Below are 103,839 nucleotides of genomic sequence, written 5' to 3'. Positions count from 1 at the left end.
CAAGCCAAAACTTAAAGCATGTTTAGCTAGATTGTTTTTTTTTCTCATTTCTGCATAAGAGTGATACTGCAGGATGCTGCTGGTGATTTAACAGCTTGCTGCTGCTGGGGGAAGGAGGCATCGCTGCCGAAGGAGGCATCTCCTGGGCCCGTGGTCCCACCGCTGACTTCGCACGCGTCACTCGGGCTCTTCTGCGCCCGGACTCAAGTAGCTGAAGCGGCAGCCAACAAAACAGCTCGGGGGTTTGCTGCGTTAGTGGGTGTTTTCAGCCAAGGCTCCGCAAGCAGCAAGCTGATTGCGGGGCTGGGTGGTGGGAAGCTGGGACGTGGGGGAAGGACCGGGCCCCACTCTTGCGCCACTGCTGCCAGCTATAGCTTGTCTCAGCTGCTGCTTGCGGCTTCACTCTCAAAAGACACAAAGTGATGACAGGAATTTTTTTTTTTTTTTTTAACATCTGCTCCTCTTTGAACAGGTTCAGGAAATTTTTCAGTTAAAAAAAAAAAAAAGTGATCTCAAAAATAAAGGTCCAAAAAGTTCTCTTTCATTCAGGTTAAAAAAAAAAAAAACAAATTTTTTATTGCTCTTCTACTCTATGAATAGAATTGAATTTCATATTTTTTAAAAAGTATTTTATTCTAAAAACATTTTTTCATTTTCTAGATGTTCTTTTATACATAAATATATATAAAAACTTTGTAAAAAAGTAAGCATTTGATAAAGCTTCTACATGAAAATATGCCCCAACAACCCAACAAGAAGTAAGAAGTCTGAAAGCACATCGGAAACATATGTTTTTCATAACCAGGTTGATTCTTCACCTTTCCCAAAAACTTATTTTAGGGGAAAAATACTCCCCTCCTCCCATTTCCAGCATGGAGGATGACTGGAACCTGCTCGCGGGTTAGAAGCCTTCTGAGCTCGCGTGAGCAAGGCGGCGTTCGCGGCGTGGGTTGGGGAATCCTTCGTCTGAGTTCAGCTTTGCAAGCTGATGTGGCCGTTGTGAAGGTGCTACCCGGCTTATTGAGTCTGTGCTGCTACGTTACTGGTTTTGGTCACTTTAGTTCCTAACTTTTCTGTAAACTGAAGGAATGGAAGTAAGGTGGTGGGTAGGGACAGGCTAATTTATCACCGCAGCGAAGAGAGACTTGGTGAGGCTGATGGTCTCCTTCTTCTCCAGGTGGTCGCCCCGGGTGGCGACCAGGACTCGAAGACCGCTGCCAAAGCGGCGCGTTCGAGCTGCACCGGGGTGGGACGCGACCCTGCGCGGGGGGCTGATTCTGCTGCCCCGCTTCTCCCCAGCGCGGCGGCCGCCGGAGGCTACGACCGCTTATCCGTCCTCCCTGAGGATCTGCCGTAGGTGTTCCTCACCTCCTACGGATGCCTTCCAGAGTTTATGAGGAATATCTTGCTTTTAACCTGTGTTTGGAGCGTTACAGATAGAAAATGTTCCTCTGTCTCAAATGCTTTTATCAAAGGGTGCACAGTTGTTTTAAACTGCTGGAAATCATGTATTTGTTTCTGAGGACTTGCCTCATCTCAACATGCTGAATGCTTCAATTGCTTTAAGACTGAGATTTTTTAAGACTAGAAGTCTGTTTTTACAGCGCTGAAAATGTTCCAGATGCTTAATAAAGCGCTCGCAAGCCAGGACAAGACACAGAGGAGAAGCGAGAACAAGGCTTTTTTGTACGTCTTCCCATAGAAGAGAAAAAGGTAAAGAAATTATTTTGTAACAAGTAGGAAAACTGATAAAGGACTGTAAGGAATTGAGGGTGACTATTGCTGTGAGGTTGGAGAGATGAAAACCTATGTAAAATGGTATGGAGAGAGCAGTTGAAGCATTACTTTTATTTTTCAGTAAATGTTCAGCAAGTCACTTGTGAGAGAAAGGCGTTTATAAATGAGAACAAGACACTGATAATGTATACAGCATGTAACGGCTTCTGAATTTTTGGCCATTCTTCCTTGAATGTTATATTCTGTAGTGAGAGCTGAGAACATAGCAAAAGCTCTTTTTTTTTCTTTTGTTCTCTTTAGTGATTGATGCTATTAAGGATAGAGAAAGCTTGTAAATATGTGATTTATGGCTTTGTTACAAAATTCAAATGTAATTTAAACCTGATTTATCTGGTCTATAATTACTTATGTGTACTCCGAATGAACAGAAAAACAATCAGGAGTTGGCTTTTGTACTGTGCACAGAAAACCTACCTTTTTATGAACGCATATTTCTGATCAGGGTTCTGGGAGCTGAGCAAATGTGCTGTACCTACCCCCAGGCCCTGGCCCGATTTTAGGCGATCAGGGTAGATACTAGCAGGCTATTGAGGGCACCTTCCAGATTCCCTAGATAGAGCACTGGGATTTTCTCATTTATCCATCTGTCTTGCACTTCACTATGGCAGAGGCTCCACCCAGGGATCACAGGCAGATGCAGTCTGCCCTGACTTTCAGGCTGGGACCATCCTGTTCTGCTTACTGGATTTCTGAAGGAACTTCTGATGGATCTCAATCTACTAGGGAAAAAGAGGGAAGCTGTAAATTTTAAAGCATTTTTAAGAAATTCCTTAAAGCAAGGGTGAATTGCTATAAAGCATGCATAAAGCTATTGCTATTAATAGAAATTCTAGATGATCTAGATTGCACATTGTTATTACCTAATATTTTGACATTTATCAGAGGGAGATGATCATCCAGGCTATTTGGGTCCCAGTATTGTTCAGGCTGTTTTTCCCGATGAGCTGAATTCACTGGATGGACGAAGGCCACCTTACACCCCACCGCTTCTCAAGCTCTTCCTCTTCTCACACGCTCTTGTGTCTCTCTTCTTCCTTTCCCCCCATTTTCTTTACTAATTATTTCTGCAGCCTCAGGCCTGAGTTGCTCTGGATGGCAAGGATTTAAAACCCATTGAGATGGGGAGCAGAATGGGGAGATAAGATTATTTTTATGCAGAAGACCCTCAAACAGTCTATAATACCCAATAGATAATTAAAAATGTGTGTGTGGTGGTGGTGGTAAGTCTGCTAATTAACTCCCATAATTTGCCTGTTTTACTTTTTCTGAAGTTTTAATTTTCTTGGGTGCATTTTTTTGTCCAAGTCAGTAGCCTTCTGCCCATGGCTGCCCGGAGCTCGACCGCCTCTGATTTTTGCACTGATCAGACAGAGCAAGCAAAGCTGCTGCGTGGCGCGGGGGCTTGCGGGGAGGTGAGGGCGACGCTGCCGCTCGAGCAGCAACAGCGGATTTGTCTGATCGAAATGCAGGCAGCGGATCGCCTCCCCTAAGAGCCAGTTTCCGGCATCACGTTCACGAACAGCACTGATTGAGCGCTGCTTTCAACTTGGAGGAAAATAGGCAGGTTTGTTGGTTAGGTTAGGGTGTTTTTTGTTTTTGTTTGTGTTTTTTTTAATAGAGGCTATTAAGCATATTAAGCATATGAAACACATCATCTACTATTCCCTTTCCATTTGGAGACGGCAGAATTCTTTTTAATAAGATTTCTTTTGAATGATTGCAGGATCTGTATATATACCCATATATATATAAAATTACCAGAAGCTTTAAATGTGCACTGGTCACGTTCTGCTGCGTTAATAATGCTCATATTAAGGTTTGGTTTTGAAATAAACTAAAACCTTGGAAAACTGTACGGAAATGAGAGGAGCTGTTGTGGGCTAATGACCTCACTGAATGAACGCGTGTGTCAGCACCGTAAAATGAGAGATGCTTACTAGCTTTTTACAATGGATGCTTGTATACGATATACACATCAGCGCACTGTGAATTGGCTTGTTATGATAAGGCCATAATATAGAACTTTTCTGTTGCAATGGTTCTCTCCTCCTACTTCTTGGGAAATATTTGTTCAAATAAATATGTGGGTTAGTGAGGCAACAGATAGTTATTTGTCTCTCAAGTGTGAGTAATGTAATATGAACAAGCATTAATGACCTAACTCTTTAATTCAACAGGAGATCCTTATTTTTCTTACACGCTAGCTTATTTCTTAATATTTTGGAATCCATTGCTCAGTGTGTGTTGTGTGTTCCCAAGGGAACTGAATGCAAACTACAGGCTTTGGATAACTTTCAGGTCTATTCAACTTTATCATCTCTTGGACTTTTTCTTGGACTTCGTCAGCTCAAAGAGGCTGGCAGCTATATATATCTGCTCCCTGAATCATCCACTAACATCTCCCTGGAATAATGAAAAGACTCAACATTTTCAGCAGACGTGAGGAGTTGAATTGCCCAAAACATCCTCATGATTTAGCAGTCTTTGCTCAGTTTGCAGAAAGAAAGAAACCTTAGAAGAAACCTAAGCACGGGGAAATCCAGAGTGAAGTCTGGTGGTTTAGATAGACCCCCAGTGAAGCTGAGTCAAATCGATGAAATGGAAACTTAAACTAGCGCAGGGAGTGAGGGAATGGAGAGAAGGGCCTGGAGCAGGAAACTGGTGGCAGAGGGTAGAAGACAAGGGAAGATCTGAGAGGGAGCAGCAGTAAGGAGAAGCTGAGCAGCGAGGGGAAGCGGGCAAAAATGATGAGGATCAGAACAGAATCCCGTGGGGACATGATCCGCTCCTCAGCTGGGGCTGTAACCGGAGATTCAGGAGCACTCCTCGTCAGTTTGTTTTGCAGCTGTTTTTGCTAAAATATGTGCCTTATTCCTCACTAAATATCAGTCAACACGAAGGATAATGTTATACAACAGCTATTAGGTGCCAGCCTCTTACCTTGCATGAGCTGGTATGTTCCAGTGCTGCTGCTGAACCACAAGAGTGTCACCACGCATCTTGTCACTGATGTGGACTAGAATTTACTCCTCTTTCTTCTATTTTGCTCTTCTAAAATACAGCAGAATACTACAAAGTGTTTTCTTTGAAGAATATATTTAGGATTGCAATCCGAGTGGAAATAAATCCATCTGTGTGGTTGCCCCTTGGCATCAAAGAATGAGGAGATGATCCCAAAGCAGTGTCTTGAGTAGGACGGGAGGTTGAAGGAGAAATCAGGTCATGCTCCAAGCAGTTGAATCTTGCTCTGGAAAGCTGCATTCTGTCTCTGTATCTCCACAGACAGATTTATCACAGGATGCTGCCGGGTCATTTGAACTACAATTTTCAGAAAAGGTCATTTTTAACTTTCCTGTTAAGCAACCAGCTTGAGAGGCACAGTTCTGGTTCACAGAACTGCTGAGCCCCGATGGCTCCAGCTGGAGATAACAGGCTTTAAATATACAGTTTAGCTAGGCTTTGGTAGTGCCTATTACAGGAATTTTGAGGAAACAGTATGAAAAAGAGGATTAATGTTGTGTGAGCATTTCCAACTTTCAGCAATTAGCAGTTTAAGGACTGCCTGAATTATAGACTGCATCCAAGTCATCATATTTAACAGCCATCAATGACCTGACCCTCCAAGAATTAGCCTATGTCTTTTGAAATGTGATTTTGATTGGAAGAAGTGGTGCTATCTAAAGCTATGTATTACAAAATCTGGGATTCTTGAAGCCTCAAGGCAGGATCTTAAAATGCTGTTTCTCATCTGAAAATAGTGATAACACCACCCTAATCTCAAAGGAATATTGTGGCAGTATCTTGGAAACCATTTGGACACTACTACCAAGACACCTCTTTCAAAGCCCAGAGACCAGGGTTTTGAGTGGATTCTGCTGATGGAAGACAGTCACAAATTCCTACGCAGTGACCATGCTGGGCTGCTCTGTGCTGCTGTTGGCATAACTGCAGCACCTGCAGCCCCAACACGCTTTGCAGTTTGCAAAGAGCAAGGCCGAGAGGTACCATGCCTCTTTCTCCTTAGCAGCATTGCAGAACTGATTTAAACGAAGAACAAGCTAGCTCAAACTTTCTGATCTGGAACAGCTTCCCAATTTGTTTTGCAGTGTCGTACTGATGTGGGGAAGCTGATGGAGCAAGGGGCTGTAAGACCATCTGCTTGTAGCTGTGGACAGCAGAGTTTGACACAAGGGCCTACAGCACCAGTCCCTCTACAGAGAGCACCTGAATAAACAGAACAAGCTGGAGTAGGAGTAGCAGAACCAGAGATCAGTGTCCTGCCAGAGGACACACTGAAGCAGAAGTGAGATCAGTCATGGCTCGGGTGACTTGGTGTACATTTTGGGTGTTTTGTTTTAGATTTGGATGGCCATGCTAGTACTTGCAAAAGCATGTTAAATCTAGTTGATATTAACACATTAACAAGTGCATGAGGAGCACTGGCTTATGCTTTTATCTTCTGCAACACACAGAATTGCTTGCTTGCTTGAGCAGGCCCTCGGTGGAAGACAAGCACAAGATCAGCCAGGAGCTAATCCTGTAGAAGGCAGGAGGCTGTCCTTTAGCAATACTGCAGGCTCCCTTCCACCCTTGGGCTGCACGTCGAACACCATGCATTTGGTCACTCACCAGCAGGCAACATCGGAGCTGGAATGAAATGTAATTCATGTCAGTGGCTACTTGCCATCCCTTGTTACATCGCCCTGCTTTAAGGTCATTGCAAAACATTAGATAGACTTCTGGTGAAAATAATTGGTTTTCTCTTTGGACAGTGTTCCAAATTTAGCACATCCTCTTCGAAGCTTACAGCATTTTCTTGGAGCTGTGTCAAACCCCAGTGTTCAGTGTTTAAAATTTAGTGTTAATGCCTGCTGGAGACGATGTTGTAACAATTAGAAACCTCTGTCACACTTTGAGTGATGGTCTTGTTTTCTGGAAAGCTCTCTAGTGTCTTGGAGATGTCAAATTTTGGACCACAATGTTGACTTTACTGTAGGAATATTCCTCTTGGGCCCTGCTGTTCTATCCAAAAATCCAAACCTTTGTATACAGCTGCTGCTGTTAATTGCCAATTTTCAGGATTGCCAACCCCCTTCAGGTTTGGCATCACCAAAAAGCTCGCACCTCTTTGTAGCTAATCAGATAGAAAAGTTGGGCATTAGGACATCACAGACTATTGATCCAAGTTTGAAGATATTAAAGAAACCCTGCATTAGTAGCTCTGGACCTGAAGACTTATAAAATGACTTTATGTATTTTATTCTTGTGCTGGAGAGAACGAAACCCCCTCTTGACAAGATGATAAGATGATAAGATGAGCTATCCTTTTTTTTTTTTTTTTTTTTTTTTTTTTTTTTTTTTTTTTTTACAGTTTTCTGTTTTGCACAGTTCATGTTCCCTGGGGAAGGGAGGAGGTCCTTCTATGAAATACAAACAAAAAATCAAGATTGGGTTGTTACTTGAACAATAGCCATTAGCATCTACACAGTGAACTTCTAACATTCTTTACATATATTAACCCTCTTACTCTACAGGTGAGGAAATCGATTTGGCTTGAAAAACCCCAGAAAGGATGGGGTAATTCTCAAACACAGTTTCTTTGTCTAACGGATATTGCCCAAGACCTGGAGCCAGAAGAAGCCAGCTCCCCAACTGACTCTTCAGACATTCAGCATGGGTACAGATTAGTTTAGGGAACCTCGCATTTTGGTTATGAAATATAAATACAGCCACCAAAGCGCTCCACCTCCAGTTCAGAAGTATTTTGGTAGAAGTAAACCGTGTATAAAGTTTGTATCAAAGTTGCCCAGTGGTATAACACAGAGAGGAAGATTTAGTGTCGTGTTCAGGTAGGAATCCCTTTACTGAAGGAACGGCGCAGCGGTGCCTTACTGCTGCGCCTGTCGTTAACCTTGTTCCTAATGAGGCGCGTTTACTTACTTGCACCGGGACTATCCAGAAATCCCATGGCAAGGAGTGTCAGGATGTTTGCCAAATCACTACTTTGCCCAGCTAGCCGACTGTTTCGTGCTACTCGGTCCGGTTCGCGTTACGGGCGTGCTCTTGTGCTGCCTTTGCTCTTTGGGGTACTTGGTTGCTCGTGGTCTATCTCGAACAGCAGCCTTTAGAGGGGTTCCTCCCCGCCTTGCTCCCTGAGCCTTTGGTGTGTTAGCAAATACAGGACTAATCCCTCCTGCTTCAGACGTGATTTATCTGAGGCAAATCATCCAGAGGGAACGAAAGCAAACTCCTCGCACTGTTCAATTGTGGTTGTAATGTCTTATGTGCACAAAAGGAGAAGGAAACAGCCTGCCTATAGAACAGAAGGAATCGACCCAAACTGAAAGAGGCTCAGTTTTTCTCTCCTTACTGGTATCTGATGTCTGCGTGCCTCCAAGGGGTGCACGAAGCGCCGGCGCCCGCGGGCGAGCCGGCTCGCTGCGCCGGCCGTGGGTCCCGCCGCCCGGCCGTGCGGTGGCGGGAGGCAGGCGCAGCCGAGCTGCCCCCTGCCAGCGCAGCCTCTCGCGGCATCTTCCGCCTGATAAAGGCGGACTTGAAAGGCTGACACAGCTTTGCTGTCTGCAGTCCCCGTAAAACCCTTTAACGGACAGAGGGGGCCTTTCATGGACCGGGCTTAGCAGCCTGGCTTGCTCCCCAGTTTCTGATTTAACAATTTAGTTTTACTTCCAACATCGGATGAATGGCGAAAACATAAGGGACCAGAGAGAGAAGGCCGTAGCTCTGCAAAGGAGAGACAGCGCCTTCTCAAGACCCTTTTCAAGTTATATTACTGCTCTTCATTTTCTTATGCAGTTCCACATTGATCCTGTCGTTTTTACCTCTTGCTAAAGATCAAGCTGAACTAACAGGGGGTGAAACCCTTCTGGAGAGTACATGCTTTGGTAATAGGTTTTAAAAATGAGTTTCTTGTTTTATTTCTGCTGTACACGTGCTGTGTTTGTACATAAGCTGGCGTGTTGCTCTGCTTCAGGAATTGCCGAATGTCCTACAGGTCACCTGAGAAGGAAACAAGACGAGAGGGTACTCTCTTCCGTTCTTTAAGATGTAGGATGATACCCTGAAAAGTTGCGTTTTTAAAAGTACTTTTTTGCTTGCTTTGAAATTCATATTACTCCCCTGGAATATGTTTTACAACTGGTAAGTTCAAACAGCAAAATCCTGTTAACAGGAGAAAGCTTGTAACTTCCATAAGAAATATTGCCTGAACGTGCTGTGAGCACTCCGCAAGAGATGAAACGGGATCCCCGGCCACAGTGCTTGTACGCTAAATGTTACAACACCAATCATAGAATCACAGAATCAGTAAGGTTGGAAGGGACCTCTGGAGATCATCTAGTCCAAACTCCCTGCTCAGCAGGGTCACCTACAGCATGTTAGACAGGGTTGCATCCAGGCGGACCTTGAAGATCTCCAGAGAAGGAGACTCCACAACCTCTCTGGGCAACCTGTGCCAGGGCTCCGTCACTCTCACAGGGAAGAAATTCCCCCTCATGCTCAGGCAGAACTTCTTGTGCTTTGATTTATGCCCATTGCTTCTTGTCCTTCCACATGGGACAACTGAAAAGAGTTCAGCCCCGTCCCCCTGACACCTGCCCTTCAGGTATTTATACACATTGAGAAGATCCCCCCTCGGTCTTCTCTTCCCCAGGCTGAAGAGGCCCAGCTCTCGCAGCCGTTCCTCATAGGGCAGATGCTCCAGCCCTCTGATCATCCTCGTAGCCCTACGCTGGACTTTCTCCAGTAGCTCCATGTCTCTCCTGTACTGGGGAGCCCAGAACTGGACATAGTACTTGAGATGAGGCAACACCAATGGAGATGACTGTTAGTGGTGCTAGAAGGGAAAGTAGAAGATGGAATAGTCCTGTCAACTGCTTATTTAGTTTAGGCTTTGCTAGGTTAGTTAAACGCTTCTCTCTCTTTCTCTCTCTCTGAAGTGATGAATTTATGGCTGAGATTTTAATAAGAGGCACGGCAGGTCAAACTGGAAGGGCTTTTCAGCCAAAGGGGTGGTCAGAATATCCACACTTGTACTAAGAGTAAAGGACCTAGAGGAATGGTGTTGTACTAGACCTTAAAGATGAACCAAAAAAACCTAATTTGAAAGTAAGACAGCTGTGATGAAGACATTCTTGGAAATTTTGGAGTCAGCTTAACAGCTTTTATTAATGGAGTCTGTCACAAATGCTTATCTCAATACCATGGTCCATAAAAGCAAGCTGCAAATGGGAATGAGAAACCCAACTGAAGATAACTTGGCAGACTGCTGCTGTGTTTAAGTTTTATATGCTCTGCTGGCTACGTGGATATATTGTAGAAAAAGGTTTCAGCAATTTAAATTGAAAATGCTCACAAAGTCCTGATGAAAAGTTTGATTTTTGAAACATGGAGGAAGATTATGCTCTAGACAAGTGCCAAAGTGAGTTGAAACCACGTAAGCTTGATTTGATCTTTCGTCGTCTGAGAAGAAATCAACTGGGAGAAAACAAGAGAAAAAGTGTCTATGGTAATAGGAAATCATTTTTCTCCTGCCTTGGTTCTGAATATTATTTAGACATCCTGCGAGGTTGTCCATGCCTGCCATCTGATTCCCTGGCATGCCTGTCACTAAAATAGCTGAGAGCAGAGGGGCTGGCAAGACATGTGGTGTCAAGAGACAAGAAGAAACATTGTGTAGAGAAAATGCGGACATTCAGCCTGCTACTGGGTCTCTTCCTTGGCTTCCTCTCATAACCCACCACCTTGATCAGCTCCAGACCCACAATCTGTCCTGTGAACATGGAAAGTGAGCAAAGCTGCACCTTCAATCCCTTTTTCTTCAGGGAAATGATTTCTTTTCTTCATATCCAACTTCTGGCTGCAAAGGGGAAAGGGGACCTCTGTCCCTGCTCTCCTGCAGAGGTGGCTTGGGAATTAGGTGGGTGCCCAACTCTGTGCTCCTGTGCTGGCACCGCTTTGTGTCCTCAAGCTGGGCTTGTGTTTCCATGAAGACCTGAACATTAAAACTGCCTGGAGAAATGCCTTTCAAGCCCTTTGTTTAGCAAAAGGTGGCTAAACTAGTCAGCTTTCTCACCAACATAATTCAGCGTAGATGTCCTCATCCCCTCTGGGAGGTTCAGGAGTCTGGCTGAAAGTGCACGGGTGTAGGTGGCGTTGCTGGATCTTGCATAACTTAAAGACACACAAATAAACATCCTTTTCTTGGTATGCTTATACAGTTATTTGCTGCTGTTTGTGAGCAGCATGGTGCAGCTAAGAAATCTTAGCTCCATCTCATTTCTCAGTTTGTGTTTACCTATTTTTTGGTGGCATTTCATCTGGTCATGTAGCTAATTAAATAGGCAAACACTTGTTATGAATTATAGCCTATCAGTAGGAAAATTACATTGCAGGTAAGTCTCTAAATCTGTTGCTCTCAATTTTGAACAACTCACTGACATGTGGTTAAAACAGCAGTAAATCTCTTCGAGTGACATGTAGCAAGGAAGGAAATGTGCAAGGTTTTTCATGACATCAGTTACAAGAAAAGGCTCAGAGCTCCTCGCTGCTGCCAATCGGTAGGTGTCTGAAGTAATTAACTGATTCCTGTTTTGGTACCGTGGCTGGAAAGTGATAAAAAGGAACCATCCAGTCGCTTTTACCTTGACTCCTGTCATTGAGAAGTGCAAACACCAATAAAAGCCTTTAAGTGTTGTCACTTGAGTTCAAGTCAAACAGTGTGAATACACAGTTCCCACCCTCTTTTTTTTTTTTTTTTTTTTTTTTTTTTTTTTTTATCTCCAGTATTAGGTAACTAAAATGGTTATATCTTTAAGTTAAAAGCAGGTTTGTAGCTGATATCTACTATTCTTTGAAATATGTTTACATGCTCCTGAAGATCCATTGAGGTGCAAAGTTTGCCATTATTTTTGGCAAATCTACACTAAAATATTTTCTATTTTTTTTGCATTGTAAAAAGTGGGTGCAAAAGAAAAGCTGTATGGCAATATAGTGTAGGAAGGGTAGGTGGAGTTATCGCTGTCTCTTCCCTAATTAGGGCATGACTTCACCATTAGTTAATCTGATTTAAGTCCACAGTTCTGCGGACCATGGCCACGGCCACGGGAGCAGCAGGGCTGGAAGAAGCAGAGGGCTCGGGTGCAGGTGCAGGTGAGACCCCCCCCCCCACCCCCCTGTGGCCTTGCTCCTCGGCGGTGGGGTTGACCGCTGGACAGTCCTTTGCAAACAGAGTCCTTCCTCGTGTAAGGGACAGTGGGGAAGGCTGCGAAGGTGCGAGCTGGAGGGGGCCCGGAGGCAGCGGTGGATTTTAGGAGAGGGTTTGGAGGAGAAAGGGGGCATGTTTGGGGAACTACAAGCAGGAAGCTGTTCCCTGCATGCAGCGCGGGGCCGTGGCTGTTTGAAAGGAGGCTATGTGAAAGGAAGCATTAATCTGCTGCGGCTGCAGCACCGGCTCGGGAGAGCTGTTCGGTGCTCGCTTACGTCCTTCCCTTTCATCAAAGCACTTGGGCACTTTGCTGAATAAAGGCATATGGGACCAATAAAACAGATTTAAGGAGATGGAGTCCAGGTGGCAAAAGGTTATAATGGGAAGTGACTGATGGGAAAAAGTTGCATTCAAAACCCTTCTGTTGGTTTAGGTGACCCTGTAAATCCAGGCCCCGATTTTAGTCAATGGAGCTACTCATGAGAGCTAAATTGCTTATGTTGCAGGATTGAGCCTACTGAAAGGAAGACTTTTCAAGGAGGTCCAAATAAATGTTGTAACCTTTGCTTATAGTGCTCTTGCTTTTTAGCCTGAACCCAGTTATGAACACAAGCAACTAATTTGTCATAACTTGTGTATTTGGTTGCTATGTGTTTACAGAGTGGATAGCTGGATTTATTTTATAGAACTACCTTTCCCCTGGTTTCCACGTCCTTACCTTAATCTTTCTCCACAAAAGAAGCCCAAACAACCCCCCTCTAACACACGCATGTATCTGAAAACTTAAAAGCTAAATTCGCACAGGGTAGCCTTCGTGTGCACAGAGGTACCTTGCAGCAAAATGAGAAACAGCAGCAGAGCTTTGCAACAACCGTGACAGAGTGAACAAGTAAAAAGCAAAAACTCTTCAATAAAATACTGCTTTGTTAGATCTTAATAATAGAAAAAAGTCCCCCTACAAATAAATCCTCCACATAATTCCCATATGAAAGAGAATCCTTCCACGTTGAAAGCAAATGTTCAAAAGCTTTATGCTTTGTTATTAATGCTCATAATTTATTCTTCTTCGAAGACACCCCTCACAGGCTGCCAGAGCACTCAGTGTGATGTACATCATAATAAAAAACAATTTAGATGGCAAAAACATTAGAATGAAAACAAAACTCTAAAAGCTTTAGTGAATAAAACCGTGCAGGGGGGTCTGGAAAAAGGACACAGATGTTCCAAGGAATCAAAAGCAGAACATAAATTATAAGCAGGAATATAAACCAAGCTTTGCAAATAAACTGGAGTCACATTATAAGTCTCAAGTAGTTAGATGTGAAATTCAAGTCAAATATCTTGGTTCATCTGTGTTCAAGAGCCTTCTCTTCTCAGGGTGCTCCTCTCTGCAGAGGCCAAAACTCTGTTTTGTCCCCAGAGCTGATGCATTTTGTGCAGGAGTGGCCATCCCTGTGATCAACTGTCTGTTCAGACTGGAGCTCAGAAGGCAGATCAAAAAGGTTTGGACTGGAGATTCAAGTGTGGCTTGTCCGTTCACTTGAATTGGCTTTTATACTCCAGTGGAAGTTGATGAGAAATAAGAAAGTCTTTGTTTTTGTTTTTTTCTTAAGGAAAAAAAAATCCCTGCTACCCTCTAAAAGCTTACATATTTTTAAGTTCTCTCGCATTTATTACTATCTTTGTATTACTTTCTGACTGTAAACCTTGGCCTTTATGAACATCAGAAACCAGTGTAATGGTGGCTAATCTGTTGATCTTGAGCTACAAATGTTGTGTGCAAAGCACAAGCCATGCCAAAGTCCTGGGACAAAAAGCAGGGCCTTGCTGGCACAAAGGCTGCCAGGTGGTAAAAATCCTTTGCCATGCTTTGAAGGCTGCTCTAGTCTTGTGACCTGTGAATCCATCTGTGCGCCCAGTGCCTGAGCTGCAGCTGGGCCCCTTGGAGGTCATCATCACCCCTTCATCTCTTAACCATTTCTGGAGTTTCCACACTCCTCACCTCTCCGGGGTTGACAGTATTTGTGGCTACATTTGGGGTGAGATGCTGGCTACATTCACCTACAGAGTTATACTATCTAGTGCATTACTCTTGGCAGAAAACAAAGAATGATTTTCCCTATAGGATACTCCTAAGTATTTTGTCCTATCTTTTTTAAAGTGACTTGTACCGTAGGGCTTTTATCATCCCATCTAGGAAAGACATTGAAGAGTTGTCAGGGGAGAGATGAGATTACAACAGGGGACTGGGAAGAGCCCTGGCGTACCTGGAGGGTGGATGTGTTGCTTGGTGAGAAACAGGAGGAAAGGAACCCACCAAGGATAGGGCAAGACCCAGGTAACAGAAGGACTCCATAACCAGCTGCACTGAAGCAAAAAAGCAAAGGTCACATTATATTTGGTTAAAATGATACCTTTTGTAGGGTTTTTTGCAGCTATCATATTGTTTCATCTATTCTTTTAATGTTCTCGGCATATTCCTGGTTCCTAGTAAAATAATCTCTCTTCAAATGTTTACAGCTTTCTTTCAGTATGGGGTTTTCTGTAGCATACAAGAGCAGCCTTGAAATTTGCAGTGTTCCCTTTTGTGGCATAAGCATGTCAGATCTTTTGAAGGTTTTTTATTAATTTGGTCCCTTGTTAAAATTTGTGAGTTACTGTTCCATTTAGGAAATTTGGACATATTATTCATGATGTAGAGTTTGTACATACTGTATGAGACCAGGAATTTCAAAGTGAGGTGTGGACTTCACTTTGCATTAGATTACAAAAACGGTGTTCAAGATAGGGTATTAGGATTAGGTTAGGGCAGGAAAGCTGGCGTGAGAGGAGAAAGTTAAAAAGCATAGAAAACAATGTTAAAATCGATAAAGTAGATAAAGAAGTCATGATATCAGTTTTAGAGACAAGAAATACCTTCTATCTGATGTGAGCGATATTCCACTCTCCCCTACAGCCCCCTTTTGACCTTATCCTAGATCTGGAGTGCCCTGAGTGATGGTCCAAGGGATAAGGGACTTGAGCTATCTCGGCAGGTTTGTACCGTCCAGGTGGAACCCTTCGACTCACCTAGAGCCTTTTTGTGCTCATCAGAGGAGAACTAAACTTTAGTTAATGATCTTTACTGTTCCTCACGTATCCACACTCTGTTTCCCTGCACACGTTTCTCACAACTCCAGTTTATGGTCAATTCTCTTTCATCCCAACTCACTCCAGTAGATACCCTTGAGGAGGTAGATCCTAAGCTGGTTCAGGTTTGTAAAGCTGTTCTATTTTATAGCTGCTTATAGGCTCATATGCTATCATTAACAGAGCTCAAGAGGAGAGCATTAAATTTTTGCCAGAGGCTCTTTAGAAGTCCTTGCCAGAAGTTCTGGATCTGATGATTTTTCAAAGTGAAGGCATGTTTTTGAACAAACTGAGGATAAAGAATACTAAGGCATCCCTTCTGGTGGGCAAATTGTGTTGTGGAAAAAGAAAATCAACCAGTGTTTCATGGCAGTAAAATCATTTTTGAACAGAAGTAGTAAACTTTGGAGTTTGAGGAAAGCCGTTGCGCAGCTTTAATACTGTAAACTAGGAGTTAAGAAAGGGAAAGCATGTCAAAGCAAAGCTAGAGATACAGCACCTTCAGATTTCAGAAGGGGTAACTGCAGCCATGCCTAGAAGGTAGTCGGACAGAATATGTTTTTTCCATTAACTCAGCTCTTGGAATAATGCTTGTACAGAATTACATGTTTTTGTGCGGCTCTGGCCACAGAAGCCATTTCTTCATGCTCAAACCTGTTTGCAGGAGGTGAAACTGAGCTGGGGCATGGGAGCTGCAGAGGAGCTCCTAATGAAGCAAAACCGCATGAGGTTGTACTTTGCAGGGGATGGATGGTTGGACGAGGCAGTACATTAAGTAATCCCCTGGGATATTTTTCAACTGTAGTTCACTCTCAATCATCAAATATGGAACAGATTAATAGTAGGAAGGGTTATATGTTTCTTGTAAGTCACAATCTCCTCCTATTTATGGCTATCAACAGTGCAATTTCTTTGAAATGCTATTTTTTGTGGTTGCTTTTTGTGCTGTTTTTCATATTTTCCATGGCACATTCAACTGCCAGTATAACTTTCTGATGAATTCATTTGCAGCTATACTGTTTAAAAATGAATGTAGAAAATGAAAGGATTTAAAGGAGTAATGTTGAAAAGACCTTTATTTCTGGCAGGCTGGGGCATATGTAAACACTGCTTTCAAAAATAGGATCTTAATGTTAGGTCCTGAAATCCATATATAGGTATCCAACACATGGACTGATTTGGGGACATAGCCATTCCCTCTGATTTCACAAGATCAAGAGATGTTCAGACTCCTTGATTTCTGATTCTGATGAGAATATCTGTTTTAAAATGAGACCGTATAATCTTTTCTGCTAGGTTGCTGCAGAATTCAGTCCTACACACTACCATTTCCTTAAATTCTGAATCCTGAAACAGGAGGAATAATTTTTATTGTTTTAGTCAAGCTATATACGAAAGCATGAAATTATGCCCGTCAGTAAGTCAATGCATTTCTTGCACAATCAAGTTCCTCATTTGTAATCTCTGTATATAGCATATTTGGAAATCTGTAGCTTTGTTTTTCATTAGACTGGATATTTTGAAGGTTTTGCATAACAAAAGTAAGTCTTCAGTAGATTTTAAATTTCTCATCCAAAACTTAAAATCCACTGTCTGTCCTGTTGGGTTGCTCCTTAAAATGGGAAATACCTTCTTTTCACACCTGAAAATTTCCTATGTGTAAAAATTATGTTCCTGTGCATGTCCAGCATTTCCCTAGTCCAAGAAGCCTTTGCCTCACTCTTGCCTAAAGCTAAGTCCTGAAAGTAGATCCAATAGCTCTGACCATCACTCACTGAGGATATGTTGCCAGGAGTGGATGTTTGATAAAATGCAGCTGGAGCCACTGCTTTTAGAAAAGCCATAGTGGTAGTGGCAGTGCAAACCCCCCACCAAACTGTTTAAAAGTTTGGTGAGCAACTGCCTGGATGGGTAGGAGAAGGAAGCTGGAAGACCTCCTCAGAATGAATAGTTGGACTTTAAATTTTAAAAATGGCCCTAAAAGCCTCACATTACTAATATCTAGAATAGACCTTGATACCTAAACACACTTTCTCCAGTGCTCCCAGAACAAGCTCCTCAGGTGCCCCATACCTAAAGGGTGTGTTTAGGGGCAGAAATCCATGACAAAAGCCCTTCGCCTGCCTTACGGCGCTCAAGGACGGACACTGGCTTCCCTGCCGGTGTCTGCGAGGGGAAGGCGATGTTGCCCTGTGCCCTTCTGGCCCGGGCCGGGCTGTGGGGTGCTCCCAGCAGCTTCTCCACCGTGTTTTCCGCCCTTGGAAGTGTATTTGTTCATGTTAGTTAGTTCTTCAGAAGAAGCATCTAAGTCGAGCCCCAATGACATATAGAGACAGCAGACATCTGTTTTGCTGCATGTCCTCAGTTTGTTTATACAGAACAGGAAAGAGCTGGCTACGATTTATTTTAATAGAGGATGACTCAAAGAAGTAGATAGCCATATGACTGAAAATGCTGCGCTGTTAAACAGGGGAAAATGTCTACTAAAATGTTTATACATCATAATGGATATATTGGGAAATACTAAATAATGTTAGGTACCGCTAGGGAGACTGAAATGGGGAAGCTTGTGATATTCTCCAGATATTGATACTGCATAAACACTGAAAGTATTCAGTTGGTTATGTAAAAATGTCTTTATTCAGCATAACACTTGTGACAATGAATTCAAGCCCCCTCTGTTGTAGAACTGTAGAAATATTTGGCCTTGCTAAGAAATAATTAGAAGTGATAAGCCGAAATGAAAATTTTGAAAAATTAGATTAAAATTAGATAGGGATCAAAGGAAAGTATGTTCCCAATGACCTGACATGCTGCCTATTAGCTTCTAAGGGAAGTGAGAGGCTTCCTCTTTTAAAGGGGATTCAACCCAATATGATAAAGCACAATGCTGAGAACAGCCTGCGATGAGGTGGGGAGACCATACGTCAGCTTGTGCATTTGTTTCTTCTCCTTCCACACTTTGTTTGCTCTCTTGCTATTGTTATTAAGATGCTCAGTTGCTTTGCTTCTAGACATTGCAAAATATTTAAGTTAAAAAATATTGCTTATATTTAGTGTTTACGTAACTGTCGTTGGATCTGTGTCTGAAATTATTCGATCTGACATGCAAAAATATCTGAAATCATACAGCATCAGCTGCCGAGCAGCAGCTCATCAAAACTCTGATTTCATCCTCCTTTTCAACATGAACTTCTTGAAGAACTGGTGGTAAGGGAAGGAGTTTTGGGGAACAGGGCAGATGGAGGGTGAATGGATTGAAAGGATTTCGTTTAGGGGCTGGGGCAGAATTTGCTGGGGGACGAGGCGTCCCCTCTGCCAGCAGGCACGAAGGTGCTCACCTTGCTGTGGACATGGGCTTTGTGCTCAAAACCAGCCTGAGGCCTGGCAGGGTGTCCTCACCCGGTGAGGCTGACCTTCAGGCAGCTCAGCCGTTGAGCGTAAACAAGTTGCACAAAGTGCTGCGCATACCCAAGGATTTCTTATAGGACCAAATATATCGTACTGGACCAAATCTGGCCGGAATTTCATAGGGATGGAGGAACATGTTCACTTAAAGATCATTCTTCCCCATCTGCCAAAATTCAATCCAGTGCTCCAGGGTGTGTAAGCCCTAGGTGTGTTTATGGAAAGGACAGAGGAATAGTTTTAACATGAGGGTAGCAAACTATTCCTCCTTTGTCTTGTTCTCAAATACAGGTGACGTTTTTCATTAAATTAAAAATAGATTAAAAATAACCCCAGTCTTTCTGGTGTGAAAATGCTCAGTGGAAATGTTAGCTGGTCAGAATTATAAACAAAGAAATTAAGATCTTCCAATGGAAAACGTTGGGTAACCTTAATGACATGTTTCGCTATCAACCTTCCCTATAGTGTAACAAAGAGTCATTGTAAAGGACTTTTCTTTTACCTGCCACAGCTGCAGTCTGTTTGCTACAGTATTCCAGCGTAAGGATAATAAGCTCCATTTTCACCCCTCTAGCCTAGCTGTAGAAATATCTGGATTTCATGTATGCTAAATAATGACAGCTTCTATTTTATATCCAGTCAAATAGAAAGCTTTTAAAATACTTTAAGCATTGCATTCCCAGTACAGGAATTGATTAGGAAATGTTTTTTCTTCCACAAATCCACCAAAACTCCAAGGGCTTTGATGGTTCTTATCCGGATGCTTGAAGCTGAGCCTCTACGCACTCCAGCAAAGGTGGCCTGAGCTTGGACGTAGGAGGGCTCAATACACCACACTGGAAGTTAGCGTCCTCTGGTTTTGTATTTAAATTCCTAAACACAGATGAAAGCACCCCGGTTTGTAAATCCTGGTGAAGGATTTTGAAAGCGAAGAAAATAAGCCTATCCATAACTGAGCAGCTGTATTAAACGATTCAAAGAACGCCTGCCGCCTTGTTATGTGCACATGACCTCTCCCAAGGCATCCGCGGCCAAAAGGCAAAAAAAAAAAAAAAAAAAAAAAAAAAAAAAAAAAAAAAAAGCAAAGATGAAGCAAGTGCATCAGCGGGATGCATTGAAAACCAGACCTCCAGCCCGGGGCAGGGGGACCCTTTCCAAAGAGTCATTTCAGGCGGGGGGTCACACGTGTGGGTGTGAAGCCCGGATGAAAGCAGCGCCTGTGTTCGGAGCCCGGTGCCAATGGGGCCATTGTCCGGGGCGGGCAGCTGCGCCCTGACTTCACCCGCGCCGCGGCCGCGCGCCCGCTCCCCGCCGCCTTCAGCCATGCAGGGAAAAGAACCGCTGGTACGGTAGGAGCATCTTCCCTTCCGCCCTATGCTTTCTCTAGCTTGTTACGGCGGCCTTCAGTAAATCTATTTACAATATAAATATAATTGCAAGCCAAGGGAGGCTCTGAAGTAGCATCAGTGTATTTTGGCCCAGGGCAAGGTGCAAGCTCTTTCCGCGTGCGTTCGGGGGCGATGCTGGAAGCCCTCTGGTTCAGCATGCAAGTAGAGGCTTTTATTTAGTGCGCAGAGATATAGTGGATCTATTATAGCTTGTTTTGCATCATGAAGCTGGCCTTCTCTTTTAATCTTTTTTTAGTATAAACTACCTTTCCTATTTGGTTACCTTATAGCGATGTTAAAACTGGCACCCAGTTCAGACACAAGTAAAGGTGATCGTGTTTTGTTTGTATTTACCTACTAAAGTGTTAGCGTTATGGGGATAGGTAACTGTGAGTTTTGATTTGTATTAAAATTTGCACTGTCTAGACCTTCATCAGTAAAGCGTTGGGCTTAAAGGCAATCTGTCTAAATAAGGTTTCCATAACAGGCACTTCTACCTAAGCCTTTTTTCCAAGGCAAATATATGAATTTCTTTAATCAGAGTAGTGACACCTCAAGGGTCTGTTAACCTTTCCTAACTCCCTGTGCCACAGGAGCAAAGCACCGAGCAGAGACCCCAGGTAATAAGGAGTTAATAAAGTAGCTCATCCTTTGTAGTTCTCCTCTGTGTGATGGGAATTGTAATAATTCTTGTAAGTCTGATTTTCGGATGTTAATCACTGGGTCCTTTTTCTCAGCCTCCTTCGCTTCTGATTTGTTTCAATTTTTATCCTGATTTGCTTCTAATTACTGATGATCGAGGGAAGCTCCATTTCAGCCTGCATCAGGCCCTGCACGCTCTGCAAACCGCTCCTTATTGCCCTCCAGCCCTCCAGCCCGTGCCGGAGAAGCCGAGCTCTGCAAGTCGAAGTGGTTTGCTCACGTGTCCGGTGCAAAACCAGTGCAACAGGGCTTTTCTGTTACGGAGCAGGTACTTGCTCCTTTTGCCTGGCAGACTGCAGCGCCAGCGTGGTGCCAGGGCTCTTTCGGCAGCTCTCCCCGGTGCCGCGGCCCCCTTCCCCCCTCCCTTGTAACACCCTTGCAGGAATTTATGGCGGTGGTGCAGCACGTACAGGTTCACTAAACGTGCGGGGAGGGAGGCCTGGCTGCGTATGGGGAAGAGCGCTGGGGTGCTGAAAAGGAAAAAGAGATAAAAAAAAAAAAAAGAAGAAGAGGCCGACCCTGCCTCGAACAGGGGCTGGGCGCACGCGGCCTGCGGAGCCGTGCAGAGACAGCTGCAGACGTTTTGAGGTTGAGGAGGAGTTTCTCCTGAAGCCCAAAGCCATATAAATGTTTGCTGGCCTGTGTCGGGTGTTAAGGGAACAAGTCACTATTCCATCCGGATAGCAATGTAAGTTCTGCAAATCTTGACTCGCTTCAGAGGACATGATACGATGGTTCACCTGTGAGTTTGAAGTCACTGCAGCGAGGAGGTCTCCAGCTACGCCTATAGGATGCCAGCTGAGTTTGAGTGCCAGATAGCTAAAGATACGTTAGCACCAGTCTTGCAAGCTGTAGCTGCTAATAACCGCGCTCCCGTTGCAGGCTTAATCCTGGCTGTTGGATGTAATCCACCGGCACGCACTGAGCGGGAGGTGGAGGTAACGAACGCTTCCTAGAGGTCTGGGAAACGTGGCAGTGTGAGATGGCTCCTCGCAGGGTCTCCAGACTCCTGCACCCTTTCCCATTGCTCACTTTGGTCCTTCACCAAACTGATGGGTCACTCAGGCAAATGGAATAAGGCCTGTTGCTACCAACAGACCTGCAACCTTGTGCCTTGTGCTGTGCAAAGCCGGAGCCAGGGCGCCGGTGGCGTCACCTGCCTCTGCAGGTCCTTCCCGGGGGCTTGTTGCAGGGGGCAACAGCGACCGTGTTTACCAGGCGTCAGAGCCGGTGATCTCACAGCCCTCCTTTGCCTTCAAGCCCACAAAAGGTGTGCGCACCATGCATCTAGAGCGGTGGAGAACAGGGAAACTGTTGCTTCAGTACACCAAGAAACGTAAATAAATACATATGCAGAAGTAGAGGGGCTCTATGAAAACGAGAGACATATTTTGCTGTTGCATCCTGATTAAATTCCACAAGAAAGATTCGTGGTAAATAGTCTTTTGTCCTAGCGGGCCTCTTATTTCCAGATAGTGATATTGTTCCCAAGTGTGGAGAAATGCTCAGAAATCCCAGCTGCTGGTGCTGTATGTGAAAGATCAGATAAAAAGAAAGTAAAAATGTAAAAAAAAAGCAGGCAGGCTCAGCACCTGTTTTCTGGCCCTGTGTGAGCCTTTCCACTATTGCAGATGCACTTTTCTGTCGCCTGTGAGGTGGACAGAGGATTGTGTCCCCAGCTGCCTGCTCTGCTAATGCAATTTCTGTCTAGCCCTTCTCTGTTCATTTCTTCAGGAGACTTTATGTCCTCCTTTTTCTCTTTGTGTTGTAAAGTACCTCAGGTTTCATCTGTAAGCCTTCTCCTCTGTTTATATAACTTCATATTCTCTTGTAGAGAGTTTTTATGTGGAGCCTCAAATCTCAACCTTATACTTACGTACCTAATGCACAACACTATACATTTCTGGACTCTCATCTTCTGTTTCTACATATGTTTTGGCTATTAAAAAACTTAATGCCTTCTAGTTTCAGAAGCCATCTCTGGCTTTGCTATCTCCTCTTTGTTAGTCGTGCGTGTGTGTGTGTGTGTGCGTGTGTGTGTGTGTGTAGTTGAGGTCTTGGGAACTCATCCTTGAACATAACCTTATTTTTTCCTCCCGTGTCATCGGGTGTAGGAGCCTGCATATCATTTGTGGAAGGCTGCCAGAGTTGTTCCTGCCATTTTTCTTCTGAAATCCTCACTCCCACAGCAGTTACACCCCATCCCCATTACTGCAATTTCCTGTTTTATTCTCTTTGTGGTCTTCTATTTTTTGCTGCTTGCTGTTAAATAATACACTCAGCTGAGGTCCTTCCTCTCATCTCTGTAGTACTCCAAGAACTCAATGTGTGTTAACCATCCTGCCTAATACCGCTTTGTTCACATAGGTTTTTTAATCAAATGCCAAATCTCAAGCTTCTGCTTTTCTACTGGCATCTGTCAAGAAGCAAGTCGAAGGACAACTCTAGGGCACGTTTCCTATGCTGCCCAGCTTAACCAGGACTACACTGGGAGAAAGTATGCCAGGATGTGTCCATCCGCTTGCTATAAGCACATGCTAACTCAGTAGATCATTCTTTTGCCAGGCATGAATAACTTGCAAGGGGGTCGAACATATAGACCTGAAAAAAAAAGGATGATGTTACTGCTGTTTCCATGCTATAGCTGAAGTTTTCAGAATCAGAGTTAGTGTGCGATATACTGTTGAATGCATGGGCAGAATATTTCTGGCCAGGCTGCCCTGGCAGATCTCTCCAGGTTTTATGGTGAGCCCTGTGCAGACCTGGGACAGTATTTGAGCACTTTCCTCGGCACTTTGCAAATAGCATAACAAAGCACTAGGGAGGAATACAGCCCACCAATACTACACCGCTCCGTATGTCATTGGTTACTTGACTCTACAGGCTCAGCTCTTCAGAAAACACCAAACTGCCGCATTTAGTTGTGAATCCTTGAGGCAGAACTTTGAGGTTTTAGCTGGAAGAAATAAAAGCATCATGGTAGATTTGGATGAAAATAGTGCTGTTTTGAAGGGGTGAAGTGAAAACATCCTGGTGAAACAAATCTTTGTAAATAATTAAGCTTAGCTCACATTGAAATTTTGGTTTTCCTTAGGATGGGCTGTATGGAAGCTAAGGAGCCAGAGAAGACAACAGGCAAACCAGAGACAACAGGAGACAAGAGAGGGCTGGGGGGAGAGGGTGGGGGAAGGGAGTGCTGCTATAAAGTCCAGTGAAATTTCCTTGGAGCTGATGGCCCTTCATTCAGGATAAGCACTGGAAGCAGTTAAGTGTCTTTTGGGTATCTGGAACAAAAGGATTCCTTTCTGCGCTCAGGGAAACAGCATTTTTTTGTACATTCTTTGTGAAGGACAGGATTGTGCCAAAGAATTGCTTGATCCCACTATTTAAGTCCTCTCTTAAAGGGAGCAACCCAAAAGGTCCGAACCATAGCTAGCCACCAGTCCCAGAAGGAATCACTTAGGTGCCGTCCACGGTTGGTCAGAGAACTTCAATGCATAACTTCAAATTTTTTAATGTCCCTTAACCTATGCTGGAATTGTGTGGCAGTATATAACCGAAATGAAGCTTTAACAGTCAACCAGAGACCACAAGGATGGTTTCCTCCCTGTCAATCCCCCAAACAGGAGAACAGGAAGGAGCAATTCCCTCTGCTGGTGTTTCCAGAGCTGCACTCTCGTATTTTGTCTCTTCTTTCACCCTGCAACTGCAAGATTTCTCCTTCTGCCCTTCCATCATTCTGCCCAGCTCATCCAGCATTTCCCCATGGGATGACTGTAATGGTACAGTGGGTGTCCTTCATTTACTGTGCTGTCTCAGCAGTTGCTGCTGGCCTGGTTTATCATCCCTGGTTTATTTGCTGAAGCTTTTGCCTCTGCAAAAAACAGCCATGCCTTTGCCCTGAGCCTTCTGTACCAGCTCGATAGCACAGCACTGTGATCCGACTGCACTGTCACCCAGGCCTTCGATGGGGCTTTTGGGGTTGTTTAGTTCATAATGTGTTGGAGTAATGAAAGCAATGGTTTTCCTGGTGTTGTCAGAAGGTTTCAGAACCTGGTACCTTCCAAAAGCACGCCAAATGATCGGCAAAGCCAAGTAGATGTTTCAGCAGGCTCAGGTTGCCTACAAGTAGGGGTGAGATTGCAGTGATATACTTACTTTTGAAACAGCTGTAATGGCTTAAGCCACCTCAGAGGAAATATGTTTCTGCTCCTGCTCTGTCTCAGTGCAAAGTGAACCTGGCTAGCCTAAGAAGTAGAGCTGCTCCGCTTCACGTGCTCAGCTGAAGTCTGAAGGAAACGTTGCTGCTTCCAACCTGTTTCCATCAGCCATCCCTGCTCCCTTGCCCAAAGTTTGCTTTTTTTGTTTTTGAGTTGATTTGTTTTTTAAGTGAATTAATCTTAATATTCCTCCAAATGAGGCTGGAAGAGCACCAGTTGGTAAGGTGTGGTGCCAGTGGGTGGTGGAGAGGTGGCTGGGGGCGGTCAGCTCCTGGAGAAGCAAGTGTCTCTATGGAGGATCTTCATCAGAGCTGTGGTTTACCCAAGTCTTTTTTCCTTTGTGTTGGAACAGACGTTGCTTTGAAAAATGTTTGGATGCTGCATTTTGGAGAAGGGGTGGCAACAGCCAGGGAAGGACACTAACTTAAACGGCCCCAGCTGATTTGCCAGGTGCTCTGTGAATGCCTGGGAACATCTACCTCTGCCCTGAAAAGCTTCAACAAACATCATTTCAAAGTGACTTTATTGTTGGCTGCTTTGAAAAGAGGATTTACTGGGCTGGGAAGGAGATGTATGTATCTTTTCTACAAGGGTTGAGCAACTATAACTTGCCTTTATTGTAGAACAGTCAGGAATCATTAAACTGAGCAAAAGATTATTTTTGAAAAGCTCATATACTTAGATAGAAAAAAGCTGAACCAGAGAAATGAAACTCAATAAGATTATTTGCTTTAATACATCGAGAAGATCTATTAATATTTAAGTGGCTAGAGCTTCCCTACAGTCAACTTGTTTAATCCATTAAAAATGACTGCCTTTATTCCTTTCCAAGGTTTTATGCTACAAAGGTGAAAAAAGTATCTACAACAACGAAAAAGCTGATAATCCTTATGTCAACTCCAGAACCATGCGAGCATGGAGCTGCATATTTTTGCTTAGCGGCACTTTCCTCCACACTTTATTTTGCATTCCTTCAGAGCCTGAAATCTATCCAGTTGTGCATTTTGATAGGAGATTAAAAAGAGTCCAGCGAAGGATCACATTGCTTTGTTGCTGAAATGTCGTTTCCACTTTTCTCACCCTGAGAAAACAGGGAGTACTGTTCCAACAGGATGTTTTCCCCTTTGTTCTTGCATTTGTCATCTTTGCGCTCGGCTGTAATCAGAAAAAAGCTGGCGTTCGGCTACGGTAGTGGTGACACAGTTCAACTTGGGAAAATTTGTGATGCTTGGAAAATGGCCCATCTGTCTGAAATGACCTAAAAAGTAATTAATTGTTTTTAAGCTTTTGTACTTTGCCGTTCAGAAAGGCCGAGGCAGATGCTTTTTCAGAAGCAGCGGGAGCCGGGCGGGAGCCGCGGTACCGCTGCTCGGCGGCGGCCGGCGGAGGAGGAGCGGAGCTGCCTCCTCTCTGCTCTGCCCCCGCCGGACCCCGGCGCCGGGATGCCCCTTCCTTGCGGCCCCGCGCGGGGCTCGCTCGGAGCCGCTCGCCGGCTCTCGCAGCCGCGCTATCTGCAGGGCTCCGAGCCAGACCAGGCAACTCGCCCCACTTTGAAACCCTGGGAAAGGAAGGGATTTTATTTTTTTCAACCTGTTTGGACTCGCAGTGCGGCCCTAGGAACTACAGTTGGGTGCAGAGGGAGGCAACTGTGCGCGCGGGGACGAGGCGCGGGACAGCGAGTCTGCAGGGGCTGCTGGCAGCCCTCCGCTCCCGGGACTCCCGGCTGTTTTTCCATCTGCTTCGAAGGGAAAGGGCAGATGAGCCAGGTATTTCCAGGACGTTCAGATACCTCACTCCTTCTTGCAGCTGGAGGTAGCTTAAGCTTCTATAAACTAAAAAAAAAAAAAAAAAAAAGGCGTCTCTCAACCATAAGACAGTCCCCTCAGAAGGAGCCTGCAGGTTGAAGCAGGTCTCTCAGACGCGTCCTGCTGCCCTTCTCCCTCGCAGCAGCCTGCGCGGTTCCTGCCGTACCCTCCTCTGCCTACGTGTCCGTGGGGCCCTTCAGCGAGCCAGCTCAGGGAGTTCAGCTAACTTTTAATAACTGTTATATACTTTTCATTTTCAGAAGACCTTTCTTCTTTGTCAGCTGTCTCAATTTCATCGTTTATTTTTCTTTTTTTAATAGAGGAGTTCTCTTTTCCTTATGCTGGACTTGTTGCAGTTTATGTTGCAATCTTGCAGCCTCTATGCGAGGAAAATAGCTGTTAGCTTGAATCAGACTTTCATTCCTGCGAGGCAGGTCCAGGCCCCAGAGGGTCCCCAGCCCTTCTCTCTGTTAGCTGCAGCACTGTCACAGCCCATCCCTGGACGGCAGCATCGCAATCGTACGTACAGCTGTTCGTTTGCCAGGTACAGGCACTTATCTGCCCCTATGACAGCAGCCCCTTCTTCAGTCCTGAAATGCTTCCTTGTGCAACACAGAAACAAAAGGAAAATGCGCCCAAACGAGGGCATCCCCTTCTGCTGCTGTGGGGCAGTCCTCCATCGTGGCCTCACCCCCCTTTGCCTCTTCCCCTGAAGAAGTGGTGATGCTGGAGAGCGTGGGTGTCCGAAGCTCCAATTACAGGCCTGCTGAGAACGGATATTCGTAGTGGCATATGTCTTTAAATTGAAATAAAATAGGATTTTGCTATTTAGAATATAGTGCTTTTTTTAGATTGAAAAAAAGAAAAATAACAATTAAAATATTTCTCTCTTGATCCAAGTGCTGAAGTATTTTTAAAAAAATAGATTTAAAACAAACAAACACTTGTTTGGCAAAGAAAAAATATAAAAGTAAACAAATCTGTATTAATTATGTCCACATTTTAGTTGTAGGGAAGAGAAGAGCGCTTGGAAATTTTTTCTTCATAAACAAGCCTGGAGTTTGAAGAGCATGCCAGAATGGAGCTTGGGCTGACGATGGATAAGATTCAATAGGAGATTAAGTAATATGTTACAGGACTATTGTAGATGTCCTCACATGAAGTTTTATACATCCAGGAGGGTCAAAGTTAATGCTGAATTGAGGGGAAAAAAAAGAAAAAGAAAAGTATAGAAAAGGATGAATGTACAAGCTACAGAAATAAAATAGGAACATTATCTGAAGTCTGGGATACCTGCTTTATTGCACCTTTAAGCGGTGTTCCCAGCTTTGGTCTGTGGTTTTCATAGGAGGGGTAGGTTGGGCCACTTGTGAAGCTCAGCTACGTCGGCGGTGACGGCATGTGCGGCGCGCGTGGTAGCACGCAAGGCGCTGGCGGTGCCTGCAGCGCTTTCAAAGGCAGGCAAAGAGCTGCTCGTGGGCCACCCGTGAGGTCAGGCACGTCCCAAACAGCGGAAAGCAACGGTGGGAAGGTGCAGACATACTTGACCTCGCACTGGCTATGTTAAAAACACTCATCACCTTTCCTGGTTTCATGTTTCACTCACATCATGAGTAAAGAAGTGGCTTTTTTCCCTCAAGGGATAGTTTGCATTCTGCTGCATGCCTGGAATTTTATATATGCTCACCTGAAGTAAGACATATAGTTATGGGCTGCCAGGACGTTTTAGTACTTCTTCACAATAAGACTATTGATCGGCAATTTAATTGGAAAAATGTAATGTTATCTATTGTTTCTCTGGAGATGATCAAGGTATACATACGTCGGATTGGTGTTAACAGTGCTGTGAGGGTCACAGGTGGTTGGTGTACCACCACAATGGGAGAGACCAAATGGTCCTTTGGTCATAGAAGTGCTGGGAGAGGAGATGTGCCCTCTGACTCACGACACTTTCCTCAGGTCACCGGAAATCCGTCTCCTTTCCCCAGCGGACCAAGCTCACCTGGTGAAAGCTGAGGGTCCTTACACCTGGCTGAGATGTTCCGGGCCTTCCTCAGGGGCTGGCACTGGCACATTCTGTGCAGGGGGACCTCCATTAGTGCAGCCTGGCCCACAGGGCCTCACGGCACAGCAGCTGACACCTCTGCACGGCTCCCTGGCCAGCCAAGTTGGTATCGCTGCCACAGCAAAATACAAGTGGAAAAGCAACCTGCAGAAGCTGCTGTTGGTGTTGCAGTGGTGTGACCAGCCTGAAGAAGGGACATCTTGATCCTACTCTCAGCTAAGGGCTCCTTTCCCTCCATACCCTGTCTATCCCCTTAGCGTATCCTGAGAGCATCCATGTCCTGTCTGATCCGTGATGATCAGACTGTAATTTTTTAGTTCCAAGTCAACTGGCCAGGTGTTTGCAATCTATCACCCACTACAGCGCTTCACCTCTCTTGGGTAGCCAGAACTTCTTCACCCCCCGAATCTCTGTGCTTCAGTGTTGTCCTTGCAAGCTGAGCAGATGCAGATCCCTTGTCCTTCAGCAGCTCTTGGGTAGTTGTTCTTGAACAACTCCATCATGCCTCCTTCCTGGGGCTGTATTTTTTGGAGCTTGTGTATGGCTGTGGCCCGGATCTCGGGCTGATCTTGGCTGATGCTTGCTCCTCTCATATCTCCTCACCCTTTTTTGCCTTTGGACTCGGTAACATGGCCAGCCTTGTCCTCGTGGTGACCTTACCCTCACGCACTCGCCTCTTGCTCCCGCTGCTATGCATCAGCCCCTTGGGTTCATGAGGAACTGGCCACCATCTGGCTGGAGGCACCACGTGTCACAGCCACAACCCAGCTACCGTAATTCTGCTCCAAACCGCTTTGCTGGCTGAGCGTCAAAGAAAGATGGTTGGTTTTGATCTGTAAAGCCCTATAAAAATATGGTTTACAGTCCGTTATTCCCAGGAATCGGTTTCTCTTGTTATGTGGTGCCTCTTTGTCGTGTTAGTTGTGCTGAAAAGAAGCTGGGTGTTTTCAGCGAAGTACCCTCAGCTGCTGAAAGGTTGTTTGGCTTCTCAGTGCTTTTATCTGAGGAGACATGACATGACTCACAGCTTGTGTTTAGGGATTGAGTTTCTCTAGTTCACCAGAAGGTTTTGTACTTTGAAATTGCCTTGTCATGTACCCAACTAGCCTTTTTTTGCATGGCCAGAACTAGACGTGGAAGGTGTTTGCAGGGGAAAGAGGACCTAGAGATACTTGGGAGAAGAGGCCTTTCACCTTATTGGTGTTGCTGCCAAGGCCATCAGTCACTTGGCCCCCGTGCGCCGTCAGCCGTCGGGGATTGCGAGCTGCACGCAACCATGCGAGGTGTAGACAAGTGGCCAGCAACCCCAGCTTCTTCAGAGCCCGTCCCAGCCTCAGGCTCAGCCAACATACTCCATTTCTCTGCATTTTCTTTTCTCATTAACAGACTGTCATTGAAAAATGTGATTTTTATTAGACGGTAAATACTGCCTTTCTTATATTAACTCTGTGGAGTAGCAGAGCAGAAATTCTTGTAACTCAAAGGAGAAACTACAGTATGAACTTCTCATTCAAAGTGTCACCTAGTGGCTGCTTGGAAGTTTTGCATTCAGAATTAAATGGTCAGAAACATCATTTATATAAAACAGCAGTAAAAGCCAAAGGCCAATCCTTACGCACAACAACCAATGAACAGGAGTTTCATATTGTATTGATTTGATAAAATTCCTTTTTTAATCTATTTCATTTAAGTCCTAAAACTTTCAGTGAGCCTCTGCATCCTGTTTCTTATTTCTGCCGAATAGTATTTTTCAGAAATACATTATATGTTATTGCTTCTTTCTTCTGTTTTTAAACAGAATATTTACTTGGACAATAAAATGATAATTCATCGCTAATTAAAAAGTTAATCATCAGTGAGTCCAGCAATGAAGTTTTGCCTGAACAAAATTGCTATTCCTTTGTTTGTGTTACTAGTTCCTTGGGCATCTGGGGGATGGTTTCAGGCAGAATCCTTGTTACAAAAAGAAGCTTGTCCACTTGAGCACATGGCCAGTTCAGAGCTCCTGGGAAATGTGTGTTACATAACACACAAGAAAAAAATTATTCAAGCAGATTCAGAGTGGTTGTCATCTGTAGTTCTCGAAGGATATTACAAAAAAGGTTAATCAATGTACCATATTTGTCGCATGGACCAGGAAAATTAAAATAAACTCCTCTGTTAATGTGAATTTGCAGAGTTTCCCTGCTCCAGAGAGAATGCATGAATGAGAGGTGCATTTTCAAATCAGTAAGAGAAGTCCATGCTGCTGTATTTTTTGTTTTTATTTGATGCTTTATTTTTCACATTGCCATTTTCAACTTAGCTGAGAACTTTCCTTCAGAAGAACAGAGCACATGAGGAAGAGCAAGAGGATACGCCAGAGCTGCAAGCATTCAATACACCTGAAAATGAGGCTGGACACATTAGGTTGGGCACTCAGAATTGGCCACCGGATTTAAAATTTTAGCTGTGTTTTGCCTAGATAACTCAGTGAGCCAAGAGTCACAGGCTGGGAGAGATCTCTGGTCTTCTGAGTCCCATGTTCTGCCTTTATTATTATTATTCTGCCATTACGAACATCATTAACTGTGCTATATAACACTTAAGAGATATTTTTTGTGTGATGCTTTTTGGTTCCCTTATGATGCTGTCATGCACTGCTGTACACTGTCATGCACATGCTGCACCACTGCATGGGATGCAGTGATCTGAATGCAGGATATATCACAGCCTAAGGATTTTGTAAGAATTACTAGTAAAAATGTTGGTGAATGCATTTCTCTGGATCTCTGTACACATTTTTTTTTTTTTTTTTTTTGCTAGAAGGAACTGCCTTCAGCATGTGATGCAGCCTATAGCTCAGCTGCCTATTTCATTTTCAAATCAGCTAGTGGTGAAGAGAAAATTAGGAGATGGGTTTGGCTTTATGCCCTCTCCCTGGCCAGTGCAAAGCAGAGGAATACAATGTCCTGCAGTAGCTAAGATCTAGCTCTTCTCAGCCTAATTACGTCTCCCCCAGGCTTGCAGTGCAAAGATGCAGCTGCACAATGGAGGCACTTCTTGTTAACAAGCTGCATAAAAAAGGGCCAGCTCCTAACCGAGGGTGGCAGTCTGATAAGATGTGGGTAGCAAACAGCAGTGATTCTTAGCCTCTGCCCTGTAAAGCTGCACAGTGGGGAGGACAGATAACTGCAGCAGGTAAAATGCACTCCCACAGAAAGCTCAGGAGTGTGTGTGTTTAACACTGCAACATGGTTTAAAGAAAATTATAGTGGGTTTCGTAATGCAAGTATACAACATGGGACAAGTCCCAAGGGAAGCTAAGTTCATTTGTAGGCTTACGAACCTTGACTCTGTCCCTTTAAGTGTAATTGATCGTAAACACTATAATGAAAGAAGCTTTCATCAGACAAAAAGGTGGTGAATTACACCGGTAAATAACTTGCCGTGGCAAATAATACTGAAGTCACCGATCTGAACCATAATTTCTATCAGCATTATCATCTGCTTTGTCAACAGAAGTGCTTACCAGAGCAATCCAGCTTTCTGTTGCTGCTGACCGAAACGGGAAAACGCGGGGCAGAGGGAAGGCGGCGTTCCCCCCCCCCCCCCGGACGCTGGGGTCCCGAGCAGCGGGACAGGGCTGCCTGCCACCGCGTCCCGCCGCAGCTCGCACCGCCCCGGCAGCGCGAAATAACCCCGGGCTCCGCAGTCGCCCCCGGTTTAAGACATCCCGCTGGGCGACCCAGGAAGCCGGCGGGGCAGCCTGGACGAAGGGGGCTGGCGAGGGCGGCCGCAGAGGCGCCCGGCGGCCACGCGGGCCCGCTGGTGGTGCGGGCCGCCCCGAGCCCCCCGCACGCCGGCGCTCGCCGGCAGCGGCGGGTGACACCCGCGGCGGCGGCGTTTCGCAGCCCAGGGAGCTTTCCCTTACCCTGCTTGTTTTAGCCAGATGGAAGCGCGTTTGGTTTCTCTTTTAACCATGTTACATCTTCGAGGAGACTGAAACGACCATGCACGGCTATTGGCCGCCGCGGCACACGAAAACGCTGCTTTGCCAGAGGAAACCACATAAAAGCATGCGTGTGTGTGTGTGTGTGTGTGTGTGCGCGCGCGTGTGTGTGTGTGTGTGTGTGTGTGTGCGTGTGTGTGTGTGTGTGTGTGTGTGTGTGTGTGTGCGTGTGCGTGTGTGTGTGTGTGTTTGGGGGGAGGGCGCAGCGAGGGATGATGCCTGGAGCTTCTTGCACTCAGAGCTGCGATTTGCGAGTGCAACATGATGAAATCACCCCCTGGACAAATCACACGAGCCTGTCAACCTCACCAGGTGGGATTAGTTGTAGCCTAATAGCCCGAACTCCGGAGCAAACAGAGCACTGCGCTCCGTATAAAGAAAAAGAGCACACGCTGCAAGGGCTTTTCAAGAATCCTCTAGTATGGCTAAGAGAAGCTGCCGCCGCTTGCATCAGGTAGGGGAGGAAAGGCGCATGTTTGCTTTGAGAGGAGGAGTAGCCCGTCTCTTGAACAAGTTCCTGCAAAAAAAAGAAGCGTTTCAGCTGAAAAAAAAAAGGCGATGTTTTATTCATAAACCCCTCCTGGTTTGCCTTGCTCTGAGCTGGCGGCTCCGCCGGCCCCCGCGCCGGCGCTGGGCGCCGCGGGGCTGGGAGCCGCGGCGCGCGGAGGACCGGCTCCGCCGCGGAGCAGCGCGCTCGCACCGCGGAGCGTCCCGCCTTGGGCGCAGCCTCATCTTTCTGCTCTTTTGCTTTTGCAGGTTATATCTTTTTTCGCGTTTGTCTTCGGAGCAAATGTCTGCATGGGATTTACAACAAATCGCTTTAGGAGATCCGAAGAGTGGGATGAGGGCCCGGTCTCAGGTACAGTAACCGACGTAAATTGTACATCGCAATACTCTTATATACTGTGCTGAGAAACCGCTCCGAAACAGTAGTTTGCTTGTTCCTTTTACCTCTAGGATATAGCGAAGAATAAATAACTCGCCGAGCTTGAGTCAGTTGACCTTTGGGACTCACCTATAGGTCTCCTATTTACTTAAACTTTTGCTCTGTGTGCATGTGACTGTGGAGAATCCCGCTTATTTTAGGACTGAGCCCCCTGAGCCTCGCAGAACCCAGGCTCGGCCGCTGCTGCACGGCGTCCTCCACGTTTTGCACCCCGCGTAGTTCCCTTCCAGACCCGAAAGAAACAGGTCGCTTTGAGGGCGCGGGGGGTTTATCTGGGTGGCTGCGCGGGGGGGGATTTCTGCAGCGCGGCTCAGCGCGGCGCCCGAAGCCCCGCGGGTGCGCGCGGGAAGGGGCGCGCGGCAGGTGCGGGCTGCGCGCCGGGAGCCGCGGCGGGAGCGGGGCGCGGCGGCGGCCGCCGGCTGGGCTTTCGGGGCGGCGGGAGCTCCGGTGAGCTCAGGCACGGTCCGGGTGGAAAAGCAGCCTTTTGTTACGAGTAAGTAGCCTTGACTTGTGGCTCTGTGCCATCCCTTGGCAGGAGAAAGGAAACCTGTGGTCGCTGAGCGGTTAATGGAACTGAAATGGCCGGGTTTCGTTTGGGATGCTTATCTGTAATGATAGCTGGTGGATTTTCATTCAAAGTTGTTTACTGCGGCCCGAGTTTGTCGCGTTCCCGGTGTCGCGTCTCCCCCTCCTTTGCCCTGCCTTCCACAATTGCTGTCTAACCGAAGCTGCTGAGCGGAGGCATCGTAGGTGACCAAAAAGGTAGTGGCTATTGCTTTTGGCATTTATATAGCAGTAAAACAATTTTGCTGGAAAAATAAATAAATTTATTTCTATATCTGCCTCCTAGTGTGTTACTGCAGAGCAGTTAGGCGATGGGTGTAGTAACGATGTGCAAGACTTGGTTTCCTGTCTTCAGCACCTGATGTCGCTTGCTTTGCTTCTACTGGACGCTGTCAGGGGCAGGACCGCTCAGTTAATTCTTACAGGCCTCCCAGAGGTCCGATACTGGGGACCGGTGGCCGCTCATCAGTGCCAGTTCTGTTGTGGCAACCAGACTGATACGCAGTGCCACTGGGCTGGGAACAGTAGCTGTGTGCCATTTCCAATAGCAGGAGGTTTAGCTCAGCATCCCAGGAGAACAGTAAGAAATAAAAGGTCTCTTGCAAGAAGACAGGAGATGTGGTGTTTTGGGTGGTCCAGGGAAAATTTACTTTGGGACTGGACCAGAACCTGGCACTGAAGTAGCCTAGATCTAGGGTGATCTAGAGTGCAGCAATGAGAGACAGAAAAGTAGGAGAGGGTTTTGTCAATGTTTGTTTAGGCTAGTCTAGTTACTTTTATTTCAGTTAAAAAGTTGGATGTGATAGTTAAGAATAAAATATTACAGCCACACCTGTCTGAAAGAGAAAGGGAAGTGTTGTGCTCCAGCACAAGCCTTGCTTTAACAAGACAAAACCACTGGGATCAAAGAGTCTGCGTAGGCTCTTGTAGTCGCATGACTCCCAGTGGTACTTCATCAGAAGCCCAGTGCCATGAAACATGCAGAATAAAAGATTGCTGTATATTCTCTTTCAGCTCTGTTCTGCCTTGGCATTCCAAGTTTCTTGGTGCTAAAAATTAACTATTTTGTCCTGACAAAACACTGTCTCTTTAAGAACTGTTGCTGTATGTGTCCAATGTGTTATTTCTCCAGGGTTTAATCTCATGCAGAACTCCTATATGAATCAAAACCAACATGATTTTTGTTCCAATTACCTTACACTTACATATATAGTGGCTAAAAAAGAAAAAGAATCTCTTCTCTCTTCACAGTTCTCATATACATATATGTTTTTATACATCTGAGATGTTTACTGTTTGTCCCCAACAAAAGATTTCGTTGGAAGAAGTTTGACTTAAATGCTCTAGAGCGAGGAAATTAGAGAGCCAAAGCTGCTACTTTTTCATAACTTTGCCTTTGTAAGTTATTTACTATATGAGTCTTCCAAATTTCTTGTTAAGTACTTTCAGAAAAAATGGCCTTAGTATTCTCTTGAAGCATGTTCTTGGTCAGGACAGGATGATAGCTTAAATCTCAAAAGGAGTAACAGTGAAGTTTTCCTTTTCCTTCTCATTGCACTTTTAAGGATGTCTCTAATAATGGTATCCAATCTCTCTTGTATTGGTATAGTTAGGGTGTATTTTTACTCTATATGACTTTTCATTGAAATTTATTTATGGCAATGGCATTCTGCAGAAGGAAAATGCATGTTGACAATATGACTATTATTATGTAGTAAAATTGATGTTCTAGTGTTTTCTAGACATTTAGGTATTTGGTTGATCCATATAGGCTGAAAATGCTAAATTCTTACCAGGCATTCTCCTTCCTGGAAAGACCATGTAAGCATGTCTGTATAGTGTAGTCCTATGATTGAAATATTACTGGAAGTAAATAGAGTTGATCCTTTATATATATATATATATATACACACATATATATATATATATGTGTGTGTGTGTGTGTGTGTGTATTTTTTATATATATATATATATATATATAGGAATCAGACCAAGATTCCAAGGCACTTTCCAAGGTGAACATAACTCATTCACAGTGGAAACACGATAACCTCCATGAACTAAATCAGGAAGGCAGTGTTGCCCCATGTAACTTCTTTAACCTATGACACATGAGATAACAACATCATCCTTAGATGTTTTTTCCAGCTTAGTTAGCTGAAAAGAAAGTGTGGGAAAAGATGTGAAAAGCTCTAAGTATTAAATAAGGAGGGAAAGATTCATATATTGAGGTCCATCTTTCCGGCTGAGCAGGGGCAGGCCTGATGGCAAAAGCTGTGGCAGAATCCAGGAATTTTGAAAGGGATTTTGAAATTTTGTGAGCTTATTCCATGCAGGGGTTTCTGTTAATTTGAAAATGCTCACCATGGATGGAGCTCCTGATGATATGCTTTCAAACTATTGTGCATGCACCAGTAGCTGTGCCATGGCATTGTGTGCGACCTGAAAATCATGGTCTGGCTGCAAAGGCAAGGTCAAGTGTAATAAACAATGGAACAGTCTTAATGTATTCAGAGATCAGAGGAGTTAAACCAAGTCCTCTTTGTGTTGCTATATGTAAAGTGTCCTACATTGAGTCAAGAGGTGTGACTTGAAGCTGCTAAGGCATTTTGGATAATTTGTCACATCAGTAATAAACTGTAGCTCATGGTTGTCAGAGATGTGAAAGAAATATCTGACTAGGTAGCCTGGCAAACCCTTCTTGGGTAAAATGGTAACCCTTCTTGCAGTCATAGAAGATGGAGCTGGAGGGACTGACCTGGAACGACTCTCCAGACCTTCTCTATATCCCAAGATATGGACAATTCTAAAGTGTTCCTGATAGGTCTCTGCCTAACTGTTCTTCAAAATCTCCAGTGTTGGAAATTCCACAGCCTTCATGGGCAATTTGTTCTAGTGCAGTCAGACTTTAGCATTTGTTCTTCTAAGCACATGTTGGCACATGTTTTTTGACCTAATGAAATGGTCTCCCTCTCATTTAAAGATTATTAAAGGTAGCATCCCTTTGAAATGAAGAGGGCAATGACAATGTTAATGAATAGATAGCATATGTCACTATGTAATACCTTTTGGGTCCAGATTTGCAACTTACTGCACCTGTGATTCCAATGACAAAATAAACTGTGTAGTTTCCAAAGGGATTGTAGTAGAAGGGGTTAAATAACAGAGGAATATTTTTCTGCAACAGATATTCAGGAGCATTTGGTATGGAGCAGCTGTCATTAAGGTGCGAGACTTCTAGAAAAGAAAATCTGAGTGTTAACATACTTTGAAACAATTCTCATGTGATTACTTTCTAACATAGCTTCATGATCTATTTATGTGAGCAAAGAAAGTAATGGTCCATGAGCTGCCCGAATAGATACACCACTGTTAGCTCCTTGGAGTTCCAGATGGCTGAAGTATTGATAGCTCATTAGGGGCATGCTTGCAGGGTGTGTAACTACAGAGTAAAACTTAATTGTGAATATGCCACTGTTATTTGCTACAAGCATTACTGAGTTGATTTAAAATCACACAAAAGCAAGGGAGGTCAACACAGGTGTCTACTGCTACCTTTTCCAGTAGTCATATGCGCATGCCTTGCCACTGTCATGATCCATGACTGTAACCATGGCAGGTTTTTTTCCACTGTCTTCTTGTAGAGTTAACTTTTCTCCCAGGCTAGCTCCCTGTACTGGCTTACACTGGTGTCCAAGCAGCACCAGTGCCACTGCGTGACCAGTGGTTGAAGAGTACGGCCGGAGTTCAGAGCTGGTAGGAGATCAGCTAAATCAGCTTTAACTGCGATGTTATCTCCCAATTCTCCCTCCATCTTCCTTTCCATATCCTCTAACAGTGTTGGGATAGTGACATCTTATTTAGGAGGAGACTATTCCTCAGTTTATGCAGAGACAAAGCTTTCAGCTATGCAAAAGAGCAGGAAAATACGCATATATGAAAAAACTCCAGAGTAAGTGTTTCCCCAAAGTACTATTGCATCAGTTCTCTTAAAACTATATTGCTAGTCATGGTGAGATTTGACAAAACCAAAACGAAAATGTGGTTTAAAAGAAAACAAACCCCAAGGAAATTTCAAAGTCTTAATTTTAATGGGTCTCAAGGAACAAAAGACATTGTGAAATTTTCCTTGGAATACCTCTGTTCCTAAAGAATAACACATTTTTGTTCAGTCTATTTCATGAAACGTCATTAACCTTAGAGGACAGCAAACATTTTTTTTCTGCTTTATATGAGCTGCAGTGTAGCTCTGATAGGATAAATGTATAAAATACCAAAGTATTGAGAAAAGAGCGGGGAAGCACATACAGCTTTTACTAATATATTATTGAAGTCTAATGGTTTTCATGGTTTTAGACTGGCAGTCTCCATTTAGTTATAGGCATCAAATACATTCGACTTCTTATATATACCTCTGTATCGTTGTTTAGATTTTATAATTTAATGCTCTGCAGAAGCCCACAAAAAAGCCTTGCCCTATTTCTCCATTAATTTATGGAGCATCTTACAGTTTTTCTTCACACTTGACGCTGATTTGATGCTTTCCAGTATAACAAACCGATTGCTGCTGACTGCATGTAGATTACTTGCAGCCCTTTCCTAAGCGAACTGCCCAGCCAGCCATGAAAATGTCGCTCGGTTTCTGCAAACAAAGGCCTGCTTCTGAGCAGTAGCTGCAACTCCTGGAACTGGGCCTTGGAGACTTTGATGCATTTCTGCTAATGATCTCTTGATTATTACAGAGGTAAAGGCAGCTCTGGCTCTTTGCAGGGCATTATCACAGCATGCTGCTTTCCCCTCTTTTCCAAAAAGAGCAGCCTTTTTGGTTTTTTTTTTTTTTTTTTTTTTTTGCTTTTGCAAACAAACCTTATCCTTTCCCTTTCCCCTTGCCTTCGCCTAACAAGGCGGCTGAGGTTTCACTCGTCAGGGTGGCTCCCGGCTGAGCGGTCGCGTCCCGCCGCTGCCGGCCTGACAGATGTTGCCCTGTTTCTTGTTCCATGCAGTCCTGTCAGATTCCTCCTGGATCAGTACCTCTGGCTCCTGCAAAAACAGATGCTTTGAACTTCAAGAGGCAGAGCCTCCTGGCTGCCGCTGTGACAACCTGTGCAAGAGCTACAACAGCTGCTGCTTCGACTTTGATGATCTGTGCTTAAAGACAGGTAGGATGGGGCTCCTGCCCCGGCGCCGCGGATGCCTGGCTTCTGCGGGCAGCCCGGCCCCGCCGCCCTGAGCCAGGGCGCCCTGCCGCGAGCCGCGTCGCTGCTTCCCCTCTCCCGACAGACCCGTCGCTGCTCGCGGCGGGGCGTCCGTCGGCGCATCCGTCGGCTCTGCCCAGGGGTGGCGGGCAGAAATAGGCTGCGTGCTCCTCGTAGCAGCTCCCACCCGAAAAGCAGACCTGCCGATGCTCCTTGAAAACCTAAATGCCTTCAAAATGCCTTAAAATTGGCATTCCGGCGCCCGCTTCCCCTCCGCGTTAGGATGAAAACGGCCAGGGTAAGCCCTGGACGTTGGTCTGTCAGTGTCAGCCATCGTTTGCTCTCCCAAGGGAAAACCTTGGTGTTTGAGCGATCAGTGTTCATCCGTGGATCGTGCGTTGTGGTCGTTCACGTAAGCGCCTCGGAAGCTGCAGGCGTTGCGGCCGTGCGGGTCCTCTCCAAGTGAGCTGCAGGTGACAGGCTGAGCTTGTTACCACTGCTCCAGACTCTTATTTCCAGATGTCAGGATACGTATAACACACTGGTAAAAATGTTCAGCCTCAATTCACTGGACCCCAAGGAATAGAAATACAGCACTGAGTTAATTTTTCTTTTTCTTTCTTTTTTTTTCTTTTTTCATGACTCATAGGCAAGGACAACTTCAAAGAGAGCCATGAGTTATGTTTTATTTCTTAACATAACGCATTTAAGTTATTAGTTGTACCCATCTCCTTGAATGTTTGTACAGTGGTCAGAGTTGACACAGGTGCCCTCTACTTTGCTGTTAAACTTTTTCTTGCTTTATCAAAGAATTACACTTACTAAACAGTCAGAAAAGAAGTCTGACTATTAAAGATAATTGCGCTGTGGATGTGCCATATTTGAGAGTCCTGACTTCCTCAATTCTATATATAATGATACCATTTCAATAGCTTGGTACAAAAAAGTTATGAACTAATCTGATATGAAAAGCTGGTTTGGCTCTAGGCCAAGGGGTTCCAAATTTTAGGCTGATGCTCTTTTGCCCTGGGTGTAAATGGCTACAAAGTGGCTCTGAAGCCTTTCAGCACAACAGAAAATGTTTGCTACAGAAGGAGAGATTTTTGGTTCCTCAGCCTCCTGTCCACAGTGAAGCCTGTCTCCATACCCGTGTGGATACCTGTGTAGCTCCTAGAACTACCAGGTAAATTACAGTCCCATAGGCACTTAAGATGTCTATCAATTTTACAGTTTGTAAATATTATGTTTATAGAAAAAAGCCCAACAGTGAGGAGAAGGTTGCCAGGGGGAGGTAGAAAAATTGCTCTAGTGTGGTTTTTTTTTGGGTGCGTGTTGTCTAAAGTGGTCTTTAAAGTTTCCTCTTGCTTGGGGCAGGATTTATGGAAAACCATACACTTACATCGTCAAGACTGATTCTAAAGTCTAGTAACATGGTACCCATGAAAGAATGCCTTAGGCCCTTAGATCCTGACTTCATTTGCAAGATGAGAAAGGCTGGAGTATTTTACAGCTGTTGTTCTATGATTTTCCTGTTTTTTTTTTCTCTTTTTCCTTGGAAAGCAGTTCTTATTCTCATAATTTTTTTGCAGTTGATACTGAATCTCACCCATTTAGGTATTAGAAAGTGCCTTCTGCCTCTGTGCACGAGGAACAGATATGAGTAAAGCACCAATTTGCATGCCATATAACCCCTTTTCAACTCTCTCTCTCCATTTTCCCTGCATTGAACTGGGACACTCTAATAATCAGGAGAAAAAGAATAAAATACCCAAGAGACACCAGTGTTCTTAGTTTATGCTCCAGGCCCCTCTACTTATCTTTCAGGAGTCTTTCTTATCTTCTTTTTTTTTTTCCACCAGTACATCTTTGCTGGCATTCAGTTTGTAAAATACTTGGAGTACGGTACCTGGGGGTTGAAAGCACTTGTGTGGATGGAAGATCCTTCCTGCATCTGCAGGACACAAGGCTCCTTTTTGTTTATGGTCAACATACCTCCTTCAGAGGTCTTGAATTCACTAAAACAGGGCCATAAACTTTAGATCCAACTGTAACGACTAGAGTGTAGTCATTATGGCTTGAGTGAGTACTTTTTTGTTTTGATTATAATCTCTCATTCTTGCCTACCCTGTGAATATTTTAGCTCGGGGCTGGGAATGCACCAAAGACCGCTGTGGAGAAACCAGGAATGATGACAATGCTTGTCACTGCTCTGAAGACTGCTTAAGTAAAGGAGATTGTTGTACTAATTACCAAGTCGTTTGCAAAGGTAGGTCTTTGGTCTTTCCAAATGTAACAGAAGGCAGCCCTATGGGTATAAAGTATCCTTCTGAAGGAGAACCCCTCTCCTTACTTTGTTCTGAGTTTTGGGAGGAGGGAAGAATATATGGAGAACTATATTAGTTTTGCAACACTAGAAGAGCTGGATACTTGTAATTTGCTGACAGTAGAAGGACATTGTATTTGCCTGCAGAAATACTAGTAGGAGGAGAAGAGGGGTGGGTGGGCAAAGAAGAGTTTAAAGGAAGACGCAAAGATGTTTAGATACACTTGTCTGCATTACAGAGAGAAGAGGTATCTGACATCTTGGAAAGAACGAAGCGTTACTAGATATGTTATCTCTGTCTCAAAGGCCTCTCCCCACCCCTGCCACAAAAGCTTCTTCTCAAATGACTTGGCCCAAAACCTGAATTCTTTGTTTCTTGTGAGGCAGGAGTAGTGTGAATACAAGGGCTGTAATTCTCAGGTGGGTGGCATCACCCACATAGGCTGCAGGTGTCATGGCAGGGGTGGCTGTGGTCCCTTCCAGACACACCATGGCCACAGTGTGGCCTGCACAGTGCAGTGGATGGGCTGTGAAAGCTTAGTTTACATTCTGTACCCTGATTTTTTGAAACATGTCCTGCCTTCTGTAGTGTGTCTTCTGATTCTTGGTAATAAGCCTTATATACTCTCACTTTTGGATTTCAGCTAGTTTTTAGTCTTTTCATTGATTCATTTTAATGGTGGAGGGAATAAGGTTTGAAATTGTCTTCCATACCTCTGTTGGCCAACTGCATAAGTTGAGAAGATGGTAATAGTCCAGATCCCTACACTGAAACTGGGCTTTTCTTTACTTGAGTTTTGCTGTTGAGAATCAAAAAGGAAATACACATGTTCCAGCAAGTCCCAGTAAACAGATTTTTTTTTTTCCCTCTCCAAAGAAACCCAAGGCTGAGACTGCTTAAATATTGGTATAATTCTCAGTTCCTGCTTTTTTTGTGTGCTCCCTCTTACAAGGGTCAAGACAGAGGAATTTATATGTCTCGTGCTTTAATGTACATAATTTTTGTTTGATTGGCTAGTAACAAATGATCTCAATGACCCTGGCAGTCTAACAGGGAGAAGCCTTATGTGAGAACAGTATTTCCTCTTTATTCGTTCTTTTGCATATCTAAGGATAGTGTTGTGCCCCCCGCCCTGTTTGAAAATCTTCGCTCCACCTCCTGTCACGGTCAATTAGAATTGCTGTGGGACATATTTTCTGCAGTTTTTTTTTCTGTGGTGCTTTCTGTTTTGCCTTTTTAATTGAACTGCAATTTCTTTAACAGTGCCAGGTTCAGGAAGTGAGCCCCATTAGCTAATAATTTGCTTTTCAGCTGACCTGTGAAAGTTCAGGTCATTATTCATTCTGTAGTCAGCATTCAGTAGCAAAACAAACAAACAAAAAAACCTCCAACCCCCCCCAAACCTAAAATAGTTGATTATATAACATAATTTAAAATAATTTAGCTCTGAAAGATTATTAATGCTTTAGTAGCTGTGTTTGAGACTCACCTGATCCTTCCATGAGCTGATCACTCTCTAAACCAGATGGAAACTATTTAGGGTTGTTTTTCTTCCCCAGAATGAGTTTTGTTTTGTGACTTTAGCCAGCTGAATGAGCTCATGGAGACATCAGAGCTGGTGGAAAGGAGGGTAGGAATTCACAGCCAGAAGCAGCACTGCCCTTTTTGACAGATCAAAAATAATAATAAAATAAAAATAAAAAGATAACCACTGTTTCTAAAGCTTTACCACTGTATTCTGCAATCAAAAGGATACCTTTAACTCCAGTTTTAAGACCTACTTCTAACAGTGCTAGTCTGGATATTCTTGCTGAATAAAACATAATCAGATAAGTTGTTCAGCTTTGTACAAGTGATTTCATCATTATTCCTAGGAAAAATGAGAAGATGCTCCATTATCTGAAACTAGACTTATTTATTTTGAAATATTCTGTAGCTGTGTCCACAGATTTTTTTTTTTTTAAAAAAAACTCTGATGTGATTTTTCCTGATAGGGGAAACCCACTGGGTAGATGATGACTGTGAAGAAATAAAGACTCCTGAATGTCCAGCAGGGTAAGTGTTTTGCACGCAGCCTCAAAAGAAAATTCAACAAGGCCAATGGTCCCGTGCTCTGCCCTGGGCCTTTGAACGCTGGATTTATTGCTGGGGTTGCAGTTCCTGTGCTGGATGGCTGTGGGTTCATTGCTGTCCTGTGTTTCACTGTCCGTAAAATTGAGTTGATAATACTGTAACTCATTTCCCTTTGAACTTGTGGATGAGTAATGGTGTATGATACCTGGGCTTGAACTCTCATCCTTTGATCACCTGTTGATCAGTTTGCGTGCCTCTCTTCTGTGTGATGAAGGTAACCAAACTCCCTTAAGTCAGTGAAAGTGTTTTCTCATGTTAATAAAATTCAGGTTGAGCCACATGTGAACACACTTCAGGTGTCCCCCCCATCCCTTTCTTTTAAGTGCTGTTTTCCTAAGTGAGGAAATTTGGCCTTGACTTGCTGAGTTACTCAAGCATGTGAATAACTTGTAAGTATTCTTGAAACCAGTTGGCTTGCTATGACACTTGACGTTAAGCACCCATGAAGGTGCTGTGCTGTGCCGCAGCTCTGACTGTGCAGTGAGGAGGCCAGGTCGGAGGAAGCAGGAGCACCAGCCTTGCCAGCGACTCCGGCAACGGCTTACCCACCAGTGGGTGACTAATGTGAAATGCCCAAGTGTGTCCTGGACATATCTACATCTGACTAGGCTCAACTTCTCATAGTAGTAATGAAAGTGTATTAAAATAATATGGAGCACTGTTATCTTTAGTCTGTGAGAACAGGCTCTGCCCCATAGAGCAGATGTGAAATACCACATGGACTTCTGTTTGTAAGGAGTGAAGACCAGGTGTCATGAGACAAGGCTGTTAAAAATAAATTGTGTGCTGGGTTGGGTACTCATGCTTACTATTTTTTCCTGCATCTCCTTCTAGAAGTACTTGCCTTTATTGGCTGTACGCTTTTAGCTGTTCAAGGAGGATGTCTTTTCTGTTGGAGCTCAGCCTCTTGACTGACCACAGCTAAACTATGGATACCACTGAACATGAATACTATTAGTTTATGTTGATCTGTTGTAAGCAAAAATTTACAGACATATAGAACTTGCAGTATGTGTACTTTAAATTTTCAGGGGTCTCAATGAGTTTGTGGAAATAAAAAAATAATTTTGAAATGCTGTCTTACAGTCCTACTGGTTTTGCTTTTAGCTTTGTTCGTCCTCCTTTGATCATCTTCTCTGTTGATGGTTTCCGTGCATCATATATGAAGAAAGGGAGCAAGGTCATGCCAAATATTGAAAAACTGAGTAAGTACATCTGTTTTGTTACAATGAACAAAAGACAATCCCTTGCAGTCCGATTGTTTTCGTTGTTGGTTGAGGAACAGAAGTCAGCATGGTGCTGGCTGGTAGAAGAGCTGGGCTAAAAATGCAGGGCCCTTCTGTCTCAAAGGTCAGACAAATATTAAATCTTTTTTTTCCCCCCATGAAAGTGAAATAGCAGATGTTCCCTATGATTTAGATGGTATGTGCTGGTGGCTTGAAGCGCCTTAGCTAAAGCAGTACAGGGCAATGTGGGAAGAGAGCTGCTTCTTTTAGGAGTGCTGCTCAGGGCAGGTGAAGTTGTTCTTTTCGATGACTTAAAAAAAAAATCTGCAGTACATAATATATTCCATGCACTTTTATAGGCCTGTTGGGAGGTTCCCCCAAATTTTCCATTTGAGTTAGAAATTAAAAGCTAAGGCTAAGCAGGGGCTGGAGCTTCAGTGAGTTGGCCGGTGTGTGCTAAAGGCTCGTTCGGTGCTCGCCGCTGGGCAGCAGCGCCTCGCGGGTCTGTGGGTACTGGGCGCACTGCCGTGGTAGCCTGTGTGTGTGCTCGTACTCTTAAGAGGTATTTTTCCTGTTTTATGTGCTGCCCTTGTATTTGTGTAGCTATCGGGGCGGCTGTGGCCAAAGCCTCTTGTGAAACCAAAGCTTTGCTCTATTTGTCACTTAAAATTAGCCTGCGTTTTCTCCTCCTATTTTACTTAACAGCAAGGTACTTCTAATGACTGTGGATCTGGAGGGAGGCTGACACAAAGGGGATGTTGGTCTATGGAAATCTAGCTGGGTTCATGGTCCTGTGGCTGCGTTATTATTTTAGTTGAGTTTTGTGACGTGCGAAGAGTGGGCAAGTGCACTGTCCTGTGGGAAGGCTGACCACTGTCACAGGGCAGAACGTTCATTTGAATCGGTTAAAATTTAACCAGTTTCTGCAGTTTTCTTCTGCTGAAGGCAAGTGACATCTTTTATTTTTGTTTTCTGTGTATGCTGGCTCTGCTTCCTAATGTTTGCATTCGCTATTGACTTTTTCAGGATCTTGTGGAACACATTCTCCTTATATGAGACCTGTATACCCTACAAAAACCTTCCCCAACTTGTACACCCTTGCCACTGTAAGTCTCTGAGAAGGATTTCTTTTTCTTTTTGGATGATAAAATGTTGCACTTCACTAGAAATGTGGGTTGTGGGAGGCAGGATTTTTTTTTATTAAAACTGCTTGGCTGTCCATCCTTTTCTGCTTTCAGTTAGGTTAAATATTTTCCTGAACATTTTGAAGTTCTCAGATAAAGTGTATCTCACCGCTGTGCAGTGTGTTACAGCTTTCCTGTGCTTTCTTATGCCTGCTTTTGCTGTTATTTGTACTGCTGTGTAATTATAGGTCACAGCTTTTCTAGTGTGGGGGGAGAAATCCTACTACCAGAATACAACCAGCAGTTGTTCACTCGCTGGAGTAACTGAAGTCAGAGGGTCTGACTTAAGAGCCGACTCCACAGCTTACAGCTGCTGAGCGTGTCTGGGTGCTGCTCTGGCTCTGCTAGAAAAGGAAGTGTCACCTCTGTACCCTGGTGTCGATGCTGGCGGTCGGTCTGTCCTCGCTGGGGCTGTGAGACGCTCCTGCGTGGCGGTGACGGTGCTCCTGAAGCTGGGCCCAGGGGCTCCCACCCTTCTCGACCTGCAGCCGTGTTTTCTTCCCTCCTTTCTTCTGTAGGCTGCAGCCTTTGCACAAAAACATTAACTGGGAATAGAAAGGAGGGAATGGAGAAATAAATAACTGGGGGTGGGAGAGGGCTGAGAGACAGGGAGAAGAGAAGAAACCTCTTAAATTACTGCTGGGGAAGTTGTGATGTGAAGTTGTAGCTCTGGGTGATTTGTCTCGGTTTCTCCTTGGGAATAACACTTATCTCTCAGAGGCACTGGTGAAGATAAAACGTTATAAAATGGAAATGCTAAGTGTTACTTTTGCCACCAAAGAATGAATTACTGTTTCCAGAAAGGGTATTCATGAAGAGGAACTGAAAGTTCAAATCAATCTTCTTTTCATAAACTTTTTGCTTACTTTAGATGGCCCCGAACTAACTTTTATCCAGTGTGAAAATACTTTAAAGTATCCAGTAATAGGAGTTTTTGTGCTTCTTAACACAATTCAATCATCTCTTACTGCCTTAATTATTAGTGTTAAATGTGCTTATCTTAAAGTGAAAATCTTTTCTGGTGTGCAGTTACAAGGATACCCATTTTAAAATAATCTAGTGCTATTTGTGAATAGCTATGGAGAACTGAATTTATGTGCATTAGGGTTTTACTAATTAATCTACTCTGCACAAAGGGACTCTATCCTGAATCACATGGAATCGTTGGCAATTCGATGTATGACCCAGTGTTTGATGCCAGCTTCAATCTTCGAGGGCGAGAGAAATTCAATCACAGATGGTGGGGAGGTCAACCAGTAAGTTTCAGATTCCCTCCTCCTCCTCCCTCCCTCCCTCCTTCCTCCCCTCCCCCTGTGCTGTGGAACATAGCCAATAATAATAATAATTAAAAATACATCTGTGAACAATTTGTACCTAATCTCCCCACGACTGGCCCTGTGTCTTTCATTTTAACATAACATTTTGAGTTGGCTTTTGCTTTTCAGAATAATAAAACCATTGATTGTGGAACGGTGCCTGTGCTGATAAGTATAAATTAGATGTGGCTAGGAAAAAACCCTCACTTTAGGCAGCAGTTTAACACGAATTACTATATTTTCGTCACCATGGCATAATGTTTCCTTTTCATTATGGGTTTCTCAGGTTTTCGTCCTAGTAATGTTCTTGTGGCAGCTTGAGTATTAATGTTCTGTCAGAGTAGCATGGCACAACTTCATAATTATCTTTTAAGTCCACAAGTGATTGCTGTTACTTGACTTGCTGCAGAGGCTGTAGAAGTTTGTGAATTAATTTCTGCTTTGAACATGGCAGCTAGGCACTGTGTAGACCGGTATTGAATTAGTTATTTCTGTGACTTGAATCCTCACTCTGAGCAAGCAACTGTTCTCCTTCAAAGTATCCTGCATTACTGCAGCTAAGAGAGTCCTCATGCTTATGCTGCGCTTTCTCCTGTTGGTGAATGCAGTGGTGGGTTTGTTTAAACTGTCAGTGAAAGTGGGTTTAAAACTAAACTAACAGATTTTTACATGCCAAGGTGCTTGCATGTGTCATTGAACTGGTTGTCTGGAGAACTATGATCTGTGGTGGAAAGTGGTTTAAGAAAGCACTAGCCAAATAACCCTATGAGAAGGATGATGTATGTGGGGGGAATTGGGAAAGGACTGGGAATGCCATGAGTTGTCAGAGCTGTTTGTTAGGATGATCATGTGTCGGCCTCCAAACTCCAAGATAGAGTTATCCTGAGAGACTTAAAGGACTTCCCTGGATGGTTTGGGGGCTTATCATGTTAGTGTGTATTCTTTGTGTGTGATTTTTAGTCTGCAACAAATGCAAAGCAAGATAATTTAGAGCTGCAGACACGTGTGACTGGCAGAGGTATCTGGCTGTAGCTGAGCCAGGATGAGATGTTTGCTCTCCTATAAGGTTTGTCAGTGTAACAGTGAGTGTAGTCACTCCCTTGCCCAACTGTGACGTGGATTAGCTTTCAGCATGGCTTGTTTGGACAGGAGAGGGTGAGGAAATGTGCCTCGCTGTCCTGGTAGACATGAGCAAAGGAGAGGCAGGACTGAGGACATGTGCAGTGAAAGGGCAGCAGCACGTAACCTCTTCATCAGTCTAATTTCATTGTGCATCCTACTGTAATTAGGTAGGAGTTAACTCCTCTGCTGGGAACTCAAAAATGCCCCTAATTTTAAACCACCATATTTTTGAAGTATAGCGTATCTCTAAAAATATTGCATCACCTGCTGGGGTGAATAGGAGATATTGGATAATTCCCACATCCTCTCATTAGAAACACCTGTGTTCTGGAGAGTAGAAGTTGCAATGGACTGTAAACAGGGGTCATGAAAAATGTCAGTGGAGAAGAGCTGAGGGAAGCTATGCACCAGTGGATGACCACAGGCCAAATGAGATTCTCAGAGGATAGTGGGAAGTGTTGCGTACGCAAGTACAGATGATAAAATAAAGCAGCTGATTTGGAGAAATGTTAAAAAGAAAATATAACCTGGAAATGTCTTTGGGGAATTGGAAACAAATGCACAGAGGAAGGACAGTAATTCAGGCTCAGATACTTACAAACTTACAGGACAACCTGTAAATTTGACAATGCTGAGTAAGAAGATGGTAGATCTCTTGCAGAAATATTATGATGTAAATGCACCTTTTGCATATGGAAGACCTACACATTTTGCACAATTTCACTAGTGAAGTCAAGAAAATGCAAAGATGAGCTGTTAAAACTCGGAGAACAGATTTTGATGAGGAAGAAAACCTCTCTGTCTGTATTAGGCATGTTCCCAATCCAAGTCCTTTTAATAATTTTCTCTAAATATCACATTGATGTAGATTGACAAAGACAGCTGAGCAGTCAAAGATGAAAGAGTAAAATTGGGGGTGGGGGAAAGGGAAATCTTGTCTAGTATTTTGCAGGAAAACTTATTTTGATGGCTTCTTGTTGTCCCGAGTCACGGATAACATCAGAGTGATAACTAGTTAGGAATTGTAACCTAAAACTGCCTAGGAAAGCCGTAAAAATGTCTAGGATTTCCAGCCTCATACAGTGGCTGAAACTGGCTGGAAGAGAATGTCATTTAATGGTGATCATTTCTGAAATACTTGCCTGCTCATGGAAACTGGTCTATTGTATAATGCTTTGTTAAAGATTTTTTTTTAATTATTTGTCCTCATAGTCAGCATCTTGCTGGGAAACATCCAGACTACCATGTGACATCAGTGGGATTTGGCAGATGAGTTGCTGAGTGTTTCCACACCAGGAGTTATGAGAAATTAATTTTAAGAGAATTAAGAAAAGGAGAAGGGGGAAGAAGGTAGTTTGGAAGTGTTTCAAAGCATTCTGATTGCGTGACCTCCTGAGACCTGGTTTAGTGTATAAAATACCTTGGTTTTCAAAACAAAAGCTTTGGCAGTAAACACCTGCATAACCACTCAGCATGGTTATTTTTCTACAGCATCTCACCCCACTATTTTTCATGACACTGAGACTGTTTACTCCGTGTAAACCTAAGCACTTAAGTGAACTGCCTAAATTAGGCCCCCAACTGCCTTAGCAGTAGTTTTCCACCTCTTTCCATTTGTAGCATCTTAAATATTTTCCAACGAGTAATTTGCTGTAGTGAGCTTAAGCTTACTGGTGATATGTTGCTTTTCTTAATGACCTTTCATGATCATTAGAAATAATCCGTTGACCCTCCTGAGATCAGAAGGTGACAGGTATGAGACTGCCCTCAGTAGAGGCCCCCTCAGAAGGCAGTGCCACTGGGGTCTGAACGTGCCTCCAAAGACGCCTCTCTTTCAGATGTTACAGTGCTAAGGGTTGTTTAGGACACCTTTTATAAAGTTCTACTTTCATTATTAGCCATTTAAAGTGAAAATAACCCTTCAAAAGGGCTCAGCTTGAGATGTGAAGATGAGCCTTAAAAAAAGGCAAATTATGTTCCTAAGCAAGTGACATATGTCATGGCATGTCGTAAAGCTGTTCTTACACTCTATAGACACTGGGCATCATTGCTACACATATTAACTATATATTCCTGATGCTTATCTAAATTTCATATTCCATAACAAAGCTATCATTGGTATAAAAACAATTGTTTTGCTCTTCAATTAATTTGAATTTTGGTCTTTGTGAGCTTATGTAATTTATTTGCCGTATGTAAATAAATTGGATTTAACTGTTAATACGTTAGAATTTTATGGTAAGCTTTTAAAACTGTCAGATGTGCATCCGCGGTTTGCTTATGGGACAAGACTTTATTGTCCTGCAAGCTATATAAAGGCTTTATTTCCGAATGAATTTGCTTAAGCAGAGAATGGAGTAGAGATACAAAACGTTCAAAGATAAACCAGCCTGCATTCACATCATGTCACAGGGATTAGAGAACACCGAACTCCTCCACTGTCTAAGGGTGGGCAGAAGGGACTTCCTATTTTGGTTCTTCTTGCCTGGCCAACCTCAGTGTCGAGGTGGTGGTTACAGCCGAGGAGGAGGAAGGGTTCTGCAGAAAACTGCCATTGCACAGCTTCTTGCACCAAAGTCTTCTGTTGGGGGCAGGAGGGCAACGCTGGGGTGCTCAAAGCTGCCAGTCCCCCTGTGCCTTGTTAGAGGGCTGAGGGTGGAAGGAGGGTGGAAGCGGCCACTGTGCGTTTTACCTTGTTGGCCGGCCAAAGCGCAAGTGGCACCGGAGCGTTGCATTTGGCACACTGCGGCGCTAACCCTGCACGCTTGTTCCCACCCCTGCACCTTTGTTTGCTGGAGAAACAGCAATTTCCCCCTCTCCACCTTTCCTTAAGCGTGATGGGATTTCCTGTTCATGCATTCCCGCTCCTCAGCCGTGGTCGGCGTACGCCTAACCTCTGCTCCGGACGCCAGCTTCCTCCGCTGGCTGGTGAGCGGGGAGAGCGTTTGCACAGCTCTTCCCCCGGAGCCGGCCCTCCTGGCGGCCCTGACCCGAGACGTGCTGCTGCCCGGTCTCTCCTCGTGCAGCAAGCACCGGGCAGCCTTTGCAAAGCTCCTGGGGCTGCTTTCTCACGGAAGATTAACAGTAGAGAGACACGCTTTTTTGTGCGCGTTGTCGCCATTTGACAGCTGTCTGGGCTGACTTTCCTCTGCGTAATATCTGTGTGGAAATGCATCTTGTTTAGGAGTCAGACCAAGAGAGGGAAAACTTGGGGCTTCCACGTTGCCTATGGCACAGCCACACACAGCATTGCTTATCCCGTCTGTTTCTATCCGTTAACCAAGGGGAAGAGCTATGGTCATGCACAGAGAGTATAAAAGTGATAATGATTCAAATTAGAGGATACATTTGGTATGCACATAGCAAACCCATATCTTATTTCTCAGGACATTTGCCAGTGTACTGGAGTTGAACCTATGGTTCTGTAATCTAACAGATTTTTTCTGTGTTGGAAAAGTTAGGTATTCTCTAACCCCTATGAGATGAATAGAGGTTGGTTTATCTTTGAAATTTTTCTCTGTTACTCTATTTTCTGTTTAGGCAAATTCATTTAGAAATAGAGCCTTTATATAGCTTGCAGGACAATAAAGTCTTGTCCCATAAGCAAACCAGGGATACACATCTGACATAGTTAAAAAGCTTACTATAAAATTCTAACGTATTAACAGTTAAATCCAATTTATTTACATATGGCAAATAAATTACATAAGCTCACAAATGGTACTGACCTCGCAATGCCAAGCATAGCAAACTTTATGGTAAGTGACCTGAACAGATGTGACCAGCCACAGAGGCTAGTATAACACATTACATATACATGCACCGTACTGGAACATCTCGGAGTAATTAAGGCTGTGACTTTAACCAACAGAGAGGAAATGGAGCAATAGCTCCTACTCCCTTCTTAATTTCTGTTGTTCTGGATGGATAAGGCTGAGAGGGCATCAGCTACATCTTCCTCTTCTCTGCTGCCCTGACTGACAGTATGTTACCCCAGGAGAGACGTGACTTACGTTGTGTCTTGCAGGACGCTGAATTTAAATTAAAGGCTCTGAGAGATGTGGCCTAGCTGCCGTGCTTTCCTGCCGGAGTTGTCATCCGATAGCTGAGAGCAGTAATGAAACTTAAGTGCTCCCATCACCTACTGCCGCTGACAAGCTTTTGTCTCGCTTTCCCGAAGTGGCAAAAGGGCTGGGTACCGAAGCACAACGTCCGAGACTGCTGCCGCTGGATTTACCAGTGATAACTGTCACAACTCAAACACACTAGGAGTGGGGTTTAAAGTGTATTTAATGATAGATGGGTAGAAGTGCCTGACCTGGAGGACTGCTGTTGCTTCTCTGTACGCATTAAGATATCTCTGCAAATGTTTAGCTATGGGTAGTGTCTGTAGGTACGCTGTTGAATTGTTCTGAATTTTTCTCATTTTGGTTTCAGATAAACTGAGCTCCTCTCTTTATTTATTTATTTATTTTTTTTATTGTAGCCCTGAGTTAAATTAGGAGTCAATGCAGACTTACTTCTCAGACATGGGGGTCAGATATGGACCATGTGATTTGTTGGTCTTTGACTGTAGCAGATCATTGTCTTAGTTGTTAAGCTCATTTCAAGTCCAGCAGACGTGTCCTCGTCCCAGCAGTTAACACCAATATAAATTGCTGTTTTTCTGAGGTGGTAAGCTTGGAATCAGGGAGACTGCTGTTTTTTAACCCATCTGGCTGCCTTCGGAAGTGGGAGTCTAGCCCTCTCTGCTGCCTTCTAGAGCTGGCCCAAGAGAGGTGCTAGGAGTGCACAGTTAGGGTTGATCCCTAATTTTCTTGTCCTGGGGATGCTGTCAGGCCCTGCAGCCTTGTATAAGAACAGCTCTAAAAAGGAATGGTTTAAAACATAGAAGTTTTCACTCTTCAGGCTTGTCTCTTGTCCTATCCTGAACTTGGTATTGCAAGGGCTTTGAAGTTTCTTAGAATCAGTGTTTGGTGAGGGGTGCTGGTTAAAGCCGCATGTGTCTTTGACCTTTGCGCACAGGTGGGAAGTGGATGGTTGCTTGCATTGGCTCCTGTTCAGGATGGCAGTCATGCAGTTTTTATTTGGCATTCATAAAGCATGCTGTGTGCTAGACTGGAATAAAAAATAGCTACCAACTTCTTGGCCAGAGAGGAGATGTCTTTTGCACCAGTTTAAAATCACTGCCTACAATGGACAAGGTCATGGTTAAAGTTGGGAGCAGCACAGGAAGGCTTGAGCTGCCGCATGTGAAACAAACTGATCTGATTTGGCCACCCATAGATGGATCAGACCACTTGGATCTGTGCAGTCCAAAGTACTAGAAAACTAAATGAGAGTTAACAGATGGTAAAATCTAGATACTGAATTCCCCTGAGCTTAGTTTCTTGGTAAGTGCCCAAAGATATCTGCAAAATTATTTGAACTTTGCAGGAACACAAACACTTTCAAAGACAAATAAATCTGCTGCAGCTCTGTAGGGACAATGGTTTTCCAAATACAGCAAGACCAAAGAGCATAACAGCAGTGGAGCTGACACTCCTCATGCTGGATTTGAGTTTGACCTCTCTTCTCTGCCACGAGGGGGTTCTGCTCTAGGAGTGTATCTACAGCACAGCCGAAAACCTTACTGCGTTAAGCATGCTTTTCACCTGGGTAGCCTGAGAACCACTAACGAATATGGACTACAGCAGCTTCAGTGAGACGCAGGGTCCATGCTGGGGTTGTATCCCCCGTGCTGGAGTTTGTGCCACAAGCGAGCTCCTGGACGCAGCCTTGTGCTACAGGCGCGTCTCTGCAGCCCCGGGCTCAGTAACGTGATCTGCAAGAGGACAAGCCCTTCCGCATCTCTCTCCTCACGTTTACCTGTGTTTTTCTGCCCCATCCTGTCAGGGCTAGTACTACGTGAACATTTCAAAGTAGCGTTCCCATTAGTCAACAATTCAAAACAAATTTTGAATATAATTTCAGCTTTTTTTTCTTTTTTTTCTTTTTTTTTGGGGGGGAGGGGGTTAGTTTTTAACCACATCCGTTTGTGGTCCATGCCTCCATGCAGGGCTGGGGCTATGTAGGTTGGGGGGATGATGCTGAGGGGACTCCCTGTCTACGGGCTGTGTGAGCATACAGCAATACAAACCACTCCTGAAACCAGACTCTTGCCTGGAAGCACCTGAAAACCAAGAGCAGTGAGCTGCAAGGCCATGATCGTTCTCATCCCTGTTGTTGCTGTGTTAATTTAGTAAACCACCATTTAAAGTTACCAAGGTTGTATTCTCTCCTGGAAAAGAGGATGCCTTACTGAAAATTTTGAATGAAGTGAAGGCAAACGCTCTTTATATGTTGATTTTAATATAACTGGATTAGAGACAGTAGGAACTGAAGATGATGCAGAGAAGAGATATACCCAGGAGGCATTTGGATTGGAGGGCAAAGATGCCTATTTTTTAATGAATATTAGTATAACATTGTACAGATATAATTGCCATTTACTGTGATCTCAAGGTGGAAATGATCTTTCATCACACTGTGCCAAATTTGCTTCAGTTAAAACTAATGTGTGAAAAATTCAGGCATGACATACAAATAATACAGTTTTAAGTGTCTACTTTAGCAAGGTATAGTAATCTTGAATGTGCTTTCAAGCAGCTAATTTAAAGTAAACCAGGAGGTTTGTAATTACAAAGTAAGGAGCTTGGCTTAAATTTTCATGAAATATATGAAATGCAGTATGCATAAGTAATGTATACGGGGAAGAAGTAACCTAGTTATATACACAATACCGGCCTTTAAGCCATTACTACTTAAATGACTTTTGAAATAATTTGGATACTTCTTTGCAAAAGAAATTTAGTTCTGTAGGTTATAAATTCATATTGCATACTTACCTTAATTTGGGAGCTTCCTAATTTTTGATCGTTCTCATCCCCCTGCCTTGTATAAGGTTAATGAGGATAACCAGAGGTATGGAATGGATTTCATTAAAGAAAGATCAAACAAACCAAGGCTGCTCTAGCTTGAAAAGGAATAGTAGAGGGGAATACAGAAGAGGCTTATAAAATCATGAAAGGTATACAGAAATGAGAAGAGAATGGATTAATAACTTGTTTTCATGGTATGAAAACTTCATCCTAACCTCAGTGAAATTGGCAGGCTTAAAGCAAACAAAAGAAAAATAAATCCGTGCAGTATGTGATTACACTGTGGAACTTGCTGCTACGAGCTTTTGTGGAAGCCAGAAAAATAGATGGATTCAAATAAAAGATGTGATAAATTCATGGGGATTGTTTCCATCATTCCCATCAATCACCATTTTGGGTGAGCACTGAAAGCTCTTAAACTCCAACTGAGGAAGGAGTCTCCTTCTGCTTTCTTTACACCTCTGTTCACCATATCTGCACCCTTTTCTGCATATGCTTTCCCAAAGCATTTTCTATTGACTGCTCCTGGTGGTCGAATACTGGGATAGAGCGACCCTGAGTCTGACCCTGAGTAGTTTTATGCTGTGATCTTAAATATATGGTAGTTTCACAACTGAATATTTTCCAAAAAATGAACACAAAGGTGCTCAGGTGAAATATAAAAGCAACACAGATATTTAGGGTTGAAAGAATTTATGGCATAGCTGGTAAAGCACCGATTCACTGCTGCGGAATCTGCATGGGATTGTTACTCTGAGTGTTTGTGTTAGGGATGCAGGCTGAAGACTGCAATTTTTATTTCTAGATTCAGTGTAGAAGAATGTGTCTTGAAAACATTTTCTTTTGATTTTAGAGGGACATTAAAGACCTGAGCACATTCTAATCCTCTTATATTTTCCTCATTAGATTTGGATTACTGCAGCCAAGCAAGGAGTGAAAGCTGGCACGTTCTTCTGGTCTGTGTAAGTGCCCGCTGTTTTCTGGAGACTTGTAACTAGTAATTCAGAATTAATTTGATACAAGTGTTTATTAAGCTCCTTGCACTAAGCATTCAGTGTCTTCCTAGCTGAAGGCTGTATCTGTAACCCTCTTGTGTTTCCTTTGTGTGATACTTCGGATAACTAAAACATGCTATAATTTGCTTTTTTAAGTTCATGCACCACTGATTTTTTAGCAATTGTCTGAACAAAAGATGTGTGACTGTCAAAAATTATTTTCCTTCATTTGACTGTGTGTTGTTTTGCCCTTTAGTTTTGATAACAACGTTTCTAGAGTGTTTGTGGAAAATCCTTTATTGTCCTCTCATGTCATTTGACATCAGCAGCCTAATTGCCTTAAAGCAGTTAGAATACACACTCATTTTACATTCCAGTCTGTTTGACCTCTGAATAAGATATCCAAATCCCCTTTCTTAAAGACAGTCTTGAAGGTCTCTGCTATTCCAAATTATTTTTCCCTTGTCCCAGCTAAGAAGCACCTTCCTGCATGAGAATGAAGAAATTTTGATCATTTCTGAGTTCTGAGGAATTTCTGTGGATCAAGCTGGTGGCATGATCCCAGGAGTGAAGAGAATGGGCAAGCTGTGAAGACTGAAGTACTAAGGAGTTTGCCTCTTTTTTTGTGATTCCGTTAACAATAATGCTCTTTGCTACCTAAATATCGTGTTTGGAGAGAATAATAAAAGTGTACCAAGTACAAAGATGATCATAGATTTAGGCTTGCAAACCAGCTACTTGACAGAGCTTTAATCTAGAGCTCTACAAAACAAAGAAATTTATATGGTTCTAAAGAATACATCTAGATGGTCATCATAAACACCTAGGCTGGTGGTCATTTGCGTCCTTTGGAACAGAAAATGTTATGGGAGATAACCAATTACAATTCATATGAACGTCAATATTAAGGGAGGAATTCAGCCACTTTGTGTATGAATGCTACATATCCTCCTTAAAACTATATTATTTAATTCAAGACAGAAAATTTTTAGATTAACTGTCTTTCAGACAAACGTAAGTGTTAAAACGATTTCAGTCTCAAATGACTGAATTGGAATAATGTAGATTTTTCAAATTGCAGCTCTAATAAAAACTTGCAAACTAGGCAATACCTGAGATTATTCAACTTTATGATATTGCCCAGTTGTATGCAATACCATAAAGTAGATAATAATCTTGAGTATTGTCCTGTTTGCAAATTTTTAGCATAAATTCTCATTCTTGTAGTTGTTTTATAATGAAAAGGTGTCTGCATAGCAGGAGACTCGGGACCACTGTTGCCCTGCAAGCCATTAAGAACTGACTTGTTTAAAAATGGCTCTTGGCATCCTTATTTCACTGTTCAATGGGTTTCCGAATAATGTTGAATTTGATTCAGCGTGGTGAATCCAGGATGGCTGAATTTGATTGCTGTCTCAGGAGTCTGCATTGACCTGATGGAATCTGGATCGACAAATGCTACTGTATTATAGTAATAGCATGGTCAGTGGCCTGTAGAGCTTCATTAAGATGAGATCTTTTGAAGTTTAACAGCTTGTTTATAAGGTTAGTCATTCTCATAGCGTGAATTCTGGCCTCAGTAGCCAAGCAGGAAGTCTCAGGATACAAACAGTGAAATAGGATAAACGTGTTTTGCAGAGTGAGGAGTTGTCGAAGTTGTGCAATTTATTGTGTTGCTGGCCTGGTGCTCCAAGTGCATCTATTTTGATTTACACTGGCTTAGGCCTTCATTTGGTTTCTAGTAAATCAATGGGAACTCTTCCAGCATCCTTAAAACTACTGTAGAAGGATGATTGTGTAAACTTTTACCGATGTGAGCAATTTCATGTTTTTATTCATGCCAGCTCTCCATTTGACTTCAATGGCAGTGCTGTTGTGAATACAACTGGCTTACCTGGGTTAGCTACAGGAATGGATCCTTCTTCACTGCAATTTAGAACGGTTAAACTTAGTGCCTTGAGTTCTCACTCGAGGGGCAAGCATTTAATCATCTTTCTCATGGAGTCTGTGGACATCTAGCAGATCTGAAGTGATTCTGTTTGCAAAATAAAAATCAGTACCAAATGAGAGGAGAGAAGATAAAACATACTAAAAGAAAACGACATTATGATGTTTGGTCTTTATCGTGTCAGAATCAATTTGTAGTATGATTTTTTTTTTTTGTATTCTGTGATAATAAGGCATTCCTTTCGCATTTTTTTGACTCAGTGTCATCCCTCATGAACGCAGAATATTAACAATACTGCAGTGGCTAACCCTTCCGGATAATGAAAGGTAATTTACTTATTGTCCTCTGTTGTTGCATGATGGCCCCTTTCATCTCCTTGAAAGTAGCTGGAAGAGCAAGGGGAAATTCTATTTTTACAAGATTTTTTCTGTTGTAGTGTCACTAAATTGAAGATTTTTTTTGGATCCCAGCTTTTAATCATCAACATTTTGATTCTTCTCAATAATTTTATGGTATGAATTTCTTTTCTATCAAGAAACTTTTAGTTACATGGATTAAGCTGGATCGTTCTTGTCTTACTGAGTCAAATAATGGCTTTACAACCTTACAGACGATTACTGGCAATTGCAGAACTGTACCCTGAGGACTGGGAAAATTTAAAGATTTTAATTCTCACTATTTTTTTAGTACACAAGTTCTCACATGCTGCAGACTGCAAAGCTCGTGTGAGCTGTTGTTATGATCTCTTACAAAATTAAGAAAAGAGTGCATGTCCTCAGATGGTACCCCATGAGCCTCCCTGCATGTGTGCTTGGATTTAATCAATTTGTAGAACAACTAATTGTTTAATCATACCATGGAAACATAGGACTGAACAACAGTTTCTTTCCATAAAGCCAACTCTAGTTGGAAGGTTAACTTGATTTGACTTGGCCTGGCAGGTTTGGGTTTTTTGTTGTTATTGAAGGAAAGCTATGTGAACAAGGCTTTTCTTTCTTTCAGGCCTTATGTTTATGCTTTCTACTCTGAACAACCAGATGCTGCTGGCCACAGATATGGTCCTTTCAACTCAGAGGTTAGTATAGCTTTTCTTCTGTATACAAAGCTCATGTCCTGAATATTTTTTTGGAATAATTACCATTGTTCAGGAGTAACATTTTTAGCAACTTTTTTTTTTCTCCTGATTCTGCAGTATGCTTCCCCTCTGCCAGAGAAAGCGAAGTTATTGTCTTAAGAATATATCTTCTAAGATTCACTTTTAAGAAGGAACTGCCAATGCCTTTCATAAGACTATTTCTCTGCGTGATATAATAATGAAAATGGAAAGATTTCCTTGGCAAAGATACAAAATTAATTGGGTTCGACAGCAAAATTTAACATTCCTCAAAAATTTCTGCTTCCCAAAAGTAATAAAAATATCATGTTGAAAATGTTGAAGGAAAAGGCAGAAAAGGAAAAACCAAAATTAATTGGGTTCGACAGCAAAATTTAACATTCCTCAAAAATTTCTCCTTCCCAAAAGTAATAAAAATATCATGTTGAAAATGTTGAAGGAAAAGGCAGAAAAGGAAAAAGGTTTCTTTAAAGCTGATATCCTGCAGTAGCCAAACTGATAATTCCAGTCTGTCATGAACTGTTAAAAATCTGCTATTTCTAGTTTCATATAGGCCCTACAGGGATTCAGGAAGTTCTGCCAATACTGTTCCCTTAGGACTGGACTGTTGAGTTTGGAAAATGTTTTGAAGCACCGTAAGGTATTTTAATGAAAACTTATGTTCAGAACACTACACTAGTTTAACCCCTTGTTTGAGCTTTCAGTAGCTGACTCAAAGTAATGAGTACCGCTTCCCTGCCAACGCTGAGCAGGTTATCAGCATTTAGACTATGCAGTTGTCTGGGATTTGTCAGAAGGGGAAACAAATTTTGTGCCCTGATATCTCACTGCTTAGGGTGGCTGGGAGCTGAACATGTGGCAAAACTCTTCCAATTTCAGTGCAAATGTCTGCCCTAGATCACAGTCATAAGATTTCAGGACGTTGCAGATATGCCCTTTAAAGGGTAAAAAAAAGTGTTTGTAAACCTTTGAAAACTGAGGAGGGTATCAGATACCTACCCTTTGAAAGCTGCTACAGCAGACTCCCAGAGCAGCCAGGTACCTAGCAGTAGTTTCTTACTTGCGTGCTTGAAACACCATATGGCACAGAAGGAAGGAGCCCTTGCTAAAGTGAGCAGGCTGAAGTCTTCCTAAGCTGGAGGATGCCACTGGCCACCTGCATATGTCTTAATGTGGTCGTTTGGCTCACAGCAGAAGAGATGACTGACTTGGTCAAGGAGGGTTTGGGGAATAAGGGTTCTCTGGTCCTGATACAGCTCAACAGTGCTTTAAAATTCCTCTTATTGAAATGTTACAAATACTATTTGTGCTTTATGACTGACAACTGTAATTTTATTTATCTGTAGACAACCACTTCCTTCTGAACAGAGTTGTGGGGCTCTTTCCATGGACTTAAAGGAGGCTATGAAGATGACATTAAATTTGTTCTTTACATTTGAGCCTTTAACAAGCCAGTTAAGAGTCCAATGCTGAGTAATCTAGTTTCAGGTTAATTATAAGTGTCTAAAAAGTTCAAGGTATTTGTATCATCATAACGAAAGTCATGATAAAAGTAGAAAGCCCCCTAAGGCTCTTGTTGTTTGGGGATTCTTCTGGATGGTTATCTAAAGTTTGGCCTCTTGCAAGAAAATGCTTAGACTCATAGTAAGTGTGAATTAACAGCTGATGAAAGTTTTACAAATAAATTGATTTGTCATTTGTGTAAAACACAAGAAAAGCATGAAACTGACTTTTAGCAAATTGAAAACAGACAATTTAGTAGATCAGCATATATGGGCTTACAGTTCAAACAGTGGCCATAACTTTGTGAATGGAAATTTAAATAAATGAGTACAGCTGTGTAAGGATACAGATGTTGAGATTCATTGAGTGGCCTGGTTTCAGGACAGAGAAGCTAGGAGGTATTTTATGCTGTATCTCTTTACACTTTGTCTTCAATATAATTTTTAGGAGCTATAAAACTTGCATAAATCAGCCGGGAAGGAAGTCCTTAAAGGGATCCCTTTCAGCTGCTTGATACTAAGTGCATGATCTCCCTATGAAATCATTCTTTTCTTGTGTACAGCTGGCAGCAGTTAGACAGTTGGACTAGTCCTGACCACTTTTCTTCATCCAAGGGCAGATCAACAAAACAATAATGTTAGAAAACAATCTCTGAACAATTATCTGTTATATTTAAGATGGGCTTCTGATTTCTACTTTTAAACAGTAAATATCTTATCCTGAGCTTTTCTTGATGCATTTAATAGCTTGAGGAATAATTTTACATCTTGAAATCCTCTAAATGTCTATTAGAGTACTCTGTTAGAGTCTTATTCCAAATAATGCTCTAAATGTATCTTAAATGTATAATCTTAAAGGTCTGAAGGCGTTCACTGCTGATTATCTTCAGCTTCCAGTGACTTCAGCTGATGGCACTCAGAACTTCGCAGGACATACACAAGAACCTACGTGCAGAGTGCCTTAAAAGCTAGGAATAAAGTAAATTAGAAGCACTTAAACCTTATGGGTGAATTGCTAGTGTTGTTGATATAAATGGAATATAGGTTATGGCCAATGACCACTACAGGACTTTTCATGTCCTTTAGTATCGTGAGTTTCAATGTAAATGGAATTGGTTGTCCAAGTATGATTTTGATGAGACCTGAATAAACTCCTTAGGATGTATTTTTAGGAGGTTCCATTCTATTTTCAGGAACTGTTGATGGGAGTTATCGAATATATGCTTGCTCTTGATTTACTTCTGCAATTTTTTTTCTTTCCCTCTGTGCTTCTGCGGTTGAACTCTGGTAGGTTGGTCTGTCTGGGTCAAGAAGCAGAGCTTTGGCTGGCTAGTTACTCTTGTGATGTTACAGTTCCCTTCTGTAAGCGGGGAGGGATTCGTTTCCCTCCTCCGTAACTCTACTCTGACTCTTTTCAAGCAAGACTAAGATTTGGCTGGTTAATAAGAACTTGGCTTTTATTTTTTTCCTCCAAGCTAACTTTTCGTTGGATATAAAATATTCTAGAAATATATTACTGTAAGAGCTCTAAAAACACATCGAAAACTGGCATTGCTAAGCCGTTCCCGCTGCTCCTCTAACACGCTGTCTGGAGACGACCATTTTTGGTGTTCAGAACTCCTGGGTTTCCTGCGCTCGTGTGTTTCTGGCATTGTGAAGCTCTGTCTGAGTTTATTCAGAGAGAGTAAAATGAGAATCCTTCCTTTCCCTGCTGCTCCTCTCATCAGGACTGCACAAAGCTTGAAGCGTTTTAAAAAAGAGAACTCTGGTGCTGCTTTATTAAAATGCCTTTCTGGAGAGAGACGAATGGGACTGGACTAGAATCTCCTTTCCAGCTGCTTGCCTTGGAAGCAATGAAACAGCATGGCAGATGGTAACATCCCCTTCCTTCCCCTTCCCTATTTACATAACTCTGTAACTGAACAACTGTGAGAAGCTGACTAAATACGTAGAAGTAAATATCATCATAAATCACCAACTCTTCTCAAGCCTTTCCGGCGCGCTCTGTTCTACTCGCCGTGCCATAGTTACTCTACTGTCTCCCAGCAGGCTTCTTCTGTCGCTGCTTTCCTGAGCAGTGCTGAGTGACTCCAACTTGTGTTGAAGTCAATGGGAACTGTACAGTTAAAAGCATCAGTGAGTTAAATAATGGTATTTTTTCCCAGTCAAGTCTTAAAAAGGCTTTTTTACTTCTATAAGTCTATCTCAGTTATCTGTGCATTTTTGGGGAAAACCCCTGCAATATTACCCATATGAGATGCTGTACTGAAAATGCTAGGAGGTGCAGTTCTCAAATTACCCCCCAAAATGGTATAAGGCAGGTAGCAGTGCAGCTTTCTGATGCACTGCCACTAGTAAATATGCCCTGCCCAGTTGATTTGAAGGAATATAAGCTCCATGGACTGTAGTCCCTAGAGAGTGACTAGAGGGGCTCAGGTGATTTCATTGAGGTACATGATCTGCACAGAATGGTGGCACTGACTAATGCTACTGATAAGGGTACCGAGAGTCACCGATTCAGGCAAAAAGTGTGTGGGAAACCTTGCAGAAAGTCATTCCTACTGGGCAGGTGCTAGTACTCGAACCATCGACAAAGTGAGATGTTTCATTCCCACTGCCCTTTCCTCCAAGACCTCATAAAATTGTCTGTAACGAACTTTACTTATATTGGTAGTCTTTCGGTAATATTAGTGGATTAATACTTGATGAATAAAAAATAACCAAAACCAAATCTTTTCACAAAACATAAGCCCCAGCTACCCTCTCCTGAAATACCAATTTCATTTGCTTTTTGCTATCTGCTCTCATAACTGCTATTCTGCTTTCAGTACAATTTGGTGGATTCCTCTTTAAAAAGAGATCCTAAATTGTCCAAATGCCTAAAATTTTGAAGAGGCCACTGTATTTGTGCTTGAGGATTAGCTGACGTAGGTAGCCTTGCTATCTGATGTTAGTCAAGATGGGCTTTTTTTCTGAGTCCAGACATCTCTCCCCGCCAGTACAGGAGAGTAGTTATGGCTCCCCTCTTACTCCGCCTAAGAGACCTAAGAGAAAGCTTGCTCCTAAGAGGAGACAGGAAAGACCAGTTGCAGCTCCAAAGAAAAGAAGAAGAAAAGTACATAAAGTGGATCAATATGCTGCGCAAGCTCGCCGGAAGAAAGTAAGTTTACACGTGTTCCAAAACTTTATGGCAGAAGTGCCACCTTTTAGGCACTTCTCTGGCTTTATTTTTTCAACTTGGGAGTTCCCTCCATGCTTCAGGTTGGGACTTTGCAGACAGAACTTCTGTAAGTGTACTGAAGGACCCAAAGGAAAGCAGCTAAAAAGACCAAGTTTTCTAGGAACTGTTTTTCTTGTTTCAGACTCTGTTTGCTTTAGGGAAACTCGTCTTAAAATCTCTTTTAAACCCAGCCATCAACTAGAGGCAATGCTGTATAAATCCCTGGGAAGATACTATCAGTGTTGCTAACCCTTGTGACCTATTATAAACTCTGTGATACTTGATAGCCTCCTTAACTCCCCAGCTCTTGAAAGTCTCATGATTTTTTGAGACTCTATCTCTAGCTGTCCTGTTTAAGGAGAAATCCTGAAAATGTGACTAACTAAAAGGAAAAGGAAAACTTTGGAAAGCTATTTTAAAAATAACTATTTTAAAGCCAATTTGTGGTTTTGGAGGGCAAGGGATTCTTGATTACATGATTTCTGAATGACAGATTGCAGCTAAAGTGTACAGTGATGTAGAAGTCTATTTTCACAAGAAAAATGTCAATGGGAAATCGCTTCATCGGAAAAAGATGAAAATGGAGGAAAAGGGTATTCCTTATGTACTGCCTTTCTCCACCTGGCACTAATTAATATATTTAGAGGGGTTAACAGGCAATTTCTGTATTCTTTTCATTTAGGAATTTTAACTAAACAGTTTAAAAAGTTGTAAAATAAGCAACCTAAATGCTTCTCCTTTAGGCTTCAAACAAAACCCTTGACTTTTCACTGTATTTTGTAAGAGGCCATAGACAGTCTTCTCAATAGGTGTGTGTGGTGTGTTTTAACTTGTTGCACATATTGTAAAGATTCAGCTTAAAATAGTTATTCTGACCCATTCTGAACTCAACCTTCAAGAAAATTGTCAGGTATAAGAAAATGGAAAAATCTCAGAGTACTTTTAACACTGATTTACCTGAGAGAAGAACCGATAACTGCTATGGACAATATATTAATTATTCATTAATTTGCCTGGCAAGTTATATCTCTCTATTTAAGAGAGATATTATATCTCTCTTATCTCTATTTATATAGAGATATATTATATTATATAGAGATATATTATATCTCTATTTATATATCTCTCTTATCTCTATTTATATCTCTCTATCTCTCTATTTAAGTATTTAAATGTCTTGTAACATTCCTCCTGATGTGAGCACATGTGATTTTTTAATTTCTTTCTCTGAATGAGAAGTTTATCCAAACTTCTTATCCCTTTTAGAACTCTTCATGAAAAGTCAACTGTGAATTTATCACTAGGATTTCAGAAAAAAAATCGCACTGTTACAAATGATAACATCACGTATGCAAGTTGATCTTTTGATACTGTTTAAGAGCAACAGAATGTAGTATAGACCAGGATCCTACAAAGGAAAGAAAAAGAGTATATAGTAAAATTCATTCTTGCTCCAAATCAAGCTTCTTCCAAAGAAAAACTCAGGAGAGAATCTAATTATGGTCTGCATGTCTTGCATCCCATATCCAATGCTTTCATAGTAATACCAGTTCCTTCTTCTAGTACCATCTCAGATATCCATATATCTTCAAAGAAGGAATGCTTCTGTACAGTTTCCCAAGGTCCTGAGATTAACATATAGTTGAGGAAAGGTACATGCCAGAGTTTTATTTGTTCACTAGTAATTCTTTGGAAGTTGCATTTGGGAAAGCACGTGACCTGTGAAAACAGCATGTGAGCAGAAAACATCCTTGCCTGAATATGCAACATACAGCTGACTTTACCCTGTAGTGACCATTTAGGGGAAAAAAATTGAATTCAGGATGGAAAAATAAAAGATAGCTAGGATTTAAAAATTGGAGAGAGAAAGAATGCAGTGAGATGAAGGAATATGAGTGAGGGCCTTTCTCTGAGCTGCTTTGAACAAAGGTTGTAGAAACGGCAGAGTTGGAATATTTTGTGGCTTGCTTGTGTGAGCTTTTTGTTTAAGAACAGGATTTTTCATTTGCGTTGACTTACTTTGAGTTTCAAAAGCATCTCTGCAGACCTACAGATTGGTGAAGGGAGCAGCTAAACAAATTAACATCACTTGTGAATCCCTGAAATCTCTGTAAATGTTGTTCTTTTCTTATGATATAAGCCTCAAGCTTGCTGACAAAAGTAAGCGTTAATGGGAAATCCATCTGGATTTCCATTTTTCCTGAATAAGATTTGGATTCTGAGGAAAAAGTTATCTTTCTTTATGTGATTGATGTTATATAGATAGAGTTTCAAAAAATTGAATTCCCATTCATTGAAAAAAATCTCATTATTTGACTGTGGGAGAGTGCTGAAACATGATTTTCTTGTAGCTGTATTTTCTTCTTTTTATTCTAAACTCAGAATATTTCATGGCTGTAACAATAACTACTTAGGCTTTCCTGAATCAAAATATTTCAAAATCTCACTCTGTGCCCAAACCACTACCATGTATTGCAGAAATTGTTCTTATTCTCCACTGTGATTGCATCTCCTGTGAGCAGTTTTTTCAGGTTGTTGCAGTGCCACATGGGAGATGACACTTCTGGTGTCATCATCTATATTTTCAGGCTCAAATATAATCCCTTGACAGAGAGAGAATTTCTGAACCTTGTCGCTTGGGGTCATATTCAAGTAGTGTTTGCTTTTTCTTCTCAGAAAATTCTGCTAAAATCTAGTTTTTCTCATCCAAAATTTATTAGCATTCTGTTTTTTTCACTGGGAGAAAGTTTTGTTCCAGATACTTGGACCAGCCAAATCAAACAGAAGTGAGGAGGAAGTCAGCATACTGTGACAAGAAGTGTTTTCTTCTCAAAACCAAAACAAAATCCATGTCCTCTGCTTAAAATCTTGCTTTAAAATGTTTCCCTTCTCTGTGCCTTCTGGTAAAAATATTTCGTTCTCTTATGGCTGAAAACAGAATCCTGTTAGCATATTTTAGTGTTTTCTGGTTTGTTTCTTAATGAAAAAGAAACTTAAGTTAGGAAATCCCAGTACTGTGTCCATGACTTCTAGGGCCTGCTGACAATTTTGCCAAACTGAGATGCTGGAAACGTGGCTTTAGGGTGGATGAATGCCTCCCTTTGAGCCCCCCGTTCTGCTGAGGTCAAGTAACTTGCGTGTAGTCATCCTAGTGTCAGATATCTTTTGAAGTGAATTTTAGTGCCTTAGGATGTGAATCCTGAGTCAAAAGCTTCATTTCATGTCCATGTTTGGACTATACTCTTCAGATAAGACAGTCATTTAAACGCAGAGTTCTTTATATAGAAGAAACAAACCGAATCCCAAAGTCATGCATTTTTCTAATTTATTGGTACTTGGTTTTACCAAATATACAAGGGTCCTTGGGAGGTCTAGGAGCAGCTAAAAGATGGTGTTTTGCTGTCCTGTGACAGCTTCCCAGCATGGCTTTCTCAGGAGGAAATCATGGTGTGGATATAGAAAAGGAAAATATGAATTGTCAGTGTAACAGCTCAGCCAAGGCTTTGCCTCTTGACCTGGATGGTTATCCTATCAAAGTTTTGCCAAAGGACCTCCATTTGTACTAAAAAGGGGAACACTACAGTGACAGTGGTAACTTTTTTCCGTTGTGTGTATTTGTACAGATGATGGTAAACCCCCTGAGGGAGATCGACAAGACAGTTGGACAACTCATGGATGGACTGAAACAGTTGAAACTACACCGATGTGTCAATGTCATATTTGTTGGTGATCATGGTAAGATAAAAATATGTTCTTTATTGCCATAGCAATGCTTGAGCAATATAGCTGTACATATAATGGGTAGCCTAAATGAAAGTTCCATTTAAGATATTTTTGTGATGATTATTCTAGAAGGTTAAGTCCTAAAACACAACCAGTTGGTGTAGACTCACAGTTCAACTCTCCTGTTAATTTTTGCTGGGATAAACTTCTCTTTAATTTCAATGATCTTTATTTAGAGCTTTTCAAAGCTTGCCATTTTGGATGTCATGTTCAAGTGCATCTCTCCCAGCAGATATTGGAAGGCTATAACACGTCTTGAGTGTTCTTCTTTTTTTTGAGGCAGCCTTCATGGAAGAAAACAATTTAGTAGTCTTGTTCACTTTTTCGTGAGGGGAGGAGTGGAGCTTTGGAGCAAAACATCTCCATGGCAATTAATGGGACAAGCTGTCTTAGCAGGAGAAAGAGTGGAATGTATATGAGGAACTGTGTCTGCTTGGATGGAGAAAGTCATCAAAATAATGGAGGAAGGAGGAAAAGGGACAAAAGATATCTAGGGGACAGATCCTAGTCCTACTAAAAGCAACTATATGATTTGGTAGGTCCTACTCTTCCGGAAATTGGAAGAAACATTTTCATGAGAAGAAATAGTAAATGCTAGTAAAGAAACAGGAAAAACAGGAAAACAAGAAAAAGAAAGTTTTGGTGGCATATCCAATGTTCACAAATTAATGAGACACTAATCTTTTGTTCTGTTCAGACCTTTGCTTTTGAAAATCTCACAAGATATGCTAGATTAACAATAAAATGGAATATGCCTCCTGTCTGGATGTGGGAAGAGAAGGATATGAGACAGGACAAATTTACAGAGGAGGTAGTTTTGTGCTGAGAACTGGACTGTGCCTGTCATTACATTCCTCCAAGCCACACACTAGGAGAGAAGTGTTTATCTGTGGCTAGCTTAGAATAGGCCACTAACGGGCAATACCTTTTGTGTGGGACTTCTCTTTAAATCTTTTGTTTAAAAGAAAAGAATCCCCAAAGTTGTATACTAAACTAGAAACACACTTTGATTTTTCCACGAGTTTAATTTGGAGATGTGACAGTGCACACACAGTAAAATGTGGTGATTGTTTCTACAGACTGGTATCTCTCTCATGTAGGCAAGTGTTAAAAGCATCTAATTTGGCTCCTACCAGTGTTGGAGTATCCTCTAATATTGGAATTAGATGACTGGAAAGAAGAGGAATAGAATTAGTTAACAAAATGAAAAGAACGCATAAAATAGTCTGAGATCTCTTGCATGCTGTTTTGAAAACAGGTTCATTTTCAAGCTGGATTAATTCTGCATTTTTCTTCTGCAGGAATGGAAGACACTACTTGTGAAAGAACTGAATTTTTAAGCAACTATCTGACTAATGTGGAAGATATTATTTTGTTGCCTGGATCTTTAGGGCGAATTCGCCCTAGGTCTAGCAGTAATCTGAAATGTAAGTTAATGTAATCATGCTATTTATGTCCTGAAAACTAGACCTCATCCTCTCCTTAGGCCAATGTTGCCCGAAGGGTGTAAGTTTGCAAGGTGTAGATGGGACATTCAGAGGCAAGATGGCTTAGGACTGGCTGCTCTTCACCTTTCTGTTAGTGAAAACAGGACCTGAGGGATGTAAAAAGAGTCTTTTGTCTGTTCTGACCTAGTGGATTAAGTGAATTGTTCATTCTGAATTCAGTAACTTCTTCATACTGAATGCCATGAATGAGGAGCAGAGTGGGTTGCTAAATAGCTAAGACGGGCTGGAGATATTGAAGAATATAAGTAAACACTGTAAATTGTGCATTTGAGCCAAGGGGGACAGTTAACTTACTACCTTATTGTGTTACACCATTAAAACCTCATCCTGACTTGGCGTTTGAGATGAACTGATCTTATATGGGAGATCTGAGCACTCTGTCAGGTGTCCTCTGGTGAGGCTAATTGTGATTTATGACATTACTGCCCCCAGCTACCCTGACCACTCTGCTGAGGATCACCACCTCCAGGGCAGCGGCAGCGGGATGGGGCTTGTACCAGCACTTTGGGTGCTCTGCTTCAGTGTAGCAGTGCAAATCAGGCTTTGCTGGCAATTTAAGCTACCATGCAAACTGTGAAAGTCAAAATCTAAATCATAAATAGCCACATTTTTGCAAAGTATACTGCAAGGATGCTAGCTTTTGTAGGAGAGGACTTGCAGATAGCAGGGACAGCCAACTGACTCCTCATGATACTTTGGATATACTTTGGTTGAAGACAGATTTTTACAAACAGTTAGGTTTTGAGGATTAGAGATTTTTAGAATGATAAAAGAAACCTTAAAAATGTGATTTTTATTTACTATAATGTAATTTATCTGGATATTTATACTCTAGGAATATAGCATGTGTGTTTAAAGATCTGTTAAAAACAGAACATAAAACCAGAATGTATGTTGATGAAACTCACTGGACTAACATAGAATCATAGAATCAGTAAGGTTGGAAGGGACCTCTGGAGATCATCTAGTCCAACCCCCTGCTCAAGCAGGGTAACTGAGAGCATGTTAGACAAGGTTGCATTCAAGCGGACCTTGAATGTCTCCAGACTGAATTCCTGCTCTTTGGAGTCTACTGAAAATTTATATTTCAGTTCTTCTGAGAAGATTTTTTTAAAGAACTTTCAATCCTTGAATTCCTGAATTGCTGAGCAAAATTAGTTTTCTTTGGAGGATGAATGGCAATGTCTTCCAAAAAGATCAGCTAGACTGACTGACCTCTGAGTCATACCTCTGGTTTCCCTGCAACACCATTCTCCTCTTTTGGCTTCTGTCTCCAGCTTCCTAGTCCGAATATTTGCAATTGCCTATAAAAGAACAATGTGAACATAGAATGAAGAAGCATATTTCTTGGTCGCAGAACTGGAGCTTGGCTCATTAAATGGCAAACCACCACCTGTTTTCTTCCTCTGCCATTTTCCTATTTCCTAGTACTGCCCCAAGGCTCATAGGCACACCTTTGAAATAGGTTCAATAGATTTGGGATTCAGTAGAGCTCAAGCTAAGCAAGATCATGCCTTAAGCAATCAAAAAAGAATTAAGAAAGATGGTACCATATTTTCTTTTAGCCAGCTCTTTCTCTCTAGACTGAAAAATGCTCTTTCTTTACCCTGGAAGAAGTCAGAGTTAGCATTGGCTACTGTTGGATTGAGTTTCCTGCATCTTGCATAGACTTTTAATAATTCTAAGGCTTATCCAGAATATTTCACTGTTGCTTTTCACTTACTCTGTAGCAGCTTACTGCAACAGGTGTAATGCTAAAAAATACAAAAAAATGAACATATTATTGTTTCTAAGAAAGTGCATTGTTGTGTTCAAATGTGTTTTCAGAATATTTTGGGGATGGTTCTATGTTTTAAAAGGAAGCAGACATCATACTTGGAATGTCTTTAAAAAGTAGAATAAACACTAACATTAATCAGAAAACACTGAACAACATACAACATTACTTGAGCAACAAATACTAACTGAAGGGAACACAGTTATATTTTAATTCATATTGAGAATGTCCTATCTGATATACTGTGTATTTCTAGTGACGATCAGCCACGTTTTAAGAGGAACACTTTTTATAATATTACATTCTTACCTTGTAATTCATTCAGCAGATGGTTCACCTTTTGATATCTTCATCTTTTTTTTTTTTTAATTTTCTTAACAGATGACCCTAAAGTGATTGTTGCCAACCTTACAGTAAGTATTTTTTGCTAAGATGTATGTCTAAGGTGCACCGCTCACCTCACACCTTAATTTGGGACATAATTTGGCATTCCCTGCTCACTCTTTAGGCAGGAAAACCAATCATTAGTGCGAATAAAGAGCGTTAAATGGGGCCCTTCATGAGTAGAGATTAATGTTTGTCATGAATTCCACTGTCTGCTACTGCAGTAGCTTTTATAACCTTTTTGGGTAGTGCAGAGCCAGAATCTCCCTGACCGTCCTGACTCCCTGAATTGAGTCTATTTATTCGTTCCCTCAGAAATGGAAAGTAATCTTTTAGGGTAAATATTTTACTAGCAATTTGAAGATGCTGGAAAAGTTCATTTGATAGCTCTCAACCATAACCCCGTCTTTAATGAAAAAAATGTTTAAAATAAATCCTGATTTTTATCAAATTTAGTAACTGGACTGGTTTAAATATACCTGTATACAAGATGTGTTTTCAGCGTTCAGCTTTTGTTTGAGATTTAAGCCTTGGTCAAATTAGAACAAAGTTCTTCACCTGTGAGTGAAATGTGACGTTTTGCACGATGCTTTTAAAAAGACTGTCATGAGAACGCAGTTTTCCAAATACGTCTTGGAATGACGCCCTGCGCACTGGCCTTGCACAGATGCTGCGCAGACCGGGCTGTGCGGGGTGGTGTGCTTGAACATGTTGTTTTCGGGGCATCGCCAGTAATGCGTTCAGCAGCTTGATTTATGCAGTTGAAGGTTACGTGCTCCCTGCATCTCGCTGACGACAGCGCTGTTTGTAACCACTTCGTTTTCAGTGTAGAAAGCCAGACCAGCACTTTAAGCCTTACTTGAAACAGCACCTTCCTAAACGCTTGCACTACGCTTACAACCGAAGAATTGAGGAGGTCCATTTACTCGTGGATCGCAAATGGCACGTGGCAAGGTAAAACTGCTGCTTATGCTTTTAGCCTCATTTTCACCCTGTTTTTCTGAGGAAATAAGGCCTCTGGGGCTGCACTGCCTGTCAGCATCCCCCGCCTGCTGCCGGGGGTCAAGGAGAGTTTTGGAGTCCTGGTGAGGATCAATCATGTTTGGAGCAGGGGAGGCTGTCTCAAAACAGGATGTTTTTGTAAAGCTTAGGAAAATCAGTAGTGGGACAGAGCAGGGAAGCACAGATTAGTTCCCCCGAATGGCTGTGTACTTTTTAACTGATTAGCTCCATATACTCCTCACATGTATTTTAGCTTACCGGCTCATTTATTAAGGTGCAAGTATATTCCAGCTGGGAACTAGGGAATGCAGGAGGAAGTGGAAGGCACACGTGACCAGGGAAGGTCTGGGAAATGGAGCTGAGTGGTGGAATGGGTAAGTGGAAGGAAAAGGCAGATAGTGGGAGGGTGGCAGAGTGGCTAAAAGCCTGAGAGTATGTGGGAGAGCCTGGGAGCATTACAGGATGGCCATCGTCGTGCATGCCAGAGAGTGCTGGAATCCAGGATGCTTCGGTTCAGCTGCTCAGTGAAGACCCTGGTTTGGTTTGTTCTTCCCCAATTGCCTCTGAATTTTCAGTTGTAAGATATGAGCAATTTTTTATAATCTTAGTTAGTAACTGATTTAGGAAAAGCAAGTCAGTACATATATGTACCAAGTAAACAGAAGCAGAATAGCCTCTGTTTATGAATTGCACACACTTTTCTAATTTAGTATATATTCTTTTGTCCCTTTGATCATTTGACATATGTTGTATGTTAGAGCTTAAGAATGGCCAGGTCTTTAATCGTAAAGTTGACTGCATGGTTCTTGGAGGACGACACAGATTTGGCTCATAGTATTGTGTTATGGGCTTTAAATTATGGTAGTTTCCTTTGCCTGTATTGCTGCCAGGCAAACACCCAGTGTGTTGTAAGTGCCTTTTGACATCTGTGCTTATCTTCCCGTGAATTACGCAAGGATCGTGCTGCTGAAGCAGTGAATGAGAAACCCCAATTGCTGTCTTGCATAACTCCACTAGATTTTGGCTATTTTCCTTGTACAGTTTCTGTGGTTAGGGTTCATGTACATTTCAGAGAATTAGACTCTTGAGTTTTAGGCCTATAAAATTTTTAGTTTTAAGAATTTTACTGGCACTGACTGGATGGAAGTGGAGTACCCAAGCTGATTTACATTAGCTATTTTTCTTATTATTCATCTCAAGCTTTCTTTGGCTTATTTACTGACAATATTTTCCGAAATCTGGTTCACCATAAACCATTTGCTAATATAACTGTAAGTCACTGCGTGTTTGTAGCCAAGAAGAGGTTAGTTCTAGAGTTTATTGTTGTAACTCCAGTAATTTACAAGGTCAAAATCAAACTTTGGCTGAGCATCAATTTAATAAGGATGGTTACATAGTAACCATAGTAACCTGCAGGCGAATCTAGTCCACTGTGTGGATTGCATATATATTTCCTGTCTCTCTCAAAACTAAATATAAAAAAGTTCTCTGCAACAAGCTGTTAATTATCATTCCTATGACACAGTACTTATTTCTTCAGATATTTTTCTTCATTGCAATCTTTCTCTTCTTTTCCTTCTCCAGTTTTTCTCTTTCTTCCAGCTTTGTTGCTGTTCTCACTCTCTCTCTTTTTTAATTTTATATTTTTTTTAGTGAGCGAAGGGCAAACAGGTGAAAGGCCTTTAAAGCATTGCTATTTGTACAACGTTTGCAAAATTTACAGCATTGCAGTGTTACTGAAGTGCTTTCTTAGAAGCACCTATTGACCTTTTACTGATTGGGAGAATATGATCCTAAATACCTCTAGTTTGCAGGACACAATATGATACAAGAGGGTCTGCTAAAACAAGTAAACACGCTGAAGTTGTTATCAATGGATAAGAGCTGGCTTTTAGATTTGCACCCCCATATACTGGAAACACGGGGAGAAGCCATATCTTTGGGGAAGGGAGTAGTGAAACTGAATATCCTGCTGAGAGACCACAGCTAAAACGATGATCCGCTTGCATAACCAGCGCCACTGCCCCCCTCGGAGTTTCGCCGCGCTGACACCTCTGCTTCTTGTCCTCGTTGGCGGCGAGAGTCGCTCTGCTGCACTTGCTTGCGGGGAGAGCTGCGGTCTCCTTTAGAGTGAAGCTGCAGCGAAACCGAGACGTGGCTTTGCGATGCCTGTGTTTAACGAGGGGGTTGTCAGACGAGCCTGCGCGCCCCTCTCGCGAAAGAAAGACGAGCAACTCGCTGCCTTTGAAATCCTGTCCCTCCTACCGCAAAAGTGCGTTGCTCGGACAGCCGCCCTACCTACGAGCCTGAGAAATTCACTAATGCTTTTTCCGTTTAGGAAAGCTGTGGATGTTTACAAGAAGCCGACAGGAAAATGTTTCTTCCATGGAGACCATGGCTATGACAACAAGATAAACAGCATGCAGGTATGAGCAGTGCAGTAACCTTTATGGGTGGGTGATTGGTGGCAGAAGAAATCAGAGGTCTCTGAAATGCAAATATTCACTGAAAAAAATCTACCGTTTAACTCTCTTCTTTTGTATTCTTCTCTTTTTTTCTAAAGACTGTCTTTATAGGTTACGGCCCTACATTTAAATACAAGACCAAAGTACCTCCTTTTGAAAATATTGAACTTTACAATGTCATGTGTGGTAAGCTACCTGCTGGATGAATTGTGAAAGAAGCATGATGCTTTAGCTAACGGGGCTCTCAGGGATCCATGTAGGCACACAAGAGATCATGTCCTCACTCCTTCCCTGTATCCTATCCCTATTCCCTCCTTCCCAGGCACTCATCCTTTGGCTGGGAGGGTTTGTCCTACTCAAGCTATTGACCAATAAAGGGCATTAACATAATTTTGCTGCTTGCAGCTTGGCAAATATGCTGCTGTCTGTGCTTCGTTAGTCTGGGAAGGTGACTTGAATCCAAAGATTGCTTCCGCACCTGCATGTCTCATGAAGCAGCTCAGGGGCAACACCTAGTTTCCTACCATTTCCTGATATGGTTTTGTTGTACTCTTGCTGGAGCAGTGAAGTAGAGTTTTATGACGTATGCGGATGTGGATTATGATCTTTTTTTAAGACTGATTTCCCAGGGGATAAAACTTTCAATCTGAAGGTGTAATTCACTCATTTAAGTTTTTTAAAAGCATGAAATACCAAAAAAGAGGTAACTATCCCTTATCTGTAAAGCTGGTGACTAGTAACTCTGTGTTCCAGATGGTTGATGTGAAGGTCACTAAATTGCCTACAGGTTTACACTGGAACCCAGAGAAGTAGTATAATAAAGCTGTTTTCTAAAATCTTAATGCAAAATAACCTTTTTGTCATTAAGACTACTGTACTACTCAGGCAGGGCATTTTGGTTACATAAAAAGCATTTATTAGCATGTCATAGATGTAAAGACTGTTACAGATAAATTGCTTAGCTCAGTAGAGATGTTACTGAATACATATATTTGCAATCTAACCATCATTCATTTGTTTGATGTTTTTACAGATTTGCTTGCATTAAAGCCTGCTCCCAATAATGGAACTCATGGAAGTTTAAATCACTTGCTGAGAGCCAATGTTTATAAACCCACTGTACCAGATGAAGTTGCTAAACCACTCTATCCTGTAGCTCTTTCTTCTGCACCAGATTTTGATATAGGATGTACATGTGATGACAAGGTAGATGTTTAGAATCTGCTGATACTTCTACTATAAGCAGTTAATGGCTTAGTAAAGTTATAGCCATGTTATCATATTTTAGGGGGCTTGATCTGTAAGAATTCCCCAGATCCTTCCTATGAAATGTTCTGTGCCCTTTTGAAACAATTAATGCTTCTTGTAAAACAAGAAACAAAGAAATTGTCAGTGTTTTATAGCACTAGTTTTGTTTTGCTGGATGCCTAGTAAAACAAGATGTCAGAATGCTCCAGTGATCCTAATCTTGTTCCTTTTTTTTCTATTCTTGAGAAGAACAAGTTGGATGAACTCAATAAGCGCTTTCACATCAAAGGAACAGAAGGTAAGAACCTGGTGACTCAGTTAATAAAAATGATTTTTTTTTCCTTTGCAAGTTAGACTGTATCACTAACAGCAGCGAAGCACCTATTTTGTTTTCATTAATGTTGTGTAGCACACTATCCTTTCAAATAACTGTCAAAATAGTACATAGGCATAAGACAAAGTGCTGCTCAAGTGAGGAAATGCATGCTGTCCTTTGCAATAACCAGGGCCAAAGTATCACTCAATGTGATACAAGCTTTAGATCTTGCTTTCTGTCACCATTTGGAGGTCTCATCTCTGTTGTGGAAAGGGAGAAGAAAGGAAAGGAGAGGAAGTATGAGACAGTGTGCTGTTCAATCACAAGCAATAGATGGGGTAAAAAGGAACACATGTCATGTTTGCACACTTGTTTACCAGTGATGTTCAGTCTTGGGTTTCACTTGGTCACCAGTAAAAAGGACTGTGCAGTTCCTTTGACAATCTGACTCTGATTGGCTTCATAACACTTGGTTTTAGGCTGCAGGTTATTCACTAAACTCATTCAATAAACAAACACACAATTACTTTGCTGGTTCCGAGATGCTAAGGCCGATTTGGTCCCTCATCAGCATTTAGGTCAATGTTTCTTCCAGAAAAAAGCATCCTCTGCTGTCTTGGAGGTGAGTTCCTGTGCCCTCTCTGCCCCGTGGCAGCATCAGAGTTTGTGTGGCTGCACTGTCACCCAGGGTGTTGGGCCAGGTTAAAACTCAGAGGCCAGAGAAGAAGGGATGGGAACTGCTTCTGGGAGCACCAAAGCACAGCTTTTCTTCTTGCCGTTGTGCTCCAGCTCAGCACAATAATTATAGCGTTCCCCTCTTGCAACTTAGCAAATTCTCAAGCTTTGAGTTTAGACGTGGACTTGACGTACTTCACATGGATAAGGAGATTTAAAAAGAAAAGAATTCTCATCAAGCTGTTGCTACTTCAATTTTACTACAGTGAACTGGTAATACAGCCAAACCTTTAGTTTCTATGGGTGAAACTATTCCTTTTTTTTCCCTGCAAGTTTAATTGCCTTTTTGCAGCTTCTCTCAAAACATAAAGTGCCAGATGAGCCATGTAAAATTTGTTGACATTTTTATTACACGGATCGTACTGCAATAACGTTTACTAAGCTTGTGTTCATACTGAAAAGAGAGAGAGAGAGAGAGAGAAGCCGCTACTTTTTGTAAAGGATCAAATGCATTGTGTAAGATAAAGTCTTTCATAGGCTTTCATCTTGTAAAACTGATTTTTTCAATTAGTGAAGAGTTATTTTCTGCTGTGACAGTTTCTGGCAATGGGAAAAAAATCAGCATTGTGCTCCTAGATGTCTCAACAGCTTTGTTTTGCTATCAGTTCTGATGCTTTTTCACTTCAGTAGTATAAAATTAGTATTTTTGTTGGCATTTAAGAAGCAACATTTAAATCAATTGCAGATGTTTATCTGTAAGTTGTTTATGAACTAGAATTAAGTGCCTCTTCTTTAAACAATAAACAATTCTAATACATACAAGTTAGTCTGTTGTATTTTATGACAGACTTTTGCACATGTTCCTGTATCTTCCTGCATTTAGTCAGTAATTCTCTTCTTTCTTATCGTGAACCATGCATCTTTAGCTGATGTTGTTATTCACAAACATAAGAAAAATATTCCTTCCGCTTCTCTTTAATGAAGGAAGTATATGACTTTTTTTTTTTTTTTTTTTTTTTTTTTTTAAGACAAGGCTTGCTCTACTTTTCTTTCCCCATGTCCTATAAAAATATACTCTAGCTGGAGTCAAACACTAATAAACATGCCTTTTTCTTCAAGATGAAATTCCTATCAGTAAATAGTGTTAGGCACTTACCTTGTTTCTATTTTTGATTTCCAAATGAATCATGCAGCACAAGGGAAGATTTGCCAGGAAATTTGTTTGTCTTCTTTTTGGTTTTAATGATCTTTTTGTCTTTCTGTAAGCAAACTTACTTGAGGTAGCTAGTGATATTTAACCATATCATGCCTCCAGTACAAAAGACGAGCAAGTTTTGCAGAGTTGAAGATGTCTTTTTGGAGCTAAAGTTAGGAAAAGTTTTTTTTCTTTTTTCTTTTCTTTCATGTTACTGACAGAAAATAGTGCATCAGCCTTAGAATATCATCTTCATCAACCAAGTGGAAAAGAAAATTGTTTCAGTGAGTGAGCAATTTTGCCTTCCTTTTGTGGGGGACTTTCTGCTGTACAGAAAACAGAGGAAGGAGAGAAAGATTGGAGTGATAAGATAGAGTTTGGATTAAAGCTACAAAAAAAGTATTTTTCACCTTATGTGTGGCTGAAATGTGGATACAAGGACCGTTCTGGAGTCTCCTGTGTTTGGAGAAATTGCCTCTTTCCATGCTCTGAGCCATTTCCAGGTTCTTAGTCATTTTTAAGGAAACATTTATGATCCCGACAAGCTTTCTGATGCAGAAGGGGACATGCAGTCTCAAAGTGGGTTGTGAGCCTGGAAAGGGGATCCTAACCAAAAATATGTAAGAATTACTGCTTTCTCTGTTATAAAGTTTCCTTAGCAGTTGTTAAGGGCTAGGATCCCATTGCGGATTGCTGTAAAATCGGCACGTGTTTGAACGCCAACAGTTTGGGTTTTTTTTGTTGTTTTTTTTTGATTTTTTTTCATCTTTAAAGTTTTAATTGGTAAATTTAACTGTAATTTCTTCTGATTTGTAGAGAGGCATCTTCTGTATGGGCGTCCTGCAGTACTATATCGCACAAAATACAATATCTTGCATCACCATGACTTTGAAAGCGGCTACAGCGAAACATTCCTGATGCCTCTCTGGACATCCTACACTATTTCCAAGCAGGTCAGTGCTCTCTCTGCTCTTGGAAGTTGCTTGAAAAAATGCTAGTAAGTCTGTTTTGTAGCTTTGTTCCTGAGGTTTAAAAATTCCTCTCCCCCAAATAGACTTCTCTGCCAGAAATGATGCTGAATACTATTGAAAATAACAACAAATCCCTTATTTCCTTCAGAAGATAACAGTTTTTAAGAGACAGGACCGTATATTTAATTGCCTGTTTTCATTTCCTTGCGAAATTTTTCTCAGTGGGAATTTGTTTTACCAGTAGAATCAGCTACTGCGTTTGGAGAGTGTCCAATGGTCTTTTTTGCTACCTGAAGGGCTCCATGACAGGTACTGTACAGGACTTGGCTGTACAGCTGTGGTGGGTTGTTTTATTCTGTACAAGGCCTTTCATCCAATCTGTTGGCTATATGAAGTTGTTTTGCTTAAATATCTCCCTTTTAAATGTAAATGCAGGAATTGCTTTTCTTGCGATTTCAATGCATGTCCTTCAATGCAGGCCGAGGTGTCTGGTATCCCTGAGCACCTAAGCAGCTGCGTGAGGCCCGACCTGCGCATTTCTCCAGGGAACAGTCAGAGCTGTGCAGCCTACAGAGGCGACAAACAAATATCCTATGGGTTCCTGTTCCCTCCTCGTAAGTTTAGATGGGAAGTCTGCAGAATGTAAAGTTGCTCCCATGCCAGTGTCAAACACGGGGAAGGGGTGGATGGATATACTGCTCATACTGCGCTTGCTCAGGACCAGAGGCTTAAAACCACGAGCTGGCATCACACGTGTGCGGTGGAGGGGGTGCGAGTGAAGGAAGGTGACATGGCAAGAACATTTAAAGTGGAAGAAGAGAGTCACGAAAAGCTGGCCTTTGATCCAGCGGACAAGGCTGGAGGTTGAAGGTAGACGGAGTGATGAAGACCATAATGTTGAGCTGTCACTAACGACAGCAGCCCAGCCAGTGACCTTCCAAAGGCCGATCTCTAAGTCAAGTCCCCATACTGTAGCACAGACCAGGGTGGTGGAGCATGGTGTTCCCTGGCCCTGCTAATGCACAAAACTCTATCGCTGTCACAGTGCTCCCCTCTGGACTCTAAACCTGCAAGTAAGGAATACGGACACTAAGCGGGGGTCTCTGTAATCAGGAGAGTGATTGCAGCAGTAGTGATGAAAGGAGAAATCCTTGGCTGCTAATACTTGATATTTCTTCTTTGAAGACAGTGCATGGATACCAGTTTATACCAGCTGAGAATCTAGCCAAAGTTCTAAATTTTGAATTCAAACAACAGAAATATAAATGTACATCTTATTTATAAATCCATATTGGACTGTTGCACACTGTGAAAAAGTTCTGTGATCATAGCAAAACAACGCTGGTAACAAACCTGTGTAAAGGAGCGTCCCGAGTGCGGTTACCTTTGATCGGTCTCGGGGCAAACTGTAGCTGTGGTCTTCTGGGCTTAGTAAGCGCTCACAGGATGCAACTGGAGCGTCCCGCAGTTGTGAGCTGCTTTGCTCTGCCTTCCTCGCTCGTTGGCTGAAATGCTTCGAGGAGTGAGTGGATCTGTGACATGGAATTAGTGGTGCAGGAGGCTTGCTCAGGACGAGAGGATAATCTGGCAGTCTTTTCCTGGGAAACAATCTGCCTATTTTGCAAAAGCATGGAGAACAACTCTCCAGCTTTGGAGACTGTGAAAATAGAGGAACTATAAAAATATTTTGAAATAGTTGACAGCTGAAGCAAAGACAAAATCCCTACTTTCCATATCCAGCTGTCACACTAAAGTAAGAATAAATTTTGTGCAAAAAATGTGTAGTTCTGAATAAAGATTTCAGATTTCTGTTTAGAAGACACTATTCCTTCTGAAACAACTTTTCCTGCTGAAAATATTTTTATGTTCATTGAATTTTTGATACTTCAGTTTGTAATATTTTTCTGTTTTATTGCTTTCAGAATTAAGTTCCTCTGCAGAAGCAAAATACGATGCCTTTCTAATAACAAATGTCATTCCAATGTATCCTGCCTTCAAAAGTAAGTGCCATTTCCGTGGTGTTTCTTCTCTTTCTCAAACTTACTGTAATTTCTTTTAATGATATAGCTGTTAAACTATGGTATGAGTTGATGGGAGAAGTTTAGAACATAAGTTTCAGTTAGGTGCTATGAGCAGATAATGCATGTGGGAATCTGTATAGTATTAGGTATGGGCAGGCAAACTACCACAAGGAGGATTTAAGCTAGTAGTATTTTCCTCAGATCTGGACTAAGAGAGGAGCACAGACATGGTCAGTAACTGTAGCTCAGCAGATGTGCTTTATTGCCACAGTAATTCAGTTTATACAAAGACAATTGAAATTTTCTTGTTTTTACCCCAAGTCAGTGCAGCATATGCTCAAGCCACGTTTTACTTTTCAACAGGAGCAGCCTGGCAGTTGCATATGCCTATGTTGTTGTAGTTCAGAGTCAAGTGTTGACTTGATTACTTTTATTTTTCTATCCATACTATTAGAGGTGGACCAAACATGTTTATTACCTATAAAGAAAAAGGAAGAGGAAACCAATTTGTGGAAAAATGAAGAGTGATCTAAAACTATCTGAAACTTTGCTCACTCTATGAATAGCATATTAATATTTCTTTTGTCTTTTCATCCTTTTTTTTCTTTAGCTTTGGCAAGAGGTAGGAAAATCATCAAACTATTCTGGTGGCTTTTTTGGCTTGGCAGGACCTGAGAAACCTTGGAAGAATCTCTAGAGCCTCTTCTTGTGAGATTTCCAATTCAGATTTTAGGCCAGGAAGGTTTGGCTAAACATCAAAGCTTATGGGAGGCTTTTTCTTTTTAACCAAAAAAAAAAAAGAGCTTTTTTAACCAAAATCCTCTGAGTAGGAACAAGTGGTGATGTTTTCTGGAAATTTGAGCAAAGGCACATAAAATTATTGGGGAATTCCTACTCCGAAATCACTATTTGTAAAAATGGTTTTTATGCTAATCTTAGCAAATTAGCTGAGATGCTAATAGAGAGCAATCAACCATAAGCAGCTCATTTTGTCTTGTGGTGTTCCTCTTTATCATCAGTGAGCAAATTTCCTTAGATTCCCTAAGATTAAATGTTGGAACTAATATCATTCCTAAGGAATTATGAACTACTACAGGTGTGCAGATTGCAAGGCACAGAGCCAAGACCATTCATTATATGGAAGTTTTCACAACTGGGGAAATACGAGATGGCAGTTTTACGCTACACTGGCTTTGGTGGCAGTGCTCTCTCCTACTTTTTTTTTTTTTTAAATATTATTATTTTGCTGTCTCCTTCAGGCAGTAATTCTATATGCATCCTTTCAGTAGTGAGTCTGACTTAAGTGCCTCCACTTTTCAGGAGCTGCAAGATCTTGCCCCTGTGCTGGCTCTTAGTTGCACCGACATTGCTGTCTGTGTAGCTGTGGTGGGGACACAGATGGGAAACTTCATTTCAGTGGGAAAATTAGAAAAAATGCTTTTCTTATCGAGTTATTTTTATTGTTAAGGCTGATGCCTTGGTGGAGCAAGCAGCCAGAGGAGACCACCACTTGTGGGGCCATCTTCATAAACTTGAGCAGTGAGTTCACGTGGCAGTCAGTAGTCTTAAGGAAAAAATACATGCCCTGGGGAAGAGAGGGAAGTTGCTTAAACTGACGTTGCTGTCAGTGCTGAGGAATTATACTTGAGCTGGCAAAACAAAGGTTAAACTTCTACAAGTTTGAGATGCTTTGTTTAGACAAACTTCTGTTTAAATATATAATATAAAAGGGGCAAAAATTTATGTATTTAGAGAACTCATCTCTGTACCCTTAACTTGTTAAGGCTGAAGAGAGTGTGGTAGGATTGTGTCCTGCTCTTTACGAAAGTTGTGGTTAAAATTTCTCTCTAGGCAAGACATCTGCTGAGATGCCATACCATAATTTGATCATACCAGGCTGCAGCTAATTTAGAAGTTAGACATTTTGTATCCATAACTGAAAGAATATGACCTTTGTACTGGCCTTTCTTTTAAAATGGTTGGTTTTTGCTTTTAATCATGATATTATTTCCTGTTTAGAATGAAAAAATACAGCATCAGGCCCTGGAACTAGATAAGAAAGACAAAGCAAGTGTTTATAAGGACATCAAAAGTGTATGTGTGTGAATAGCTATTTCTACTGCTAGTGAGAGAACAGCAAGCTCTCTGTGTAGTATCTGTTGTAATGCCAGCCTTAGAATGGTACTGTGCATTTCCTTTATCACTAGTTGGAAAAAAAACATCAATAGAGAAGAAGTCTGAATAGGCTTTTTTGGCCAAAATTGAATGAAACTGTAGTATGTCTGTAATGCTTACTCTTGGATTTCTTCAACCATAGGGTGAATGGTGTCCACTAAATTTCATCTTTATCTTCATACAGAAAAAAAAATTATTTATAGACTAGGCATGTCCTGACTTATCCAAATCTTTTTTTGTTGTTGTTGTTTATTTACTTTCCCTGCAGAGGTGTGGAATTATTTCCAAAGAGTTTTGGTGAAGAGATATGCCACTGAACGAAATGGAGTCAATGTTATAAGTGGACCGATCTTTGACTATGACTATGATGGTTTACACGATACACCTGACAAAATAAAACAGTAAGAGTTTAAATTGTTTTGCTGTTGCTTCAATTAATAATGCCTTTGTCTTAAACTGTCCGATATTTTCACATTAACTTTCAGGAGGAGATACAGAATGCTAACTTGAACTATGATTGCTGGTGATTTTTGAAAGCAATAAAATCACTAGATAAGATATGTGGATTTCCTGACTCTTAAAAAAGATTTTTCTTCAAGACCATTATAAGTAGGACAAAGGAAAAATACAGGCATGGCAATTCACTAGATAACTCTTCAGCTTGATTTTGAAATCAAGTATTCACTCATCCTTAAGATGAAGCTAATTTATGTTTCAAATAACCTCTTTTCTCTGATGTTCTCTAGGGCTTAAGGGTGGGCAGCTGGATATCAGAGCATATCGTAGTGCTATTGAGTTAGATACTCAAGCCTTTTGCTAATTCAATGGTGCTTTCTGCCTATACCGCTGAACTGAAGAAGCCTTTCAGAAATCAGCATGTGGTATTTCCATGGCACAGTATCAAACATGAGTTAGCTGAATGCTCATTTTAAGACTGAGTTTGGTAATCAAACACATCTCAACAGAATACATGTGTACCCACATGTGGGGGAGGGGAAATCATATTGTTTGTGTAACCCCTTCTTCCAAAAAGCTTAATTCTCTGTGGGTAAATGTTTGATTTATCTGTGGGGATCTCCCTCTCCACCGCAGGTTTGTGGAAGGCAGCGCCATCCCTGTTCCAACTCATTACTACAGCATCATAACCAGCTGCTTAGACTTCACTCAGCCTGCTGACAAGTGCGACGGGCCACTCTCAGTTCTCTCCTACATCCTTCCCCATCGGCCTGACAACGACGAGAGCTGCAACGTAAGTTCAGTGAGGTTCTGCTGTGTTACTGCAGCCCCATGATAAATACGACCGTGGGATATGTGAAACTCAGTTACAGCTGGAAGATGCTAGGGCTCACCGATGTCTCGAATGAAACCACAGGACAGCGATTCTTTTATGAAGTGTCATGTTGCGCTCAGTAGACAAGAGCGCTCTTTCATGATAAATGCGGCTATCAGAGAAAACACGGAACGATTACTGCGCAGTAAAATTATCTGGAAGAGCTGACATGCAGTAAGTTGGCAGCACAGTAAGCAACTTGTGGGCTTTACGTTTTGCCAGACGGTCAGTGCAGCCAACCTCAGAGCAGGCTCGGGGAAAGGCTCTGTGCCTAGGTGGTATCGTGGTGGCAGCAAGCCCAACGGTTTTTATCGAGGTCTGTTTCCATATGCAGGTAGAATATAGTTGTTACAGTGTCTGTCTGCGGGTCGAGTGCCAACTCTTGCTGTTTCCAGGACATGTCTTGATCAAGGGAGAAGTTTGAGTTCTCTTTACCAATGATCACAGAGATGAGCAAATGCTCTTCTGGTTCCGTTTTCACACTGCTTTAGGATGAAAAACCCTATAACGAAAGAATTTTGGTGAGGCACAAAAGACTGGGTTTGGTCCGAGCTTTAGAAAGTAACACGAATATTCGGTAGCTGCTCATGCAGCGGGAAAGCTGGTAGGGTCCCCAGGCGTTGCGGCACCCTGCGAGGACAGCAGTCATCACAGGCAGCTGTATTTCGCCTTGTCCTTCCGCCTGAACTTGTTCTCCCGTTGCACAGCTGTGCGGATTCCTGCACACAGACTCGTCACTATAGGCTGCCAGGAGTCTGCTTCCTGACTGAGCACATTAATGTTACGAGTTTCACATTGGCATAAAAAGTTAGAACTCTTTTTCCAGCTACAGGCAGAAATAGTCTTTCTGACTTTGTGCACAATTCGCCTGGAACAGTGTCCCTTTCTCATCCATCAAACATCGCTTGCTTTCAGGTCTCTCTTTTTAAAAACCAAACTTTTGGAGCAGTCCCCCTCTCTCGTGAAGAAGTCTGGCTTCCTCCTGTTTAGACTCTTAACTGCTTTGGGCAAAGCTGTCTTCTAGCTAAACATTCAGAAAATATATTTCATTGTGTTTTTTCCCTGGATGGTTTTCCTACTGGACCCTTAATCAAGGTCCAGTTGGTGATCTGGAAGTTACTAATCTGGCAGTTTTAGTTCCTGTGCCTTCATATCTCTTCTCATATGTGATTTTATGACAAATTCCCCCCCTTTTTTTTCTTTCTTTCCTGACATTGTGCTCTAACTGGTAGGTGTTGTCCTCTTAGACAGCTGAAATCTTTTTCCTAAAATACTCAGAATAATGGCCTTTTTCCCTTTTTGATCTTTTACATTCCAGGCCTGGTTTCTTTTCTGTTTAAGTTGTGCTGAATATGGTATATGTATTTACAGTTCTGTGTGCAATGTTAGTGCTACTACACAGTCATTAATAGATATTACCCTATGCTTGACATAGTAAAGAGTCACTACAAAAATGTTTAAATGGATCTTTTTAATCAAAATATAGTTAGGTAAAATTTTGACACTCATGTGCGCTCTCAGTCTTACTCTCGCATATGGTATTGCATCTGGCTTGTTCAAAGAAGTGACTGTGTAAAACCTCAAATGTTTCATGGATGAAATGCTTGGGATAATATGAGAATTTTCCCTTAACCTCTTCACAGCTTTCTTTTAAGATCTGCAGAAATATTAGCTTTCCTCCTCTGCTGTTGTTGCACACACTTTCTCTATATGGCTGTTGAACACCGCTACTCTTCTCATTAGAATTTGTCTGATTTCCAAACTGTGTTTATTCATGGTGAGGTTATACTCATTTCTTCTTGTGTCAACATTTTTCTATGGCTTTCTATGACTTCACTGGGCTGCTTTGGGTTTACCCCTCCCGATGATTTATGGTTATACTCTAGGTATATACTTTTCTCTATTCACAGGAGACTCAGGCTCTTCCTTGCTCCCCTTATAAGAGAGGATGAGCATTTTAGCAGTCTTTCTATGGATTTGTTTCAGCCTGAATTTCTTTTGGGACATGAATGAGATAAAATATTCCAGCTGAGATCTCAAGATGAAAATGATATTCTTTCTGCTGGACCTGGCTTTTCTGATACTTTCTAGGATTTGCTTTTTCCACTGCCGTATTATAATGGTGGCTCACAGTCATCCTGTGATAAATAAGCACATCCAGGTCCTTCTCCTCTATCTGCTGTTTCACCTGAGGAGCTTCCACCCAGCTTATCAGAAATCCTCAGCATCAAAGCGGATAACCCAGTTTCATACTGTATTGATGATTCCAGCCCTCAAGGCGCCTGGATCTTCCAGTATGACATTCCAGTCTTCCTCTGCACTGAGAGGAGCTCCCAAATGCTTTTTGCTTGCGCAGTTAATGACCTTGGCACAAAAAGAGCTTGTGGAAATATTAAGTAAAATCAGTTCCAAGACTAGGGCTGGAGGAACTCTGCTAGAAACTTCCTCCAGGCCACTGTTTTCCCTTTCAGCAGAATCTTTAAATACCTCTTTTAATTAGGTATTTCCTGATCCACCTGTCTACACGCTGCACACCTTTAGCTTTCCAACCAATAGTTTCTCACATATGCTTTGCCAATATCACAGGGACAGATATTACTGAAATTCTTTGGTCTAGAATATCTGGTGCCTTTTCAAAGAAATTTTACATTAGCTTCCTATTTTATTGCCTATTTCTATTTGGCTCCATGTCTTCAGTTGCTTTTTTTCTTTCCAAGACTCACTAAAAGTCTTATTATTGAGTGCTACTGAGGTCAGATTAATTGGCATAGATGGAGAAAATGGTATCATTTTAAATGTATACACTTAATCAGTTATTTTACAGTAATATAATACTATGGTAATTGATCAATGTGTTTAAAAATCTTGTTGCTGGACCTGAGCTTTCACAGGTCAGTTGTGGAATGGAGAAACTAAAACACAGATCAACTGACTGATTTTCTAGGGTTATATGAATGTTCTCTTGCTGTACTTGGTTTAAAACTCAGCTCACAGCCCTGTGATTTATTGATATTGTAGTTCTTTTACAAACTTTTTTGAGTCATTCTTGTAGTCTAAAAACTGAGCTTTGTAGCAGTGGGGCTTCCATCTGAGCTCTATAAAATGCAGATATCCTGTTTAAAAGAAAGGCTTGAAGACAAGAAAATGCCACAGTAATTACATTTACAGTAGTAACCTCATTTAGGCCGATCTGCAGACTAGCAACCCGATCACCAGACTGAACGCTGAGCAAGGGATTTCCTGCGCTGTGTGCTGCCAAGCTGTGTTCCTGGAGCACGGGCAGGCTGAGAGGAAGGAGCAGAGCATGTTCCCTTTTTTCCATCTTAATTTGCATCTCTAATTTCATATTTCAGACGTGGTTTTGGGCCTCAGGTTGCTCTTGCCATGGAGAGGAAAAGGCAAAATGGTTTTGGAGCTAGAAAGCTTCCTGTATCAAAACAGATGGGTGCTGACTGGTCAGGGACATTTGCTTTGGAGCAGCTGGCTGTGGCCTAGTTGTCCTCTGTGCAAACGATCACACTCTTCTTTCTGGCTTCTACAGAGAGCCAGGTCTTCTACGCAGCCTGGTCTGTGGTGCTTCCACTGCTTCGGGCAGTCTCTGGGGTTCCTGAGGCTTAGTTTTCGTCCGTGAGAGAATCGCTTCACAGGAGGATCTTACTGAGACAGTTGAAAGGGGAGTAATTCAGAAGTAAGCAGAGAAATGAAGAAATTTTCTCAGTAAGATTTCTGTGTTGCATATGCTGTGTCTGAACGGTCTGAGCACAAATTCCCCAATGCGTAGTAAATTCCCCAACGTGAGGCTTCCTGGCAGTGGTGCTAGTGTACCTGCCCATGAGGCCAAAAGGGGGAAAGTCCTGTTTGCTCTGTGTTTTTCCCACGTCTGCTCCCAGCTTTAGTTGCAGGTGCTGGTTGTCCTGCTCCTGGGGCACATCACTGAGCTGATTTAACTCACTCGAACAGCCAATGACTCTGCTGTTTTGCAGGGCTGATTTTCTCATGAAAAAAAAAAAAAAAAGAGTGAGTTGGTAGATGTCTCCAACAGGCAAGAGCTGGCACAAGGCAACCAACGGGTACCAGCAGCCAGGAGGCAGGGAGTGATAGGAAGCAGAGCGGGACCTGCCCCTTTTGGAGCTGTTGTGTTGGTTCTCTATGTCTCTTGGACCAGTCACCTAAGAGATACTGCATCCGTGCAGCCTGAGTTGGACTGCAGATGACCCTGGAAAAATCACCTTCTTGATTCTTTCATATGGAGACACTTTTAGTCAAAATATTTATTCTATCAGTGAATAATATGTACGTTTTAATAACAGTATTTTACAGGTACCATCGTAAACCTTAGCCTCGTTATTGAAATTAATCATAGTGATCTACTATGGTAAGATGTGAAGGTTAGAGGAGATGCTGATCAGATGTGAATAATGCATGGGAGGAGAGTTCAAAGATAAACAGCCTGCAGTGTGTGTTCTGGCAGTACAGAACGCCTGATAAATATGGAGCTCTTTCTGCAAGATAAAAATTATATAATGACTTATGGATCTTCTAATAGCAATATGTTTGCTTTTTTGAAATGCCTGCATTGTTGAGTCAGCTTTTCACAGATGACTTTGGCCCCTGTCTCAGCCTATATCCTAAAATAGGTCCTGAAATAAAACTGGAGGTATGATCTTTCACCTGAAGTTTCAAACCTGTTTTCTGTGAACCCCTTTATCTTAGGGAGCCTTTCCTTAGTAGTTCCTGATTAGTGCTCACAGATTGTTCAAATCAAAGCTTTTAGAAAGGCCTCTACTTGCTTTTAGAGTGGCTTTTTGGCCTGGCATGTTTTATATATATATATATATGTATATATATATATATATGTATATATACATATATTTTTTTTTCCCATTTCAGAGCCTGGAAGATGAATCAAAATGGGTTGAAGATCTGCTTAAGATGCACACTGCACGAGTGCGTGACATCGAACAGCTCACAAGCATGGACTTCTTCCGAAAGACCAGTCGCAGCTACACAGAAATCCTCTCCCTAAAGACATACCTGCATACGTTTGAAAGTGAAATTTAGCTTTCTAACCTTACTCAGTGCATCCTTTTATCAACTGGTGTATATTTTTATATTGTTTTTATATTTATTAATTTGAAACCAGGACATTAAAAGTATTAGTATTTTAATCCTGTATCAAATCTTAAATATTAAAACCTTTTTTCATTTGTTTTGTTTCTCTAATGTTTAATGTAGGTATGTTTTTTTGGTTTATTTAGTAACGCTTGTAATACTGCAGCTTGAGTCCTTAGTACAAGCTTTTAAGTGGTGCTGCAGGATTTGATACATGCATCAAGGGAATGGTAATTTCCCATGCTCCTTTACCACACTTGTAGTCCTGTACTGTGTATCAAAATACTGAACATGTAAAATTACATTAATTTACTGTTAACTATGTGACGGACATATTTAAACCCTATAGACAAATAGAATCTTAAATATAATAAACCACACATTCAGTTTTTTTAATGTCTTTTGATTTCCTTTCACAGGGACTCTGAGAGGGACTTGCTGGCAGCTGAGTGCTATAGGCGCTTTCTTATTCACAGGGCAGAGCCACCTTCCCCTTCAAATGAGTCTGAATTTGCTGGATGAGACTACTGACGAGAGCCCAGATGACCTGCCCTAATGCTCTGTAGTGAGACCATAGTGTGGACACTCGTGGTGGTCATGAGTGGTTAGATTTTGCTGTAGGGGCAGAGCTGGAAGAGGGGGTTGGTGGGCACCGTGGGGCAGCAGTTACCATTGGGAGAAGAAAGAGAGGGGCCTCCTAGCCTGATGTGCTGCTTCTCATTCTTCTGGCCAGAATCTGCAGTTTCCCCTAGATTTGGGACTGACGCGTCGGCCTAATGCCTGCCCTCCTTCTCATGTACCTTGGCCTGAGTGCATGTACGTAACTTCTGGTACTGTAATTCCCATACAGCACACGTGATTTAGGACTGTCACCAAGTCGAGCCCATCAAGTCTCAGTTGGCTACCTCTGTGCAGTCACCATTTCAGGCTGTGATTTTGTAATCCTGGCAAGCCCCACAGGGGACACCTACGACACAGTCCGAGACCGAAGGAAATGACAGTGTTGTATGCAGGTGTCTAGGCAATGGCTTTTCTGTAAGCCATACGGTGTGGAGCATGCAGCTGAATTGTAAAGACCCACATCAGGCGTCAGCGAGCATAGTTAGTAGTTAAACCAGGTAAAAGGTAGTTTATTGTTTAAAATGCTTGTTGAGGAATTTGGAGAAATACCGAAGGCTGAATCCAATGGTGGCACTATGAGAAAGTTGTTTGGGGTCACAGGTTTCCGAAGTGGTTTGTGTCTGTTTTCTCTTTGAGGGCTGCATACGCAGGAGGGAAGCGAGAAGGGCTGGCAGTCATCTCAGCTGGGTACACATGCAAGTTGTCAGGTCTGCTAAGTAAAATTAAACTCGGCACAATTTTAGCAACTTACATCTCTTCAGAATCCACCTAAGAGAAACGGCTAAACTGAAATTAATCATGTTAACATTGATGATAAAGAATTCAATTCTTCTGACCAATGGACAAAGTCTCACTATTCTGCGTGCCAAATTCTGCTTAAATTAGAAGGCACAAAACACGAGCACTTCAAAATCTTAAAACAAGGCTTGGATGGAAATTCTAATAACTACACAAAGCTTTGGGAAACATTCTATTCTTGCAACTTAAATTTTGTCTCTTGTGGTTGTCTGGTAGCACAGAAATATTTTATTTTTCTGTAAGCTTTCAGCAGGGCTCCCTGCCATGATAAACTTTACATTCTTACATGTGCTACAAAGGGTATTTCCTCTGGATTTAAAACAGTCTTCAGCAATTCTCTGTCATTGACTGTAGTAGTGATATAATGTGGATGTTCATAAACTAAACTAAAGACCACCACTGCTGAATTGCTTTGGCCTTCATCTGTTGCTTTTTTTTTTTTTTGGCCTTCATCTGTTGCTTTTTTTTTTCTTTTTTTTTTTTTTTTGTTTCTAATGCAATCTAGCAAATGATGTAATTCCTTCATTTTCTTCCCAAAGAAAGTGACATATTTAGCAAAGGAACATTAAGCTCTGAAAGATAGACTCTTCTTCATGCATTTGGAGATGTTTGCCAAGTTCCTGCTTTTGAAACAGAGTTCTGATGATTGTTGGGGGAGATGGTTTAACTTTTATCTCAATTTCACTAAAAAAAATCATAATTTAGAGATTAGTGTGTAAGGAAATGTGATTTTTAAGTCAGTTACTGTCAGAATACTAGTAATTTTCTTCTGTTCTATTTACTTTTCTTAACTCCTTGGCCCCAAGCTGTTGTATGGTATTGCTGTTTTATTTTAGCATGCTAGCAGAAGTCACTGTGCTGAGGAAAGTTTGTGGTGGCTTCTGTGAACTGGGTGTTCTTTTTTCCTGTTGAAAGCTGTCATACCCACAGAAAAGCTGCAGTGTGAAACTAGAGCCTTGTAAAAGCCTCTGAGCAACTCCAGTCCCTCTGCAGCAACAACAGACAATTTAAAGCAAATTTGTAATTTCCCTTTGGTATCCACCAGGGTGAATGTTAGCTCAGGGCAGAGTGTAGGAAGGAACCTCTGTGCTTGCCATTCAGTTTTTGGCCATTTTGAAAATACAAAATACCATTTGCTTGTGTTATGCATTTCCTCTTCTTGATATTACTTTGGCTTCCTCAAGAGGTCCATAGAGAAGAACGAGTGTTGAATTTGCCTGTTGAGCGCGCACTGGTTTTGCAGGCTTGAGTAATGAGTATTTGCAATGGATGATGTAAATGTGAGGAGTGTTTAACGGGTAGAGGCCGTTCAGTCGAGCAATTATCAGAGCAAGAAAATCAGCAGGGACCGAAATCCCCTGCCTGGGGAGAAACCTTCCTGAGGTAGCAGAGCTGGTCAGGAGCAGCAATATCCGTGCTGCAGGAAATTTGTGCTGTTTAACCCCTTTTTCAAAATCCCTCACCAGAACTCTGTAAAATCTCCGTGGGGGAGCACTGAAAGTTAAGTAAACTGATCAACTATAACTACAGCAGAAGTCACCATCCTGTACAGGCCGGACTGACAAAACCAGTTACTACTGATTAGAGTCTGTCTTGGTCAGCTAATGATTTGGTTAGATTGCGTTGCGTTCCTCTTCCTCATTGCCAACCTCTAGTTCCTTTATGGTGCTAGATGCAGCGTTAAACAGTTTCTGCCCTCACCTGGATCCTAGCAGCTTTCTGGTAATAGCGGATGATTTTGTATAGCATTGTGAAGCATTTTCAGGTCCAGATGAATGAGAAAGATGAAAGAAATACAATTGTTCAGTCTGTATCATCTTAAGAAAGTTTTCTAGTATTCACAGGTATGAGTAAAGCTAAATACACATATTTAATAGACCAAATGTGACCTTGGAGGCTGCTACAAAGCAATCTAGCTGTACTTCCCAACCTCTCAGTGCCTTATGTGCAAACCAGCTGGTCAACTCATCCAGAGGTAATGAAGATTTCAGCAAATGAAAGCGTGCAGTATTTGAAGGAAAGTTCTCTGAAGTTGTTGCTGGTTGCAGCAAAAGTGCATGAACTCTAAAAGTGTCAGGGTCTCTCCACTGAGGAGCGAGTTCAGGTCCTGACCTGAAAGGCACAGATTTATAGCAGGTAGAGCTGTATTTCCATGACCATTCCCTTCAATCTCACTTCCACTCTGAACAGCTTTAATTAACTGGAAATTCATTTTACAGAGCTGTGCAGCTCGGCTGGACCGCTCTCTGCAGGAGATAGAGCTGATATTGTTCCTGGTGCTAAGCAGCACAAGAAAAATCCTTTTCTTTTTCTGAAAACTACATGGTGCCCACCTCCAGCAAAGCTGATGCCCTGTTCAGCCTGGTGAGGGAGGTGAACCCAAGTCAGGCTTTCCCGGGGCAGGGGAGTCCGTGCTGCCGACCGGCCGCACTTGCCCAGCGCTGATTAGATACAGGGCTCTTGAAATGTATATTGCACTTAGGGCCAGGGGTTTTCTCCTGCTCTTTCACCATATTGGGACAAATGAAGTCCCATAGCCTCTCTGGGAAGCAGCTGTTACCACAGTTTCATGAGGATGTAACTGAGGTGTGGAGAGGTAGAATATGTTTAAGGGCACATGTGTAGTAAGCCCAATAGTCAAGCTGGTCAAAACTCTCCTGTATTGGGATTAATATGTGGCATTTTTAAAACACTTCAGGTAGTGCTACCGCTGCTGGAACAGTACAAGGAAAATTCTGTAAAGCACAGAAGTCTGAGGATTGTGTATCTGAAATAAAATTTTGTTTAGGGCTATAGAAACGAAAATCTATTCCTTTGGAGACAGTGGATCATGCTAATTTTCTATCAGTCGAATCCATCAAAATACTTGTGATAGGGCCTGCTTCCTTATCGAAGTCCTCCCCTGTTTCCAGAGGAACACCATACTCTATGTCCATCCATCCTGACTTTCTAGATCTGTAGTCCCAGTTCAGCTCAGTTTTGTGAATCTAATTTCCATCTCCCTTACGGAAGCCACACACAACCATCGCACCTGACCTGAGATACACAGCATATCCATGCTAATAATAACATACTCTGGTCAGGATAGTCTAGACCTGTCAGCAAATGATTAATTTGGAATTAACTGTACCAATTCCAAGTGTTTTAAATGTTTCAAGACAGGAGGAAAAAGGCTTTTAAAACATTGTGGAAAAATACCTAATCTCGTTTCTTTGCACTTGTTGTGTAAATATAAGATAAGAGCAGTACTTCCAAGGTTACTGCAAACAGCCCATCACTGCAGAGTACAAGCTAACATTGACTAAAATGTATGTTGACATAAAAAGCAGCATTGCTGCAGTCAACTGTGGTAAACAAAACCACAAGTTTCTTTGACTTTACAAGTCAGAAAGTTTGGGATGTAACCTATTCAAACATACGCCTTCCCAAAGAAAAATCTTTCTTGGGCTGTAGCATCCGCAGTACGTGCACAGTTCTGCTGAAGTCTACCTCATCCTGATGTTTTCTAAATATGATAGGGAAAGGCAGATGGAGGTCACCTTGATTTCATCTGCAGGTTTCACCATGGAGAGATCAGCAGGTAAAGAAGTTAGTAATAGTGGATTAGCATGGCTGTAACTGATTGACTTTACAACTGGAACTAACTAGAAAAGACTATTTGTGATCATAAACCCTCAACAGAAAAGGAGGAAATCATCTTCAGGGGATATTTTCCTGGGAAGGTTTTTGTTTCCCATCTGTGTGCAGAAAGTAGGAAACCATTTAATCTACTGTATGTGAAGGGCTCTGATCTTCTGAGAAGCTCTCTGAGAGCTCTCTGAGAAGCTGGCTGAGGAGGGAAACAGGGTCTTCATAAACCTTCTTAGTAAGTCCTCTCCAGTCCCTGATCCTTTCTGTCAGTATACCCCAGACCTTCCAGCTGTTCAGCCTCTTCTCTGTCTCCTTAAGTGGGAAACTTCCTATCTTCCCTTTTTGTCACTAATATTTTTTTCTTGTCTCCCTATTTTCTTCCAGCTCTTACCTGTTCACTGTCTCCAAATTGCTGCCGTGGTAGTCACACCAGTCCTACTTCTGCACACGTTTATCTCTACAGTGTGCACTGTTGCCAGCTCTCCTCTTTGTTCTTCCTCCCCAGATAGCTCTTAGCTCTGTCAGGCTTTACACGCTCCTTCTATAGAAGAAAGGATGTAGAAGATCCTGACATATCCCCGGTTTCTCCTCTAGTACAATTAAACCCCCAGGACCAGCTTTTGTAAGTGAAAACTCTCTTCAGAGTGTTTAACATGGTGATCTTTATCTATGCCTAGCTTTACATGGAGGTATTTAAAGTCATTGAGTCAAGGTCATTAAAGATCTGTATCAACCAGAAAGTTTCAAGCCTTGACCAACCAGACCAATACTAACAATTGAGTAGATACCAGTTTCCTGTTAATAATGTCAGTATCACACCCTCTGGGACTGTGAGGCTTGGGCCCAATCCAGCTGCATCAGAGGGCAGGAACTGTCTCAACATTGGCTTCAGTAGGAATTGTGGCAGATGATTTCCTGGGCTCAGCTGACCCTCTTCATTCAACAAATTCTTCACTATGTTGTTAATGGCTGTGATTTTACCTGCTGAATTCTTGATACATATTACTGTTTTTCTTTTAGTCTTTTCCATGTTTCTAGCTGGCTATTGGGATGTGCTTTGTGATGTGTGGACCATGGTGTTCTGAGGGATTCTTCAGAGCCAACCGCAACTGCATCCTCCTCTTCCTCCTCCACTCTATGACCACATGCACAGTTGTCCTCAGCTCCCTCACTTAGTCAGGTGCTCCACTGCCATATGACTGCAAATGTCCTCTCATATTCAAGAGCTCTTGGCTCATGGTCTGGAGTCTACTCCAGCCTGCTTCCAAGGGTCCTTGAGAAAACAACAGCAGGAAGCAGGTCACAGACAGTGTGTTATCTTCTGGCAGGCAGTACGTAATCCATATAGGCTGCAGACTGGTCAGATGTTGATAGTCCTTTTCCACAAGAGAAAAATCTCCAACCATTATTCACTAGCTAGAACTCATTTGGCTTGGGAGGTGGTGCATCCTCCATACTGGTAATACCAGAAATACTGCTGTCTCAGGGACCTAACATCTGACATTATTATAAGGATTATCTCATAGAAAGAGAGAAAAAGCAAGTGAAGAAAAATAATACCTTTTGTTTCTCTCTGTTTTATTGAAGAAGAAAGCCATTATACCTAGCTCGCCCAGCTGGCCTAACAAGATTGCAGTCTAATGGGAAGTCCATGGCTTTCATCTTCCGTGTCCTGTGATCTATTCCTAAGCTTTCTCAAAAGGTTTCCATATGCATTCATGAAACCCGGGAGCCCTCCTGTGGTCAAAATCATGAGCTATTGTTGTTACCCCAAAACTGATGTAATCCTTAATCTACTTTAAAATGTTGTCCTTATATTATTCATTGAGAAAAATTTCAATCAACTGAGAAATACAGAAGCTTAGATAGTTTCTTGGGTATTTGAGGGTGACCTCATTTCTTCTCACTCCACTTGCCTTTTATCTGACTCAGTCCACATCTCTTTTCTGAGGTTAGGGCATTCTGACAATCTGACAGTCTTTTTCATTTTTTCTCCCTCCATACTCTTCCTCCTTATCCTCTGTCCTACAGAGACTTCTACTTTTCTCCTCTGGTCTAGCCAGGTTCTCATCACCAACCTGTCTGAGGACCTTCCAGTTGTCCATTAAATATTATAATTAACACATATTTCGTGTTTGTTGCCTTTGAGGTTGGAGAAGTATGTGATTCAGAGGGTGTTGGTTTCCTTAATTTTCGTGTTGCTCTGAAGTTGGAGAAAAGATTTTGTGGTTTTTGGGGGAGTTTGTTCTGTGGTCATTGTCCAGCTCCCCTGGAAAATCCTGTCTCCTACAAAGGCAGTTGCTTGCTTTTCAACCGTTTTTCCTTGCACAAGAGAAGCAAAGTTGACAGCAATCTGGAGCAGATTTAGGAGAGAGTAGAAGAGGGCAAGGAAAAAATGGGGAAAGGAGAGAAGGGTGATATAGCCCCTTTTTGCTTTTGCCTTCACAGTGTAGATGCTGTATCTTCTTCCCTGCCATACAGCTATAAAGGCAGAACAGCCACACAGTTGTGCTATCTAACAGCCATGACATCCTGGCTGTTTAGTGGTCTGCATCCCAAATCCCAGGATGGTCCATCAGAAATGTTGGATTCACAACACTGTGACTGGCAGCGATCTCAGCCCTACTTTGTACTCTCTCTCCCCTGGAGTATTTAAAGGTAGATAGGTATTGACGATGGTAAATATTTCAAAGCTTCTCCTTTGTAACATTGTAAGACAGTAGCTACTGCAAGGGTGTGAAAAAGGTTTGATGCTTCTAGACTGTATTACTGTTACTACACTTGAAGGTATGGAGGAGCATGAAAAAAATCCCACTCAAAATTTCAGGATCAAGCATAAATTGACAAGATTAGCCGAGGGTAGAGCAGACTTTGGAGCTTTGCTTGTACCATATGCATTACCTGACAGAGAAAGAAGGAGCTAAAACCAGACAGTTTTTGAGTTTACTCCTCTGAATGTCACCCAAAAGAATGCACAAATGCTTTCAGAAGTAGCATTTTTCAGACCACTGCATCCCAGCTCTGGACACTGAAGGCAACTCTTTTAGGAAACTACTAAATAAGAATTGCAACAAACTGTAGCTTAAGTGGAGTTAAGTTGTTGGCCTCAGTACTTTAATTGGAAGCTAGATCCAGAATAAAGATGATAAAAAATGACAAGCCTAAAAGTATTTGTGGTCAGATTCTATCTTTTTACCTGCTTGTGCCAACATCATCCTTATCTTGACAAGCTCTCCTTCCTCTCTGGTATTTAAATAATCCACCCACTCCTCCCAAAACGTATTTTTTTAAGCTGCAAGCACAACTCTTATTAAGAAACTGTTGCAATGGATTCCTGGAAAACAAGCCTGTTCAATTTTTGTATTTATTTTGTGAGTACAGATTTATGACAAAACTTGCAAACAGTACTACATTTTATGCTCTGGATATCTTTGCATAATTCTAGTTTTACAATATGAATGTCACAGTAAGGATTGTATTTTACATTCTCAAAAATAAATATGCACCAACAAATAAAGCTGGCGCAAAGATGATCATTCTTCGGCAGACACTTGGTCCATCCTCACATAACTTAGGATCAGTTTTTGCGTAAGGGCATATTGCTGTGGGACTTTCTGGAATGGTTTAAGAAGTCCCTGATTCCAGCAGAAGGTCGAATTTCCTGGAGCTGCAGATGCAAATGGCACGATGTTTCTAGGCTCTGGAGATGGCCTCTTTCAGCTGCATTGAGCAGGGTAAAGCAATGATTGCCTCCCCTCCCTGCAAAGATTAGTGTTTCCTCAGTCGCTTGCACAGTTGCTCCCCACTAACCCACTTCAGTTGGAGTCACTTCAGCTGAAATCATCTGTTGATGATTTCACTGAACAGTTTAAATCATACAATCACAGAATCGATAAGGTTAGAAGGGACCTCTGGAGATCATCTAGTCCAACCTCCCTGCTCAAGCAGGGTCACCTACAGCGTGGTAGACAGGGTTGCATCCAGGTGGGCCTTGAAGATCTCCAGAGAAGGAGACTCCACAACCTCTCTGGGCAACCTGTGCCAGGGCTCCGTCACTCTCACAGGGAAGAAATTCCCCCTCACATTCAGGCAGAATTTCCTGTGCTTCAGTTTTTGCCCATTGCCTCTTGTCCTGTCACACAGGACAACTGAAAAGAGTTTGTCCCCATCCCCTTAACACCCTCCCTTCATCCACTGATGTGGCTGAAATGGGGTAGGAAGCAACACTGGGTACGCCTGGTTAGTAGATCAGCAGTCGCTGATGGGGGCATCTGCTGATACAGTTTCATCTTGTTCCATCTCCCCAGACATTATTCATGGAAAATTTCTTTTAGATCATCTTACTCTTGCCTGTGTGGATGTTCCCTGCAGCATGTGCTTGCTTTGCCTAGAAGATTCAAGTCGGGGTTTCAGCCCCTTCCGGCGTGTGGCTGCTCTGCCTCCCCGCAGGGCTCCTCATGCGGGACACTTCTCCCATGCACCCAGCATTTTCCTTGCTGTTTTGCCCCTCGCTTCCAGTTGCTGAGCCTCTTGCTCCACCCTCCCAAGAGATTGCCCTCTTGTGCAATTGGGGATTTTTATGTTTGTTTGCTTTTTTTTTTTTTTTTTTTTTTTTTTTTTTTTTCAGTTTTCAGGAGGTATTTTGCGGGGCTGGAGGAAGAGGGATAACGGTTTGCTCACAGTTCCCTGTGGGTGCTGGTGCCTGCAGGATCGCCCTCCAAATGGGCTTAACAGCCCAATGAAATAGCTCCTGTTATAATCTCACCCCTCTGCGCGTTCTTTGACACTCTCTGTTTGCAACATAAAAACCAGTATTTCTCTCCGAAAGGAGCTTAATCTTTTCTGTCCTTCACCATCTTATACTGAATTATCTTTAGCTCTTGGGTTTTCACTGTGAATTATTTTTTGCCCTCGCTGCCCAGGTGAAACAGTGCCAAGTCATTTACTAACCACATTTATTGAGGGAACGAGGAGATTAATTTTACATTGGGTCCTATATGTGGTAAAACTTGGGATTCTCCTGGTTACCCAATCTGTACAAATTAGTCAATTTATAAATGTCAAGTTGTTCCAAGGAGTTCCTCTCCGACCCAAAGGAATTTTGCTGCACAAGGCCTTTCTGGGAAAGACGAATATTTCATCCTGCACAGCAACATTGATTGCTAGGATGAATGAACGCTAACTGCTACAGCAAAACAAACTGAATCATGCTAAATTACAGTTACTTCTGTAACTGAAAAAGAAGAGGTGCCAGGAAACATGGCTTCAGGGTAGCTTCAATTAATGTGCAATTAGAGAGTCTTGTTTCTCTCCGTAAAGCTGCATGCCAGCGAAGGAGAAAGCTACTACTTATTTTACAGGGCTCCTTCCAATCCCTATTTTCAGTTTCTCTGCTCTTTTCTGTCTCAGTTAAAGAAACATCTGCCCCTTCACAGAGCAATTCCTGGGTGCAACACCAGGATATGGTGCCCAGGTGCGACAGAGATGTTGTACCCTGTAACTGGCCTGGTTTAAACACACGCCTGTGCTTGGACTGTGAGTTCGACCAATTGTACCAAATCTGTGTCAGCGTGTAATTCAGTGGGACACATATGCTTGTGCTTAAATCACGTTTGCAACTTAAATCCTTTCGAGAGCACTTGAGCATGAGTTTAAAGATGTAAAATCTTTCTGCATGTAGAGTTTTACTTTGGGCAGAAGTACATAGAGGTGTGGGAAAAAAAGTGTTTATGAACCCCAATCCTTTCATAACTTGTGGCTTGTCTCCTGGGTGTGCATCCCTCTCTGCTGAACAGAGTGATAATCTCATAATCTCACGTCCTTTCGCAAGTGAGCTGTGAGGATTAGACATCGTCGAGCCGTGCTTTCTAAACGTGAAAAGCCAAGTGCTATTGCAATCCCCGTGTAGCTTCAAGTGGACTTGGCTAAACTCCGCTCAAGGGTAATTCCTGTTGCTTGGTAATACGAGGTTTGTATTGAAACGTATTTTGTTGCTTACGCCATGAGTTATGAACTCAACCTCTTCTACATAGTGATACCAGCTGTGATTATGATACATGTTCCCTTTGGAAAGAAATCACAGTTTCCAGTTTTCCAAGTCTGTCTAACCATGTTCTTGGCAACTAACTCAATCATTGCTCCCAGTTCCTAACCTGTACTAAAAATAATGTAGATTGATTTTCCAGAAATGGTAATATATGGTTGAAAACAACCTTGATCTCTATAAATAAGTCTTATTTCTGTCAGCTACAAGTGATATGTATATATTTACTTGTCTGTATAACTTCTGCAAGCTGGAGAAGTAATTGATTGCTCTGTTAGCTTGAGTTTGTTCCAAAATGCATGGGTCTGGGGGGCTTTTTGTTTGTCTATTTTATTGTTTAAACATTCTCAGTTGTGGTGGTGAATTCTTGTATTCATTGATAATGTATGAAGGAAAATGAGACAATAATTACAGATCTCTAAGTGGGTTTGCAATGCAGCAGTGATTGAAAGGTTGATCAGTCTGCAATGAACTTCAGTATCTTGTGGCCTGTCAGGTAGTGAGCTTCCAGGAAAAACAAGCAAACACAATAATCGTCTGTTGATGAGATGTTTGGTAGTATAAATTATAGAACAATGTAAAAATACCCTTTTATTTTGGTTAAATAAATTGCTTTGGTCTGAGGTTGTTCAGAGAGTTAAGAAAACTGTTTCTGCAAAGTTTGGGGCAGAGGAGGAAGGGCCAAACTAGTTTTTGGCATTTTTGTCTACTACCCTGCTGTGAACTGTTGCCTACTGTCTAGGGTTTGTGTTGCTGTCTGTTTAGGTCACAAGCTGAAATTACAGTAAAGAATCTATTTAACGCTTCTAAAGACACACACTTAATTTATATATGTCTTCAAAATCTGTGTTTTTTCTCCGTATTTTTAATGGGCACATTCCATCTTGAAATGTTTTCTTCTGAGTAGGGATGAAATTTTAAAAGCTGAGGCATGGAAGATGTGTAAGCACTTACGTAACATTAAAAATTGTTCCTAAATGATCTTTAAATATTGAGTTAAAATATCTACTTATAATGATGTGAAAGATAAAAGCACATACAAAACAGGCAGATGAACAGAGAAAGATTAAACTTGCAGAACACTAAACAGCATCCAGATCAAAGACACAAATATCAAGCTATCATCTTTGTATACCATTTATTATTTATTTAACATTTATTACATATACCGCTCTGACTACTTCTGGCATGTTGTATTAAATCTGTTCAAATATCAGTAAAGCTAAAGTCTGAGGAGAACAAGATGACCTAGAAAATGAAGTTAAGCAGTAGCTCTTTTTTTTTTTTTTTTTTTTGTTCTTACCAATGAGGCTCAAATCAAATCCAAAAATCTCCCATGTCTGAAAACAAACCAAAACATCGAAATCTTTAGCTTTTCTGAATGTTTCATAGAGCAAACCCTCAACTGAAACTTTCTTAAGCAACATAAAGCATAATTTAAGACATTAGATTTCCATTCAGCAACGCTCCATGAAATACCTGGCGTACTGAGTAATAAATGTGATACCTAAATATGACTTAAGGGCAGTAGTGTGTTTGAGGAGTCTCCAAAGTGATGCCCAACCACTGTGGTATCTTGTCTCATTGCTGTCCTCAGGCGATGTCCCTGCAGCCACATTGGGGGATTAAAGATTAGGGAGCCCAGCTCACAGATGGCTTCACCCAGCTGTGTCCTGCGATAGCTTACACTGAGGACAGTCCCACTCACTCCTGAGTAAGCAACAGCAAATATATAGATATAAGCATATAGCCTTGATTTTCGTGGTGATCCCAGGGCTTGGTGGGGTGCAGCCTCTGCAGCCACATGGCTCCTCCGAGCAGGTGCCCGGCTCCCCACTGGGGTCCTGCTGGGGATGGCCCAGGTGCCACCATCGAGAGTGGCAGCAGCAGGCGGTGCATCGAACCCTGCGCTTGTGCATAGTTGAGGTTTATTTCTTGTGGGCTTTGTCCCACAGTTTGAGAATCACATCTGCTATGGAGAAGACGACAGGAGCTGGTGTATGACCTGTGTGAAAGCCAGCACTTGCAGGAGGGATTGCTCAGGAGCACTTCTCTAGCCAAAAGCCAAGGCAGAGCCTTCAGCTAGCCTCAGCCTGGTGTGCAGTGGTATCACTTCCCAGTATTGCTTTCCTCTCTGGACTGTCCCTTAGATGAGACAGAAACAAGCAGCAAGACCCTGTTTTTCAGAGAGTTTTCTGTGGTTGCATTTCTTCCCTGTTAAACCAGTAACTATCTTAATACTCCTTTACTTGTTAATCCTTTCTTTTCGCTTGTTTCTGAGGAGAATGAGCCATGAAAATATTGTTTCAAGGCTTCCACTAAGCCTCAGGGAATGAGGCCGTACTTGCT

The 103,839-nt window shown here is 42.2% G+C and overlaps 1 protein-coding gene across 7 annotated transcripts; it reads left to right on the top strand.

Moving 5' to 3' along the window:
- The first annotated feature begins 33,096 nt into the window (after positions 1-33,096).
- Positions 33,097-90,427, top strand: ENPP2 (ectonucleotide pyrophosphatase/phosphodiesterase 2). Of its 7 annotated transcripts, none has more exons than XM_062568401.1 (27): positions 33,097-33,181; positions 33,484-33,586; positions 39,241-39,396; positions 41,573-41,698; positions 43,751-43,811; positions 44,997-45,094; positions 46,142-46,221; positions 47,436-47,555; positions 56,564-56,619; positions 58,861-58,926; positions 59,603-59,675; positions 64,221-64,376; positions 68,060-68,171; positions 69,521-69,646; positions 71,886-71,917; positions 72,715-72,842; positions 75,229-75,316; positions 75,454-75,541; positions 76,389-76,561; positions 76,853-76,901; positions 79,011-79,073; positions 79,606-79,742; positions 80,239-80,374; positions 81,683-81,760; positions 84,225-84,357; positions 85,049-85,205; positions 90,177-90,427. In XM_062568401.1, the coding sequence occupies exons 1-27, from the start codon at positions 33,149-33,151 to the stop codon at positions 90,345-90,347; spliced, it is 2,799 nt and encodes a 932-aa protein (XP_062424385.1). In that variant the 5' UTR covers positions 33,097-33,148; the 3' UTR covers positions 90,348-90,427. The 7 variants fall into 7 exon arrangements, with proteins under 7 accessions (XP_062424385.1, XP_062424384.1, XP_062424388.1 ...); XM_062568400.1 differs by having other exon boundaries at positions 76,850-76,901; XM_062568404.1 differs by lacking the exon at positions 64,221-64,376 and having other exon boundaries at positions 76,850-76,901.
- The last annotated feature ends 13,412 nt before the right edge of the window (positions 90,428-103,839 follow it).

The sequence above is a fragment of the Rhea pennata genome, chromosome 2 (assembly GCF_028389875.1).
Source record: "Rhea pennata isolate bPtePen1 chromosome 2, bPtePen1.pri, whole genome shotgun sequence".
NCBI classification, from domain to species: domain Eukaryota; kingdom Metazoa; phylum Chordata; class Aves; order Rheiformes; family Rheidae; genus Rhea; species Rhea pennata.
This window is presented reverse-complemented; position numbering and strand designations above follow the sequence as displayed.

Bases quoted from the DNA above. Each gene is read 5' to 3' on its own strand.
- ENPP2 (XM_062568400.1), top strand. From the start codon at position 33,149: ATGGCTAAGAGAAGCTGCCGCCGCTTGCATCAG. The intron at 33,182-33,483 runs GTAGGGGAGGAA...TTGCTTTTGCAG, and splicing joins GCTGCCGCCGCTTGCATCAG to GTTATATCTTTTTTCGCGTT. The intron at 56,620-58,860 runs GTAAGTGCCCGC...TTTTTGACTCAG, and splicing joins GGCACGTTCTTCTGGTCTGT to TGTCATCCCTCATGAACGCA.